Source organism: Bidens hawaiensis, unplaced genomic scaffold (genome assembly GCF_021521415.1).
Source record: "Bidens hawaiensis isolate Kalapana, Puna unplaced genomic scaffold, B.hawaiensis_p1.1 tig00005851_1, whole genome shotgun sequence".
NCBI classification, from domain to species: domain Eukaryota; kingdom Viridiplantae; phylum Streptophyta; class Magnoliopsida; order Asterales; family Asteraceae; genus Bidens; species Bidens hawaiensis.
Genome location: NW_027491385.1, coordinates 311,180 through 437,078, shown reverse-complemented (window position 1 = coordinate 437,078; position 125,899 = coordinate 311,180). Strand labels below are relative to the sequence as shown.

Here is a 125,899-nt window from a genome sequence, read left to right as displayed (position 1 = left end):
CAACTCTTTTTTTTTGTTAGAAATTGCGACGCTATTCCAACACATGTGCTTCTTGTCGCTATCTTGTTTGATTATATTACAAACGGTGGGTTTCTCTTTTTCATAAGAATGTTGTTGAAAAGGTGTAGGAAATAACGTTCGTTGAAAACACGTAGGAATAACGAACACGTAGGAATTTTTCGTACGATAAGTGCCCCTTATCTAGTAGTGCAACCTGTGAAAACTGAAAACACACAATTAAAATAGAGTATAATCATTTAACTTATATTAAGTGTATAACTTATATCATTCAACACTAATTATACCCAAAAGACCCTATTAATATGAACAAAGTCTTTGCCATCGCAGATTCATCTGGATAATCAGGGGGCTTTGCTTCTATTATTATGAACAAAGTCTTTCCTCTAGGGGCCAGATTTGAATCCAACTAGTGTATGCCATTAAAAAAAGGAGAACACACTCTTCTAGGATCAAACTTGGGTAAGAAAAGGCTAGTAAGTATTATAACCCTTTTGAGAGAAATATTGCTACCACTTAAGCTAATACCGCTCAAAAACAAATGTGAACAAAGTTACACTAGTATCTTGACTTTTAACACACACAAGATCCTTATCATGTCATCTAACTTCAAGACTCACACAATGAATGCTGAAACACACCGAAAATACTTTAGACGACTTATAGATTTTTCACCACTTTTGTGGTCACCTTCAGCAACTAAACAAACTCTAAAGTGTGAAAATATTGCTTGTCGTCGCGCTATTATATAAAATCTAATGGATTTCTAGTGGTAGCAGAGTTACTTTGCATATTATCTACAAAATCAATTAAATTTATCAAATTTGTTCAGTTTTGGTTAGTTTTAAAAATAAAATGCAGCACAACTTAATTCATTTGATTGATCCCTACAATAAAAGGTCATGGACTTTTATATATGCCACTAATAAATAATAGTGTTGAAAAGAATATATTCCTAAATCATATTTCATCTCATCTCATCATCATCATCATCATCATCATCATCATCATCATCGTACTCAGTATATCCCACCAATAGCAATGCTATGGTAGGGTCTGAGGAGGGTAAGATGTAGACAGCCTTATCTCTATCCCATAGGGATAGAGAGGCTGCTTCCGGTGAGACCCCCGGCTCGATAGTAGTTTTGAATCAAGCCTTGGACATAAGACACATAACACTCAATCATCGGGACACCGGCTGATTGGTGCATGTGCCCTTGTCTTTCGGCTATCAACGCCACCACATGATGCCTGATTAACCTTCCGTCACTTTTAACGTTATTTTCACGTGATTAGTAAAATAACGTCAAAATTAGTGCAATTTTACTTTTGCCCACCCAAGGGTTCACACATATATACATTATATGTGCGCACCGCAAGCAGGGCGTTTCATCTTCCCATTTAGTTTACTATATATATGTAGCAAGACTCTAGGTTAACTTCACACAAATACATTAGCAACATATAAGGAGTTATGGAAGAATGTAGATCATGGAGGAGAGTTCAACTGAGCCAAGGATGAATTGCCGGCAGCGATCGAGCTAGTAATGGCGTGCATGCATGAATAGCATTGTCGGCAATCTTTTCTTGGCTATGCTGAAGTCTCTTCTATTCAGACAATGCCTTGTTGTTCAAGCTACTTGCATTATTTCTTGTTTTAACTCTTAACATATACTCCCTCTGTCCCATAAAAATGTTCATATTTCTATTTTATTTGTTTTATTACAAATGCTTACTTTCAAAATTTATTAGTCAATATCCAAGTTACCCTTAAACACACACAACTAGCATTAATAAACAATATTGATGGACCCAATTTACAAGGGTATTATCGTTATTTGGCAAGCAAAAAAAGTAATCATTCAATCTACCTTGAATTTTGTGTTTTTCAAATCATGACACTTAAAGAGGGACGGAGGAAGTATTATACAGGGTCTTTCCACAATTCCACTATTGACCAGTATTATTCTTATTCTTAGTGTACTTCAGGTTCTCTTTCTCTTAGTCGTAAATTAGGCACTATATGTTTTGTGACCGATTGCGACCTGTTTTCCTTCACAAATTTTTTTGGTCGAAAATTTGTTGAGCAACCATGTTTTCAAACTGAAATCATTTTGCGACGGAAACACCCGTTTCTATATATCCATTTTGAGTTTTGACTAATTTGCAATAGTTCTTACATGTCACGTTTTTTTTTCTTACGAACTGTAGAGGTTACACCATAAATGGGTGGACCAAGAGTCATGTCACGAACACGATGAACCTACAAACAAGTAACCCACAAGTATAACTACAACAATAGTACACAATTGTTGGCTCGGATCAAGTGTTATGTGCAAGGTGTAATGTCCGGGACACCAATATAAGTCACCATTTGTTCAAATACGATGACAGGATCCATCACTCTTGGACGGGCTCACAACATAACGAACTTAGATAGTGACTGGTCCGTAAGGGGACTACAAGGTACCAAACTCAATCTAATAGGTATAAATACCCGATGCATGTCAACCATTATGAGGCGATCGTTGACATCATCTTCACCACTCTCATTCGCAAAAAGCCTCTTGTGAACCCTACTAATTGTCATGCGAAAAGGTAGTCTGAGAAGAAACTCACTCTCACTCTCTTTGGCGAGCCCAGTCGGTGTTTTCTTTTGCAAGAATTAGACCGATCGATGTTAGCAGTCTTCTCCATATAAGCCAATTTGATTCAGCATCAAGACCGGTGCTAATCCTCGAAGCTTCACGAATATTCTATCATTTGTGAATGAATGTAGAAAAATTGCACTAATTAAATGTTTTTGAAAAATATGAAAATTGGGATAAATTTGTAAATTCTGGGTTTCGGTGTCAAATATTCACATTAGTAACACTTGAGGGACTTAAGTTGCAACTTTAACAAACATAGTTTCTTAAGGCTTAAAATATTTTTTTTCACTACAAAAAACGTATTTCACCAACAATAGATCACTCATAAACCATGGAAAACAAATCGTGGTAATACCTTTATTGACGTATACCGATGGAATTTACCTAAGCACATCAACGGCGATTCAAAGGTTGTTAACATGACGGTATCACTGACTATATTCTCTCACTATTCACCAATAGATTACCGAAAAAATTACTTCTTATGTAGTTAAATTATTTTTTTAAATACGAGCATTGCTGTCTTTCTATAAATGTAAATAACACGCACTTGTAATAGTGTTATTCGACGCGGGTATGACATGATAAGTATTACAAACGTTTAAAGAGAGACCTAAATATTATAAAAGATTGAAACGTAATTTGTAGCCTTAAATCAATGGCAAACAAACAAGTTTGGATGGATAAGTCGATCATGAAAGACAGCCAATATTGATTTTTTTCTTCTATACATCATCAATACAACTTTTCACAACAAATAACAACAGCCTTTTTGCACTACTCGTGGCCTAATTTTAATAATTATTTTTTTAGAAGAAATGAAATCTATGCTCATTGATTCAGCTCTACAGGCTTCATCTTTTACAAAATCTCCATTGGTGACAACTGCAGTTTCTTGTGGTAATTAAGGGCTCTTCAATATAATTTTAAAATATAGCTTCATACGTGATACATAACCATGCTATATTCATTTCTCGCTTTAAATGCATTTGGTTTCATCTGTGTCGAGTCTAACGGATCATGAATAGTAACATTATGACCTGCAATTATTTAACGGCTTAGTTTTTGCTATTCAAGAATTGAAGGGCTAGCGATACAACTAACTTTTTTCCCGTCAGCCATCTATTTCGATGTAAACACTATTCTCATTTAAGAAATTTTGGATAATTGGATATCAATCATACCCAGTGGATCCCGCCAATAACAAGCTATAAGTAGGGTCTGGAGAGGGTGGGATGTAGGCACACCGTACCTCTATCCAATAAAATAGAGAGGTGACTTCCAGAGAGGTAGAAGTTACAAGGGTTGATGTGTCGAAAACCATAAACTCGAAATTGAATATTCTGCAAGTTCTTAATTACTGAACCGTTACAGCAAACATGTTACAAAAATTCAACATAATTGTAACAATTTTCGTCATCTGTTTTAATCTATTGTGTTTTAGATTTGGAATAGAGTCCATTATCTATTTGGTGATATGAATAATCATGACAATCTTTGTGTTGTCTACTAATTTTACTTTTTATAAAACAATCTTGAAATGAAAAGCAAACTTTTTAGTTAAGAAAATATGATATATCCATGTGGGCTAATCTTTGTTTTGTTATTGTTGCAGATAATCTAGACCTGTGACTTCTAAACCATTGTGACCCATGTTACGTGATCGACCGTTAAAAGATGATATACCTTAATGCAGTTCATGTGGCAGTAATCGCTTTATTGGGCTTTTGAAATTCAAGTATTGTAGTTGATTTTCTTTTCTTCATGGTTATTTGTGGTGTGGAAATTTTGACCCATCTTGTAATTTTGGCTGTGCAATTAGCTGAAAGGTGAGCGAGTTGAAAATCATCCCAAAGTAGATTTTCAATGCATACAATCTCTACTAGAAATGTTATCAGTTTCTATTGGTGTTTGACAATTTTGTTGACAAATTTAAGTTTTTTGTTTGAAATCTTTTATGTAAAATTATGCAGGCATGTAATGATCTTCTGCTACTTTTTTAGATTTGGGAACAGGAACCCATTTGTGTTATCGAAATTGTTTTACAGCAACCCATTTGTGTTCTAAAAAGAGGAGTTGAATTCTAGCTTATTGTGTGACATTTTTTTTTTGTTAATATGAGAATTAAATGACATACATTAACTTTATTTTTGGTTTAAGAAAACACCTAAACAAATTTCAATTGATGCTTGATTCATGAAATCATTTGATCACCTTTAAAGTCCAGTATGTCTTTTACCAACTTCCCAACATTATTATTTAAAAGTAACTTGAACCATAAACAGCAATTACATAGCCTATTAACCTTAGTTATTTGATGAAGCACTCTTTAACATATTTTGTTTGTTTTTAAACTGGTTTAAAACTATGATCAAGTTTTTATTTATTTTTTTTTAAACTATTCTAGATATTTTAATATTATCATGTATTTACACATTCTGGCTCTTTTTAAACAAATAATAATGCTCTCTGTAGAATACAAAGAAAAAAAATATTATGTTATTATGACATTAAAATGCCCATCCACCGGACGGGTATAAAACTAGTTTGTTTTTGTTTCCAAGCATATAATTAATCTTTTTCGTTGGAAAGTAATAGATAGAATATATTAGTTAGAGTTAATTACAATTAGATGGAATATATTAATGTTGTTCACTTACAATTATTAATTTATTATATTAACTTGTCAATTTGTCATATGAATAAATTAAAGTTTGAATTTGCGTCATTCGGATGAAACCAAAAAAACCCTGTAAAATCAACAAGTTTACTCATTTTTAACCTCACTTGCTTCATCTCATTTTTAATATGTGAGCGTTAAAGCTTTTAACATTTTAACCCATCTTGTCTTTAACGCTCTTAACCCATGAAGGGAGTGTGTAACATTTGTCAAACTTTAAAGGCCTGGACGTTAAGGTATACCCCAAAGCCTTATAATTTATCAACACCTTACATGCCTTTTTTAAACCTAGGAGCGAAAGTGGGTCAGTATTTTGTCGATCCAGTCGTGAAGTATCCTTGCGTGAAAATATTCTTTGGTGTTTGTCGGTACAGATTACGTCGGTCTATGGTGATGCATTAGTAGTAGCGGCTGTTCATTCGTCAGTGAAGTCTTTACCCACATCCTATCTCTCACAAACCTTCACCAACGACGCCTATCTTCACCTACGGATAAAATTCGTGCCATCCGAAGTGAAAATTCACCCTATTTTGTATGGTATGTACGCAAAGTCATGTGATTGTGTTTGAAAACTAGATTAAAAATATATAATAGTAACGTACGTATGCAGTATGTATGCTTGTGTCGACTTACTTGCAGCAGAAAAGATCAAACCTACAGTTGTCATGAAGAATTTTCTTTTAAACAAAAAGGTAAAACGATAAATTGTGCGGAAATCAAGCTGACAAAGTAATAAGTGATTATTAAAGAATACGTATATAATCAAATGATGATCTACGAAACTTCATTTACGTACATTCATGTATATATACATATATATCATATGTGGACTGAGTTTTCAACTTAGTAATTATAAATACATAGTTATATTAATATTAATATTAATTAATAATATTTATTGCATAGCTTGTTCCAAGGAAGCAGGAACGTACATGAACCAAATCTAAAATACACGTGAAGATGATCAAGTTTGGGATGATAATAATAAACAAAATTATCAAGTTTGGGATGATAATAATAAACAAAATACACGTGGTCGTGGGTTGAAGAGGTAGGTCCCAGCAGAGCCCAGTTGGACCCGCAAGACTCACCTTGAAGAGGAACGTCTGCGCAGAAACCAACTGGATCCGCAGGACCAACCATGCTCAGAGACGTGACGTCCTTACGCAAGCTAGTCCCGCAGTACCAGCAGGAAATGCCTCCCAATGGTGAAGGACTCCGCCTGTCCCCGCAGCCTCGGATACAAGCCATCAGGGAAGGCCACCCGCGCAGCAAGGCTACACGCACAAGGCACTTAGCTCTCAATCACTCAGTGTCACCTGAAGGAATGAGCGAAGCCGGGAACAATCCCGCACAAGGGCGGGAGGGGGAATACTCCCGCCAAAATAAGCCAGTCCGTACGATACGGGAAGATCTTCTGTACTGTACCTGACGAGGTATGGGAAAAAGATCTGACTAAAGATACGACAGCTTATTGACAACAGTATGGCGAGCAGCATGCTCCTGTACTGTATGTCACTATTAGCCGCTGCCTACTCACCAACTACTGCCATACCACGTGCGTAGCCGGCAGTTGGTGGAAAGGGAATAGTACACAGCAGGCCTGGTCACTATCAGCCGCTGCCTACCCACCAACTACCAGCACGGCACGTGCGTAGGCCACTGTTGGTGGAACAGGAACACTGTTGCAGCCGGCCACACCTCCTTGAAAACCTACCTTCGGCTATAAATACCACAAATGGTATGACCATCTGATATCATCATATTATACCTGATATCTGCTCTAGCAATCTCTTAATATACTTTTATATTTAAAGAGCAATCTAGTCTGATTCTCACGCCGGAGGGTGGTCACAAGGAGGAACCCCCCCACCCTTCTCAGTGACAAGCTCACTGTGTCTGTTTTGCAGGTTATCAGAAGAACCATCTTCTCAGGGTCTAACCCCTCGTGGGAAACATCTATCTAACCCCCAGGTTACCAGTAATCTGCCCGGGGTCCGGTTAGTGTTTCTTCATTGGCGCCATCCGTGCATAAAGCTAGAACTTTATTTTTCTCCAGTTTTTTCAAACTTCAAAGATGGTTAAAGAAATTCCGGTAACCACAACCCCAGCTACTGGGGGGAATACCGGCAACACAGTATTTACAAACACTACCCCGGTTACCCAAGCCGGGGCAAGTGAAGTAAATTTTACGAACACTACCCCAGTTACCCAAGCTGGGGCAAGTGCAGTAAATAATCGCTCACTGGGATTCACCGATACCCAGTTTGAGAAACGAAGACTCCCCTGCCAAACTCTCGATGAAGTTAAGGCATGGGCGGAGGCACGACAAAAGGAATTCCAGGCTGAGTTGGACGAACGCTTGCGTTCCGTACAACAGGCCGACGAATTCGAATACTTGGAGGATGACTCGGAGGAATCCGACTCCGACGCGAACCCTCGCCACAGGGCAAAAGGGAAGCGTAAGGAAACGGACTCCCAACCGAGAAGGCATTTAGGACAAGCCTTCGAACCAAAAAGCACAGGAGGAAGTCCACGTGACTTCTCCAAAGCATTCAGACCAAACGTTGCAAATGCGGGAACGTCAAAATTTGCAAGGGACATTGCGGAAGCAATCGCCCCAAAAAGTGCCAAACAAATGTCAAGCATAGGCACATATGATGGTATCTCTGACCCCGATGATCATTTGAACAGATTCATAGCGGGGGCAACCGTCAGTAGTTGGACGGAACCTACGTGGTGTTACATGTTCCAAATGACGCTTGTGGGGGCTGCGAGAGCATGGTTCGATCGTCTACCGATCAACCACATTTACGACTGGGCTGACTTCCAACAGAAGTTTAGCCAACACTTCAGCCAGCAAAGAAAGTATACCGAGGAGCAATGGACAATCCTCAAGTGCATTCGAGAAAAAGATGAATCTTTGCTGGACTTCATCACTCGCTTCAACTCGAAGAAGCTAAGTCTGGGTAATATCAGCGAAGATCTTGTTCGCGCTGCCTTTATCCAGGGCGCGAACGACCCAGAGCTCATCCGCACCTTAACGGGTAAAGATGGCATGCCATCCACATGGGATGCCATCATGACAGCAGCTAAACGCTTTGCGGAAACGGAAAAGCAACTGGGTAGAGATCTCCCACAGAGCACAAACCTCTACACCCAGAAAACAAGAGAAGACAACGTCCTTACCGCCCGATTAAACAAAAAGCGAAAGCTAGGCATCTGGCAGTCGAGGGTAAACTTTGACACCTCATCCGGCTTGCAACATCGGTTGGGCGGAAGGGATAATGTACATACAAACAAGAACTCCAGATGGACGCCGCTCACCAAAAGCGTCACCGAGATATTCGCCACCGAGGAGCTCCCATGGCCAAAGCCTCAAATAATCCGGCATCGCCACAATGCTGATCGGAGCAAATACTGTGACTTTCACAGGACAAAAGGCCACAACACCGAAGAATGCATAGACGTAAAGGACATGGTCGAAGCATTCGTCAGAGATGGGACGCTCGCGCACCTCGTGGTGCAACGAACGCTAAGCAGGCTGATGCGTGTAGAACCCCAGCTGGGGAAAACACGAATAAAAGTCCAGCTTCAATATGGAGACTACATGCTGCGTAAAGAACGAGATCCCGAACCAGGTGCGTATCGGCTCGATGGCACTCCCATCCCAACAACATGGAAGGGAGCTCATTTACACAGTTTGCATGTAAATCAATTCCAAATTTGTAAAGAAAAGGCCAAGAGCCACTTCTAATGGAAACGATTCTCCTTAAAACATTGACGCTGATGATTTTACATTTTTATGAACTATCAACACGGATATGCCGGTTTTCACCGCATAAATACGTGGAAAGTCGTTGCGTGGGGAAGCCGGCAAAACCCGCATAAACCCAAAAAACGACAAACCTTCACGCAGGTCAGTCGAAGGGGAAAAGTTCAGTCCTCCCATTAAATGAAAGTGCCGGTCTATCCGCATGAATCATGAAAAAGGGAACTGAACACTAACCTATTGACAACCGCGCGTCGAACGGTTAATTTATTCAACACGGATATGTCGGTTTTCACCGCATAAATACGTGGAAAGTCGTTGCGTGGGGAAGGTGGCAAAACCCGCATAAACCCAAAAAACGACAAACCTTCACGCAGGCCAGTCAAAGGGGAAAAGTTCAGTCCCATTAAATGAAAGTGCCGGTCTATCCGCATGAATCATGAAAAAGGGAACTGAACACTAACCTATTGACAAACGCGCGTCGAACGTTTCAAAACAAAATTCCTAAAAAAGGATGAGGAAAACCTACACGCAGGTCAGATATGGGTAAAGTTTACCTATCCTACTACGTGCAAGTGACGGTCCTACCCGCACAATCACGGAAGAGGAAGCAAAACTTCACACCTATCAACCACGTTCAAAGGTTAACTTATCCTCAAAAGATAAGGAAAACCTACACGCAGGTCAGATGGTAAAGTTTAGCCATCCTACTACGTGCAAGTGACGGTCCTACCCGCACAATCACGGAAGAGGAAGCAAAACTTCACACCTATCTACCACGTTCAAAGGTTAACTTATCCTCAAAAGATAAGGAAAACCTACACGCAGGTCAGATGGTAAAGTTTAGCCATCCTACTACGTGCAAGTGACGGTCCTACCCGCACAATCACGGAAGAGGAAGCAAAACTTCACACCTATCTACCACGTTCAAAGGTTAACTTATTCTAAAACACTTGGAAAATTGCTAATTTAAACTAAAGTATGCAAGTCATACAACGTTTACAAAGCAAGGAACCCAACGAAAGTAGCGGTCTTACCCGCAAAAAGATTTATATTTCACAATGGTTGATTACAAGAATGGCCGGGTAACTACCCGCCTACAAGAAAATAAATCTATACAACCTAAATCTATCCTAGCAGCGGGAAGGGATCTTCAGGATCAGGCTTCAGGGCCACTTCCACTTGGACCAGCCCCATCAGTAGAGCGTGGCAGTTCAAGGAAAGCTTTGAGGATAGCTAGCCCATCATCAGCAGCAGCAACTTCGTTTACCTTCTCCACCACCGGATGCGGGAAGGCGGCGTATTGATTTACTGCTTGGTCATATATAGCTTCAGTATCCACATTGTACAAAGGGAAGTTGGAAGGTGGGACGCCTTTCTCAACGAACCCTAGACCAAGCAGGAAGCCGGCCCGTTCCCCATCCTCGTGAGAAGCGTTGAGGGCTGCGCTCATAGCATCGTCGTAAGATGTCTCTGAGAAGACCCGATGCACAACCTACAAAGAAAAATACAAGTGTCAAAACCTTTTCTATTTGCAAAGAAAAGCGTAAAGACATGAAAACATACCTGAGACAACGCTTCTCGAAGAAGCCATTCCTTGGCAACCAGAGCTTCTTGGAGGGCAGCTTGAGCTTCGTTACGGGCGCGTTCGGCTTCATTCTTGTTGAGGTTGGCAAGCAACACTTCTTTAGCCGCAGCCTCTTCGACGCCCTTTAGCTTCCGCTCAGTATGGTCAAGCACCCCCTTCTGGTCCAAGATCTCCTGGAGCTTCTTGGCGTCTTCCATCGCCAAGGCATCATGAGCCTGCTGGAGAGCCTCTAATTTGGCTTTAAGCTCTTCATTCTCCACGCATAGAGGCTCAGCAACAGCTTCAGCCTTGGTGGCCCTCTCGGTTGCGTTCCTCGCAGTCTCCTTAGCCAGCCGAAGCTGTTCATTAACAGCTTGGGCAGCCTTGGAACGGGCCTCGAGTCGAGCCTGAACTTCAACCTCGAGGGCCTTGAAGGCCTTCTCCTTCTCCGCAGCCACTGCGGTAAGTTTTTGGTTCTCCTCCCGGAAAGCCCGCGCCTGAGCTTGTTCTTTAGCGCGAGCTGCTTTTAACTTGTCGTTTTCACGACAAAGCAGCTCGACTCGCGGCTGCATCCGAGCCAGGAGAACCCGAAGCTCATTGCTAAGCCTACCCTCTTGGTAGCTAGCCATGGCTTCCCCCAACGCACCACTGGGAGCAGCTTGACGAGCCCATTCCACGCACTCCACAGGGGTGCGAAGGGTTGTTCCTCGGCGAATGTTCCATCGTGGAACATACACTTCATTGGAATCCGACACTGCAAAAAAAAAAAAAAAAAAAAACAACACAAAGCAGTTAGGAAAAGATGATAAAATATAGAAAAAAGGGCCAAAAGAACCCTACGCACCTGTAGGGTCAATAACAGGCCGATAGCCGCCGAACGCATCACCTGAACCCAAAGGAAATCCATCCAAGAGGTCAGGCAGATGGGAAGGTGGTAAAGATTGGCGGGAAGCCCCACGCGTACCTGATGGACCGGCCGTCGTTGCCGATGGCGGGGGCATGGTAGCAGCTGCCGTGGTCGCCGCCGCGGTCGCTGCCGCAGAATCCGCAGCAATAGTAACCGCCGGCTCGGTGAATGATGCTGTAAAAATCGCACTCACAGCCGGCGGTGACGTCATCTCGGCTGGAACAGTCGGCTCAAAGGAGTGAGCAACTGATCCAGCGGAAGCAGGCGCAGGCGCCTGGGTCGACGCCTCAGGTAGGCTGACCAAGCCTACCGTCATTGGCGGAGAGGTACTACTCGGCCCTTCACCCTGGAATGCGCCAACATCCACGCCTGCGTAAAGAAGAAAAGTGTTAAAAGACTAAGGATTAAGCTATGAAGATAAAAGCTAAAGGAAATTTGTACTTACGGGTTTTCTTGAGCCTGAAAGTACGGACGGGCGGGGATGAACCCGATGGAGCCGGCCTCTTCACGCCGGTCACCGTTGTCATCCTGGGCTCTTCGGTGACAGTTGTCACAGCCTCCGGAATGGTGATCTTGTCACCACCAGGATTCCCCGCCACCTCTTCGCTCTCGGTCTCCGAATCAGACCGAGGCGCTGGATCGGCAGTGGAGGCCTTCTCCTTCCCCTTCCCGCCGGCAGCCTTCTTCTTCCGCACCAACGGAGGACCATCTGCGGATTCCTCATCAGAACATACGATTAGAGGAATTCCAGCAGAGGTTTCAACATTGAGGGGTCGAGGGTCGAAGAGCGCCTTACCTGGCCGACGGGCGCTGAGGATCTCATGGCCTAGCGGATAGACCTCTACGAACCGATCCGCCGTTTGTTCTAGGATGGGCAACTCGTTCTCATCGAGAACGCGAGTACCCATCCGTGCGGGACCGTCAGCCTCCCGCGGGTTTAGGAGCGACTGCAAGTCGTTCCCCTCTGAAAGAAACAAGAAACAAGTTAGAAGAAATTCAAAATCAACAAAAAGGAAAAGGCATACCGTAAGGAACAGAGTTCGAACCGTATTCGAGGACGATCGGAATCTTGCGCGCATCAGCCTCCTTCCACACCCGGCTCATCCCCAGCATCACCATCCCGTACTCCGCAAACCGGTAAACTGGAGATTGGACCCGAGATATCTTCGCAAACCATTCCGCCTCCTGGTAGCTGGAGGCGTGAAGGGTGGGAAGTGCCTGCCCGTTCTTGAATTTCATGGCAATGGGGATGGCGCGGGCGGATATGAAGAAGAACTCCCTCTTCCACGCGCGAAGACTGCGCTCGGTCGCGCAGATCTTTAAACCCTTGATTCGGGTTGTCAGGGTATACCACCCCTGGATGCACTTCCAAGTGTAGAAGGTCATCAGGCGGTCAACATAGGGCTCAACGCCCAAAATCCGGCACACCCACTCGAAATGGCGAATCTTGGCGATCGCCATGGGGTGCAACTCGGTCAAATGAACACCGTGCCTCTCAAGGACACGGTAAACAAACTTTGTCAATGGGGACCTAAGATTCCCATAAACAAAGAATGCTGCATAAACCCCGATCTTGCCTCTGGGGGCATCGTACACGGTCTGATGGGGTTCAGGAAACTCAGGCTCGAGAGACTCGAGCATGAACTTCCTGACAACATACCGGTACAGATCGCCGGGCAGAGCACACTGGCACTCGCCAGCAGTACTCTTGTCATCAGCTGTAGACTCGTGATCACGTGAAGACATCTTGCAGAAAGAAGAAAACGATTTCGGGAAAATGCTGGCCTGAAAAGGTGAGTATTTGCCGGAAATCGCTAAGAAGATGAAGAGAAGAGTGAAAGTGTGGATTACAAAGAACCCTCTCCCCCTTTATATACTAATCGCAATTAATGCGATGAATTTAATGCGGAGGAGAGAGAAATCGAAGGTGCAATGAAACTATGACACGTGGCAAAAAGAAAGCTGGCAACAGCTGTTGACAGGACGCGTACCATTAATTTCGCGGCCACGCGCCCGAAAAATCGCGCCCACGCGCCTGAAAAAGCGTTTGGAATGACCATGTACTGTCACGTCACCATAACTTCCTGCACGTCCTGACACAGTCAGAAGAAACCGTCGCACGACGTTTCAGAGTTTTGGACTGTTCTTATCTTTTCACCAACTCTTCGAATTTCAAAATTCAAAATTCAAAAATATTAAAAAGTAAGCGGGAAAATACCCCTTACCTTGGCGAACAAGTAACCGTAAGACGGATGCGGGTACAGTGTTAAGGCAAAACCCTTCACATACCTAGCACCCGCAGGGAATTGAAGCCAAGTAAACCTTGGCGAACAAGTAACCGTAAGACGGATGCGGGTACAGTGTTAAGGCAAAACCCTTCACATACCTAGCACCCGCAGGGAATTGAAGCCAAGTAAACCTTGGCGAACAAGTAACCGTAAGACGGATGCGGGTACAGTGTTAAGGCAAAACCCTTCACATACCTAGCACCCGCAGGGAATTGAAGCCAAGTAAACCTTGGCAAACAAGTAACCGTAAGACGGATGCGGGTACAGTGTAAAGGCAAAACCCTTCACATACCGAGCACCCGCAGGGAATTGACGCCAGGAATACCTTGGAAGTAAAGTAACTGTAAGACGAGCGCAGGTACAGTGTTAAGGCAAAACCCTTCACATACCTAGCGCTCCGCTGGGAATTGAAACCAAGAAGGATCTTCTGGGCGATGCTTGCGGAAACGGAAATAACATCCCCGCATAGCGGGAACGTCGAGAACTACGTTGTTTGAAGCTCCAGGATGGAATTGGTGGTTTTAACATAATTGATCACTATGTTCAAAACTACCAAAACCTCACGGAGAATCCACACAAGTGGGACTCAACGCTCCTGACTTGCGAGGAGGTTACAGCCTACCCGCATCATACCCAAAGACCAAGCAGGAAACTCGGGCATTTCTGCAAGTGACAAGGACTTCCGCGGCAGGAATCCCCATGGAAAACCTTAAAAAACTCCTTTTCAAAAAACCCTTTGCTTAAGTCCAAAAGTTCACCTCACTTTATTAAACACTCATGAGAAGAACATTGGACTGGGGGGACTTGAAGAGGTAGGTCCCAGCAGAGCCCAGTTGGACACGCAAGACTCACCTTGAAGAGGAACGTCTGCGCAGAAACCAACTGGATCCGCAGGACCAACCATGCTCAGAGACGTGACGTCCTTACGCGCAGTACGCAAGCTGGTCCCGCAGGAAATGCCTCCCAATGGTGAAGGACTCCGCCTGTCCCCGCAGCCTCGGATACAAGCCATCAGGGAAGGCCACCCGCACAGCAAGGCTACACGCACAAGGCACTTAGCTCTCAATCACTCAGTGTCACCTGAAGGAATGAGCGAAGCCGGGAACAATCCCGCACAAGGGCGGGAGGGGGAATACTTCCGCCCAAATAAGCCAGTCCGTACGATACGGGAAGATCTTCTGTACTGTACCTGACGAGGTATGGGAAAAAGATCTGACTAAAGATACGACAGCTTATGGACAACAGTATGGCGAGCAGCATGCTCCTACACTGTATGTCACTATTAGCCGCTGCCTACTCACCAACTACTGCCAGACCACGTGCGTAGCCGGCAGTTGGTGGAAAAGGAATAGTATACAGCAGGCCTGGTCACTATCAGCCGCTGCCTACCCACCAACTACCAGCAGGGCATGTGCGTAGGCTACTGTTGGTTGAACAGGAACACTGTTGCAGCCGGCCACACCTCCTTGGAAACCTACCTTCGGCTATAAATACCACAAATGGTATGACCATCTCATCTTATCTGATATCATCATATTATACCTGATATCTGCTCTAGCAATCTCTTAATATACTTTTATATTTAAAGAGCAATCTAGTCTGATTCTCACGCCGGAGGGTGGTCACAAGGAGGAACCCCCCCTTCTCAGTGACAAGCTCACGGTGTCTGTTTTGCAGGTTATCAGAAGAACCATCTTCTCAGGGTCTAACCCCTCGTGGAAAACATCTATCTAACCCCCAGGTTACCAGTAATCTGCCCGGGGTCCGGTTAGTGTTTCTTCAGTCTTTCTGCAATATATATATATATATACTTTCAAATGTAAAGAACATAAACAACAGAAAATATTTCTATATGTTTAATAATTAATAAACAATTTAAATGTTAAAAGGTCAAAACAAGCCTACGTTTTCTTTTCTCAATAACAATTGTATGGGAACTTTAATTATCATATCAATATTTTATTTTAACTTTGTGTTACTAAGTATTATATGAGTTTAATAGTATACTTACATTTCAAGTATATTTTTTAAACTGCATACTCAATTGAATATCATAATATAGGTGAGTCAAATCAATGACACGTACATTTCAATATTAGAGTTTTAAGTTTTTCTTTTTCTTCTATGGTTTGATCATTTTAATCATTTAAGCTCAATCCTCAAACTTTTAATCAATTGGGTCACTAAGGAATTAGGTTTCGCTCCGGCTACAACGCTGCCTTCCTTTTGTAAACTTCTGCCGAAGATAATCAAATGGGACGCAAACCAATGAAATTTCATTGAGTTGAGTTTATCAAACTTTTGAAGAGCTAGTGTAACAATCAATTATTTATTTATTTATTTTTAACATAATGTAATATATGTTATGATCATCATATAAAAAAAATTTAATTTATCTATGAGTTATATTACGTGTAACATTTTGATTGCTACAAATGTAACATGCGAAACAACGTTTTACACATAGTACACTCGTAGGTAAATTAATTTTTTTATTGTTTAGCTTACATGTGTTGATAATAATGTATATATATTACATTGTGTTAAAATATTAAAATAAAAAAAAGGAAGTAAATAACTAAATCAAATCCTTCTAGCTTTTCTTGCATAGACATAACTACTCTTTGGCATTTACATTTTTGATGAGTCATTTTTAAGAAAATAAAAACCAATATTGCTTATTTTAAGAAAAGAAGACCAATACCATAAAAATAACATTAATTTTGTTACTTATTTTATAAGAAAAGAAGTGTTAGATGGTAACCCAAGCAACCTAGAAGCACAAAACAATGATAAAAGGCCGTCTCGATCGCTGTACGGTAACACCCATCTAAAGCATTTATTCAAGCAAAAACACTTATGGCAACTCAAGCCATTAAATCTCTTGCGACGACCAGTTTGAATTCGTCGCGTAAACTCCTGATAGCTTCAGGTAATCTTCTAGCTTGAAATTAGCCCCCTTTAATTTTCTTTATTCGCAATGAATTGTTTGCAAATAATTAATTAAAAGACTAGCAGCGCAGCTTATTTCCGTATGTTTATTTTCACTAGGAACAAGATATTCCTTTGCAACATGTAACGAGAAGAAAAGTTACACCACTGTGAAATTTGAAGGAAAGCGCCACAACTGTCTAATGCAAAATGTTAACCGACACGTTGTGCTTTGTCGATCACATAGTGTGAAGAACATGGTGACTGCGGCATGTGTATCGAATAAGTATCCTATTGATAGGACTAGAGAATCAGTTACTAATTTGGTAGAAAATGCACTCAATGCAATGGATGTTTTGTTCAGGTTTTCAAGGCCTTACGCAGCAATAGCAACGGTTAGATTATAATTTATAAATTCTTAGTTACATTATAATGAAATAAAAATGGTTCACTTACGATCGAGTACCTAAACTGATTCTTATATTAAGTTGATGTCGTAGGTTCTTAGTGTGATTTCGACATCTCTTCTGGCTGTCGAAAGGCTGTCGGATCTCTCTCCGTTGTTCTACATCAAAGTATTTCAGGTAATTATATGGTGATCAATCAACTTCCACTACAAGACTAATATCCGTCTGTGAAGGTGGTTACCGACAGAAATCGTCGGTAGTCTGTCGAATTAGGACATGGTAACGGATTTCCGACAGACTAATTACCAAAAGTCAATAATTAGCGACGAAGTACCGGCAACTTTAATACTATCATGATTTCGTAGACAAACGGTTTTTCCAACGGGTCATCTATACACACACCGTAATATTTACATTGTTTCAAAAGGTCGTCTGTATAGAGGTCGGACGACCGTTACATTGAAAAAATATTTCACAGTCTGAACGTCTATGGTCAGAACGGCTGTAGTCCGAATATATTAGCCAGACGACCATTTGAGCAGCAATCTTTAAAGTTGGTCAACCCCCCCCCCCCCCACCAAGAAAAAAAAATCTAAAATATGGTCCAAACGGTCGTACAAATATTGTTCAAATGATCGTTCTCACCCAAAAATTCAAAACTTAACTTTTTTTTTTCTGTCTAAACTACCCTCTAAGTGTTTTGGGAAGCGAAATCAAATGAGGTGGTGTAGCTATAACATAACCATCTTCCAACAAACTAGTGACGCAATAATGACTAGTATTATGAAATACTGTTTTCCAGGCTATAGTTGGAGGCGTTTTTATGCAGATATATGTTTGTGGTTTCAATCAGATATGCGACATAGAAATCGACAAGGTATACACATACGTCGTAATTATAATTGTGCATATGCTCTTCGTCGCACATCAGCACATGTTATGATAATATTGTGATATTGTTCGATCAGATTAACAAGCCTTATCTTCCATTGGCTTCCGGAGAGTTAGCTATGAAAACCGCCATCATTGTGACTGCATTATCAGCCATCATGGTAACCAACTAAACTTAGCTTTTGATATACAAAATCTCATCACAAAATGAAATACCGTCACAAATGTCACGCTTCCGCCACTAATGTATCTTCTTATGTATGTAGAGTCTGTCGATCGTGTTGATATCCGGTTCCAGACCGCTATTTTGTGGTCTCTTTGCGTGGTTTTTGGTTGGAACAGCGTACTCCGCAAATGTGGTAATTCATAGTTATTATTATTTGATTTATCATTTATTTTAAGTTTATTTGTTGGTGTCCTTTTTTATCTCTTGTTTAAATGTTAAGATAGTTACTGACGTTTTATTATTCTTTTATCAATTTTTCAGTTACCACTTTTACGATGGAAGAGGTTTCCTTACACCGCGGTTTTGTACATGATAAACTCGCGGGCACTAGCCATACCATTTGGATATTACGTACATGCAAAGGTACATACATTAGGCCACAATTTAAGGTCATAAATTATATAATTAAACACTACTTAATTGTATTTTAATATGCATGTATAGAACGCTATTCGTGGAGGAGTTGTTCTATCAAGGCGTCACTTTTTTTCAATTGCCATGCTTATGGTATTCTCAGTTGTTCTGATATTGTTTAAGGTGAGTGATTAAACACCCAAAGGTCATGTGTTCCAAGTCCTCGAAAGTAAAAGAATTTTATCTTTTAAAAAAATGTATTTCGAAGGAGTAAGATTTTTTTTGCTTGGATTCGATAGGACATTCCTGACATAAAAGGAGATGAGATGCATGGAATAAAATCACTTGCTTCTCAAATCGGTCCAGAACGAGTACGTTGTAAACTATATCTTTTATCTGACCTTAAACTCTAAACCTTAAACCCTAAATCAAATTAGTTGAATCGAGTGATCGTTTGTAGATGTTTTGGAGTTGCATTTGGCTTCTTGGAATGGCTTATGGTGTCTCTATTCTCGTTGGCGCAACCTCATCCTCAACATTGAGTAAATACATGACGGTAATAATTTCAAAAATAGTGTTGCTAAATAGATCTCATAGTTTCACTAGAGGTCAATCGATTGAATTAGTGCGAGAACAAAGTAATATTGATTGTATACTGCCAGAAAAATAGTTGGTATTTGCAATAGCTCGATCGCAAATAGGCTTTATTCGTAACTAAATATATAGTGGGAGGAAGCTGTGGCTGAATCTTCTTTTGCGACATATTTACGACAGTTTTGTGACTGGATAGCAACGCTTTTTTGTGGTTGGTGACGGATTTACTATGCTATTTAGAAATATAAATTTTTGAAATTTTGTGATCGAATTTAAAAGATTGAAATTTGTGACTGTTTTACGACTGAATCTGTTGTGGTCACTACGTTGCGACCGTTTAAACTAAGTTGTTACTTTATTTCCAAGACAAAATTAGCGACAGAAATTGACTAAAACAAGTTACTGATCTATGTATTTAACCCTTGGATTAACAATAGGTATTAGGACATTTTGCGACTGTTTCGACACTTTGGGTACGAGCGAAATCAGTGGATTTGAAGAACATGACGTCCGTATCATCAATGTACTTATTTCTTTGGAAGGTAAATGAGGTCATTGTGGTTACTATTGTTTTAGTTATAACTTTCTGGTTGAAATGGCCAAATGCTAATAAAAACCCTAAATTTTTCTTTAACCTTTTGTTTTGCAGCTCTTTTATGTTGAATACTTGCTTCTTCCGCTCGTTAGATGAACCACAAGAGCGAAAGCTTAACTGTCGTGTGAAGAATCTTCGTTGTAACTCAGTTAGCATTTTGTATAATCTAGCAACAAATTGTTTGATAGAAGTGATTGATGTCATCACTCTATTTGATTAAAAATTGTGATAACCTAGGTTTTTGACACCGCAGTTTCGGTTAAAAAATGGGATTATCGCCCGTCACCTTGAATGAAATGGGCATGTTATAACCGTTGGAAATCAGGCCCAGAAACATGAACATATTTAATCTAAACCAAGATTGACTCTTTATTTTTTAATTATTGGGACGATTTACATAGTCCTAACCATCTATTTATATTAAATCACTCATACTAATTCTACTCAAACTCATACAAATAAACTAAAGAGATCATTTTAAGAAACATTCAAAACTAAAACACGTTCACTTAAATCTTTCAACTTTCTCTTTCAAATCGTTTCAAGATTAAATTTCGACAATAACAATATCATTTGGTAACCGGTGTGGCGGTGTGAATAAGACGAGCCACTAAATTTGAAAGTTATTGTTTCAAATTTTTGAGACAGAATTAAGTTTTAATTAAAGTAATTGTTGAGGTTTGATTGCCACCATTAATAAGAGAAATATATAAGCAAGCCAAAGTCAATGACATAGGAAATTTGCCCAAGATTTTAATGGAAAGATATGGTTGCATCCTTAAAATCAGCAAGTCAGATTGTCAATCAGGTAAAATGCATGTGCATGGTATAAATGATAATGGTTATAATATAAAAGTGATCATGTATAGTTTATATTAATTCAAATAACAAAATAGAAGTAAAATGAAAATATGTATCAAAGATGAAATCTGGATGACAAATTTCCAATGTCCCAAAGGCAATGGCAACCAAACATGAATACATAATAATAAAAAACAATATGTTCTTTCATTCATGGCATCTTGCATTGATACATTACCTTACCGTTTCATTCATATGTCACGTCAAGTTTCATTCATTTAACTACAAATGAAAGAATGCTCAGTACATAAGTATCTGTTGGTGGTTTCTCGGTGAAGGTAGAACACGTCAATAATCCCTCGCTAAAGGTTTGTGGGTTTAGGGACGTGACGTGATTGATGTCACCAAGTGAAATGATGGATCCTCAACGAAACTCACTCACATTTTCTATGAAACTCGAAGGTTCTTTTTTTCTTTTTCAATTAATTGTTCAGTGGTATAATCGTGATAGGAGGCGGTAGGCGGTGGGGTTCGGGCCAAAACACTTTATCTTAATCCGTTGCTATAAAATAACTAAACCGTCGGACCCACATCGCTAATTCGTCGGGGCGATGGGTTAAGAGTTTTGTCAGATATGTCAGGTTTATGTTTTAGTTTCATCGGATTGTACCATGTTTCGTTGGATCCACATCTCTTCCATCAGAGCCGACAAAACATTCTGACACGTGGCGTGCTTGAACAGGTTATCGCGTTTCGTCGGAGGCTGGTGTGCTTCAGTCAGATCCGACGCAACCTGATGGCTATTTTGGGTATTGCCGTTTAGTTCAAAAGCATGGCTTAAGTTGGAAAGGATTCGTCGAATTGATTATTTTTAGGATATTCCATTTAAATTATTATATTGGCTCAAAGTTATGAATGTAAATGGGGCGGGTACTCCGATGGCTAATGTGATTCCGTCCGACCCGACGCAACCTGATGGCTATTTTGGGTATTAGTTCAAAAGCATAACCAAAGCTGGAAAGGGGTTGGTCAAATTGGTTATTTTGGGATTTTCCCTTAAAATTATTGTATGGGCTCAAAGTTACGAATGTAAATGGGACCGACACTCGTAATCTCAGTTTCAAACCCGGTTGTAAAATTATGTCTCATACCTGACCTATATCCGCAGGTATTTGTCGGGTGACTACTCGTCAGGCATCAGGCGTACCCGCTCAAAGTACTCGTGCACGTAAGCAATTCAGTCTTACTTGATTAAAGCGGATGTTAGATTTGCATATCATGTATAAGTTATCAAACTCATAATAATAACGATTGCTGGTTGGTGATGTTAAATTTCTTTTTCTTCGAGTTTTTGGGTTAAAGTCATCGATGCCTATTTTAACCATTTCAATTTCATATTGTTTACAAAAGAAATGACGTCCTCTAAAGTGAATAATAACCAAACCAATTGCATTTAATATATTTCTCAATGTGTCCCTGATTATGTATCCACAAATCAACAGTTCCAGAAATCTCTCCTTCAAACATGTGGTTGTTGTCGTTTTTTTTGCTCATCCAGCGTGTTTGTCCTCCAATCAAATAACATCAACTAGCCCAGATAGGTCATAGACGAGCTTAACAAGTAGATCACCCAAATGAGTCTATTGAACAAAAACAAGTCATCAAGACAAGTTTGTAAACAAATCGTCCCAAATATTATATTTTTTCATGTTTCTTAAGGGTTAAAAATGGTAAATAGGGTACCCATGTGTCCAATAGATGTGTATAAAAAAACCAGTTTGGGGCCGGTTCATGGTAAACCGACCCGTACCGGTTTGATAAGGAAATCGGTTTAACCCAAACCGGTTCATGAACCGACCTAAACTGCCGGTTTTGATACCATACTACCGGTTCCCCCTATGAATAACCAAACTAGTTTTAAAACCTAACCGGTTTGGCGAAAACCGGTTCTAAACCGGGCCGAACCGACCTAGACAGGTCGGCCTCTCTTGCAATAAACCGGTTTATAAATCGAATCGGTTCGAGTCAAACCGGTTTTATACACCTCTAATGTCCAAGATGCTACATGTGGTTGGTAGTGGGTTTGATCATCATCACCTTTGAAACACAAATGGGTGACAACCAATGACTTACTTATAAACATGATGTCAGAAGTATGAACAATGAAGTAATAAACCCAAAATGAGACCAAATCAAGTGGAAGTGGTTTGGTTTGGTTCTTAGGCTGAGGGGTGTGGAGCGCTAGAAAGGGCGTGTGAGCCCATCCGCTCGCGCCCCGGGGCGCGAGCACCACACCACCGAGGCGCGAGAGGGGCGCGAGCGCGGAAATCCAGGCAGGCGCGGATGGGCTAGCGGCTGGGATAACGCGTAAATGGCCTGGGAATGCGTAAATAGAGCCGTTGGGCTCGTTTTTTATAAATTTTTTTTTTTTTTTCTCTATATAACCTATATCAAACACAAACCAACAACAATATAACATACAATTTTTTCTCTCTATAATACCTATATCAAACCCAAACCAACACCAATATCACATACCAATATCACATACCACACCCAAAACCCAAAATCACCCCATCTTCCAAACCTTTTTTTAAAAACATGGCTGGAAATTGGTACCCAAACCTAGATTCAGATTACAGTTACGACGATTTATGGTCGGCACCGGACCAAGCGATGTTTTATTCGGGGTCGCAACAATCATCCGGCTTTCAACCATCCAACATACAACCGTCTCCTAACTTTGAGAAGGTGTTCTAAGTGGGTTGAGCTGGTGGCGCCGGACCTTGATGCGGAAGTAGGGCCGAAACGGACTAAAACTAGTTCGTCTGGAGCGTATAGCACTTCCGCCGGGTCGGATTGCCGGGTTGGATTCGACCTAAACGTTGCGGGGGAGGAAACGTCTTCACCGCCGAGGAGGCGGCCATTGGGAAGGGACGCCAGGGGCAAAAAACCGGCTGAGGGGGAAGCCGTAAACATCAACGATCTTGTTGAATCCCTCAATAAATTCAACAAAACCATGGAGGTGGTCTCTAATGACAAAAAGGAAAAAAAAAAGAATGAGAGATTTGGACTTCCTTACAAGAGACTTCAGTAACCTAAATCCGGTCGACCAAATGCTGATGGAAAAACAAAAGGAACGTATCCGGAAGAGGTTGATCGAAGAAGACCAAGCCGAAGAATAAGAATAATGTTTTTTTTTAGTACTTTAATTTTTTTTTAGATATTAATGTGTTTTTTTAATTAATGTGTGTTTTTTTAAATAATTTATGAGTTTTTTTAATAATACGTTTTTTTAATACATTTATAAAAAAATTAAAAAAAAACCGCTCGCGCCCCCTCTCGCGCCCCTCCACACCATGTCCCGGGGCGCGAGCACCACAACCAACACCCATCTTATCAAGTTTCTCTCTCTGCCACACGTCACAATATTATTGGCTGGCGCCCCCACTCGCGCCCCCTCTCGCGCCCCCCACACCCCTCAGCCTAAGGCTGTGGAATGTTATGAATCTGATACATATCTATTAGAATTTACAAATTTGGTCCAAAGTTGTGCATGAAATCTAAGACGTTAATTTATTACTAAAAATTAAAAGAAAACAATTAACTGACAAAAAAAAACCCCCCCTAAATGATTTACCTTTAACTAATTAACTAGTACCAAACCTGCTCACTGTGGCGGTGGCAACAGTTTGCAACATGATACTTATTTATGATAGTTTATCAACCATCTCGTGATATAATGTATATTATCTATGTTAATTTTCTTATTTGTGTAATATTTTACAAAAATTTATTATGTTAAATGCTTAATTTTTATTAAAGATTTCGAATCAAAGGATTAATTACACATGTCAAATAAGTGATAATTTAACATTAAAATTAAAACTTACTTTCGAAAATCTTGTTTTAGTGCATTAAACTTAAACATAAATAAATATCAATCACAAACATAATAATTAAAAATTAAAAATCTAGGTGCTAACCTAATACCAACTGAATTTGTGTATGCTTGTCACCACGAGTCCACGACACAAGGTATTTTCTTATTTTTTAATATTTTTTATTTGATTGTTGACTCTTTTTTACTGACTATACAATCAACCCGGTACAATGCGCTGATGTGTTACCTATTTCTTTTTAAATTGTAGCTTATACATGTAACTAATATTGACTTTTACTTTTATAGATTTTTTAAATAGTTTGCCATCATTAAATTTTATATATTACATGAGTTGAAAAAAAAAACTTTCAAAAAAAGTTAAAATAAAATTTTCAACTTATACACTTTTAATGACTTGTACATTGATGCAATAAGGACTTGTACATCACAATCCACACATCGATATTCAACAAACTTTATATCGAAACGTCGGCAAAAATAAGCACGTCGCAATGATATGTTTGTTTTTTTAATACATAATATAATAAAAGATATATAAGGAAAAGAAAAAAATAATTAAATTTGTCAAATACACGGGTAAACTTAACAGGGTATAAGGATAAAAATTATTTAAATTTATATGAGTTTACTATAGTTGAGGAGTTGAGGGGTGAAATATATAGTTATAATTTAATGAATCAAATAAGTAGTGAAGCAAAGTATGAATGAAAGGCTTTAATACCCTTTAAAACATATAACATGAATAGTAAAATAAGCAATAGTATAATATTTTTTGTACCTCTTAAATTATAAGAAATTGTAAAATAAGCAATATTTTTTTTGTACCTTTTAAAATAAGAATAGTAAAATAAGCAATATTTTTTACCTCAATATATAATATAGATATAGATATTCATATTTTCTCTCCCTAAACATTCTTGTAACATTTTTTTACACGTGTAGATCCGAGAAATGTAGTGAACCAATCCATTAATCCGTATGCTAATGTTTATTTATTCACATATTATAAACATTTGCACACATGCAGATTCACTATAACTCTCTCATATACACCTTTAAATAAAGATGTACAAAACTTGTTACGAGCAAAAGAAAAGGTTGAAGGTTTAATCATTTAGAAAGAAAAAATTAATATTGATTAGTTTTCGCAACACTCAACATTATCTGAAGTACTACAATAAATAACCTTATATATATGTATAATATTATATTGCAATGTCCCGTTGAAAATCATAAAGAATATTTTGATTATAATGGATCGAGAGCATGATCGAGACATTTGAAATCAGCCAAATTGTGGTGTGGATTAATGTGAGAGACCATATTCTTTTGCTTTCTAGCACTAATTAATCTGTGGAACAATGAAGTGCATAGACCATATTTTGTAGCTTTCTACCACCACTCCCACTTCTTATTGGATGCTACGACCCGTAACACATCATTAATAATTAAGCTAACCCTACTTCAGACAATGAGATATATGCATATATACCAACAGGATATATACATTGCTTTATCTTACCATCAATCAAATCAATTTTTTATATATATGTTTTTTCAAACGATTAATCATCATGATAAGCACGTAATCGTGATTAGAAGTTATACTATTTGTCATGTTCTATATAGTGTTGGGGTCAAATATATTTAATATATATAGCATGTTAAATATATAAATAGCTACAACAATTTTGTTTGCATAGAGTAATTATTATTACTTAATTTTTTATAACGTACCCTCCCTAGACTCTACTTATAGCTTTGTTATTTGTGAGATTCACTGGGTATGATTGATTGATTGATTGACTTTTTTATAATGTAAATGCGTAATTACCAGCTACAGAGTATATTTCGTACATGACTATCAATTAAATTTTATTGGTCTTTTTTCAAAACAAGTGATTATCGTTGTCATCATCATCATAACAACGTTTAAATTATCGAAAATGGTTGGATTGATGTTACAAATATGTAACAGAAAGTAGCAAACATGAATAGATGAATCACAGTCCACTAAATCTGATTCTTATCAAGAAACACATGCTCTTAATGATACTTTAATAGAGATTTAATATTTGTAATTAAGAAGAATCTATTCTGTCTAACTAATTAATTAATCCACAGAATACATAAATATAAAATGTAAACCACTGTTGACTTCATAGCCTGAGTGCAAATGTGAGGAGACTAAGTTTGGCACCTAGTGTGTGTGTGCTTTTTTAATATAACATAATAGCATTATTGGATGTTAACTTGTTATTTACATGTGCGCTGCACGGTAAAATCAGTTGGTTGGTGTATGGGTCAACATAACCCGAGGAAATTCAGGCATTGATAAAACCTACTCGTTGGTAAAGCCAAAACCGTTCGACGGTGAGTCGACGTAATTTGTTTGGTATCAGTTACCTTTGTTATGGTATATACAATGTTGGTTAAACACGAGCATTGAAACCCACAAAATAAACTCGTCAAATCAACTTATAAAAAATTAAAAATTTTAAAACGACGTTTACTCAGTCTGTAAAACTCGGGCGTAGGTAAAACCCAAACGCCGAGATGGTGAATTGAAGCGGATTTTGTTGGTTTTGGTCATGTTCATTACGGTTCTGAAACTAAAACAAATTAGAACAAAAAAATACATATAAAAATTGAGGTGGACCAATGGGGTAGCCTTAGTTGGTGAAACTCAGACGTTGGTAAACCCGAGCTTTGTCGGTCCCGGGCATCGAGGTGCGATTTCGGTTGGTTTTCGTTACGAAAAAAATATGAAAATTGAGGTGGTCAAATGGGGTGGCCTCGGTGGGTGAAACTCAGACGTTGGTAAAGCTTGAGCGTTCTCTGTCCCAAGCGACAAAGAGGTGAGTCTACGCCAATTCGATCGGTCTCCGTTACATTGGTGATAGTACCATAACGGAAGAAAAAAAAAACAAGTTAGTGTTGCCCAATAATGGGCTGCCACTGGGCCGTAACATAACTAAGGAGAAAAAATTAGTGTTGTCCAATAATGGGCTACCACTTGACCCAATTGAAGGCTTGCGACGCCACTTTTACCATATATAGATAATCTTCTTTCTACAAATTTCATTATTTTAGCTAAACTTTATAACCTTAATTTTTTGTAAAAAATGTACTGATGACATAAACTAGCTTGCTGTTTATTATATGTGTGTACTAAGGAAAATTACTTGGATAGCCATGCTAAGAGTTAACTAAATATATTGTTAAGAAAATCTAATAATCAACACTAGACACGTGAGCCTTTTTTGCATATAACTTACCAGTTACCACCTTTGTGCCAAATTGACATTAGCTCAAAAGTTTAACACTACTGTGTCATTTAGAGCCCGTTTGGGATTGAGTTTGAAAAATACTTATTAACTTATTAGCTTGTTCAAAAAGCTATTTTGAAAAGTCAGAATTTGTAGTTTTTGGAAAACTGCTTTTTAACCTTTTCAAAAAGCTAAAATAAGAAAGGTTTTTGTGATTGCCAAACATATTTTAATTTATTGGCTTTTTGAAAACACTAATAAGCCAATAAACATTTTTCAAACTCAATCCCAACATGCTCTTAGACTGACAAAACCATTAACATGTTGAGTGTTGACACATGTCATAATTGGCGTAAAACTTAGTTGCGATTGGACCGATTAGACATTGATGCATAAGTGAGAAGTTTACTTTTTACGACAACCAATAATACATTAACACATGCCATTACAGAAAGAAAATTTTTTTGAACGGTAGCTAACACACTTTATGCATTGTACTTTGTAATAGCTCAGCTACCGTCGCACTATAATATTATCTGCTTTGGCTGGGACGTACCACCAAAATCTCACGGATTTGCTTTTGGTTGCCAATGTGAAAACTTCCCAGAAGGTCATCCATCCTGGTACTACTTTCACATGAGTACGCTTAACTATGGAGTTCTTCTCTAATTCACCTCCTAATTTTCCTTACGGTCCACCCGATATTCAAATGTCCCATTTTCCGTTTTCTTGATGCTCGCGATCCGTTCCAATCCCATGGTTGCTTCCCTTCATCTATAACTTGATTATTCACAATCTTGAATGCTCGGAATGAGCTAGTTTAAGTTCCAAACACCTACATACATAAAACCAATCAAAGTAATCATGTTCAATATAAACTAGCAACTAAAATACACGGTATTAAACACTAAAAACCAATATTTTACCCTCTCATCAATGGTACAATCAATGGTACAATCTTGCTTTTACTGAAAGCCATGTAATCATAGAATGAGTATTCCTTACCCCCCAACACACCCACCAGCCCCCCACCATGTGTAAGAAACAACACCAAGATCATTTTGTATTTTAAATATAATACAATGCTGACCAGTTACCCTTTTTGTACATGTTTGTCTCCACAAACTACAAAGACTATAGCAAGTCAAGTACAAACATCATATGTGAAGCACACCTTGTACAATTTTTGCATATTCTTATAACAAAATTTGAATAGTTCATTCCTTGATGAAGTTAAAGCACAAATAAGGATTGGGAAAATTCCCAAAATAAGTATTTATGAAAACAAATTTCTAGTCTTGGTTATCATTTGTAAAAAATTCCAGAAATATGTATTATAAACTAGTCGTGACAAGTAGTTTCTAGAAACCAATTAGAACTTGCCACGTGTCCTTAAACCGTAACGAGCACGTTCACTAATCATTTACTCGTCACGACTAAATAGGTTTCATGCCTCGTAATCAATGCCCACGAGTAATTCATAAGTCATTTAGTCGCGATGAGTAGATTATAAGGTTAAACTAGTCGCGACGTGTCACACCCGGCCCTGAGCGGCGGAAACAGCCGGGCGCGCGCGAGTGGGGATTGATAATTAAGCACGGGCCATTGCAAATATTCAAAGATTTTCATTGCGCATGAAAAGTTTAATACAAATACATTACATTGTTTAAAAATTACATAAAAACATCCAAGTATAAAAACTGTTGAAGATTTCCACGCCATATCCCCTTGCGCGGCGGGAACAACCACGCGCATCGAAGGGATAGAACTAAAATCTTCCAAAAAGCTAGTTTTTGATGTTCAGCGTGAGGTGCTCTAAGTGTGACTCCATGCGCTACCTAGTTATCTCCTGAAAGACACGCAAAAACATTTGAATCAGTATAAACTGAGTGAGTTCACAAGTTTTAGTAACTTGATAAATCGCATTGCATCATAGTCTTGATAAAATCATATTGAAACACATTTATGATTTCATGTCTAAACATATACTTGATAATCCGTATGAAAACATAGATCTGACACATATTTCTGATAAAAGTCGTTCCGCGGGCTACGCGCGATTATTACTGGAAGTGTGCTCGTCCATGCAAAGTGGCGCTGCCACTACGAGCTAAATAATATAATGCCGTCCCGCGGTTTACGCGTGGACATTTCTGAAAAACCGTGCTCGTCTATGCAAAGAGGCGCTGCCCCTACGAGCTAATCAATAATTCCGTCCCGCGGGTTACGCGCGGACGTTGTGCCGGAAAACAAGGCGCTCGTCCATGCAAAGAGGCGCGACCCCTACGAGCGGGCTCAAACCCATAGTACTGCCCCATGACCATACTAGGCACTCGTCTATGCAAAGAGGTGCGACCCCTACGAGTGGGTGGATCAAACCAGCAGTCCCTACCCTTAGAGTTCCAAAGGTAAAGTGATCACTTACTCGAATCTGGTGCACTAACATCGAAAAACCATAGATAACCGTTCGCATTACTCATCATGAAACATAAACACATAATCGCTTGCATAGCTTGTAAGTATACCATGATAAAACATTATTTAAGTACGTGTCCCTCGCCCCGAAAGCAGTTTAAAAATAGTGAAAACAGTGAAAATAGGGGCTGTGAGACTCACCTGTGGTTCTTGTTAAGGGATTAAATCGAGATTCGGGTTTTCTTGGTGTTGGCCTCGGAATTGAAGGTCTAGAATACGATTAAATAACAAGTATATATATTAAGATCAAGAAATAGGAGAATATAAGGGTTGGAAAGTAGATCTCAAGGTTATATTCTCGGCTTACCTAGTAACAGGATCGGAAATGAAAACAACGGATGCTTGGGAGAGGATTAGTGCAAGTTTGCAGTTCTTTGAAGTGTGTTTTGGGTGATAATTTAGGTTACATATTTATAGGCAAACTCAAGGGAACACAATCCCTTGCTTTAGGGGATTGTAATCTTTTCATATCTAGGGGTAATGATGATAAAGTATGGAAATTATTATTATTTATTTAAAAGTGGAGTAGTGGATAAAAGATTTTGATTTGATTTGGTCAGGACATGCAGGTCTGGGGTTGGTGAGAATAGGGTGGCTGACAGTTGACTTTTCGTGTTACAGTGTGCTTTTTCAGGTACTTTTGTTAGTGTACAGTAAAAAGTGGAAAATCTCTGAAACACGCTATTGTTTCCTTTTGGGCGGGAGTAATTTCCTTACGTCTGGAGAATAGACTAAGTGTTCTGTGCGTATTACTTTGTGCGTATAGCTTTCTGCGTGAAGGACATTTCTTTGCTGCGGGTAGGTGCGTAACCTTCTCGCAGTTAGGGACATTGAGTTTCATTTGTAGATTCTCCAGGTGGTCTTGGTATTTCAACATAGTGATCAGTTATGTTGAAGTCAATTCCATCTTGGAGCTTCAGACAAACTAGCTCTCAATGTTCCCGCCGTGCGGGGAGGTTAGTTCCCTTCCGCACGCGCATAAACGATTTAGGATGCACCCGCCTTAGCATCATGCGGGATGGTCAGCCCATTAGACAACATAACGTTAAGGTACATAAAACCAATACACTCGCGCATGGCGCATATAACATATGCCCACGCAGGTTCTTAACATGGCGCGCTCGCGCAGGGCGCACATAATATGCCCGCGCTGACTAACATGGCGCGCTCGCGCAGGGCGCACATAACAAATGCACGCGCTGACTAACATGGCGCGCTCGTGCAGGGCGCACATAACAAATGCACGCGCTGACTAACATGGCGCGCTCGCGCAAGGCGCATATAACATAATTACCTAATATTTAGGTTGATTACTTGGTTTAAGGGATTGGGAATTTACCGGGTGTCACATTCTCCCCCTGTTAAGCGAATTTCGTCCCGAAATTTAGGAGACGTTGCTGGCAGAAGCCATGTTCTGAAAGAGGTGTGGGTATTTCTGGCGCATCTGGTCTTCTCTTTCCCAAGTGAATTCAGGCCCGCGCCTCGAGTTCCATTGAACCTTTACTAACTTGATTCTGCTTCTGCGTAACTTTTGTTCTTTCCAATCGGTTACTGCTATCGGTTCTTCTACGAAGTGCAGCTGTTTGTCGATGTGAATCTCTTCCAACGGCAAAATCAACGTTTCGTCAGATAAACACTTTTTGAGGTTGGACACATGAAACGTATCATGAACTCCACTGAGTTCGGCGGGTAAACGTAATTTATAAGCAACCGGACCGATCCTTTCCAGGATCTCAAATGGTCCAATGTAGCGCGGATTCAACTTTCCTCGCTTGCCGAAACGGGGGACTCCTTTCCATGGAGAGACTTTCAAAAGTACTCTATCCCCTACCTGAAACTCCAATGGTTTCCTTCGCACATCTGCGTAGCTCTTCTGTCTATCGCGCGCTGTCTTAAGGCGATCCCTTATCTGAAAAATCTTGTCTGTTGTTTCTTGGATCAATTCTGGACCAGTCATTTGCTTGTCACCCACTTCAGCCCAGCACAGTGGGGATCTACACTTGCGCCCATACAAGGCTTCGAACGGCGCAGCCTTGATGCTTGTGTGATAACTGTTGTTGTAAGAAAATTCAACCAATGGGAGATGAGTATCCCAGCTACCTCCGAAATCGATTGCGCACGCGCGCAGCATGTCTTCCAATGTCTGGATTGTTCGCTCGCTTTGCCCATCCGTTTGGGGATGATATGCCGTACTCATGTCAAGACGAGTACCTAAAGCCCCTTGTAACGATCTCCAAAACCTTGATGTGAACCGACTATCTCTATCAGAAATGATGGACACTGGGACTCCATGTTTTGAAACTACTTCTCGAATATACAATCGGGCTAACTTTTCCATCTTATCGGTTTCCTTGATCGGCAGGAAGTGTGCTGACTTAGTTAGCCGATCCACAATAACCCAGATCGTGTCGTAACCCCCAGGTGTCCTTGGCAGTTTGGTGATGAAGTCCATAGAGATTTGTTCCCACTTCCACATGGGAATTTCTGGCTGTTGAAGCAACCCTGATGGTTTCTGGTATTCAGCCTTTACCTTCGAACACGTCAGGCATTTACTGACATACGTCGCGATGGCGCCTTTAAGATTGGGCCACCAATACAGCGTTTTAACATCTTGGTACATCTTGTCTGCGCCAGGATGTACGGAGTACCTTGTCTTGTGAGCTTCGTTTAATACTTGCTCGCGCAATCCTCCCTTGAGAGGGACCCATATGCGGTTAGCGAAATATAGATTGCCGTTCTCTTTAAGTTCCAAACTCTTAACCATACCCCCAAGGCATTCGTTTTTAACAAACTCTGGTTTCAAGGCTTCTTGCTGAGCGTCTCGGATGCGGGTAGAGAGATCTGCGTGAATGGTCAACCTTAGAGCCTTGACTCGTAGCGTTTTTATTCGCTCCTTCCTACTTAGCGCGTCTGCTACCACATTCGCCTTTCCAGGGTGGTACTTAATTTCACAATCATAATCATTCAACAACTCCACCCATCTTCGTTGCCTCATGTTTAAATCTTTCTGATCAAATATATGTTGAAGGCTCTTGTGATCCGTAAAGATTATACACTTTGTACCATAGAGGTAATGGCGCCAAATCTTTAGCGCGAAGACAACCGCTCCAAGTTCCAGATCATGCGTTGTGTAGTTCTTTTCATTGGTCTTGAGTTGGCGCGAGGCATATGCTATGACTTTGTCTCGCTGCATAAGGACACATCCGAGTCCTTGATGTGAAGCGTCGCAGTAAACGACGATGTCGTCCGTCCCTTCGGGCAGAGACAAAATTGGCGCACTACATAATTTTTGTTTCAACATTTGAAACGCTGCTTCCTGACTTTCGCCCCAAACAAACTTCTTGTCTTTCTGAGTTAGCGCGGTCAGAGGTAGAGCTATCTTGGAGAAATTCTCAATGAAGCGTCGATAGTAGCCAGCTAGTCCTAGGAATTGCCTCACCTCCGTTGGGGTTTTTGGCGCTTCCCAGTTTTCGATGGCCTTGACTTTGGAAGGATCAACGTGTATTCCTTTCTCGTTTACAACGTGACCGAGAAAGTGAACTTCTCTAAGCCAAAACTCGCACTTGGAAAACTTCGCATACAACTTTTCTTTCCTCAACAATTCCAAAATCAATCTCAGGTGTTGCTCATGCTCGGCCTTGGTCCGAGAGTAAATCAGAATATCATCTATAAACACAATCACAAACTTGTCCAAGTATGGTTTGCACACGCGGTTCATCAGATCCATGAACACAGCCGGCGCATTAGTTAGCCCGAAAGGCATCACTAAGAACTCATAATGGCCGTATCTAGTTCGGAAGGCTGTTTTCGGCACATCTTCCTCATGGACCCTAAGTTGGTGGTATCCTGACCGTAGATCTATCTTCGAATAATAACTGGATCCCTGCAACTGGTCAAATAAGTCGTCAATCCTCGGTAAGGGGTACCGATTTTTGACTGTCAGCTTATTCAGCTCTCTGTAGTCAATACACATTCTGAACGAACCATCCTTCTTCTTAACAAACAGTACTAGAGCTCCCCAAGGTGAAAAGCTTGGGCGTATGAAACCCTTATCCAATAGTTCCTGTAACTGATTGGATAGCTCTTGCATCTCAGATGGAGCTAATCGATAAGGCGCTCGAGCTACTGGCGCAGCTCCTGGGACCAAATCAATACGAAACTCGACTTGTCGCGGCGGCGGTAATCCGGGCAAATCTTCAGGAAAAACTTCTGGAAATTCGCGCACTACTGGTAAGTCTTCAATTCTTCGCTCATCTCCTTTCTTCTCTACTACATGCGCCAGGAAGGCGTAGCACCCTTTCCTTAGGCACTTACGCGCCTTTAGGCACGAAATCAGTTTTGTCGCAACTCCCCTTCTTTCCCCTTGAATTACCAAGGTTTCTCCGTTCAATAGTGGGATCCGAACCTGCTTTTCATGGCAAATAACTTCCGCGTGGTTCTCGACTAACCAATCCATACCTACCACAATGTCAAAACTTCCCAAGTCTATTGGCAACAAATTAATATTGAACCCGTGACCTCCCATGACTATTATACATTGTTCAGTTCTTTCATTCGCGCATAACTGCCTACCATTGGCTAGTTCTATAGTATAAGGCGTGTCTAGCCTACTGCTTGCTAGGCCTAGGGAGTTTTTAAACTCAGCGGATATAAAACTTAGGTCAGCGCCAGTATCAAATAAGACAGATGCAAAATGTCCGTTAAGCAAAAACGTACCGGTTACCACATTCGGCTCTTCTTTAGCTTCGCCTGCGCCGATCACAAAAGCTCTCCCGCGAGCTTGGTTCCCCTTTTGCGGGCAATCCCGACTAAAATGCCCTGGCTTCCCGCATGCGTAGCAGTTGTCGCTTGCTCCAGCTTCTCTGACACGGCAATTCATCGTCTTGTGCCCTGGTCTGCCACATTTGGCACAATCGATTCTTGCGCATTCACCCTCGTGGTGATACTTGCATTTGTTGCACCATGGGCGAGGCCCGCTGTATCCTTTTCGTGGTGGCTCCACGGCCTGAATCGCGTAAGTCCTTGCGCTCTCCTGCTTCTTGAACGGTGGCTGCTTGGAGTCGGACCCTCGGTGGTGAGAGTTCCATTTCCTCTTGGGATCAGAGGTTCGCTGCTCGATTCCGCGCGTAGTTAACATACCCGCACGGACCGTATCCCTTGTAAGAGTGATGGCCCGCGCTACCGCCTCATCAAAGGTTGGAGGCGCTGCGGCGTTGAGCGGAACCCTAACAACAGGAGGTAACCCAAAAATATACCTCTCGATCTTCTTTTCCTCCGTGTTTGCCATGTCTGGCACCAACTGGCAAAGCTCGTTGAACCGGTTGTTGTAGGCGTCGATATCCGTTCCTACCATGGTGTGGTTCCAGAATTCCTGCTGCAGACTCTGGATTTCTGCGCGAGAGCAGAACTTTCTCATCATCATTTCCTTCAGTTCCTCCCAGGTCTTGTGGAGAGCAACTTCTCGCCCCAATGTTTTCGTTTGAAGCTTCCACCAAGACGAAGCTGCTTCTTGGAACATGCAGGTCGCGTAAAGGACCTTCTGGTTCTCACTACATCCGCTAATGGAGAGAACTGTCTCCATCTTGTCAATCCAGTTGTAGAGCCCAATGGCCCCTTCGGTACCCTTGAATGGCCAAGGCTTACAGGCCATGAATGTCTTGTAGGAGCATCCTTTGTCCAAGGCTCCTGATTCGGGTTCTGGGGTCTCATTCTGACGACCCTGACTTGATTCGGCCTTGCTGGCCTCATGTGTTGCGATTGCTTGCGCGATTATTTCCGCGAGTTCCTCGGGTGTCATGGTAATTCCTTTGGCTTTCGTTGGAGGCATTCTCGCTTTAAAAGAGTGAAAATATATCAAACTTAGCGCATGTACTCTGAGCACATAATGTTATCATTATTTACTAGACACTGTGTGACCCGTGTTCCTAAGTGTGTGTATAGTTTCTTTTGAAAATATTTTCTTTGAAAAATATTTCATGCGATTTCCCCCAACGGTTATAGTCTAGGTTAAAACTTCTTTTCCTAGTTCGCTATAACCAGTGCTCTGATACCAATCTGTCACACCCGGCCCTGAGCGGCGGAAACAGCCGGGCGCGCGCGAGTGGGGATTGATAATTAAGCACGGGCCATTGCAAATATTCAAAGATTTTCATTGCGCATGAAAAGTTTAATACAAATACATTACATTGTTTAAAAATTACATAAAAACATCCAAGTATAAAAACTGTTGAAGATTTCCACGCCATATCCCCTTGCGCGGCGGGAACAACCACGCGCATCGAAGGGATAGAACTAAAATCTTCCAAAAAGCTAGTTTTTGATGTTCAGCGTGAGGTGCTCTAAGTGTGACTCCATGCGCTACCTAGTTATCTCCTGAAAGACACGCAAAAACATTTGAATCAGTATAAACTGAGTGAGTTCACAAGTTTTAGTAACTTGATAAATCGCATTGCATCATAGTCTTGATAAAATCATATTGAAACACATTTATGATTTCATGTCTAAACATATACTTGATAATCCGTATGAAAACATAGATCTGACACATATTTCTGATAAAAGTCGTTCCGCGGGCTACGCGCGATTATTACTGGAAGTGTGCTCGTCCATGCAAAGTGGCGCTGCCACTACGAGCTAAATAATATAATGCCGTCCCGCGGTTTACGCGTGGACATTTCTGAAAAACCGTGCTCGTCTATGCAAAGAGGCGCTGCCCCTACGAGCTAATCAATAATTCCGTCCCGCGGGTTACGCGCGGACGTTGTGCCGGAAAACAAGGCGCTCGTCCATGCAAAGAGGCGCGACCCCTACGAGCGGGCTCAAACCCATAGTACTGCCCCATGACCATACTAGGCACTCGTCTATGCAAAGAGGTGCGACCCCTACGAGTGGGTGGATCAAACCAGCAGTCCCTACCCTTAGAGTTCCAAAGGTAAAGTGATCACTTACTCGAATCTGGTGCACTAACATCGAAAAACCATAGATAACCGTTCGCATTACTCATCATGAAACATAAACACATAATCGCTTGCATAGCTTGTAAGTATACCATGATAAAACATTATTTAAGTACGTGTCCCTCGCCCCGAAAGCAGTTTAAAAATAGTGAAAACAGTGAAAATAGGGGCTGTGAGACTCACCTGTGGTTCTTGTTAAGGGATTAAATCGAGATTCGGGTTTTCTTGGTGTTGGCCTCGGAATTGAAGGTCTAGAATACGATTAAATAACAAGTATATATATTAAGATCAAGAAATAGGAGAATATAAGGGTTGGAAAGTAGATCTCAAGGTTATATTCTCGGCTTACCTAGTAACAGGATCGGAAATGAAAACAACGGATGCTTGGGAGAGGATTAGTGCAAGTTTGCAGTTCTTTGAAGTGTGTTTTGGGTGATAATTTAGGTTACATATTTATAGGCAAACTCAAGGGAACACAATCCCTTGCTTTAGGGGATTGTAATCTTTTCATATCTAGGGGTAATGATGATAAAGTATGGAAATTATTATTATTTATTTAAAAGTGGAGTAGTGGATAAAAGATTTTGATTTGATTTGGTCAGGACATGCAGGTCTGGGGTTGGTGAGAATAGGGTGGCTGACAGTTGACTTTTCGTGTTACAGTGTGCTTTTTCAGGTACTTTTGTTAGTGTACAGTAAAAAGTGGAAAATCTCTGAAACACGCTATTGTTTCCTTTTGGGCGGGAGTAATTTCCTTACGTCTGGAGAATAGACTAAGTGTTCTGTGCGTATTACTTTGTGCGCATAGCTTTCTGCGTGAAGGACATTTCTTTGCTGCGGGTAGGTGCGTAACCTTCTCGCAGTTAGGGACATTGAGTTTCATTTGTAGATTCTCCAGGTGGTCTTGGTATTTCAACATAGTGATCAGTTATGTTGAAGTCAATTCCATCTTGGAGCTTCAGACAAACTAGCTCTCAATGTTCCCGCCGTGCGGGGAGGTTAGTTCCCTTCCGCACGCGCATAAACGATTTAGGATGCACCCGCCTTAGCATCATGCGGGATGGTCAGCCCATTAGACAACATAACGTTAAGGTACATAAAACCAATACACTCGCGCATGGCGCATATAACATATGCCCACGCAGGTTCTTAACATGGCGCGCTCGCGCAGGGCGCACATAATATGCCCGCGCTGACTAACATGGCGCGCTCGCGCAGGGCGCACATAACAAATGCACGCGCTGACTAACATGGCGCGCTCGCGCAGGGCGCACATAACAAATGCACGCGCTGACTAACATGGCGCGCTCGCGCAAGGCGCATATAACATAATTACCTAATATTTAGGTTGATTACTTGGTTTAAGGGATTGGGAATTTACCGGGTGTCACACGACGAGTTAACTACTAATAAACTACTTGTGTAGGGAATGCAAATCGGGTAAACTAGTCGTCGCGACTAAAGGACTTACGAATTACTCGTGGGGTTGATTACGAGGCATAAAACTTATTTAGTCGTGACGAGTAAATGATTGGTGAACGTGCTCGTTACGGTTAGTTTAAGGACACGCGGCAAGTATTAATTGGTTCTGCAAATTACTCGTCACGACTAGTTTATAATACCTATTTCTAGAATTTTTTGCAAATAATACCTAAAACTAGAAATTTGTTTTCATAAATACTTATTTTCGGAATTTTCCCATAAGGATTTCATATTAATCTACGACTTTATTGTTAAGCGCGGTTTAATGCGTGAAGTTTGATATTGAATTATTGATACCAAGGAGTTAGTCCATTGGTTTTAGACCGGACAAATTTTATAAAGAAAAAGATATGTAAAGGTTAGCATGTTCATTTATTTTATATGTATCGGTAAATTTTATGGACTAGTATAGGAATATTCGATATGTATTGGTAAACATAATTCCCTTTGTTTTATGTTTTCCCATCTGGAAAGTGCAGTATAATTGACCAGACAAGAAACACTTGTTTTGAAAATATGATGGACACAAAAGCTAAATTACTTTTCAGTAATGGTTGAAACTTTAGGGTCAGAATCCATTTTCCTCAAGCAGAGAGTTGTATGCTTGTTCGTCTAGCATATAACTAGTAGTTACGTTTAATAATACAATCTCCACTAAGAAGAAACGCTTCAGACGCAAACAAAGTTGCACATTTGCATGGCTACCTTAGAGGCTTTGCCCAAAAATTGTCAAGAAATTCGGATGACAACAACGAGTGAAGTGGCGGCCCCTCTCTTCCAGTTTTAGCACTTCTTCTTAGCTTGCTAAACTTTTGACCAAAGGATTTTTATCTACCCGTGTTGACACTTTTAGGTCTAAGGTTTACGTTGTACGCCTGTTTCGGTAGACGGGCGATGTTAGATAGTTTAATGTGTGATAGTGTGTGCAGTTTCTTTTTAGTAATTTTATTTATTTATTAATATTATTATTGTTATTATTATTATTTTAGTTTGTTAGAGGTTGTTTATTGGTCCCTAGCGTGACAAATATTATATCTATTCGTGTCTATAGTTTCTCTTTTCATGACCCCTATTATAAAGGAGGTAATTGCCTTGTTTCCTCCACATAATTATAATGAAATAGATACTTTTTAAAGGTTTTTGGTAATCTTCAAAAGCATACGTTTTATGAAAATAACAAACACTAAAGTTGAAAACTAAAATAACCTTTTGATTAATATACTTTATGCGTATAATGTATCTATCTATCTATCTATAATATATATAAACGAAAACCCAAAAGTCCTATGTGTCGCGATGTGGTCGCTCCCCCCTTTTATGGAAGCCACCAGATTTCTTAATTTTTAAATGGATACCTCTCATTGATTTAACCCAAATTCATAGGTATGGGTCTTACCAAAACCAGATAGCTCTTAAACGGGTTATAACATCTCATTAAATTAAAAATTAATCTTACCAATTATTTGATATGAAAATCCTACTAAATAGGGATATACTAAAATTTAATATCCAATTTAAAAGCATATGCTCCTATATACAATCTTGTATCGATATTAACTCATTCAAAACCATTTATATAGACAAAACTTATTAGAAATAATTCGGTTTCTTAAAAAAATCCTTAATATATTCCTTTAGTTAATATCAGAATCATTAAGTGGATCATGGGTCACCAAATTCAGATAGCTTTTAAACGGGTTATAACATATCATTTATTTATGAAACCCTTTCATCATCAAACCCTAAGTATATTATTAACTTTCTTACAACAAAGAAAATTAAAATCCAAAAAATAAATATTAAAAAACGAAAAATGTAAAACAACCATTCTCTCAAGCCATCAGATTACTTTATTTGTAAATGAAGGCTTCTCACGCATTTGACCCGAATTCACGGGTAAAGGTCTCACCAAACCCAGATAGCTCTTAAACGGGTTATAACGTCTCATTATATTAAAAAATAATCCCATCAAATATTTGATATGAAAATCCTATAAAATAGGAATATACTAAAAATTAATATCCTATTTTATTTTAAAAAAAGATATTATTTATAATTAAGAAACAATTTTATAATAAAGAAAATAAACGAGTAATGGGTATCACCAACCTAGATAGCTTTTAAACTGGATTATAACATATCATTTATTTGTGAAACCATTTCATTATCAAACCTCAAGTATATTAATTATTAACTTTTTTACAATAAATAAAATTAAAATCCAAATATACATATATAAATATTAAAAACGAATAATGTAAAACAACCCCTGTAATACGGGGGATAAAATCTAGTTACACATGTAGCAAACAAAGATTAAAAATAAAGATAAGCAAATATTAATTTTATACTTTATTCTTAGTTTTTATTCACTTGTACAACCAATAAATATTTATTTTTATATGATTTATTTTAAGACCGATTTTGGCTGTCGCAATTTTTTCGTTACCATATCTCTTTCTGTAATATTGATATATAATCATTATCTATTTGTCAGTCTTTATACTTTTATATTCAAAACCTCGTGAAAGGGAAAAAAATGTGTTCTGTGCTTTTATACATCACAAAATACAATTTTTTTAACTGCCAACGTAGAAAGCCCGATTATCCAGAGTAACTTAATAACGAAAGATGACCCCATACGTCCGCATAGTAAACAGTGCTGGAAAGTCCAAGCCCACCATCTCATTTTCATAAAAAACCCACTGGCCTTAGGCATGCATTAAAACCCGGTTAGAATTAGATTCGAACTTGAGACCTAAGGCTTGCATCTCAATCTCCACTTACACAGTTTCACTCCAATGCCAGTTTAGCAAAAACTATGGGCACATCATAAGATACACATTATAAAACCACTAAAAGTATAGGATTACATTAGTTTATATATGGGGTAATCATTAATTGTTCTTTTCTTATTTCTTTTTTAATATTTATAAACTCGCTGGCCTTAGGCATTCATTAAAACTCGATTGAAATCAGATTCGAACTTGAGACCTGAGACTTGTATCTTAATCTCCACTTTCACAGTTTCACTCCAATGCCAGTTTAGCTAAAACTATGGGCAAATCATAAGATACACATGATAAAACCGCTAAAAGTATAGGATCACAAATACTTTATATATAGGGTAATCATTAATTCTTCCTTTTTTTGTTTTTTTTTTAATTTTTATAAACATTTTCACGAGTAATATATAACAAATCATGAATATATCACTTCTCCAAAGGAACCTAGAGACAAAACAGTATGTTTGGAAATCTTTTCTAACATATTTTTATCATAAAAGATTCGACCCAACACATGGAAAATGGGTTGACGTGGATTTCATGAAAATTATTTTGTGATAATTAACATCACTTTTCTCCCTCTACAAATATTCAATCACCAATATTATATATATATATATTCTCTATACACATTAAGCTATCTTGCAATATAGAGTTATAAAGATGAAGGACAATTCATCAAAGAAGCTAGAGAAAAGCTACTTTGATGTTTTGGGATTGTGTTGTTCGTCAGAGGTGTCGTTGATTGAGAAGATCTTACGACCAATTGAAGGTGTTCATGATGTTTCTGTCATTGTTCCGTCTAGAACGGTCATTGTCGTTCATGATCCTGTCTTTGTTTCGCCTCTTCAAATTGGTAAAGTAACTTTGTTATCTATCTTTTTCAAATTTCTAGTGTTACGTTACTTGTCCACATTAGTATACCTTTGAGTTATCATTTTATGTTGTTTTTTAATAATAAAGGGTGTCTAAATCTAGGGTTGTAAAATGATTATTGTGATTTTCATGTTTGAATGACTTGCTTTATGATGCAATGATTATATGGAGTAATTAAATATTTATGTTTAAATAAATAGTTTTACATTAACAAAAAACTAAAAAAAATAAAAATAATTTTTTTAAAAAAAAGTTCATATCAGTTTTATTTTTATACCTTTATTTTACTCATATTTAATAGTTCATTTACACCAACTAAACATTATATTATACTCTTCATGCTTATAAATTTTGTAGAATAATTTTGTGATGATTAATTAGTCATGCTCTAAGTTTCTTATAATTAATCATATAAATTACGCTATTTCTTTTGGTTAGAAGAAACTTTGAAAGTATGGTCATCAACTAACTTATGATTTGATTATTTAAAATATATTGTTCTTGCAAGAATATACCTTTTGAGGTATGTATGTGTTTCACAGCAATATTAAAATTGTTCATCACACCTTTTAATAGCACAACTCATATTGTTATATTTTATATTTTTCTGTTTAAAACTAATATACTCAGGATGAATGTCGTTCCAGAAAAAAAGTACTTTTACCCGGTAACGTGTAATATACCGTATAATGTGTAGTGTTATATATGCTTATGCAACATATAAAAGTAGAATGATATATTTTAATGTTCACCCGAATATTTTGAATTTGAGACTCAGAGACAACAAAGAAATACCATTAAAGGTTACACAATTGACGTGCAAACAATGCATTGGTAGTTGGCACAAGAAATAGGCACGTCATTTTTTAACACAAGTTAAAACATTTATTTCTTGTGATATTTGTGTATAAGAATTTTCTTTTACTTTTGATCTTTTTTTTTAAGGACAAAAGAGATATCATACCAACAAGCCCAAAATTGTCTCCAGCAAGGAGTTGTATATTATTTAAATAATATCTGGATATAACATAATTAGCATAATTAACTTCATACCTATTATTTCCAATTAGATTTTAGTTATATATGTATTCCATATTTGGTAACGACATAGCTTTTAAAAAAAAATATATATTTTTACAGGTTATATTATATGGCCTGATAATTATCCATTTCTTGAAAGTAACTGCGATTTTTTATTTTTAACTTTTTAAATTTTTTCAGTTAAGGCGTTAAACCAAGCTCGATTAGAAGCGAATGTGCGAGTGAAAGGAGATACAAACTACAGAAACAAATGGCCAAGCCCATTTGCATTGGCTTGTGGTGCATTGCTTTTGTTATCGTTTTTGAGTTATGTTTTTTCACCCTTCAAATGGCTGGCACTCGGAGCTGTTGTTGTTGGCATTTATCCAATCTTTTTGAAATCTTATGCCTCGTTGTGCAATTTTAGGCTCGATGTAAACACCCTAATGCTTATTGCAGGTAAACTTTAGATTTTGAACTATTATTGTTATTAATCGTTTCAGATTGACAGATTAAACTAATAAGTCTAAACAAGGCCTGCATATTTATTCGTGTATAAAACATAAGCTCTAACCCTTGTACGCTTAAAGTCTCCTAGATGGAAATTTAACCTCTTAACATTATTAGGTGAGACGACATAAGTCGACATTAAACTTGAATAAATAGTTTCTTTAATTTCCCTAAAGAAAACAAATAAACGATTTACGTACGATATTTTCTAACATTAATAAATAAGTTTTTTAATCATTTAGAATGTTACAACAAAAGATTAAAACAAGAGGCAGAAGGTAAAGAACAAAATAAGGTTCTTCAAGTCACAATAAGTCCAGATTACCATTGCATTCTCGGGTTTAAAATATAAGGAAAAGAAATAATTAGATTGAATAAGGGAAGAAAGGAAAATAAATTATATATTTGAAAGACATTCTAGAGTTAAAATAAAATAAAAAATAAAGTGTTAACTACATTCTTGAGTTCAATAGGAAAGAAAAAATAGGAAAAAATTATAACTTTACAATTATGCTCTCATTCTTGAGTTAGATAGGAAGAAAAAGATGGTAAATTAGTAATATATAAACTTTTCCTTTACAATCAGGCCATATTTGACTGGAAAGTTTTGAAGGAAAAAAAACCTAACTTTTCTTTTCATTCTCTTTCTTTTTTCTTAAAAAAAAAAAAAAAAAAACACACACACACACTCAAGAATGAAACAAGAAAAATTTTCTTATCTTTTCTTTTTCAAACCCTTAAATAAAAAACTCAAAATGCAATGTACAAGTCAGAAGGGTGTTGTGGTCCAGTTTAATAGGTTTTTCTAAAACACTTTTAGACTCACATACTAACTATGATTTTGGAAAAGCATAAAACAAACCGGCCTGGTTAAGTTGGTCGATTTTTACCAGTGAGACAGTTTTACAGTTCGATGTTATCTGTTTGAACCGATTCTTTTATTTTTATAATTTCATTGTTTTGTATTATAAAGCCATATGCAATCATGCATGCATTACTTTTAACATTGCTTGTTAGCCATACCAACCTTTTATTTCCTCTTTTGAAGGCCTTCTCACTATAAAGAAAAAGGAAATGTTTATGGCTTAAAAGGGTTATCCTAAATAATCTCTTTTACTTTTACAAAAAGTGCAAAAAAGTTATCCTAATTTTTTTTAAATAAAATAACTCTTGCTACTTTTATAAAAATACGTTTCAAGTCTCTTATAACTTGTTTTGTTTTTTTGAACAGTGAACTTATTTTAATCCTTATAACTTGTTTTTATAGTTCGTTTTTGAAGTCAGACACATACATTTTAAAATCTAAAGGACTTCGGTTTTTTCATCCAAGTACATAGGATTATTTTTAATTTTTAATTTTTTAATAATAACACTTAGAAAAATATTATTATTATTATGGGAAAAGATAAAAGATGAAAGATAAGGAAAAATGAAAAGGAAATTAAAGGTGGAAAGACTAGTGGTGTCCACTCTTAATATTAAAACATGATGTGATGCTATTTTTATTTTAGTTTGACAAATTATTTGTTGTACCATCTTTATTATCTTTACTGTCACGTGAAGATGAAGGATATAAAATCATGTCTCACACAATATCATCATGAACTCATTATGATTAAAATTAATTGTTAAGATGTCTACTACCCAAAATGGCAAAATTTAATCTTAATCTCACTTAAAAACCGACTTGAAATATAAAATATTCAGTTTACTAAATACTAACGATTATAACAACGTATATTAATTTCGATACCAGTAATTGAGCAGGCATCACCAAATACCATAACGCACAATTTTTATTAATAGTCTTACCCGATGTTTGCAAACCATATTTGCAGTTGCCGGATCGATTTTTCTAAAAGATTACCGAGAAGCAGGAACAATAGTGTTCTTATTCACCACAGCAGAATGGCTTGAATCGCGAGCATCACACAAGGTTCACTAGTTTTTAAAAAAATGTTTTTGAATATACAAACCACTTCAAGAGTACTAATCTTATATTAACTTATAGGCCACTGCTGTAATGTCATCATTGATGAATATGGCCCCTCAGAAAGCAATATTGGCTAGCAATGGCGAAGAAGTCAACGCTAGTGAAGTCATGGTCAACACAAAGCTTGCGGTCAAGGCAGGCGATGTTATCCCGATTGATGGAATCGTTGTGCAAGGGACGTGTGAAGTTGACGAGAAAGCGCTAACCGGAGAGTCATTTCCGGTATCGAAACAAGTAGACTCTATTGTTTGGGCTGGCACAATAAACTTAAATGGTATGCGTTGACTTTTGTGGCCAAACATTCAAACATTCAACTTTTCAAGATAAAAAATGGTATCCCATTTTACTAATTTTCAAAAAATGATTGATGCCCACATCAAAGTTTGGAACATAAATCATATTTCTGAATTCTTTTTTAATTATTTTATAAGACAGTTGTTGTGGTTATTGATTTAAAAATGGTTGTTTTGACTTTAAAAAGTCAAAGTTTGCTAACCCTTGATTTGATCTTGTTATATTTATTCAGGTTATATTAGCATTAATACTACTGTTGTAGCTGAAGATTGTGTAGTGGGAAGAATGGCAAAGCTTGTTGAACAAGCTCAAAATAATAAATGTAAAACTCAAAGATATATAGATGAATGTGCCAAATATTATACCCCAGGTAAAACCTTCTAATCCATGGCTAATACCTATTAAAAGAGGTCTTTGGATACATCTTTATAAGTCTGGCGTGGGCCGGTTTGCGTGTCCGGAACAACACGTTTTGAAAAAATAAATACTTTAATAATGCACATCCAATTCATAATTCTTCTACCCCAATATATAAATCAGTCATTCTTGCTAGGAGTGTGCATGGAATACCGAAACCAAAATAACCGACCCCTGACTGAAATAACCAAACCCAACCCAACCCAAAACGACGGTTTGGTTTTATGTGCTTTTTTAAAACCAAACTTCTGGTTCGATTATGGATTTGCATATAACTTAAACCGAACCCAACCCAAAACAACAGTTTAGCTTTATGTTTTTTTTTTCTAAACCAAAATTTTTGGTTCGGTTTTGGCTTTGCATGTACCGAAAACCCAACCCAACCCAACCCAAAAAGACGGTTTAGTTTTATGCTTTTTTAAAAACAAAATTTTCAGTTCGTGTTAGACTTTGCATGCAAAAACTGAATGTTATACATTACAAATATTATTGAATGTTAAGGTAAATTTAGCGAAATTAACAAATGGTGCGAAAAAAATTTATGCTGAAATGTGTAATAATCAACTAACCATTAATTAAAAAAAGAAATTTTGGGCCCAAAGTTTCATGCCCAAAATTCATTATTTTGCGCCAATTTTGTTCGACCTAAAAGGTTACAAGTCCAAATGGCAAAATCGAAAGCAAACAAATTCCATTGTGAACTGAAAAAACCGAAACCGAATAGTTCTCAAAAAACCGACCCAACAAAAGTTTTGTTTATGTGAATTTGCAGCTGTAGTTGTGGTAGCAGCCTGTTTGGCTATAATACCGGCTGCTATGAAGCTTCACAATTTAGACAAATGGTATCACCTAGCTTTGGTAGTTTTAGTAAGTTCATGCCCATGCGCACTCATTCTGTCAACACCGGTTGCTACATTTTGTGCATTATCAAAAGCAGCAACTACCGGGCTTCTGATCAAAGGCGCAGAGTATCTAGAAACGCTTTCAAACGTTAAAATATTCGCTTTTGATAAAACCGGGACCATCACTAGAGGAGAGTTTTCAGTCTCAAACTTCCGTTCACTCAGAGACGATATCAGTCAAGAAAAATTGCTATACTGGTATTTTTGTTCATATGCTTAACCTTTTGGTTATTTTAATGTTTTCTTATAAGTTTTTTGTTGGGAATATGAAGGGTGTCAAGTGTAGAGAGTATGTCTGGTCATCCTATGGCTGCAGCACTTATAGAATATGCACAGTCTATGTCTGTTGAAGCGCAATCACAATATGTTGAAGGGTTTGAAAACTTTCCTGGTGAAGGAATTTGCGGTAAAATTGAAGGGAAAAAAATTTATGTTGGCAACCAAAAGATTGCTGTTAGAGCAGGCTGTATTTCAACAGGTAAAGACTCAAGACTGTCATTTGTGTTTTTTAGTGTGGTTTTATGTAGGATTAATTGCATTAAGCCTTCACAAAGTTTGTCAACTTTCTGTTTTAGATAACCATTTATAAAAAGCTTTCAACTTTCATAAATTTCAGCAAAAGCCCATTTTCATGTGTTTCAACTATCCATTTTATTTGCATACATTTGTAAGTTATTAACCTGTATTTGTTTTGTAGATGTAGTTTTGCATAATGCAAGTGAACACATTGAAGGAAAGTCAACCGGATACATATTTTTAGATTCTTCACTAGTTGGAATCTTTAACCTCTCGGATGCATGTCGAACGGGTGCAAAAGAAGCGGTCAAAGGGCTCAAATCCATGGGCATTAAAACAGCTATGCTTACAGGAGACTGTCAAGCTGCAGCCAGTCATGCCCAAAAAGAGGTCAAACTCAAAAGTCAACCATAAATCTTCAAGCCATTTTTTTTTGCTTATTTTAAGTTTTTATCATTTTTATTTATAATTTTGCAGTTAGAGGGTGCATTAGACATGATGCATGCAGAACTTTTACCCGAAGATAAAGCCCGAATCATTAAAGATTTTCAAAAACTATCTCCAACCGCAATGGTTGGAGACGGAATCAATGACGCACCCGCTTTAGCCACTGCAGATATTGGGATCTCAATGGGGGTATCGGGATCTGCACTCGCAACTGAAACCGGGCACGTGATTTTAATGTCGAATGATATACGAAAAATACCAATTGCAGTGAGACTCGCTAGGAAAACACGAAGAAAAATATTTGAAAATATTTTTCTGGCTATTATCACCAAGGCTGCTATTATTGCATTGGCAATTGCGGGTCATCCGTTAGTTTGGGCTGCGGTTTTAGCAGACGTTGGGACGTGTTTGGTGGTGATTCTTAACAGCATGTTGTTGTTAAGAACTACAACCGTCACGAAAACCAAACGTTTGGGCTCTTCACATGGTCATAAACATCGCCATTCGTCTCATAAGCATGGAAAATGTTCGTCTAAGCACGAGGATACGAGTTGTGAAAAGAAGAAAGGGTGTTGTGGGCATACTGATAAGGTACATGAGGTTAAGCATATACTACAAGAAACCGAACATAAACACTGTTGTTGCGAGCATGATGCTAAGGCACATGAGGTTAAACACAGAGAACAAGAAACCGAACATAAACATGGTTGTTGTGGTCATGATGATCATGATCATGAACATGAACATGAACATGAACATGAACATGAACATGAACATGAACATGAAGTGAAGCATTGTGGACATGATGATGAACATGTGCATGTGGTAAATGTCAAGCATGAGATACAAGGATATGAAAACCATGGCTGCTGTGGTCATGCTAGTGATGAACTAGACCAAGATTTAGATATTGAATCGCAGACTAGACGCACTCGTAGTTGTGAGAATGTAGTTAAGAAAACCGACTGCTGTCATGATGAAACGTCGGTCCACAAGAAAAGCCACTCGAGTCACGAAACACACATTGATTTAAATCATAATCATGATCATCATGTAAAAGAGGTCATAACTGGAGGAACTCGGGGAAATGGTAAGGCACTGTTGCGAGAATCATGGGTTGGAGAGCCGGCATGTAGGCGCGTGTTGCAAAAGCTACCGAAGGGAATGTTGTCGACACAAACAATTTGGAGTTGGGTTCAATGGTGAGGGAGGGTTATCAGAGATAGTGATTGAATAAATGTGTATATCTTCTTATATAAAATGCCATATTAATTGGCTTTAAGAACATTAATCAAGTCCAAGAAAGGATATAAGTAATTAATCTTTTTTGCTAGAGGCAGAGTTGTGTACCATGTTAGTTGTGTCTCTTACATTTGTGTATTTGGCTATTAAAGTTATTAGATTTCAAATCAATTAGCAATATGATTATATGAACTTGTATCTTAATTACAACATTAGCAAGCACCTAATGTGCATCTTTTAATCCTTAATTATCATGTATGGATATCCTTAACCCTAGAAAGTAACTAATTCATAATTTTTTGTCAAATAGAACTTCTAAAACTTGACTAAAGTCTATTAAAATTTAAATAAACAAACCCTAGGAGTTAAGAATTGTGTATTTATTGTCAAACGTGTCCAACACCAAATCATATTGAAGGCTCCTAGTATGTTGGAGAATTTTAATATAATAATTAGTTTATTATTATAAGATAAGTTTATCTTATTTTATTTAATCCTATTTGTTTTGAATTCAAATTCTATATTTGAGTTAGTATAGGATTGGAACCGTGAGGTTATATATACCCTAGGTTCAATGTATCGTTATTATTAAGTTTTTCTCGTTAGTCATTTTCTTAATAAAATTTTGTATTCTTGATTCAATTGCTCAAAGTTTAACCTTTATACCTTAGTACCTATGACTTGTTTCCTAGTGCATATGTGGAGTGAAGGAGTGGGCCGTTGGCTTTGCTTTTCTGGTGGGCCTTATTGGGCTAAAGAAAAAACCATTTTCTTAAAACGGAATGGAAACCGAACTGGTCATAAACCAAAACCGAACCGTTTCAAAATCTGGGTTGAAACTGAATCTAACTATAGGTTTGACATCCATATCAGATCCTCTATTGAAATCAGTTTGGAATCGTTTTATAGCCGAATTGATCTAGAGATGGAAGTGAAACCGATTGTCATCCCTAAATTAATCATTTTCCGCTTCAAAACTAGTTTCAAACTCATTGCGGTTTTGACTTTGTTGATCGGGACCGAAATTAGGTCCAACTTTAGATGATTAATGTAACTTTTAAATCTTTAATTCTCAATTCCAAACCCAAGCAATAATTAAACACACGTGAATTTGGATGACGCTCACATGTATTAAGAAAATGCAACTCAAAAACTTTAATACAATCTCTTTTATAAAACCGTAAGTTGGTAACATCTATTTATAATGCTAACATGATTTGACTAACAAGATATCAACCATAAAATATACTAGTTTAGGGCCTCCCAACACCCCGTAGCTCACATGTTACGCTGCTTGTTCGGGTAAGACAACAAGTGAGCCAACACATTCCATAGTTCACGGTTGGTTCTTAAATGTAATTAATTTGTTTCTTAAAAAAAGCATTCACTTAAAACTCCATATATAAAAGATAGCAACTAATAAATTAAAGGGACCGAAAATAAAGGGTTGTTCTAGGGGCAACCCACACCCCCTATACATTCCGTATAAAGCTTATACGGGGGGTTATATGGGGGCCTATACGCCCCGTATAGCCCTACACAGGGCATACAGGGAGCGTCCCTAGTAGGACCTAAAGTAAATAGCATAAGAATAAAGTAGGTAACTACACCCATTAAAAAAGAAAATGAATTATCGACCATATGACCTTTCAAAGCCACAAGAGTCTTCCAAAACCTTCGAGCTTTCTTTTCATGACAAATCTTAGTATCGTATGTGGTTGTAATGAGTTGAAGGGGATGCAAAGATCTTAACAGGTTATTTTTCATTAGATATTAATAAGAGTAATATGTGGTTTTCGTCCTTCTGGTTTGTCCAAATCTGCGGTTTTAGTCAAGTAGTTTCAAATCTGCGGTTTTCGTCCATACGGTTTCATTTCACTTGTAATTACCCTGCTAACCCTGTTAAGTCTGGTTGTTAAACATGTCAGCATGCCCCTCACGTGTGGGGCAGTTTTGTCATTTTTCTCCTCAAATAAACCCCAACCCTAATTCGCAAGCCCCTTCACGTGAGGGGCAGAGATGTATTTGGGAACGAAAAAGGACAAAATTGCCCCTCACGCGAGAGACATGCTGAAACGATCAGACTTAACGAAGTTAGCACGGTCGGGTTTAATTGCAAGTGAAATGAAACCATATGGACGAAAATCGTTGATTTGAAACTATGGACTAAACCACAGATATGGACAAACCACAAGGACAAAAAACCACATTTCACTCTATTAATAATTATAGATTTATAGGTGCAACTATTGAAAGAACAAATAATGCACGCATTGGTTCAAAAATCGTTGATATTTGGTTCAAACCGTTTCAAAATTCGCAGCGAGACAGTTTTTTGTATCGCGCGCTGTGATTTATGATAACATATTTTCTTATCAAAACATTCACAACGGAGGGTCTCAAATGGTCCTTTCTCTTGTGCTGTGGATCATTTTTATCTGTTGTATATATAGTGTGATTTGTGATTCCATTTTACATTATAATACTTGTTATCTTAATAAAAAATAATAATTGAAGGTAGCTAGTCTATCTTGCAAATGTAGATTAATATCGTGTTCAAATAATCTACTAAGTTAGATATTCCAGTTTTGCTTGACTTTCTCTATGTTAATAGTATATATTCGTTTTTTTTATTATCTAAGGGCTTGTAGCCTAGCTAGCAGTATTAAGGTATGTGAAAAATATGTTATTCTTCAAGTGATCGGGGTTCTAGTCCTACGATGGGTAAAGATCTAGATTTAAAAATAGGTTATAGGGTTTGTGAGTTAACCGATCTAGAAAAAATCAGTCCTATGAGTTTCTTTCACATATAATCCTTATAAACCTTATGTTACCATTATCGAGAAACTCTTAACTAAATCAATTAAAGTTGACATCCTTAGACATATGTGTAGTAGAGGATGGTGGGGGCGCCACACCATGCCAAATTAGCGAGTAACGACGCCAACACCATTGCACAGGCGCCAAATAGGAGCGCCAATCACTAGGGGTGAGCAAGATAAGGGTCAGACCCTTGAAACCCTTTTATCCGACTCGTAAAACCCTTAATTAGACCCGAATATATAATATGGGTCGGGTAAATGGTATTTAAATTTCACCTTAAAGGGTAAAAGGGTTTCAAGGGTCCGACCCTTTCTCAAACCCTTGACCCGTTTTAGTAGTTTCTAAATAGATATACATCAGATTCGCGATTAATCTGAAATGTAGGAGAGGATTGTATTTTATATATATGATTCATCATAAATTTCTTAACTACTAAAAAAAATAAAAATAAATTGCCATAGTACTGATTGGAAACATATATATATATAAATTACTAAATTGTTCTCTATATATAATTTGTGAATGTGACAATTATTATAACACGTTAAAACTATTATACATGGTCTTAGTATTTAATTCATAACTGAGTCATTAAAGCAGATTGAGTGATAGACTGATAGGCTATCAATGTATTATCTTTATAAGAACCATTTAAGATATATATTCTTTCTTTCTTTATTTTGTTGCTTCAACGATATGATGCTCACAGCTGTTAGATAATAGATAACAAGTCAGAAAAATGTCAACCATTCCACATGCCCAAATGGCCACCTTCTTCCTGTTGACCAAACAATATTCAATGATTTTGCATCTTTATAAGCATATTTTTATAATAGTCAAAACTATATATATGCGTTCTCTTGCCCTTTAGAACTTGAGATTTGGACATTCATGCATGGGCTAGCTTCTAACTGTTGGGATATATATGAAGATTTGGAGGCATCAAGTAGATTCGTTTGGTCACACGTAGGAATATTAATATTATCTTTTGAAGATATAACACGACCATTGGTGCACATCAGGCCTAACACATGCTAAATGTTGGATGGTTTTTCTCTGTAACCTTCATGTTTATCCAAATATTCATGACTGTCACACCAACTCGAACCGGATAAACTCTTAAACTAGTGTAAGAGTTCAAACAATAGTGGTACTATCGAAGATGAAAGCACGAGAGTTCGAGATAGAACTGATGTTTTGGTGCTTAAAATAACGATGTTTGTTTGTTTATTTATTTCTATAGTGGGATTTGTCGCTCATCCATCATTGTTACTCAGTAAATAGTCGTCGGTGATACTCGTTTTGCTAAGAAACGGATATAAATCATATAATCAATTGATTTATTTTTTTATTTTCATTTTCCTATGTATTTCTTACGCATCTGCTAAATTAAAGTTTGCAACTCTTTTTTTTTGTTAGAAATTGCGACGCTATTCCAACACATGTGCTTCTTGTCGCTATCTTGTTTGATTATATTACAAACGGTGGGTTTCTCTTTTTCATAAGAATGTTGTTGAAAAGGTGTAGGAAATAACGTTCGTTGAAAACACGTAGGAATAACGAACACGTAGGAATTTTTCGTACGATAAGTGCCCCTTATCTAGTAGTGCAACCTGTGAAAACTGAAAACACACAATTAAAATAGAGTATAATCATTTAACTTATATTAAGTGTATAACTTATATCATTCAACACTAATTATACCCAAAAGACCCTATTAATATGAACAAAGTCTTTGCCATCGCAGATTCATCTGGATAATCAGGGGGCTTTGCTTCTATTATTATGAACAAAGTCTTTCCTCTAGGGGCCAGATTTGAATCCAACTAGTGTATGCCATTAAAAAAAGGAGAACACACTCTTCTAGGATCAAACTTGGGTAAGAAAAGGCTAGTAAGTATTATAACCCTTTTGAGAGAAATATTGCTACCACTTAAGCTAATACCGCTCAAAAACAAATGTGAACAAAGTTACACTAGTATCTTGACTTTTAACACACACAAGATCCTTATCATGTCATCTAACTTCAAGACTCACACAATGAATGCTGAAACACACCGAAAATACTTTAGACGACTTATAGATTTTTCACCACTTTTGTGGTCACCTTCAGCAACTAAACAAACTCTAAAGTGTGAAAATATTGCTTGTCGTCGCGCTATTATATAAAATCTAATGGATTTCTAGTGGTAGCAGAGTTACTTTGCATATTATCTACAAAATCAATTAAATTTATCAAATTTGTTCAGTTTTGGTTAGTTTTAAAAATAAAATGCAGCACAACTTAATTCATTTGATTGATCCCTACAATAAAAGGTCATGGACTTTTATATATGCCACTAATAAATAATAGTGTTGAAAAGAATATATTCCTAAATCATATTTCATCTCATCTCATCATCATCATCATCATCATCATCATCATCATCGTACTCAGTATATCCCACCAATAGCAATGCTATGGTAGGGTCTGAGGAGGGTAAGATGTAGACAGCCTTATCTCTATCCCATAGGGATAGAGAGGCTGCTTCCGGTGAGACCCCCGGCTCGATAGTAGTTTTGAATCAAGCCTTGGACATAAGACACATAACACTCAATCATCGGGACACCGGCTGATTGGTGCATGTGCCCTTGTCTTTCGGCTATCAACGCCACCACATGATGCCTGATTAACCTTCCGTCACTTTTAACGTTATTTTCACGTGATTAGTAAAATAACGTCAAAATTAGTGCAATTTTACTTTTGCCCACCCAAGGGTTCACACATATATACATTATATGTGCGCACCGCAAGCAGGGCGTTTCATCTTCCCATTTAGTTTACTATATATATGTAGCAAGACTCTAGGTTAACTTCACACAAATACATTAGCAACATATAAGGAGTTATGGAAGAATGTAGATCATGGAGGAGAGTTCAACTGAGCCAAGGATGAATTGCCGGCAGCGATCGAGCTAGTAATGGCGTGCATGCATGAATAGCATTGTCGGCAATCTTTTCTTGGCTATGCTGAAGTCTCTTCTATTCAGACAATGCCTTGTTGTTCAAGCTACTTGCATTATTTCTTGTTTTAACTCTAAACATATACTCCCTCTGTCCCATAAAAATGTTCATATTTCTATTTTATTTGTTTTATTACAAATGCTTACTTTCAAAATTTATTAGTCAATATCCAAGTTACCCTTAAACACACACAACTAGTATTAATAAACAGTATTGATGGACCCAATTTACAAGGGTATTATCGTTATTTGGCAAGCAAAAAAAGTAATCATTCAATCTACCTTGAATTTTGTGTTTTTCAAATCATGACACTTAAAGAGGGACGGAGGAAGTATTATACAGGGTCTTTCCACAATTCCACTATTGACCATTATTATTCTTATTCTTTGTGTACTTCAGGTTCTCTTTCTCTTAGTCGTAAATTAGGCACTATATGTTTTGTGACCGATTGCGACCTGTTTTCCTTCACAAATTTTTTTGGTCGAAAATTTGTTGAGCAACCATGTTTTCAAACTGAAATCATTTTGCGACGGAAACACCCGTTTCTATATATCCATTTTGAGTTTTGACTAATTTGCAATAGTTCTTACATGTCACGTTTTTTTTTCTTACGAACTGTAGAGGTTACACCATAAATGGGTGGACCAAGAGTCATGTCACGAACACGATGAACCTACAAACAAGTAACCCACAAGTATAACTACAACAATAGTACACAATTGTTGGCTCGGATCAAGTGTTATGTGCAAGGTGTAATGTCCGGGACACCAATATAAGTCACCATTTGTTCAAATACGATGACAGGATCCATCACTCTTGGACGGGCTCACAACATAACGAACTTAGATAGTGACTGGTCCGTAAGGGGACTACAAGGTACCAAACTCAATCTAATAGGTATAAATACCCGATGCATGTCAACCATTATGAGGCGATCGTTGACATCATCTTCACCACTCTCATTCGCAAAAAGCCTCTTGTGAACCCTACTAATTGTCATGCGAAAAGGTAGTCTGAGAAGAAACTCACTCTCACTCTCTTTGGCGAGCCCAGTCGGTGTTTTCTTTTGCAAGAATTAGACCGATCGATGTTAGCAGTCTTCTCCATATAAGCCAATTTGATTCAGCATCAAGACCGGTGCTAATCCTCGAAGCTTCACGAATATTCTATCATTTGTGAATGAATGTAGAAAAATTGCACTAATTAAATGTTTTTGAAAAATATGAAAATTGGGATAAATTTGTAAATTCTGGGTTTCGGTGTCAAATATTCACATTAGTAACACTTGAGGGACTTAAGTTGCAACTTTAACAAACATAGTTTCTTAAGGCTTAAAATATTTTTTTTCACTACAAAAAACGTATTTCACCAACAATAGATCACTCATAAACCATGGAAAACAAATCGTGGTAATACCTTTATTGACGTATACCGATGGAATTTACCTAAGCACATCAACGGCGATTCAAAGGTTGTTAACATGACGGTATCACTGACTATATTCTCTCACTATTCACCAATAGATTACCGAAAAATTACTTCTTATGTAGTTAAATTATTTTTTTAAATACGAGCATTGCTGTCTTTCTATAAATGTAAATAACACGCACTTGTAATAGTGTTATTCGACGCGGGTATGACATGATAAGTATTACAAACGTTTAAAGAGAGACCTAAATATTATAAAAGATTGAAACGTAATTTGTAGCCTTAAATCAATGGCAAACAAACAAGTTTGGATGGATAAGTCGATCATGAAAGACAGCCAATATTGATTTTTTTCTTCTATACATCATCAATACAACTTTTCACAACAAATAACAACAGCCTTTTTGCACTACTCGTGGCCTAATTTTAATAATTATTTTTTTAGAAGAAATGAAATCTATGCTCATTGATTCAGCTCTACAGGCTTCATCTTTTACAAAATCTCCATTGGTGACAACTGCAGTTTCTTGTGGTAATTAAGGGCTCTTCAATATAATTTTAAAATATAGCTTCATACGTGATACATAACCATGCTATATTCATTTCTCGCTTTAAATGCATTTGGTTTCATCTGTGTCGAGTCTAACGGATCATGAATAGTAACATTATGACCTGCAATTATTTAACGGCTTAGTTTTTGCTATTCAAGAATTGAAGGGCTAGCGATACAACTAACTTTTTTCCCGTCAGCCATCTATTTCGATGTAAACACTATTCTCATTTAAGAAATTTTGGATAATTGGATATCAATCATACCCAGTGGATCCCGCCAATAACAAGCTATAAGTAGGGTCTGGAGAGGGTGGGATGTAGGCACACCGTACCTCTATCCAATAAAATAGAGAGGTGACTTCCAGAGAGGTAGAAGTTACAAGGGTTGATGTGTCGAAAACCATAAACTCGAAATTGAATATTCTGCAAGTTCTTAATTACTGAACCGTTACAGCAAACATGTTACAAAAATTCAACATAATTGTAACAATTTTCGTCATCTGTTTTAATCTATTGTGTTTTAGATTTGGAATAGAGTCCATTATCTATTTGGTGATATGAATAATCATGACAATCTTTGTGTTGTCTACTAATTTTACTTTTTATAAAACAATCTTGAAATGAAAAGCAAACTTTTTAGTTAAGAAAATATGATATATCCATGTGGGCTAATCTTTGTTTTGTTATTGTTGCAGATAATCTAGACCTGTGACTTCTAAACCATTGTGACCCATGTTACGTGATCGACCGTTAAAAGATGATATACCTTAATGCAGTTCATGTGGCAGTAATCGCTTTATTGGGCTTTTGAAATTCAAGTATTGTAGTTGATTTTCTTTTCTTCATGGTTATTTGTGGTGTGGAAATTTTGACCCATCTTGTAATTTTGGCTGTGCAATTAGCTGAAAGGTGAGCGAGTTGAAAATCATCCCAAAGTAGATTTTCAATGCATACAATCTCTACTAGAAATGTTATCAGTTTCTATTGGTGTTTGACAATTTTGTTGAGAAATTTAAGTTTTTTGTTTGAAATCTTTTATGTAAAATTATGCAGGCACGTAATGATCTTCTGCTACTTTTTTAGATTTGGGAACAGGAACCCATTTGTGTTATCGAAATTGTTTTACAGCAACCCATTTGTGTTCTAAAAAGAGGAGTTGAATTCTAGCTTATTGTGTGACATTTTTTTTTTGTTAATATGAGAATTAAATGACATACATTAACTTTATTTTTGGTTTAAGAAAACACCTAAACAAATTTCAATTGATGCTTGATTCATGAAATCATTTGATCACCTTTAAAGTCCAGTATGTCTTTTACCAACTTCCCAACATTATTATTTAAAAGTAACTTGAACCATAAACAGCAATTACATAGCCTATTAACCTTAGTTATTTGATGAAGCACTCTTTAACATATTTTGTTTGTTTTTAAACTGGTTTAAAACTATGATCAAGTTTTTATTTATTTTTTTTTAAACTATTCTAGATATTTTAATATTATCATGTATTTACACATTCTGGCTCTTTTTAAACAAATAATAATGCTCTCTGTAGAATACAAAGAAAAAAAATATTATGTTATTATGACATTAAAATGCCCATCCACCGGACGGGTATAAACTAGTTTGTTTTTGTTTCCAAGCATATAATTAATCTTTTTCGTTGGAAAGTAATAGATAGAATATATTAGTTAGAGTTAATTACAATTAGATGGAATATATTAATGTTGTTCACTTACAATTATTAATTTATTATATTAACTTGTCAATTTGTCATATGAATAAATTAAAGTTTGAATTTGCGTCATTCGGATGAAACCAAAAAAACCCTGTAAAATCAACAAGTTTACTCATTTTTAACCTCACTTGCTTCATCTCATTTTTAATATGTGAGCGTTAAAGCTTTTAACATTTTAACCCATCTTGTCTTTAACGCTCTTAACCCATGAAGGGAGTGTGTAACATTTGTCAAACTTTAAAGGCCTGGACGTTAAGGTATACCCCAAAGCCTTATAATTTATTAACACCTTACATGCCTTTTTTAAACCTAGGAGCGAAAGTGGGTCAGTATTTTGTCGATCCAGTCGTGAAGTATCCTTGCGTGAAAATATTCTTTGGTGTTTGTCGGTACAGATTACGTCGGTCTATGGTGATGCATTAGTAGTAGCGGCTGTTCATTCGTCAGTGAAGTCTTTACCCACATCCTATCTCTCACAAACCTTCACCAACGACGCCTATCTTCACCTACGGATAAAATTCGTGCCATCCGAAGTGAAAATTCACCCTATTTTGTATGGTATGTACGCAAAGTCATGTGATTGTGTTTGAAAACTAGATTAAAAATATATAATAGTAACGTACGTATGCAGTATGTATGCTTGTGTCGACTTACTTGCAGCAGAAAAGATCAAACCTACAGTTGTCATGAAGAATTTTCTTTTAAACAAAAAGGTAAAACGATAAATTGTGCAGAAATCAAGCTGACAAAGTAATAAGTGATTATTAAAGAATACGTATATAATCAAATGATGATCTACGAAACTTCATTTACGTACATTCATGTATATATACATATATATCATATGTGGACTGAGTTTTCAACTTAGTAATTATAAATACATAGTTATATTAATATTAATATTAATTAATAATATTTATTGCATAGCTTGTTCCAAGGAAGCAGGAACGTACATGAACCAAATCTAAAATACACGTGAAGATGATCAAGTTTGGGATGATAATAATAAACAAAATTATCAGTATAGGTATCTTCCTAGGTCTTTCTGCAATATATATATATATATATATATATACTTTCAAATGTAAAGAACATAAACAACAGAAAATATTTCTCTATGTTTAATAATTAATAAACAATTTAAATGTTAAAAGGTCAAAACAAGCCTACGTTTTCTTTTCTCAATAACAATTGTATGGGAACTTTAATTATCATATCAATATTTTATTTTAACTTTGTGTTACTAAGTATTATATGAGTTTAATAGTATACTTACATTTCAAGTATATTTTTTAAACTGCATACTCAATTGAATATCATAATATAGGTGAGTCAAATCAATGACACGTACATTTCAATATTAGAGTTTTAAGTTTTTCTTTTTCTTCTATGGTTTGATCATTTTAATCATTTAAGCTCAATCCTCAAACTTTTAATCAATTGGGTCACTAAGGAATTAGGTTTCGCTCCGGCTACAACGCTGCCTTCCTTTTGTAAACTTCTGCCGAAGATAATCAAATGGGACGCAAACCAATGAAATTTCATTGAGTTGAGTTTATCAAACTTTTGAAGAGCTAGTGTAACAATCAATTATTTATTTATTTATTTTTAACATAATGTAATATATGTTATGATCATCATATAAAAAAAATTTAATTTATCTATGAGTTATATTACGTGTAACATTTTGATTGCTACAAATGTAACATGCGAAACAACGTTTTACACATAGTACACTCGTAGGTAAATTAATTTTTTTATTGTTTAGCTTACATGTGTTGATAATAATGTATATATATTACATTGTGTTAAAATATTAAAATAAAAAAAAGGAAGTAAATAACTAAATCAAATCCTTCTAGCTTTTCTTGCATAGACATAACTACTCTTTGGCATTTACATTTTTGATGAGTCATTTTTAAGAAAATAAAAACCAATATTGCTTATTTTAAGAAAAGAAGACCAATACCATAAAAATAACATTAATTTTGTTACTTATTTTATAAGAAAAGAAGTGTTAGATGGTAACCCAAGCAACCTAGAAGCACAAAACAATGATAAAAGGCCGTCTCGATCGCTGTACGGTAACACCCATCTAAAGCATTTATTCAAGCAAAAACACTTATGGCAACTCAAGCCATTAAATCTCTTGCGACGACCAGTTTGAATTCGTCGCGTAAACTCCTGATAGCTTCAGGTAATCTTCTAGCTTGAAATTAGCCCCCTTTAATTTTCTTTATTCGCAATGAATTGTTTGCAAATAATTAATTAAAAGACTAGCAGCGCAGCTTATTTCCGTATGTTTATTTTCACTAGGAACAAGATATTCCTTTGCAACATGTAACGAGAAGAAAAGTTACACCACTGTGAAATTTGAAGGAAAGCGCCACAACTGTCTAATGCAAAATGTTAACCGACACGTTGTGCTTTGTCGATCACATAGTGTGAAGAACATGGTGACTGCGGCATGTGTATCGAATAAGTATCCTATTGATAGGACTAGAGAATCAGTTACTAATTTGGTAGAAAATGCACTCAATGCAATGGATGTTTTGTTCAGGTTTTCAAGGCCTTACGCAGCAATAGCAACGGTTAGATTATAATTTATAAATTCTTAGTTACATTATAATGAAATAAAAATGGTTCACTTACGATCGAGTACCTAAACTGATTCTTATATTAAGTTGATGTCGTAGGTTCTTAGTGTGATTTCGACATCTCTTCTGGCTGTCGAAAGGCTGTCGGATCTCTCTCCGTTGTTCTACATCAAAGTATTTCAGGTAATTATATGGTGATCAATCAACTTCCACTACAAGACTAATATCCGTCTGTGAAGGTGGTTACCGACAGAAATCGTCGGTAGTCTGTCGAATTAGGACATGGTAACGGATTTCCGACAGACTAATTACCAAAAGTCAATAATTAGCGACGAAGTACCGGCAACTTTAATACTATCATGATTTCGTAGACAAACGGTTTTTCCAACGGGTCATCTATACACACACCGTAATATTTACATTGTTTCAAAAGGTCGTCTGTATAGAGGTCGGACGACCGTTACATTGAAAAAATATTTCACAGTCTGAACATCTATGGTCAGAACGGCTGTAGTCCGAATATATTAGCCAGACGACCGTTTGAGCAGCAATCTTTAAAGTTGGTCAACCCCCCCCCACCCCCACCAAGAAAAAAAAATCTAAAATATGGTCCAAACGGTCGTACAAATATTGTTCAAATGATCGTTCTCACCCAAAAATTCAAAACTTAACTTTTTTTTTTCTGTCTAAACTACCCTCTAAGTGTTTTGGGAAGCGAAATCAAATGAGGTGGTGTAGCTATAACATAACCATCTTCCAACAAACTAGTGACGCAATAATGACTAGTATTATGAAATACTGTTTTCCAGGCTATAGTTGGAGGCGTTTTTATGCAGATATATGTTTGTGGTTTCAATCAGATATGCGACATAGAAATCGACAAGGTATACACATACGTCGTAATTATAATTGTGCATATGCTCTTCGTCGCACATCAGCACATGTTATGATAATATTGTGATATTGTTCGATCAGATTAACAAGCCTTATCTTCCATTGGCTTCCGGAGAGTTAGCTATGAAAACCGCCATCATTGTGACTGCATTATCAGCCATCATGGTAACCAACTAAACTTAGCTTTTGATATACAAAATCTCATCACAAAATGAAATACCGTCACAAATGTCACGCTTCCGCCACTAATGTATCTTCTTATGTATGTAGAGTTTGTCGATCGTGTTGATATCCGGTTCCAGACCGCTATTTTGTGGTCTCTTTGATTGGTTTTTGGTTGGAACAGCGTACTCCGCAAATGTGGTAATTCATAGTTATTATTATTTGATTTATCATTTATTTTAAGTTTATTTGTTGGTGTCCTTTTTTATCTCTTGTTTAAATGTTAAGATAGTTATTGACGTTTTATTATTCTTTTATCAATTTTTCAGTTACCACTTTTACGATGGAAGAGGTTTCCTTACACCGCGGTTTTGTACATGATAAACTCGCGGGCACTAGCCATACCATTTGGATATTACGTACATGCAAAGGTACATACATTAGGCCACAATTTAAGGTCATAAATTATATAATTAAACACTACTTAATTGTATTTTAATATGCATGTATAGAACGCTATTCGTGGAGGAGTTGTTCTATCAAGGCGTCACTTTTTTTCAATTGCCATGCTTATGGTATTCTCAGTTGTTCTGATATTGTTTAAGGTGAGTGATTAAACACCCAAAGGTCATGTGTTCCAAGTCCTCGAAAGTAAAAGAATTTTATCTTTTAAAAAAATGTATTTCGAAGGAGTAAGATTTTTTTTGCTTGGATTCGATAGGACATTCCTGACATAAAAGGAGATGAGATGCATGGAATAAAATCACTTGCTTCTCAAATCGGTCCAGAACGAGTACGTTGTAAACTATATCTTTTATCTGACCTTAAACTCTAAACCTTAAACCCTAAATCAAATTAGTTGAATCGAGTGATCGTTTGTAGATGTTTTGGAGTTGCATTTGGCTTCTTGGAATGGCTTATGGTGTCTCTATTCTCGTTGGCGCAACCTCATCCTCAACACTGAGTAAATACATGACGGTAATAATTTCAAAAATAGTGTTGCTAAATAGATCTCATAGTTTCACTAGAGGTCAATCGATTGAATTAGTGCGAGAACAAAGTAATATTGATTGTATACTGCCAGAAAAATAGTTGGTATTTGCAATAGCTCGATCGCAAATAGGCTTTATTCGTAACTAAATATATAGTGGGAGGAAGCTGTGGCTGAATCTTCTTTTGCGACAGATTTACGACAGTTTTGTGACTGGATAGCAACGCTTTTTTGTGGTTGGTGACGGATTTACTATGCTATTTAGAAATATAAATTTTTGAAATTTTGTGATCGAATTTAAAAGATTGAAATTTGTGACTGTTTTACGACTGAATCTGTTGTGGTCACTACGTTGCGACCGTTTAAACTAAGTTGTTACTTTATTTCCAAGACAAAATTAGCGACAGAAATTGACTAAAACAAGTTACTGATCTATGTATTTAACCCTTGGATTAACAATAGGTATTAGGACATTTTGCGACTGTTTCGACACTTTGGGTACGAGCGAAATCAGTGGATTTGAAGAACATGACGTCCGTATCATCAATGTACTTATTTCTTTGGAAGGTAAATGAGGTCATTGTGGTTACTATTGTTTTAGTTATAACTTTCTGGTTGAAATGGCCAAATGCTAATAAAAACCCTAAATTTTTCTTTAACCTTTTGTTTTGCAGCTCTTTTATGTTGAATACTTGCTTCTTCCGCTCGTTAGATGAACCACAAGAGCGAAAGCTTAACTGTCGTGTGAAGAATCTTCGTTGTAACTCAGTTAGCATTTTGTATAATCTAGCAACAAATTGTTTGATAGAAGTGATTGATGTCATCACTCTATTTGATTAAAAATTGTGATAACCTAGGTTTTTGACACCGCAGTTTCGGTTAAAAAATGGGATTATCGCCCGTCACCTTGAATGAAATGGGCATGTTATAACCGTTGGAAATCAGGCCCAGAAACATGAACATATTTAATCTAAACCAAGATTGACTCTTTATTTTTTAATTATTGGGACGATTTACATAGTCCTAACCATCTATTTATATTAAATCACTCATACTAATTCTACTCAAACTCATACAAATAAACTAAAGAGATCATTTTAAGAAACATTCAAAACTAAAACACGTTCACTTAACTCTTTCAACTTTCTCTTTCAAATCGTTTCAAGATTAAATTTCGACAATAACAATATCATTTGGTAACCGGTGTGGCGGTGTGAATAAGACGAGCCACTAAATTTGAAAGTTATTGTTTCAAATTTTTGAGACAGAATTAAGTTTTAATTAAAGTAATTGTTGAGGTTTGATTGCCACCATTAATAAGAGAAATATATAAGCAAGCCAAAGTCAATGACATAGGAAATTTGCCCAAGATTTTAATGGAAAGATATGGTTGCATCCTTAAAATCAGCAAGTCAGATTGTCAATCAGGTAAAATGCATGTGCATGGTATAAATGATAATGGTTATAATATAAAAGTGATCATGTATAGTTTATATTAATTCAAATAACAAAATAGAAGTAAAATGAAAATATGTATCAAAGATGAAATCTGGATGACAAATTTCCAATGTCCCAAAGGCAATGGCAACCAAACATGAATACATAATAATAAAAAACAATATGTTCTTTCATTCATGGCATCTTGCATTGATACATTACCTTACCGTTTCATTCATATGTCACGTCAAGTTTCATTCATTTAACTACAAATGAAAGAATGCTCAGTACATAAGTATCTGTTGGTGGTTTCTCGGTGAAGGTAGAACACGTCAATAATCCCTCGCTAAAGGTTTGTGGGTTTAGGGACGTGACGTGATTGATGTCACCAAGTGAAATGATGGATCCTCAACGAAACTCACTCACATTTTCTATGAAACTCGAAGGTTCTTTTTTTCTTTTTCAATTAATTGTTCAGTGGTATAATCGTGATAGGAGGCGGTAGGCGGTGGGGTTCGGGCCAAAACACTTTATCTTAATCCGTTGCTATAAAATAACTAAACCGTCGGACCCACATCGCTAATTCGTCGGGGCGATGGGTTAAGAGTTTTGTCAGATATGTCAGGTTTATGTTTTAGTTTCATCGGATTGTACCATGTTTCGTTGGATCCACATCTCTTCCATCAGAGCCGACAAAACATTCTGACACGTGGCGTGCTTGAACAGGTTATCGCGTTTCGTCGGAGGCTGGTGTGCTTCAGTCAGATCCGACGCAACCTGATGGCTATTTTGGGTATTGCCGTTTAGTTCAAAAGCATGGCTTAAGTTGGAAAGGATTCGTCGAATTGATTATTTTTAGGATATTCCATTTAAATTATTATATTGGCTCAAAGTTATGAATGTAAATGGGGCGGGTACTCCGATGGCTAATGTGATTCCGTCCGACCCGACGCAACCTGATGGCTATTTTGGGTATTAGTTCAAAAGCATAACCAAAGCTGGAAAGGGGTTGGTCAAATTGGTTATTTTGGGATTTTCCCTTAAAATTATTGTATGGGCTCAAAGTTACGAATGTAAATGGGACCGACACTCGTAATCTCAGTTTCAAACCCGGTTGTAAAATTATGTCTCATACCTGACCTATATCCGCAGGTATTTGTCGGGTGACTACTCGTCAGGCATCAGGCGTACCCGCTCAAAGTACTCGTGCACGTAAGCAATTCAGTCTTACTTGATTAAAGCGGATGTTAGATTTGCATATCATGTATAAGTTATCAAACTCATAATAATAACGATTGCTGGTTGGTGATGTTAAATTTCTTTTTCTTCGAGTTTTTGGGTTAAAGTCATCGATGCCTATTTTAACCATTTCAATTTCATATTGTTTACAAAAGAAATGACGTCCTCTAAAGTGAATAATAACCAAACCAATTGCATTTAATATATTTCTCAATGTGTCTCCGATTATGTATCCACAAATCAACAGTTCCAGAAATCTCTCCTTCAAACATGTGGTTGTTGTCGTTTTTTTTGCTCATCCAGCGTGTTTGTCCTCCAATCAAATAACATCAACTAGCCCAGATAGGTCATAGACGAGCTTAACAAGTAGATCACCCAAATGAGTCTATTGAACAAAAACAAGTCATCAAGACAAGTTTGTAAACAAATCGTCCCAAATATTATATTTTTTCATGTTTCTTAAGGGTTAAAAATGGTAAATAGGGTACCCATGTGTCCAATAGATGTGTATAAAAAAACCAGTTTGGGGCCGGTTCATGGTAAACCGACCCGTACCGGTTTGATAAGGAAATCGGTTTCACCCAAACCGGTTCATGAACCGACCTAAACTGCCGGTTTTGATACCATACTACCGGTTCCCCCTATGAATAACCAAACTAGTTTTAAAACCTAACCGGTTTGGCGAAAACCGGTTCTAAACCGGGCCGAACCGACCTAGACAGGTCGGCCTCTCTTGCAATAAACCGGTTTATAAATCGAATCGGTTCGAGTCAAACCGGTTTTATACACCTCTAATGTCCAAGATGCTACATGTGGTTGGTAGTGGGTTTGATCATCATCACCTTTGAAACACAAATGGGTGACAACCAATGACTTACTTATAAACATGATGTCAGAAGTATGAACAATGAAGTAATAAACCCAAAATGAGACCAAATCAAGTGGAAGTGGTTTGGTTTGGTTCTTATAGACAGTGGTCCATTACTATTTAATCTTAACTATCACTACAATATAATATAATATGACCCACATTTAGCCGGCAGAATTGTTCTTGTGCTTTGGGCTCTGTAAACTCACTAATCCAAAACCACCAATCATATTATTAATCTTTCATTCATCACCCAGACCCAGATCTTAACGCCCATTTTAAAGATCTTGTTTTCTTCAAGAAAACATCTATTTTTTAATTAATTAGGGTTTCAACAGCTCAATTAGGTATGAATCAGATTCAATTCTTATAAAGATTTGATTTTTTTCATCTGGGCTTTGCTCAATTCCTATAAAGATTCAACTGGGTTTTGCTCAATTTGTAAAAAAGATTCACCATTGTTAAACTGGTTTGTGTTCTTGATTAATATAAAGATTTGATTTTTTTCATCTGGGTGTTGCTCAATTCTTATAAAGATTTGATTTTTTCATCTGGGTTTTGCTCAATTTGTAAAAAAGATTAGCCATTGTTAAACTGGTTTGTGTTCTTGATTAATATAAAGATTTGATTTTTTCATCTGGGTTTTGCTCAATTCCTATAAAGATTCAATTTTTTCATCTGGGTCTTGCTCAATTTGTAAAAAAGATTGACCATTGTTAAACTGGTTAATGTTCTTGATTAATATAATTATAAAGATTTGATTTTTTTTTCATCTGGGTTTTGCTCAACTTTTAAAGAGAAGGTTAATTTGATTATATATAAATTATATATGCAATGTCTGAATTAGGAACTGGATTTGGTTGTTAAAGTGTTTTTAAGTTTTATGTTATTTCTTTATATTCTATTGCTGACCTGAATGGCTGAATCTAACTGTCTGTTATATAACTGTTTGGATCTTGAGTTTTAATAATATAGCTGTCACACTTAATAAATTTAGTAAGATATTTGATATTTCTTGTCTGCAGGTGGTTGGACATTATTCAATTATTCAATACTATTATAAAGTTTGATATTTCATTGATGTAAACGCGCGATGAGTGGTCTTAACATTTAGGCGAGCACATGAAAGACATGCCTTCTCCGCCTCGTCATCGAGCTCGATTAAAGAAGCCAACTTGGATTATCATATTCTTATCATTTGTTTGTGTTTTCTTTATTTTTGCCTATGTTTATCCACTTCAAAACTCAGGTGCGTGCTATATTATTTTGTCTTCGAGTTGTAACACGTTGTATAGCTGGCTTCCGCCCCCCTGCAAGAGAATTAAGTGATGCTGAGACTGCTTCGCGTGTTATTATTAAAAATGTTTTGGATATACCATCGATTGAATCGAGTAATCCCAAGATTGCGTTTATGTTTATGAGCCCGGGATCGTTACCGTTCGAGTTGTTGTGGGAAAAATTCTTTGAGGTATCTTGTGGTTTATAATCGAATAAGAATGTGAGTATTAGCATAACCTGTAACAACTAGCGGTGTTGATTTCTGACACGAGACTTGCGTGTTTGGGTCAGTTTCTGGTAGAACCTGTGAACTTGTTTAGCTAAACAGGCCTAGTTGAGGTCAACTTGGTGGGTTCACGGGTTGACCCGTTTAATACGTTTGGGCTAGTTTTTGGTTAAACCCTTGAAAACGTTTAGCTAAAAAGATTGTGTTCGGGTTAACTTGGCGGTTGCGTGGGTTGACCTGTTTAACACGCTTATTTGAATAAATTTAAAAGGATATATGTTTATGTTATAACTTAAGCTTATTGGGTTTTACTTGCCAAAGTTTAAAAGATAGAAGACAAATTAACATCATGTTTTTGAGTTAAAAAAAATTATTTATATATTTTTGAACATTTGTTTATAAAGTTATTGTATTAATATGCAAAAAATAAATAAAATTTTCTTGTTAAATGGATCGTGTTCGGGTTCGTGTGTCTAACACGATTTTCAGGTTCGTGTCGGGTTCAGCCCGCCAACCCATGAGCACAACCTATTTAACACCCATAGTACTTTATTATTGGCCCTTAAACTGAAATATGTCATTTAGAATCATTTACTTAATTTGAACAGTTATTTTTTTGTGTGATTTTAGGGGCATGAAGGTAGATTTTCGGTTCATATTCATGCATCTAGAGAAAAACCCGTACATACTAGTCGATATTTCGTTAATCGTGAAATTCGCAGTGGCAAGGTTTGTTATGCTTTTGGTTGTTAACTACATGAACTTAATTTCTCCAATTTCTAACTAAACTATTTTGCAGGTAGATTGGGGGAAAATTTCCATGGTTGACGCAGAAAAACGACTTCTTGCAAATGCAGTTAAAGATCCAGACAATCGTCATTTTGTATTACTTTCCGATAGGTAATAAGTCAAAAGTAGTAATTTTTCAATGCACATTGAAACGCGTCGGGCTGGTTTGGGCCAACCCGCGAGCACTTTTTGATTTGTGTTTAATTTCATTTTGAGAAACTTTCAGCCCGTTTCCATTAGAGACCCGTTTGACCCGCTTTTATTTTAGCTAAAAAAATTAGTTTTGACCGTTTGACCGTGAATTATAATATTCTTGTTCTTTTACGTTTCAGCTGTGTGCCATTGCGTGATTTTGATTATGTGTACAATTATCTTATGTACACAAACGTCAGCTTTATCGACAGGTATGAACACTTTGACTTTGGAAGTCAAACACCTTTCCTCTTAACTTCTTAGTTCTTAATCACATACATTTTTATTGTTTTTTTAGCTTTGATGATCCGGGTCCACATGGAAGTAGTCGATACTCAGACCATATGTTACCTGAAGTGGAGAAGAAATTCTTTAGGAAGGGTGCACAGGTATTTGTTTTTAGGATTTCAAGCTCTAAACTTTATCATATTTTGCATATTTTAAACATTGGTTATTTTTCAAAAAGTTTAATGATTTTAGACACCATCTGTAATTTGTTTGAAGTTTTTATTTTAAATTTGTGCAGTGGTTCACGATGAAACGTCAACACGCAATCATAGTTATGGCTGATAATCTCTACTACAGCAAATTCAGAGATTATTGCAGAGTAAGTATGATTTCTTTTCTTGTGATCTTTGTGAATTTTTATGCAAAAATGGCGTTTTTTCGTACCCTTTTTCGCACATCGAGAGTTTTTTGTTAATGTTGTAAAAGTTGGGTCTTCACTGTCTTAAATAACAATTTCAAATGGCTGAAATTGAAAAAAAAAAGTTGAATTGATTTTGAGACAGTAAATTCAATATAATTTTGTTGATCTAATATTTAATATTTGAAAGAAAATCTAACTACACAGATTTGTTTAACTTGTTCATATACCAATATAAGTTCCATTAAAGATGATTTAGTTTAATTTGATTTGATTTTGATTTTGCAGCCAGGTATGGACGGGCGCAATTGCTATGCGGATGAACATTATTTGCCAACTTTTTTCCATGTGTGTAAGCTTATTTAACTTCAACAAGTTTGGTAGAAAATATTTGAACTTTTATCAAGTTTTTTTTTTTTTTTTAATTTCGATATTCAGATGCTTGATCCAAACGGGATAGCAAACTGGTCAGTAACACACGTCGATTGGTCTGAAGGAAAATGGCATCCGAAATCTTACAACAAGCACGACATCTCATACCAGCTAATCAAAAATATATCGGTATGATTATGTTAAACAAAGATGAAAACAACTCATAACACCATAATGTTTTGATTTTATCATGTTTTGGTTGTTTTATTCTTGCAGTCGATTACCCAGAGTGTTCATGTTACAAGTGACGCAAAGTTATGTCTTTTTGTTCTTGATCTCTGTTGTGTTTACTAATTATGGATTATTGTTAAAAGATATTTAAACTCTGCAGAAGAAAACTATGGTCATGCCTTGTATGTGGAACGGGATCAACCGACCATGTTACTTGTTTGCAAGAAAATTTTACCCGAGACCCAAGACCGCATGATCGATCTTTTCACGAATCTAACGTTGTTTTGAGTACGAAAACATATGGTGGTGATTTTTATTATGATTTTTGGGTCAAATCAAACCCGTTAGATTTTGGTTCGGTTTGACACATTTTCACATTGTTGTGAAGTTCTTAAAACAGTCGAAGCTCATATGAGTCGGCATTGTGAATAGACGTTCGGAAACCGCTGTTTATCAAGTGATTTTGTTTGGCCAAGTATTTAAGGCCGCACGTGTACTTTATCTATTTTGAGAGTTCAATGTTAAAGCCATTGCAAAGGCTCAGCTTTTGTAACCATCTAATTTCATGGTTATTAGTTATAACTTATTTTTTTACCATATGAACAAAAACTTACAGACCCCACCAATGCCTTGCTAACCAACATTATTTTGTTTACAAACGAATACCAATTATATAATTAAAAAATGAGTTAGAAAGGAACAATGATTGGAGCGGGAGGTAGTTTTAAATTTCTCGGTTTAACCTCCCAATCCGAGTCACCGTTTTCCTTAGAACCGGATAATACAAAATGTTTTGGAACCCAATTTTCACCTTTTAACTTCCTTTGTCTTGCCATTTGTCTCTCATTTTCTTCAATGGCTATCTTTGCATCATTTGCTTTATCCCACTTCTTGTTCAATATTCCTTCATTAACTTTTCCCCATACGACAGCCGATTCACTCACGCACAATCCCTGTTCCACGCACACATTCGTTTAATTGTAACAAAAAAATAATTATATTTTCTTTTCAAATGTAGAAGTTTAAGTTTATACCTCCGAATCCTTGACAACAGGTGTTTTCAGTGATGTAATCAAGTCATTCGCCTTATAAATCAATGTCGTTTTTCCATCTCTAACATCCTTAATCGCCACAGTCCTGTGTAAAGAACAAAATTGTCACACATGTAAACATAATTCATTCAAAACTTATTTAATATGTTATCATCTTATAATCATTCAAGCTTATACCTATCCCAATGACCATTGATCTCATAAACGGTCTTCATATTCGGTAAAGATACAATCTTTCCTCTAACCGACCTGTAATTTCCTTTTCTTCCAAGAAAAGAATTGCCCTTATAACACAAATGCGCTTCAAGCCCGGTTTCTTGACACTTAATCGTGACATTTCCCAACCACTCAACATCAGGCACAGGAAGAAACTTTATAACAAGATTTGGTGAATTCATAACATAAGTTTCAGCCTTGTTCACTAGCTTTAACTCTCGTTTACCAAGAACCCGAGTTTCAATGCAGGTACCTTGAAATTTAGGGATTGCATATTGACACATTGTGATTTCAATGTTGTCTTTCTCATTTGTAGCATAAAGAGCACTCACAGGTGGATGATGTGCAAGAAACAGCAGGAAGAATAAAACATTAAAACACATGACAAAGTCAAACAACAGTCAACGGATCAACCATCTGTTACCTGTTCGAGTAGCACGTTTAGGTTGCCTCGTGAGACATGGTGAGTTTCGCCAAGAACGGGATTATAAGGAGCTACACCGAACATTAGTGGTCTAACGGTGGATATGCTCCAAGCAACAACTGATGTGAATCTTTCGAGTGGTGTCTCACCATTTGTACATTTGCTAAGTATTTCATTGTTGACACAATATATTGATTCTCCATAACATTGAAGCTGTGATTTGGGGATGTTGAAGATGGCTGGTAACTGAAATGGACCATAATATTATTGAACATTTATTCATTAGGAAAATATATAAATAAATAAATAAATGGACATGTTCAAGAAAATGACACTTGTGTTTTGAGATAAAGCATGAGTCGGTTATTATCTTATAAGGAGCTCGTTCAATACATAACCAATTTTAAGCACAGAGTTGCAAGATTCGAAAAATTGGCATAACTCAATGAATTTGAAAGAACAAGGCCAAAATTTATAATAAATTCTGGTGTTCAGATCATTAGACCTGGAGTTGCAAACGAGCCGAGCCCGAGCTTGACTCTTTTTAATTTACGAGCGCTCAAGATCGGCTCGTGAGTCGTTTTTTCAAGCTCATGCTCGGCTCGTTTATTATTAAATTAATTAAATATATAAATTTTATATTACCTTTTATATATTTTTTGAGAAAAACCTTACGAGCCTAACATAAATGAAGTGGACGTCTTCAAGAAATAGACACATGTGTTTCGAGATAATGCACAAAATTGATCAAAAACACCAAATTTTCACTCAAATAATTGACATAATTAGACTGCATTTGATACCTTACGAAACGATACCTTACGAACCGAACCACACAAGACCTTGTTCATGTTTGTCCATTACACCTTTATTGGACAAGCGAACGGTTCACAAAATTCTTAAATTTCTTGTTCGTGTTCATTCATTAAGAAAACGAACTTGTTCATGAGCAGTTCAAGAACACACAAAAGAAATGTATTATTGGCTAACCGAAAATGGTCAATGTCAACAGTTCAGTCACACTAACAACTACCAAGTTTGTGTTGATGTTTTTTCTTAACATTCAAATTCAATTATTCATATGTTAATTTTACATATAACTTAATAACACGATAATCATACATATATTTGTTTTATAGTTAACAATTTAGCTTAAATTTATATGAAAATATTAGAAAAGTCATAAAAAGAATTAAAAACGTTTAACAAACATAAACAAGCATAAATGATCGCAATTGAACGATCATCGCCTCGTGTCCGCTCATTTAGTTGACCAAACAAACATAAACAGGCCTCCAGCCAAGCAGTTTGTCGAACGTTCGGTTCAATGACTATAAAGCATCAACTACTTCTAGGTCAAAAGTCAACAAAACTTTAAATAGCAGTTTGTTGCCCGTTTGCCGGTCACTTTATTGTAATTGTTTTGATTTTAATGTGAAATAGCAGTTCATTTAATAGGAGTGAAACCTAACAATAGATATACAGTAAATAACTAAACTAAACATAAATAGATATAAAAACAAATTCAACAATTCAATTACAAATAAATAAACATACCGAGAAGCGAGTAAGATCAGATCCAGGCCATACATTCTTCAAGAGACTAAACACGCGCTGCAGCAAATTCGGTGCTCTGTAATCGTTACCGGCGTCAGAGTCTAACGATAACGGCGACGTTAACACGGCGGTGAAGTCTTCTTCTTCTTCGTCTTGGTTTTGATTCACCTGACTGACTTCCATTGTTGCAGGATTATAATAAATTGAAGACCGAATTAGAGTAAATGAATTAAATCGTATGGTTTTAGTTATAAAATGAAAACGTGATGATCGAATAAGAAGTTAAGCTGAGGCTTTAAGGATGTGAAAGATGACGATGGCGGAGAATATTTGACAATGGCACGCAAACGAAGCATTTAATTTAATTTCAAAAAAGAAAATTGCACAAATGGTTCCTATGGTTTGACCATTTTGCAAGTTTGGTGCTTATATTTGTAAAGTAGCAAACTTAGTTTAAGGTGCTGTTTGTTTTTGCAGACATAAACTGTCTGCAAGCTGATTTCATCTGTTTTCATGTCTGCAACTGAAGATGTGGTCTGAAGATCTGCAAGCTGAAAATATAAGACTGTTTGTTTTTATAAGCTGATACTGTCTGCATAACTGTCAAACTTATCTCACAAGATAGAAGTCATTTATTCAAGTTACATCTAGTTTTTAGTCTTTGCTTGCCATGCCGATTTGGTTTTGGTGGGTGGTGGAAGGTGGTGGTGGTGGATGGTGGTAGTGGCGGCGGACGGTGGGTAGTGGCGGTGGATGGTGGTGGTGGACAATGGGTGGTGGTGATGGATGGTTTTGGTTGGTGGTGGACGGTGGTGGTGATGGATGGTGGTGGTGGTGGGTGATGGATGGTGGTGGTGGCGGTGATGGATGGTGGTGGTGGTGATGGATGGTGGTGGTGATGGATGGTGGGTGGTGGACGGTGGTGGTGATGGATGGTGGTGGTGGTGGCGGACGGTGGTGGTGATGGATGGTGGTGGTGGTGGCGGACGGTGGTGGTGATGGATGGTGGGTGGTGGACGGTGGTGGTGATGGATGGTGGTGGTGGTGGCGGACGGTGGTGGTGATGGATGGTGGTGGTGGTGGCGGACGGTGGTGGTGATGGATGGTGGGTGGTGGACGGTGGTGGTGATGGATGGTGGGTGGTGGACGGTGGTGGTGGCGGTGATGGATGGTGGTGGTGGTGGCGGTGATGGATGGTGGTGGTGGTGGGTGATGGATGGTGGTGGTGGCGGTGATGGATGGTGGTGGTGGTGGCGGACGGTGGTGGTGATGGATGGTGGGTGGTGGACGGTGGTGGTGATGGATGGTGGGTGGTGGACGGTGGTGGTGGCGGTGGATGGTGGTGGACGGTGGCGGCGGGGTACGGGGGTGGTGGTGGCGGCGTACGGTGGGTGGTGGTGTTGGCGGACGGTGGTAGGAGCAGTGGATGAGAGGGTGGCTGCAAAGGGAGAAGAGTAGGGTTTTTTTGTGAAGATGTTTTAAGCAAGATTTCCTTGCTTTTCTTTTAAGATGAAAGAAGATAACTTCAGATCTGTTTTAAGAAAAAAAACAAACAGTCTTCAAGGGTAATGTCTGCGCGCCTGCAGACATTAGCTCCCTTGAAGATGTTTGAAGAAAAAACAAACACCCCCTAAATTCTTGTGAACCATTCCCGATAGATTCTCTATCCCTATGTCATCACCGTACTTAATAAATCATACTAATAGCAAAGTTATTGTAGGGTCTGAGGAGGGTAAGATGCAGATATCCTTACCTCTACCTCGTAGGAATAGAGAGATACTACTTTCAATGAGACATCAGGCTCGATAGTACATGGCACTCAACCATAGGGGCATCGCCGATTGGTGTGCGTACCTTGTCTTGCAGCTATCAACGCCATCACATGATGCATGATTAACCTTCTGTCACTTTTAACGTTATTTTCACGAAAATAGTAAAATAACGTCACAATTAGTGCAATTCACTTTTGCCACTGAGGGTTCACACATATATACAATATATGCGCACACCGCAAGCAGGGTTTTCTATCTCTACCTTTATAATTACGCTAAAAATCACTACATTTTCTCTCTCATTTTCAATTAAATAATACTTTTTTTCATATACTTTTATCATTACATTTTCGTGTTCCTCAACTCACAACCACTTTCAATGATCATTAAAAAGTTATAGAGGATGAACATTGTTTTTTAAAATATACGCATGAACAGTAATGTTTTATCTCTTCTTTGCTCACAATCACTTACAACTACTCTATACAATATAAATAACCCACTCATATAGATATAGACGATGTGTTATGAATGCTCTGAGATGGTTGCATGTTTAGTCCATGCTGTTAATCCTAGTTATTTTTTTTTCTTTTTATTGAAGATATAAACGATGTGTTATGAATGCTCGTAGATGGTTGCATGTTTAGTCTACGCTGTTAATTCTAGTTACTTTTTTTTTTTATTAAAAATGATGTGTGACATTCATCTGATGGTAAATGTGCTTTTTCAAATTTTGAAACTTTAATAAATTAGTCTTTCAAACTCTATATTTCCCAATGTTGACTTTATCAGCCTTGGTTTTTAGAACCGAACCTTTAATTTTATTAGGGTGATAATATAGGATCAAACTCGAGCATATTGTAGAAGTCGTTAGATAGACGACTGAAGAGTTGCAAGTACTCGCATGAAAGACTATTCTTTTGGGGCTTCAAATTTGAGTTGAGACAATTACCTTCACATGAATGAAACATGAGATAGATTTTCTGTCCCCGTCGTGTAGCTCAGTTGGTTAAGGGGGCGTAAGACTTGGAATAATAACCTAGAGGTCGTGGGTTCGAAACCAATCCAAAGCGCCAATCACCTTGCCGCTGAGTGGGGCTAATTTACCTGTCACGTGATGGGCCTGAGACTGTCTGGCGTGGGCCGGCTTGCTTGTCCGGAACAACACGTTTTGGAACAATGAGATAGATTTTCCATTAACAACTAACTTGGATCAACGATGGGGACTATACATGCAATATTCTCACAAATATTTGTCCTAAGATTTTCAAATGAGAGGAGAAAACTTGTGTGTGAAACTATGAAAGCAATAGGAAAACGACGAAACCGTGTGGCTTTCCGGCATTCGTTCAATGCTTTGTGAAATTCGTTACTTTTGGGCTTACATTTGTGATACGGAGATATTCCAAAATAAAATAATAATTATTTTAATTAAAAAAATATATGTTTAGAAAACATGAATCTTAAAAACAAATTGTGGTTCGTGCATTTATTTCTAGCATGTTTTTCTAAAGTAATAGACTAAGTTTGATACACAATCAAAAGATGCGAATTATTTCATGGCTATAGATCGTTCGTACATGAATCTAAAGACATAATACATCTAGAAAATTGGGGAGAAAGCATCTTTAATTTTATTTTATTTTATGTAAATTCAAGTTCTAGAGGATCGCCAACTTTTTGGACGTAATTTTCAAGTTATGGAATTGAGTTAATTAATTAAATCAATTATGGGTAAATTATTGAGTTAGTATTTAATTTGTGGTAGCTGATTAGATTTGTAGTCGGTATTAGAGTTACATTTTTCTGGTTATAAGATTGAGAGTTAATAAATTCAAATTCATCGTTTACGTTTTGGTGAGTTATTTCAATTCGTTCTTGATTTATTTCATTTTCTAGATTGAATCTAGTTTGTGTTTAACTAGGCTAGAAACTCGTGTATTTACACATGATAAATAAAGAAAATATTCAATAAACTCTTTTTTTTTGTAATAAATGGTTAGTAATAAAAAAATTAGAAACTAAAAAAGAATAGGAGAAAACACACATATTTAGGTTTTAAAAAAAAAGGAAAATGGGAAACAAATTTATTTAATAAGTGAAAAAAGAAAATAAGAACTCACAAAATTAAGACATGTGAGGCTCTCATTTAATTATTTATTCTCTCATTTAACTATTTATTATATATAGATTGTTTATATAATTAATCACCACATTAGTTGTAAATAAAGTGTTGGGAGTACTTAGAGCATCATTGTGGGCTCTTTGGCACTCATCCTTGTGTCAATAGTTTATAGTTAACAGTTAACACACATGATGGATTTTTATTATTCTATAAGTCATCTATGCTTATGTTTTTTTTAATGTGGATTGGCATGATAAGAATGGTACAAGGATGAATGTGTCATTGTGTGCCTATCTTTAACTTTAAAAAAATAATAATAAATAAAAAGGCAAATTGGATTTTAATCCCAACTTAATGCAGTTGGCCGATAATAATCTCAACTTAAAAAATAGCTGTCATCGGTCCCAACTTTCAAACAATTTGTTTTCATTGGACCACTGCTAAAAAAAACTTAACGACATTAAGTTTTTTTCGAATTTAAAACTGATGTTTTAGTGCCTTCGATCGAAATGATAATACGAATCGATTGATGTAAAACTTACCTCGAAACGGTGCTCCAAACAACTTAATTTTTGTTAATTAAAAGTTTACACACCGGAATTGAAGCATCCTTTAGTCGTTTGGACCACCATTTTGAGATAACTTTTACATAAATGGACTCGTATCCTCATTCCGAACGTAAGCCCGAAAACATCAATTTGAAATTTGGAAAAAAACTTAACGCCGTTAAGTTTTTTTGAACATAATCCAATGAAAACAAACAGTGTGAAAGTTGGAACCGGTGACAACTATTTTTTAAGTTGGGATTATTATCGGCCAACTGCATTAAGTTGAGATTATTAAAATCCAATTTGCCTTTATTTATTAAACCATAGTTTGTTAGGTTTGGTTATGAAAGCTATGGTTAGGTTAATGTCATTTGAACTTTTGCCGTGTCTAGAATTACCCCTAATACCTCCATACCTAAGTGAGTTTTTCTAAAAATGAATGTAAACCGTTTATATTGACTTTGACACTTCAGCCTGACTCACACAGGAATAGTAAACCACCAAAACTTGATAGTAACATTCACCTTATACAACTCTCTCTACAAATTCTAACACATAAATACACCTAACATTATCTATAATATTATTTCAATATTTTCCAACTGTTTAACAAAAGAATAACATTACAGTTTACACCATAACAAACCCGAGCTAACCCGAGTTAACCCAAGCTACCGCTTATAGCCCATGGCTACAACCGGAATCCGAACCTTATGCCCCCGGTTTCCCTTCAACAAAACCTCACCAAAACTGTAACTGTTAGTCACTGACCGCACGGTCAGAGTCACGGTCAACTTTCGTGACGCGCCTGCTTTTATAGTCATTTTGGAAGGGTTTGCTTCAATGGCTATAGCTGGTGCCATTTTTGCAGTGATTTTATACGTCTCGGTTTCATCGACATTTGTGACGGTTCGGGTTACGGTTTGACTTCTGACTAAATGGGAGACTGTGATTGAGGGGGTATTTAGGTTGTACGGGTGACCGAGGGTGTAATTACACGGATGGTGAATGTAGTTTATTAGCTCGTGGTAATCGATTCCGGGTGTTGTGCATAAGAATCCTAGGTAGTCTTGATAACCTGAGATTTTGACCAGCATAAGTCAAACCTGTTACTTTTAAAAGCCAAATATATTACAAATAATGACACTGTATGCAAAACTATAATATGTTTCCATTTCAGAATTTATAAACGGAAATCAGGTTAGTCATGATTTTCATGAAAGTTGTACTATGATGATGTAAGATTAAAGTCAAATCTCATATGGTTGACCTTAAAGTCAAAATGTACCTGCATCAAAGATAAGACCAGGGTCCAGAGCAGCTCGGGGATTAACATGGCCACTTCCATAATCAAAAGGCGTAGCTGAAACAAATGTCATTGTTTCCGACTCAGAATATCGTTCAGCAAGAATGGGCTTTTTGGCCCGGTCCAGTGTGTTTGATGTTGTCATCAAAGCCGACTTAATAGCTGCCGGGCTCCAACGTGGATGCTTCTGCTTTATAAGGGCTGCAATTCCTGATATATGTGGTGCAGCCATGCTTGTTCCCGACATCATAGCAAAGTTTTCTCCTGTTCGCAAAAACCGTCACTATTTCATTTTATGTTTTTGGTTAACGAGTCCAAATTTAAGTTAGAGGGTGTTTGAATGTGCATTTTGGAACTGGAACTGTAAACGAGCCGAGCTGGGTTGCGCTCCGGCTTGGCTCGTTTATCTTCACAAGCTGAAATGTTGAGCTCGAGTAGGCTTGTGGCTCGACTGTCAAGCCAGCTCGTTTATTATTATTATTTTTTTAATAGTTTTATATTTTTACACATAAAGAGGTATATAAAAAGAAAAAAATTAATAATTTTGGAATACACGCAACATAGCACATAACACATAATTTATAAACTACAAAGTTTATGATTTATATACAAAAAATTAGGTTATAATTTATATATATTAAACTTGGGCTTTAATTTAAATGAGTCGACAAACGAGCCAACATGGCAGTTGAACGGATCGTTTATGTTAACGAGCTGAAATGTTTTGCTTGAGCTCGGCTCGTATAAAGCTCGAGTCGACTCGTAGTTCATCGAGCCAACTCAATAAAAGAATATAGGTAATGCTTTTGGGTTATAATGTATATATATTAAAATTCGGGCTTTACTTTAAACGAGCCAATAGGCCAGCTAAGCAAGTGTAATGCATATATATAAAAATTTGGCTTTACTTTAAACGAGCCAATGGGCCAGCTAAACAAGTGTATGTGTGTGTGTGTATATATATATTAAAATGTGGCTTTACTTTAAACGAGACAGCGGGCCAGCTAAACAAGCGTAACGAGCGAGCCAAGGAGCCGAGGTTTCGTTGGTTCAGGTTTGGCTCTGCCTGGCCCGTTTACCTAAGCAAGTGACCAAATCAAGCTCATACCTATGTAATTCGCCTCATCAGTGCCATTTGGAGACCAAGAAGCCCAAATTAACGCACCGGGTGCTAAAATATCGGGTTTCAAAAGATCCGCATCACGAAAGCTGTAATCTTTAATATTGGGCCCACGCGCAGAAAACCACGCAACAACCGGCGCTGATTTATGAAGTATCGGCTCCAACCCGTTCCCAATACTTCCTGTAGCTTTAAAACTTTTCACTCTCCCTGTCCAATCCCGTAAAGTACCCGCTTTATAATAATCTATAAGCTCCTACAAAATGATAACCAATTAAAAGTTTAAAACTTTAATAAAAATAAAAAAAGTTGTAAATTAAATATTGAAAAATACCATTGACTTGTTAACATCAGTTATGAGAATCCCGGGTATGCTCACTGGTACCGGGTCAAATTTGGTACCCGGTGAAACACTTTCAACCGCAAGAACAAACCCGGCTGCACCAAGACTCTTCGCGGTTTCAGCCACTTTTTTAACCGACGCAGTCCCGATAACGAAATTGAACGAATACCCGCATAAAAGAATATTCCCTTTAATCAAATTTTTGTTCAAAACCTCGGGCCTTTGACAGTCAGTTGGACTAAACTTCATAACCGAAGAATCCAACACAACATCATTAGCTGCAACAAGCGTGTACTTCTGGTTTAAACGTGTCGAAGCTGCAACACATCACAGATTAATAGTTTTTAGATGAAAAAAAAATCATTTCTTTATTTTACAGTTACTAGCTTATTATAGATAATGAATCACTTACGTGACAAACCGATGCCAGCTAGGATTTTCCCGTTACTGAGCGTTAAATGGTTTTTATATCTTCGGTCATCAACTGCAGCAGCAACGGTTACAATCCACGGGCTGTAAGATAGTAAAGATTTTGCAAACGGGCCTCCGTTTCCGGCTGCTTGTGCAACAAAAACGCCAGCTTTAACAGCAGAAAGAAGGGTGGCATCAAACGGATTTAAAAAGGTGGCTCTCGTGGTGGGCGGACTGTTGGGCCCCACTGACAGGTTTAAGATGTCAACGCCATCATGAAAAGCCTGCTCAATTGCAGCAACCACATCAGCAACAAATCCTCCAAACAGCCTGTAGATCGCCTTGTACACAGCAATCCTGTTTAGACATGTTTCTTTTCACATATTAGAATGTGTATACGGATTGGGTAATGGGTCGGGTCAAGTAACTTTTTGCCCCAAATGTGTTTTCTTTATAGTTAACTAAGTGTCAAATATGACACATTTAAAACACACTTTGGGAGAATTTTGACCTGTTAGAGATAGAAAAAAACAGGAATTGGCCCGTTTATGACTAAACGGGTCAAACTTGACGCCTACCTGGCACGAGGAGCCATTCCGCTTGCTTTTCCAAATTCGTATCCATGCATACGCACTGGAATCCCGTTATTTCCAGCTGCAATTGCTGCAGTGTGGCTGTCAAATCAAACAATATCAGGGTCAAACATTTGTTTTGACTTTTGACCATGAATTCAAATAATGCATCTTTGGAACATTTTGACTTTTAGGGTCAAACATATTCATTTCAAGTTCAAAATAACCATGAATTCCATAAAAACTCAAAAGGTGTGTCCGACGCTGTGTGTTTGGGAACACAAACTTACAAGGTTTGGCATCAAAAAGTCAAACCGTAACTCTTTTTAAACACTTTGACTTTTGAAGTCAACGGGTTCACTTCCAACTATACCTTTTACACAAATTCAACATCTAGTTCTATAATGAGCATTGCATATACAAAGAATTCATACAAGTGATGTATTTGTTATTAAAGATTAATAGGTTTGACTTCCAAAAACTCAAACCACAGAGGTAGCACTGTTTCTATAATTGTATTAAATAAATAACTAACCTTCCATGACCATCACCATCCATAGGTGAAGCATAATCAACCAAAGGATTAAACGCACCGGCTGCAATTGCAGCTTTTGCAAAATGTTGTGCTCCAACAATCTTCCCGTTACAAAAACTCTTTTTTGTATCAGAATGAACTTCACATTTTCCTATAAATTTTGGAATAGGCCCGTATGGCTCGGTATCATAATTCCCAAAACTTGGGTGATGTGGAAAAATACCTGAGTCAATAAATCCAATCACAATATCTTCCCCAGCCCGGTCAAACCCGCCACCCGTGGGCCACACTCCAGTCGGAAGCCCGAGAAATTGCGGTGTGTGTGTCGTAAGTTTCTTCACTTTCCAATCTTTATCCACTGATTTCACACCATTGGCCCGTCTAAGCGTTTTTGCCTACAAATAATATGTTTCGTTTAAGAAAACGGGATTTCAAGAATCTTGTTTATAGATGGATACATAGTACATATAAGAAAGGTTGACTTTTCGAACCTTCATATTTGACTTTTCATTGCAAAGATAACATCTTTCTTGTGTAAAATTAAAAAAAAAAGTTGTAAAAATGGTGATTAATTTGTGACAGAAAAACCAATATTTTGCATTTTCATAAAAATGGTGATTAATATGATAATTCAAAAGGTTAATATGTTGAAGAAAAACATAAAAAGAGTCAACTAGTCAAAGGTTTGACCTGCTCAGTAGAAATGTCAACAGCAAAACCATTAATAAGATGCTGGTAACTGTAGAGTTTCGTATAAGTTCCTTCATCGAACAACGTTTCGAGAAGCGTATCGTGTTTAAGTTCGAGGTGTTGCGAATATGACGAAACCGAGTCACTGAGTCAATACCAAAAGTTAAAACACATCTTCAAGTAATCATAACTTTAACATTATATGAATTAATCAACTAAAAACGGTTTCAAGAACACGAACCTCGTAACATCAAGCTTTTCACCGGATTCAACAGCAGTGGCATCAAAACCACTAACACCGCCTCTATAACTTGTTACCGGTTCACCTTCGATTGTCACGATATAAATCTCCGATTTCCCGATAATAAAAAACCCGAAAATAATTAAATTTGTAAACATTATCTCCATCATCTTCATCTTCATCTTCATCAATCCTCTTACTATAAACAGCATACATATAATTCAAGAAAATGAAGCAATCACTAAAAGACTAATCTTTTATTCACAAAATCAAGAAACAAAAACACAATAAATTCACAGAAAATAAAAACAGAGAGATAAAACATAAAAGATAAAGAGATATGGAGTGTGTACCAGTTTGATTCAATCTGAAACAGTCACTTTCATCTGCATCTGATAACCCATGTGATTAACCTGCATATAATATTCAAAAATTATATCATACACACACACATGTACTTATTTATAATATATACAAACAGATTGATGACCAAGACAAGAATCAAATAAAGATTGTTGTAAACTTCACTTTTTCACCTAATAATCAAAGCCCATTAAACATTAACTAATCCCAAATTAAAAAGCTTCAAACTTTACTCACATTGATCCAAGAAAAGAATCAAATCAAACTAAAACCCTAAAATTAATTTTAAAAAATAAAAAAAAAAAACAATCTTTACTAAATTCTAACCCACCTTACAAAAACAGTAAATTATATAGCTACATTACTGAATAATAATAATAATAATAATCTTGAATGTTGAAATTAAAGTAAAGATTTTTATTTTATTTTTTTTCAAGAAAGTGCCTAATTTGGTAAGTAGGTGTGTATTTAAAGGGTGGGAGTTAATAAGGACATGAGAAAGCTAGAGAGGTAGTTAGGGTTCTTCACTTTTTGGGATTTAATTGATTTAACAGATAAATCTGATATATTAAAATGAACCATATTTGGATATTATATGGAAATAAAACCTTGGATGCTATGTTATGATTAATAAATGGTTGTGTAATGTTAGTGTGGTGTAATAATAAATTATGCATGAAAGTGATTTGTTTTCTTTTTAAGGTGATTTTGGTAGTGATGATGGGGTAAAGAAAAAGAAAAAAGAATAGTGAATAAGATGAAATGGTTAAACATTTGAGTTTGTGATTTAGGATTCCAATTTCTTGGTAATTGGATGTTCTTGTTTTGGTATGTTTTTCTTGGATTTTGTTTTGAATTGACACATTTTTTATGGGATGTATATTTAAAAAAAATAATAATTTTTTATTTAGAAAAACTAATTCTAAATAAAAATTTAGAAGAATCGTATAAACATTTATACACGTTTTGGATGATTGTAATTGACAGAAAAGAGCCAGCCTAGTAAAGATTTATACATATTTCTTTTAAGTGTTATCTTTAGTTAAAAAAAACAGAGAGAGAGAAGTTAGGAAAAAAGAGGATTATACGCGTTTTTTTCATAAATGGCTTAAAATTGATTTTGTTTATGAATATATATGATAGAATAAAATAATTACACTTCACCTTTTTTATATATGTTGTTCTTATTGTTATAATGTCTTTCAAAGATTTATACAAGCTTATTCTTAGTTGTGAACATGTTTAAAAAGCTTTATTTTTATGTTTATCTTTTAGAGAAGAGAAAATATATCTTTTTAAAATGAGCTTTAAATATCTTTGATGGCGTTATATGAGTGAGATTTGAAATATCAAAATCAGTATGGACATTTAACTCTATCTCAAATAAAACTTATTTGGATATTGAAAACAACATTAAAAAAATGATGGCTCTAATTTAAGGTTAGCAGGTGAGACCGTTATAAGTGATTCTTAAAATGAAACTTATTTGGATATTGAAAACAACATTAAAAAAATGATGGCTCTAATTTAAGGTTAGCAGGTGAGACCGTTATAAGTGATTCTTAAAATGAATCTTAATTCTTATTCTTGAATCTACGAGCTTATATGTATTTAACATTTATACAGTGTCAAGTAAAAAAATATATATATGTGTGTGTCTTTGTTAACTAGGCTCCTGCAAACAAAAGCTACAAAAATGTTCATGCTTTTTATTATAAATCATTTGAGACATCAATACATGTTTTTTTATACCCATGTCTTTTTTATTCCTGTGTCTTGCTTCTTAATATCACATCAAGCTGATGTTAGACGTAAGATCTTTCACTTTTTACTAATAAACCTCTTGAAGATTTGTATTTCTTTTAAAAGTAACATGCATGCTTGTTTATATTGATGTCGGTAAATTATGTATATTCTAAACGGTCAAAACGTTTTCCAATTAACGTATAACTCACTTTCAGATTAAAGTATTTTTTTAATTACAAAATCAGTGACCAAATGATGCTTAAAGTATGACAAAAATGAGAATTTGTTTTCTAGTGAAAAATATATGAAAGTGTGTGTAAAACTAGTCCGAAGATGTACTTCATTTTCAACTTAAAGTATTTCGGGTACATAATCATTTTACAAAATAACAAAGCTCTCATCTCTTACCTCTACATCACCCCCTCCTTCCTTCACCTTACCCTCTATATCCTCTCTAAAAACATCAAAACGTCCTATTGTGAATGCTCTAGATCATATAGTAATTTTGTTTTGTTTATTATTATAACATTATCATCATACTCATGTTTTTGTTTGTTTATATAAGTCACATAGAGCATCTGAAATCTCATGAACGACCATGCCCCTTGAAACCCGGGTTCGTTGATGTCTAAGATTACACTAGTCCCAAATAAGTGCCTACCTCGGATCTTCTAATATGTATCACGTACTATAATTTCATTTTGATTTAACTAAATTCAAATTTACTAAAGTGATATCAACAACACTAAATTCCCCAACAATATTGGTAGAACACTTTAATCACCAAAAATATACAAATGCAAACAAACTTCTACTTTTAATAAAGGGGCATAAAACCTTTAACTCAAATAAACATAAACACGCTACCATAGTCTCATTTATAACTCAAGAAGGGGTGGGGCTTGAGTGTTTTAACACTTTAGAAATGAAGCACACTTATGCCTTTGGGACATACTTATATTTCAATGCCCGGGCATAAAGCTGTTACACGTTTTAATAGACGAGTTTTTGGTTTTGATAAAAGTTATGAACCACATTGTGTTAGGTAAATTTGATTTTGGTTTAGGTTCTTAATTTCAAAATATTACATCTACAATCCTCACTTTCCCATTATAACACGTCTGATCCTTTGTGCGATCACCTAATTTTTTACATTAAATCTCTAAACAAATATTTTTAACAAAATTAAACCTAGCCCTACCCCGCTTTCTTCTTCATCTTCTTTGGTGGCGACCACTTCAAACAGTACAAGAGAAGGGACTAGGTCATGACTGCAATTAAATCATGGCATCGACGATTCATGATGAAAATTTTTGAGTGAGCGAGACGATAGGGAGAGATAGCTACGACTATAAATTGGGTGAGATACAATAAGCAAGAGAGGTCGTGAACATCATTTCGGTTATAATCGACACATGGAACTTCGTCGTATAATGTACAATTGAAGGAGGGGTCATGTAAATATAGAATCACTCAATAACACACGTTAAAAGAAGCAAAACAAGTGAATTCATATATCTAGAAATATATTACAAGTAGATACAATAAGAGAAATATAATAGTCACTTCATGCAAACTTAATATAAGTATTAACTTAATTAGTAAAAAGTACCAAACACGTTACAGATGACTGAGCACTAAAAAAGATGGACGTAAATATTGAAATGTAAGCGTCAAAACCGCAAGCATGCCTTACCACAATAACCATCGTTACGTTTCACTTTCTTCATATTTAAAATACTTCAAATGAAATAAAAGCATTCATACTTTTCGATTTTATTAGTTATAAACTAATACCAAATATCTTTACGATCTTATTTAAAGAACTGAAAACGTAATACCATATTAGGTTTGCATAAATTTATTAAACAAGGTATTAGACAAATTTATTATATGGTATGACGGCATGGTATAGACGTATAGTATACATGTTTTCAAGTAAGTTAACACTTAAGGGGTGACGCAATGATATCTAAGGTTTAAATTTTGTTTTTACTAGTTTTCTATTATAATCTTTTGAAAGTCACATGCCTAGCAGATACAACAACAAATACCTGATTTTTTTGATTAACAGAATGCTGGCGGGCCCCGTAAGTTTCAGTGGTACTAACGTGTTTAACCGTAAAACAGTTAAATCATCGATAAAAGAGACCGGTTTTGGTTGTTATTTTCTTAAAAGCACACATGTGAGGGGTACCCACAAGCATTGTCGTTAGCTCAAAACAACACCATGTGGTGTGGGCATGATTATACTGCATTCCCGTGATGTTAACTCTAAATTATTTTTCATACCATTTTAGTGTGTTTATATTTGTATAGTTCGAAATTGCCAAAAATATCGGAATATAATCAAACCAATGTCCCAGCCAATCTGAGTGAGTATAAATGCTAAAATTTAACCTTTTGAGTTAATTTTCATTTTATCAAATAGATTATTTGGTAATATATTTTGTATATTAGCCGATAATAATCTCACATTTAATAATCACTATCAACGGTCCAACCTTTCAACTATTTTAGTCTCAATGGTCCTCCGTTAAAAAAACACTTAACGTCGTTTAGTTTTTCCGAGTTTCAAATCGATGTTTTAGGACTTTTGATCGGAAGAAGAATACGAGTCGGCTGATGTAAAGCTTATCTCGAAACCGTGATCCAAGTGACGAAGCAGTGTTTCAATTCAGGTGTTTGAGTTTCTAATTAACAAAAATCGAGCCATTTGAACCATTGTTTCGAGATAAGCTTTACATCAGTTGACTCGTATCCTTCTTCCGATCAAAAGCCCTAAAACATAAGTTTAAAACTCGTAAAAAAACTTAACGACGTCAAGTGTTTTTTTAACGGGGACATTAAAACAAAAATAGTTGAACTGTTGATAGTGATTTTTAAATGTAGGATTATTATCGACCAATACATAAAAGATGTGATATTTCTTTTCAATTTGCCTTATTTTTATATGTGGTTTGTATGTTTGGACTTTTGGATTGGTTGAAATAAAAATAATGAATATTGTTTTGAATTTCATATTATTTATATGTTTACATTAAACTTTTCAAAAATATGGATTGCCGCAATGTTTGTGAATTGTGATCAATAGTGAACAAGAAAAGTTAAAAACGTCACTTGTAAAATAATATAGCAAAAATAAATTCATAATATATATTGAAAGTTGACATATTCTAGATTTTAGGGCATGGCTTAGAAAAATAACAAATATATAAAAGATGTTTGGGATTAGAACAATGAGACTAAATCGGGCGAGTGTTCACGACGTTGGTCTTACATGAGGGATGTTCTCAGATCCGAAGGCAAGTGTATTCCGATGTGGTTAATTTAGCCAATAGTTTATTTGGAAGATTCGTTGGCCGTTAAAAGATGTTTTAACTTAAAAGCATAAAAACATTTATATTTATAGTTTTCTATTATAGTTTTGCCATTAAAAATTAGAGAAAAGTTAAAATACAAAAAGAGAAAAAAACTGAGAAGTGCCAGTAGGATTTTTGTGACAAAAAGAAAAATACAATTAGAGAAAGGATTTTTTTTTAATTATTTTTTAAAGGGTTTTTTTTACAACAAAATTTTCTCATTTTTTCATTTTTATTCCTCTTTATATAAATATAAAACTGACCCTAAAAAATAGATGCATGAATCTAAGTTTTCTGCTCACTAGGTCCTGTTGCCTAGAAATAAAGATATAGAATACTGACAAATGTTGGTTAAGTAGTTCTATTTATAAAAGGGAATTTAAGATCCCGAGAGCTTAACAACAATATTGTCAAATAGTTACTTTATGTTCTTTTTTCTCTTTTTTCTTTTAGTTTATTAATTGGCATCAAGTCCAAATCATTTTAGTACGACTCTCTAGTTACAGGCTCATAGAGTTATAGCATTACTACACGGGATAGCTAATACTAAAACACCCATAAGCAAATAATGCATCCATAAGTTTTATATGAATGATTGGTTCAATAATTTCAGTTATAAATGAAATCCACTGCTCGTGCTTCACCTCATCCAAACGGCGAAATCATGATGTTACAGCTAAACCTTCATACGCAAATCAATCAAAAAGAATAAATACCTTTCACGACGAAATGACAGTAGCAAATGCAAGGTAATGCTCTCAACAAGTGTGAACAAAGCGCGGCATTATATATATATATATATATATATATATATATACCACATTATATGTAATTAAGTGAAAGGTGTATGTCTGATAGCATTATAATTTTAAATAAATCCACAAACCAATTTCTCAATCCGGTATGAAAAGAAAGCGTCAATTTAAACAAGTGAAAAAAACTGTTTGTGAAACGAAAGTAATACTCGTCTCAAACAATTTCACCAACCAAAACCACGCCATAAACACCTAAATGATTAAAAGAATCAATATGTGGATATGGCCTTGTAATTCAAGCTACAAGGGGACCAAAAACTTATTGTATATGTAGTTAAATGAATCATTATTAAGTCTAATCATTAGTACATAAGAATATAAGGATTGGATCACATCACATGATCATCTATAAACTAGATTCATGGGTTTCTATATATTATTAACAACTAATACATATTTGGGCCACCCCATCTTTATTTTTGATGGGAGCCAAACTTTTTATTAATGGATGAAAATGACAAAAAGTTTATCTTGGGAGTGGAGCGGAAGCAATGGTCTGGTTGTTGAATGGGGCATACCTTTAGCTTTTGGAATATGTTTTTTAAATCTGATTTGCTCTAAACTATGTATATCAATACATGTATGTGTGTACGTATATGAAGATATTGTTAATATAAAACTCATTCTTTATAAGTTATATACTTATATATATTTGAATGTTTGTTATTAACGTTTTAAAGCATTATAAAGTCATCATATTTTTCATTTCTTTTTCTTTTTTCTTTTTGTTTTGTTTTACAGCATCTTAATGCAACGCTATTTACTGGATATATTACGTCATGTTGATATTACTTTGTCTTTTTCTTTATTAAATCGTGGTGCCTTATAGCATTTGTTCTTGATTCGTCCTAAGATAGAATATGTGGTTAAAAAGATGCCCCGGTTGCAGACATCTATAAATCACCACAAGATCGCTGCCAAACGTATTTACAATACCTCAAGGTGGGTACCAGTGTACCACCTCTCATGGGTTGCCAATCAGACGCTCTGACAGTTTTCCTATACATGCTTATGCAGATGCGGTTTGGGTTGGTTGTCATGATAATTGTTGATCCATTGCCGGTCTATAGTGTTTTTCTTGGCCCCGACCTTATTAGGGATGACAAAAATACTCAAGTCCAATAGGAATCCCGCCAAAACATCTGAGATGCTATTTAGGTATGAGATCATTTATAGCCGACCCGATTATCTGAAATTGTATACCCTATCTTAGTATTTACTTTGATTGTCTTCCCTAGCATATAAAGAGGAGTTCATTAGTTTATATTTACTTAATGGATTTTGGTCAGAAAAGACTTACATACCTCTCACAAATATGTATATACTATCATAACCTTTTTTTTATCACGGGGTTTCTAACACAACAATAAATCTGTATTTTTTATTTTATTTTTTATTAATATACACATACACTGTATAAAACGTCAAAGACGAATTATTCCTTTAGTTGTGTAAATTATGAAAAAAATATTGTTTAGGAAGGGCTTTGTTTTAACTATAGAAAACAATACTTTTCAAAACCAGAATATGTTTTGCGCCATGGAATTGAGCTAAACGGCCAAGCCTTAACTGTTTAATATGAAGTGTTGGTTTGACCATTTCGATTATTTTGACCTTGACTTTGACTTGAAACCATGAATAAACTTAGAATATAATTATTAACAATAATTAAAGAACAAACTTTAAAAAAAAAAATGTGTAGATATGATTTGGTTTTGGAGAACTTTATTTTTCAAATAATTTCACTTCGCTTTCATCATGAAGACATATTCTGCTTTAGAAATAATAATGAAAAGTTCAACTTTTAAACTTTCTTTAACCATCGAATATCATATTTAGTCAAGAAGCAGATTAATAAACTTATTTACGTAAACATGACAAGTAAGACGGTTATATAACCATCTAATTGGTCCTTTCATTGTTTCACTACATCTAATTAGCACACTATATGAGTACTTATTGACAAACATGTCAAAAAATTTTAGCAAATGCATCTTAACTTTTTTATATTATTATTTGTTGTTTACACTTTTATAGCTACTTAAATTTTATGTTTGATTTAAACAAAGTTTGTTATTAAACCACTAATAGTTGTTACTTGTAAGCTATATGAATATATAAGGACTAGAGATGAGTTTCTATTGAAAACTGTAAGAACCGTGTAAACATTTTTACCTAGTACACTGATAATCTAATGGGAGAGTGGATAAACGGCTATCAAACTTACTTCTACACATTACAATTAAAATAAAGAGTGAAACTCCATTGTACATTTCTCTCAATTCTCGATAATATTCTTTTGGTTCTGATTTAATAATAAGAATTGTAAGCAGATGGATTTGATTAATATACCAACATTTGATTGGTTTACCAAAAAACGTGGGCTGACATATCTTGTATACCCGTACACGATAAGACACAAACACGAAATGTGTATACATGTACACGACACGAAAACTTATCGTGTACCTGCATCCCAAACATGAACACGAACATGTTACTACCTGGTATACACGATAATACACAATAAACTATAAAGTTCTAAAAACCAGATGAATAATAGGTTGGTAGTAAATTGGATTCTAAGTAGAGAGATTAATAACTTACTAAGTAGGGTTAACGACGAGGCAACAAGTTGTGGCAACTGGAGGAAGCATCGGCGGCTGAGGGGCTGGAGGAAGAACCGGCGGCGGCGCTGATAGCCAGAGAGGGAATGACGTGAGTTGTGGCGACTAGGAAACAGAGAGTGAGAATGTTTTAGGAATTTAGGGTTTAGGATAATTTATAATTATATATATAATTATAAAAATCTAACCAGGTACTTGGCATGTACTTAGCAGGTAAACAGATAAAAGTTAAGAAGCAAATTCATGTCTTTACATGCTTAGTACACGAAACCTGTTAAGGCCTTACCTGTTACCTGTTAAAGTCGTGTAGGTACGTATCGTGTATTCGTGTCTCGTGTATAAATTGCCTAGGGGTGTTCACGGTCTGGTTCGAACGGTTTTTGAGTTAAACCGTGACCAAACCGTTAGCACCGGTTTTTGATAATTGAAAACCGAAATCGAACCGTCAACAATCAAAACCGAACCATTTACTAACGGTTTGGTCCGGTTCGGTTTCACGGTTTAATGTTTTAAACTTGTTAAGTCTTTATAATAAAAACCCACAAAAGATAAAATAAAGTATTATTCAAAATGCATAGAACAATCTTGTTATAAGAGCATACTACATGTTTATAATTATATGAATCTAATGATTCAAATAAAAGAAATAAAGTATAAAAACAATTGTATCATGAAATAAATTAAAAACACAAGTCTTAAGTTATTGTGGTATGCTACTACACTTCAAAGCTAAAAATAGATTTAGCCTATGTTAATGTTAATTAATCGAATCATATATTAAATATAGATAGCTAAATATATGTATTATAAAATATATAACAAAAACTAAAATATATTATCCAATCTTACGGTCCGGTCCGGTTTTATTCGAACGGTTTTTTGTATAAACCGTAAACCAAACCGTTCACTGCGGTTTGAAAATTTTCAAATCGACCGACCAAAAGTTAAAAACAAAAACCAACCGCGAAACCAAACCGACGACCGGTTTGGACGGTTTCACGGTTTAAAACCGAACCGTGAACACCCCTAAAATTGCCAATCCTTACAAAAACCCAAAATATTTTTATTTATTTTATAGTACGATTAAAAAATTGCTACATCTACCTATGCTGAAAATTAAGTTAACTTTTTAAATGTATCCGTATGTGACTGACAAACATAAACCAATGAGATTGGGCTTTAAGTAACATGATCGGGCTGAAATGCTGGGCTTTGGGCAAGTCCAAACTAAAATATTAATGCAGCAATTCTGATCATAAAACAAACTGTATTTGATTGTTATGGGCTGAAATATTGGGTTTATGAGTCATTGATAAAATGTTAGATTGTATGTAATTCCCGTGTTTTATTTATTTATTTATTTTAATTTTAAATAAAATGTTTACATCAAGAGAGTAAGAAAGGTTTGTCAGGTTCACCTCTTCATCGATCTTCATATTCTTCATCGATCATGTTCGTCACAATGACGGAAGGGCACGGGATTTTACTCGTCTTTAAACTTCTTAAAGTGTTTAGAATTCATTTGTGAACGAAAGTTGAAATCCCATAGACCATCCCTAGTAAAATATCTATCATCAAAATTTAGAGAATTCTTGTATTTTGTATTTTCAAAAGAATCTTCATCTCTAAATTAATTTAGAATTTCCAATATCAGCAAATATAGTTTTTAAAAGATTGGGTTTTGCGATTCAAAAAGGGGTAGCGGCGCAGCTTGTTGCCCGCTTGCCTTCTGTTTCGATGTAATCTAAACTTATCTTATTTTATAATTTTTAAGAAAAAAAAATTAGAATTTTGTAAATAATGATTCTTCAAATATAGAGATCAACTATTCATCATCTCTCTATAAAAATGCTTGTCAGTATCTTGTAAAGTGAAAGAAAATATGTTTGTGAAGGAGACTTAGTATTTTAAACATAAAGAAAAAATGATTTTAGTTAAATTATAATGATGTAGATTAAGATTCTATTGGTCGTAAGACAAGTGGAACGAGTCGAAGATATTTGGAGAAAAAACAGGTAAAAAACAAAAAAAACATGAAAAAAAAAACTTATTTGAAATGCAGAAAAAAAAAATTAAGAAGATGGAAAAAATGGAAGGAAACTCATTTAATTGGGTAATACTTTCTCTCTATTATGGGTATGTTTGGCAAAACTAGCTGGTAGCTATAACTAGAATCTAGTGGCTTGAAGCTGGTAGCTGTTAGCTATAGTTTTTTAGATATATTTAGATGTTTGACAGAGTAACTGGAGTTTTTAATAAAATGTATAAAATGACCAAAATGGACATAACTAAAAAAATACTATTAAATGTACTTATTTTGGAAGGCTATTTAATTAATTAAAGTACTAAAAGCTTGTAGCTTTTTCTAAACGCTTCTAGTAGAAGCTTTAAGCCTTTTCTCATGACCTAAAAGTTTCAAACTCCTTCAACCAAACAATACTTTTAATTGAGTACGAGTTTTTCTTAAAAGCTTGAAGCCTCTAAAAGCTTCTTGCCAAACATACCCTATATCCATATAATTACATTAAAAATCCATTTATTCTCTCTTTTTTAGTTAACATTTTTTATACCTTTATCATTACCATTTCTTTCTTCAAATCTCATCATCACTTTCAGAAAATTTTAAAAACGTTATACGATGTAAACAATAGGATTTAACTTTCCCATATAACATTTTCTTTATTCTCTATTTACAACTACTTATAACTATGCTATATAATTAACAAAATCAACTCATATAAAAAAAGAGACCAAGCTTAGACCATGTATAGTGGGAAAGTTATGGTGTGGCCTAAAACTCTCCCCTATATTAGAGGTGCACAAACCGGTTTAAAACTCAGAACCGGTTCGATTTGGTCAATAAAAGTCAAAACCGGTTTATAATCAATTTCGGTTCGGGTCGAAACCAGTTTCTTACGATGTTACGATCGGTTTCGGTTCAGGTTTTGACCGGTGTTTGCCCGGTTTTTGTGGAGAATATTACAAACTGGTTCCGAACCTACTGTTTTAATCGGTTTCAAACCGATTTCTACATAATCGGTTTCAAACCAGTTTGGTTTTGGTTCGATTAACCGGTTTATTTGCCCATCTCTACCCTATATCGCCCCCCTCAAAATTATAGGTTTCAAAGTTCTGTACGTAACTTTGGAAGAGATGACGTTTTTGATTGTTTATGAGAGAGAAAAAGAGAGAGATGAATAATAACCGCAGAAGAGTTAGTGAAGTTTTTACCACCATGTCACTTTTAACCACTTTTTCCAAATCAAACCCATTTAATGGGGCATGTATAAAGTATAAAATAGCAAGGAGCGCAAACGTGAGAAGTAAAATAATAACAATAAAAGAATATCCAAATAATCACCCACTTCTTCTTCTTCTTCTTCTTCTTCTTCTTCTTCTTCTCGCGTGTTCTTACATTACACTCCAACTAACAAAACCATTTTATTTTTAATAAGTTCACCTTCAACTATAACTGGTAACGTCTACGTAACTCTTTATCTCTAAGCCAATCCAATGATTACTTGATCTTACTGTAACTGTATCTATCATCCACCATTGCAATACAGTTATGTCGCATGATAATAATAATAATACATTACCGAATTCATCATTATCACCAGACACAGACAGAGCTGATCGCCAGTTCGCCGATCTGAGAGGTGTTCAATGGCGCATACATTTGGGGATTTTGCCGCCTTCTTCTTCTCCTGTTGACATATAACTGAAATTTACATATAAAAATGTGTGTGTAAAGATATATAACTGAAATTTACATATAAATGTTCCTCCAATCTAAGTAATCCCGTTTAATCGCTAGCAGCACCCCACCGCTTGACTAGTGCCTTGTGAGTTCTACAACATTGTCAAGAATACATATATGGAGTTGGTTGAACTTGATATTTGATTGTTGCCTTAGTTATCCATCATCTTTATCTGGTCTCAAGGTTAATATTTGTTCCAGCTTCACATCTTACATGAAATAAAATCTTGTATTTCCAGTTATGCTGCGTTAAGGAGGAGACTGTTAATCAATCCTCACATATCCAAAGATGAAAATAATTTTCGTGATCTTGTTATGGACAATCCGCTCTCACAAAACCCGGGTATATTTTTACCTAATATCTGTATCATTGACATTTGATTTGCATCACTTGAAAGAAAATGTGAAATATCATGTAATAATAACAATGCAGATAGCTTGTGGGGCCGGTTTTTTCACAAACTGAGTTACAGAGAATGGTTGACCAAGATTTATCGCGTTTATATCCCGAACACGGAAATTATTTTCAAAGAACTGGATGTCAAGGCGTGTTGAGACGAATTTTGTTACTTTGGTGTATCAGATATCCAAATTACGGTTATAGACAAGGTAATGTTTCTTTTATAGGAATTTATAGCATATTCTAGTCAAATAAAGTCAATATTTTGCATACTTTCTAGGCATGCATGAACTTCTGGCTCCACTTCTATACGTTCTCAAGGCTGATTTAGAGCGTCTTTCTGACATGCGAAGACAGTACCAAGATTACTTCACTGACAATTTTGACGGGCTATCATTTAACGATTTTGAAAAAGGTGAAGATGATATAGGGATTGAAAAGGACGAGATAAACGCTGATTACCTTAATGCCCTTGATCCCAAGATACAAACAATTATCTCGTTTAGTGATGTGTATGGGGCCGAGGGCGAACTGGGAATTGTGTTATCCGAAAAGTTTATCGAACATGACGCATATTGTATGTTTGATGCTTTAATGAACGGAGACGGAGGTGTGGTTGCAATGGCTAACTTTTTCTCACATTCGCCTTCAGCACAAACTGGGCTGCCACCTGTCATAGAAGCATCATCTGCGTTATATCGTTTATTAAACATTGACTTTTCTTTATACACTCATCTTGTTGAGTTAGGAGTTGAACCGCAGTACTTTGCTCTTCGTTGGTTGCACGTGCTTTTCGGGCGTGAGTTTGCTCTCGAGGGCCTTTTGGTAATTTGGGATGAAATATTTGCACTTGACAATAAGTTAAGGGTCGATCTTGAAAACGAATCTGAAGTAACATTTTGGGTGCTAAATTCATCAAGGGGTGCGTTTATTGCCGCTCTTGCGGTTTCAATGATACTTTATTTGAGATCCTCACTTCTTGCAACTGAAAATGCAACTTCTTGCCTTCAAAGATTGTTGAACTTTCCAGTAGATGTAAATCTTGAAAATTTAATAAAGAAATCTAAATCCTTGATGAATCTTGCATATGATGCTATTAATTCAGTCCCAGAGCCGGTTCATGGTGGTGGGCCCTACGAGCCAGGAAAAACGAGAGGTCACAATCGCAGTGTTTCAGCTGACGCGACGGCAGCCGTGAATTCTCGCGGTTTGGTTCCCGAGAGTTACTGGGAAGAGAGATGGCGGGTTTTGAACAAAGAAGACCGAAAACAAGTCGGTTTAAGTAAACAAGTTCAAAACCGGTTCAAAGGTTGGTCAGAGAAAGTCAAAGTTCGTTTACCGAAGGTAACAAGATCACCCATTAGGAGAAATTTGGTTGACGATCTAGCCCGTTTAGAGGAAAACAAGAAATTAGCTAATAGTAGTAGTAGTAGTGATAATAATAATAATAATAATAATAATAACAATGACCATGAAAACGAGACTGATAGAAGCAGCGTAGCATCCAACTCTTCGGTTAACGAAAACAATCCCGACCTGGACCTGGGCTCGAGCTCGAGCATAGCATCAGGGCCATATGCTTCTACCGAAGACGTGGGGTCACCTTTACCGGTCTCAGATACCCCTGAAGACAATCCGATTTTCAAGGAGGTAACGAATGAAGATATTATTAGAAAGCCCGTGTCAAATTCGAGAGATAAAAGACCTTTAACGGGAAAGTTTCCGTGGTTATGGACGTTTTCAAAACCAGGGCCCGAGGATTCATTGGACAAATCTGCGCCTACAACATCTTATGCTACTGAAGTAGATGAGTCCAGCAAACCAGAAGCTGTTGATCATAACAATTTGAAGAATCTTGCTCAATCCATGCTTGAAAACATTGAGGTATTACTTTATTTATTTTAGCATTAAACAAGTCAGTATTTTCTTATACATATATGTTTGCTTTTGTTTTGAAAATCATGTTATATATAATATAGGTGATTGAATCTGTAGAGAATTTGTCAAGAAACACCATGGAAGCTCTAAAAGAGCTTCAAAAGATTAGTAACTATTTATCAGAGATGTGAGATGATTTTCTCGTTATCATATATAGATTATAATTACGATTTCTGAGTGGATGGCATTGTTGTAGGATAGATTGTTAATCTGCCAAAGGTTGGCTGTAAATATACATGCATCATATTATTTGAGTGACAAACTGATTGTTCAGAGCTATATAACCTCATGTACTTGTAAACTGAGTTATAAAGCTTTTGATAATGAAACTAAATATAGTTTATATCATGACTATTATACCCTCAAATGTTATTAATAGACTTCATAATATAAATGTATATTGAGAATATATTGTGTTATCATTATTTGAGTAATAGTATAAGAGATATGTATCTTCACCCTATATAAGGGGATATTGTTAATGAGAGGGACGAGGGATGATATTCTAAAATCCTTCATGGTATCATTGAGCCAACCCTAACCCTACCACCCTTCTCAGCCGTCATCTTCCTCCCTCCCTTCTCTACTGCTATATTTTTTTCTTCTCTCCCTCATTCTTCCAGTCCCTTACCAGCTTATACCTTAAACTGCTACATACATCCAATGGATGCTAAACTTCACCCTGTAGTTGCTATCTCCAATATCAAGAATTTTATCCCTGTTGTTCTTGACAATGAAACTGCTCGATATGTTACTTGGTCCGAATTATTTCGGGTCCACTGCATTGCTTTTCAAGTACAAGAGCACCTGGAACCCAACAAATCTCCGCTTGATGTTTCTGGTGATAAGGCAAAAGTCGAGGAAGTTACTCTGTGGAACCGACTCGATGCCATAGTATTACAGTGGATATATGGGACAATATCTACTGATCTCCTTCAAACAATCATTAAACCAAAAGCCACTGCCTATAATGCTTGGCTTGCCCTTGAAACTCTATTCCAAGATAACAAGCCTTCCCGAGCCCTTCATCTACAACACAAAATCACCAACACTCGATTAGAGAATTTTCCTGACATGGAATCTTATTGCAGAGAAGTTAAGGTATTGGTTGATCAACTAACCAATGTTGATGCTCCACTCTCGAATCAACAATTGGTGCTTCAACTCTTCATGGGATTAACCGAACAATATGAAACAACTGCTGCCATACTTCAGAACAAGAAACCATTCCCAGACTTCAACGAGGCCCGCTCAAGTTTATGTGCAGCTGAATCACAGAAGGCACACCAAACTTTACATGCATCTAAGGCGGCTGCCACACCCCTACAAGCCTCTTCTACAAAATCTATTCCTCAAACTCCGACCACAACTTTGGTCGTGGTCGGGATTACTCTCGGCAGGAGGTTCTCACTTCGAAACAGGGTCATGGCAGGGGACGTGGTCGCCAATCTTATGGCCGTGGTTGGGGATCCTTCTACCTGACTCAACAAATTGGATTTTCTCCCTGGCAACCGATGATGGCAACCAGCCCTTGGTACCAGTGGTCCACCCCACCATTTCCTTACCCAACAGCCGCTAGACCTCTTGCTCCTACCCACGCCACTCACGGTATTCTGGGCCCACGCCCTACTCAAGCATACACAGCTGGCTATGCTCCAACTGACATCGAGCAAGCTCTTCACACAATGTCTCTGTATCCACCGGAGCAACCTTGGTTCATGGACACGGGGGCAACAAACCATATGACCAACAACCCAGGTAACATCTCGGCTTTTTTTAGTACGGGCATTTCTCGTAACATTATTGTTGGTGATGGTAATACCATTCCTGTTAGTGGATACGACAATCAAACCTTAAAACCACCGTACCCACCTTTTAAACTAAATAATGTCCTTTTACTCCCTAATATCATTAAAAACCTTTTATCTGTTCGCCGTCTCACAACGGACAATCAGGTGTTTATTAAATTTGATCCGTTTGGCTTTCTTGTGAAGGACCTCAAGACCAAAGCTCGTATCCTACGCAGCAATAGCTCTGGGGATCTCTATCCTCTCACACCTCAACATTTATCCAAGATTCGCTCTTCATCAACGTTTGCTGCCATATCTCAAGACGTCTGGCATCAACGATTAGGCCACCCTGGGCCAAAACTATTGAATTCTCTTAAAAAGTCTAGTTTTATTAATTTTGGTCGATTAAACAATAAACTATGTCAATCTTGTGTGTTTGGGAAATTTACTAGACTTCCATTTGTTGCCTCTTATACACCTTCTTGTATGCCTTTTGACATAATCCATAGTGATCTATGGACGTCACTCGTTATTAGCATTGCTGGACACCGATATTATATTTTGTTCATTGATGATTTTACTAATTTTTTATGGACATACCCGCTTAGCTATAAATCTGATGTTTACTCCACATTCACTCATTTCTCAAACCTTATACAAACACAATTTAACTGGAAAATTAAACAATTTCAATGTGACAACGGAAAAGAATATGCAAATTCATCGTTTAAAAAATTTTGTCAACATAACGGCACGATTTTCCGGTTTTCTTGCCCACACACCTCCTCCCAAAATGGAAAAGCTGAACGCACCATTCGCTCCATCAATAATATAATCCGAACCCTTTTAGCCCAAGCACACCTACCAAATAATTTATGGCACCACGCCTTGGATATAGCCACCTATCTTCTAAACATCTTACCTAATACAAATAAATAACTCAAAACTCCAACCCAATTACTATACCACCGCTTGCCCACCTACGAGTGTTCGGATGTCTATGTTACCCCCTTCTTCCTCATACAACTATTCACAAGTTACAACCTCGATCCACTCCTTGTGTCTTTCTTGGATATCCAACCGAGCATCGGGGATACAAATGCCTCGACCTAACGAATCACAAAATCATCATTTGTCGTCATGTTCAATTTGACGAAACAGTATTTCCTTTTGCAACTATTTTCCCAACCTAAATTACAAAACTATGAATTTCTGACTTCTTCTCTGAATCCCCTCTTATGGTCTCACACTCAACCTATTAGCCCAACCCACCAGTCCTCATTGCTCAGTTCACAACAGCCTGCAATATCGCCCTCCACCTCGGCCAAACAGAACAATTCCCATCCCACCATTCCACTCCAAACATATTCACGCAGTTCAACAAACACCGGCAACCACATCCACCTCCTTTCCCAACCCTCCTAACCCAACTCCACCAGATACAATAAATGCCCCCATTCAGTCGCCTGCCACCTCCACCGATCGAACCATTCGCACTCGCTCCATGGACGGAATCGTTAAACCTAAACAATTTTTCAACCTTCACACCTGAGTCATTGAACCAATTCCCAAAAACCCAAAGATTGCCTTATCCACTCCGGAATGGCATAACGCCATGACGGTCGAGTTTAATGCCCTTATTAAAAATAAGACGTGGGAGTTAGTTCCACGCCAACCCGAAATGAATGTCATTCGTAGCATGTGGCTCTTTCGTCATAAGTTCAAGTCCGATGGGACCCTTGAACGCTACAAAGCCCGGTTAGTTTGTGATGGGCGTAACCAAGAAATTGGCGTGGACTGTGGTGAAACTTTTAGCCCGGTTGTAAAACCGGCTACCATACGAGCGGTCGTAACCTTTGCTTTAGCTCAATCCTGGTCTATTCACCAACTTGATGTCACTAATGCATTTCTTCACGGCACCCTCACCGAAACAGTTTACATGCATCAACCAATGGGGTTTCGACATCGGGATTACCCAGAACATGTTTGTCGTCTCAAGAAGTCACTTTATGGCCTCAAACAGGCACCTAGGGCGTGGTACCAACGGTTTACAGATTTTGTATCTACTATTGGATTCGTACAAAGTCGTCGTGATAATTCATTGTTTATTTACAATCATGGTTCGGAAACTGCATACCTTCTCATTTACGTGGACGACATAATTCTCACCACGTCCACAAATAACCTTCGTCTTCAACTAATGGCTCGTCTGGCCGGGGAATTTGACATGAAAGATTTGGGCCCCTTAAGCTATTTTTTGGGCATTACGGTGTCCCGGACAGGTAACCACTTGTTCGTCTCACAACAGAGCTACACATATGACATTCTTCAACGTGCTGGCATGGCACAATGTAAATCAGTTCCCACACCTGTCGAGACTAAACCGAAACTCAGTAATTCTGATAGCCCTAATTTTGAGGACCCAACGCTTTATCGAAGTCTTGCAGGAGCATTACAGTACCTGACATTTACACGTCCGGATATTTCATATGCGGTACAACAAATTTGCATTCATATGCATTCACCAAAACAGTCGCACTGGGATGCACTTCAAAGAATTTTAAGGTATCTTAAAGGTACAACCTCTTATGGTTTAACTCTTGGTCTGTCGAAGAATGTATCTTTACGTGCCTACATTGATGCCGACTGGGCTAGCTGCCCTGATACACGTCGATCTACGTCCGGATATTGCGTCTATCCTGGGGACAATCTTGTTTCTTGGTCGTCTAAAAGGCAAGCTACTATCTCTCGCTCAAGTGCGGAAGCCGAATACAGAGCTGTGGCTAACGTGGTAGCTGAAATCTGCTGGATACGAAATCTCCTGTTAGAACTTCACAAACCGTTAACTATTGCTACTTTGGTATATTGCGACAATGTTAGTGCCATCTACCTTTCCGGCAATACAGTTCAACATCAACGCACTAAACATATCGAACTGGACATACATTTTGTTCGCGAGCAGGTTCAACGAGGCACCGTACGGATATTACATGTACCGACCAGATTTCAGATAGCTGATATCTTCACCAAAGGTCTTCCCAAGCTGCTGTTTGATGATTTTCGCTCCAGTCTAAGCATTCGGCCGCTTCTTAATCAGCAACGTCACGCTTCGACTGCCAGGGAGTAATAGACTTCATAATATAAATGTATATTGAGAATATATTGTGTTATCATTATTTGAGTATAATTGTAATAGTATAGGAGATATGTATCTTCACCCTATATAAGAGGATATTGTTAATGAGAAGGGACGAGGGATGATATTCTAAAATCCTTCAGTTATCTATATTCTAACTTTAGAGGTCATAAATAACTTGGCTTGAGTTGACTAGTAAACATTTTTTGTACATTCAAAAATCTTTGCATTTTATTACATTTGAAGAGCAAACATTTAGGATTGATGGAAATTGCCGAATACAGTTCATCGTCATCGTTAACTTGCACCGTCGCTAAATGTTAATTCGAATTTCATCAAAGGCATGCCTTCCTGTCTTTATAAGTTTGACCTGGCACTCCAGGTATTCGCTATATTTCATAGGACGATAACGAGGGAGATGGTTTTCGCCATCCACAAGCCTTGAAGACGGGCCTACAATGGTGTCGAGTGATGGCCCGTTCGGGTTTACAAGTGTGATCCGTTTATGTTCGTCCTTCACCATTGTTCTATGGAGCTTACTCTTGTACTTTCCATTGCTAAAAATCTATTAAAATTTTCAAACCATAATCTTTAAGTCTCAAATGGGTTATTTTATTTTAAACGGGCCAAATGGGTTGAACGGGCTTCGACTAACCTCAAGATGGTGGGAATTGAGTATGGCGAAGGCGTTTGGAACACCATTTTCATAAAGGAGAGTCAAAAGACCATGATCCGTATGTGGCATCAATCCGAGACGGATAGTAGTTGATTGCAAATAACTGAAAACCCTCGTCTAGAGTTAGTTCGCGGTTCATATACATACGATGCTTCAAATCCTAAGCTTTCGGATACCCCCTTCAACAACTCCATTGCAACCGCTCTGGTGCTTTTGACATAGTCGGATGCAAGCTCACTGTGTCACCCAAAAATCAGTCAGAAAAACAAACTAACGTACCTAGTAAAATCTCACTAGCTACTGGTAGACTCTGGAACGAGGACGAACCAAACAAGTTGTCTAAGCATATGCCATACATGACAAAACATATTGTCTGTGAGGTTGTGCAAAGGTTCAGGGTTTGGGAGTTTCATATTATAATGTGTACTTTTTTTCAATATATATATATATATATAATAAAATTCTCAAAGGAGAGAGAAACCTCATTTGATCCTTATTTTTTTAATTTCCAAAAAGTTCATGTAAAAATCGTCGGCGGAGACACATTGGTTATCCAACCGACAAGTTTCAACAACCAATAGAAAACAGACACATGTTTCAAGTTCGTGAGTTTTTGAACAAAATTTGTCATTCCCGACAGTTTTGACCCTAAGTTCTCGGCTGATGGCAATTTATTTTGAAGTTTTGATTTGAATTTTATATTATTATAATTAATTTAACTTATATTTTATTTTTCTTTTATAACTTTAAAGATATAACTTTTATAAAATTTAGAATACATCGTGAAGACGTGCTTAATTTTATCTACGTGTTGACATCAATTTTACTCAAAACCGAGTCAGGCCAAATTTTATTGAGCGTTTCGATATAATTTTAACCGGACTCGGCTTTGAACAAAATTTATGTCGGCAGTTGGCACGTAGATAAAAATATCGACATCTCAACGATATATTCTAAATTTTATAAAAAAATTTATATCTCAACGACATATTCCAAATTTATAAAATTTAGAATATATCTCAACGATATATTCTAAATTTTATAAAAAAAATTACGTTAAAAGTTATAAAAGAAAAACAAATTAGGAATAAAAATAATCATAATAATATAATATTCATATTTCAAAATTTTGGAAAAAGAATCGGAGGTGACATTTTTTACTTTTAAATGCATCGGATTCGACGAGTTTGGTTCAAAATTTGTTGGGTATGATGGATTTCGAACAAAAGTTGCCGGCGACAGATTTTGTTCAAAATCTGTCTCCGCCAACGATTTTTAAATGATCATTTATGGAATCTTCAAATAAAAATAAAAATGATTAAATTAAGTTCCTCTCCTACAAAAAAACTATATTGAGAATTTCTCTCTCTCTCTCTCTGTTTTTTTTTTTCAAAACACGAGTTTTCAAATTCCAACACACACGAACTTTCAAACCTATTAGAACATTTTAGAATTTAGTTTATACGCCAAACGCCAAACATGATTCATAAAACATATCTCGTAAGTAAATGAGTCAAGATTGACACTTATTGACGCACATACCAAAAGCCCGGAGGTTTATGAGGACAACTAAAATGTGGATGGACAATGAGTCGAAGATACTCCCTCCACAATACGCCTTTATTATTTTTGGCTATATTGCGATCACTACTACATCTAATGGGATCCAAAACACCATGAGCTTCAAATTCAAGTTTTTCTTCGTTCGTCATATTGAAAAACTTATCCGAAACGTCCATCATCTCTTGGATCAAAGTCTCGGGCACGCCATGATTCACCAGCTTACAAAACCCGAAACATAGATCAATGGTTAACATTAAACCTTAAAAAGATCAAACACGAATTATTTTACAACGTACCATGAAACAACCCCAATCTTCACATGCCTTCCCAATATCTTGGACGGCTTTTGAATGGTCGGTAGCAGAACCCGAGGTGAGTAAGGAGTAGTCGATGATGGGTATCGAGTCTTGCACGTTGAAAGGAGTCGGTTCACCGTTAGAAGACATGGGTTTGAGTCTTTGAGATGAAGTGATCAGTTTGATGTGTTACATGTTGTGTATAGTAGTGGTTTATTATATGGTTATGAGTTTATTGGTGTGTTTGAATAGAACATATAATTGTACGGTTGATAATGATATGATCAAGACATGTAACACTTGTCCATGTAGTTGTTTACTTGGTTTCGTAAGATGGTGGTTATTTAAATGGGGTACGTTAATTCGTTTAAAATATTTATTTTGTTATTTTGTTTATGAAGGTGGAATGAAATAACGAATTACATGAAAAATCTCATTATCTCTAAACGCAACAAAATCATTCTTGCACCTCGCCACCCATTTTTCTCATTCCCATTTTCTCGTCACCGCCACCACCACTGTCTCCACCTCCACCACCATCGCTGCCGCCATTACTAGTTTATATTTTGTAAATTTTCTTTATTTTGAGGCAGAAGTGTTTTTGTCATTTGTATTTCATTCTTGCGTCTTTTCATGTCTACCGAACATGATAAAGTAATTATTCATTCATTTCACATAGGTCAACCAAACAGAACAACAGGATGATAGTGATACACTTCATTCTTTTGTCCATTTCATTTAATGTTAATCGTCCATCCAGTTACACCATACCAAACAAACCCTTGACTACCATATCTTTATTTTCTCCATTGGGGAGTCTTGAAACATAATCATGTCACACCTGCTTGATGTTTATCTCATGAACAAACTCGAACGCCTCCATCTTTATCTCCATCACGCCTTGCTCCTCCACTTTGGTGTCATGTTGTTCACAGACAACAAGAAACGTCTCACTGTAGAAGTGCAGATGTTCTAAGAATGCGTTGTAGACATGCTAATATCTTAGGTTTGCGGAGGTTTATTGTTGTGGGAGAAAATAATGGTTTTTGCCAAAAAAATTGTAATTTAATATGGCGGTCTATGAAAATTTGTTGTTGTGGATGCTCTACTTTCTCTGTTCTCACAACTGCTAATACCACATCACATTCACTTTGACACTCCCATTTTAGACATCGAAGGTAATTATTATTTTACCTGATTTCTTTTCATAATGATTATTATACCTGATTTCTTTTCATGATTGTAATTTTTAATGAACAGTTGAGATTGACAAACATTGTAACGGTTGCACTACAACCACTAGCTTGGTCTAGTGACAAAGATGCATGCCTTCAACCGAATTGTGAATTGTTGTAGATTCTAGTCTCACTTGAGACATGACATAAAATAGGTAAAAATTAGCTGTAAAAATAAATCCTTATTCTTTTAGTTCACAACTTGGTATACTATCATATTCAATTATTCATCATGCTAAACATATCAAGGCATTACTTTATTATGTTGACTAGCAAACATTTTTCATTACATTCAAAGAACAAGTAGTAACCATTGAAATTGCATAACAGAAATCATCTTCATTGATGCTAATTGTGAATTTGAATTTCTTGAATGGCAAGCTTTCCTACTCTCATATTTTTGACCTGGAACTCGAGGTACTCGCTATATTTCATAGGAAGATAACGAGGCAGATGGTCTTCGCCAGCCACAAGCCTCAAAGACGGGCCTACAACGGTGTCTAGTGATGAACCGCTGGTGATTACAAGTGTGATCCTTGTGCGTTCATCCTTCACCGCTGCTCTATGGACTTTGCTCGTGTACTTTCCGTTGCTAAAAATCTATCATATTCATCAAAAATATCATACTTATTATTGGAAGAATATGATTAGGCCATCTATACACACAACATCTGACATTTAATTCAACTGTTTCAGACAAACATCAAAATAAAGGCCAGGCAACTGTTTTGACCAACAATTTTCAAAGTTTGACCACCTATGGTCAGAATAGTCGCCCAGATATTGGCCAGACGGCCGTTTTGACCAATTATTTTCAAAGTTTGATCAATATTTGTTCAAATGGCCGTTTTAACCAATAATTGTCAGAATTTGACTTTTTTTTGTCAAAAGGGCCATATGAGTGTTTTGTGGACGGTTTTTGATTGCGTGAAATCAGATATTGTGGTGTGTCTTTTGACACGTTAAAGCTTTTTGTCGAAAAGTGTTTCAAATCAATTCAACCCATTTTGCTACCTCAAGTTGGTCTGAAACGATTATAAAGAAAGCGTTTGGAACACCGCCCACAACAACCCATTTTCCATTATGGAGAACTTCAAGACCCGGAACACCATTATCATAAAGTAGAGTTATAAGGCCATGATCCGTATGCGGCATAACCCCTGGTGAAATATCAATATCTAACCCCAAGTGAGGTGGATAGTTGTTGATTGCTAACAACTGAAAACCCGCATCAAGATTTAGCTCATCATTCATATACGACGCTTCAAACCCTAGGCTTTCCGACACACCTTTCACCAACTCCATTGCAACCACTCTCGCCCTTTTGACATAATCGGATGCAGCCTCACTGCATGCGTTGTGTTATCCATAAATGAAGACTCAAATGCTAGATCCGACAAAGATATGTCAGTAGGGTTTAGAGTTTAGGGTTTACGTACCTGAGACCTTGTGGTTTGCCTGGACAATTAAAATTTGGATGAACAATGAGTCGGAGAAACTCCCTCCACAACCTGTCTTTATATTGCGCGACTGCATTGCAGCCGCTACCACATCTAATGGGATCCAACACACCATGAGTGTCAAACTGAAGCTTTTCTTCGTTCGTCATATTGAAAAACTTATTCGAGATGTCCATCACCTCTTGGATCAAAGTCTCCGGCACACCATGATTCACCAGCTTACCAAAAAAAAAAAGATCATCGGCTAACTTTTATAAACCTTAAAAACATCCAAGAGAATTGTTTTACACGTACGTATCATGAAACAGCCCCAATCTTCACACGCATTGCCAATATCTTGGACGGCCTTTGAGTGGTCAGCAGCGGAACCCGAGGTGAGTAAAGAGTAGTCGATGATGGGTATCGAGTCTTGCACTTCAAAAGGGGTCGGTTCACGTTTGGAAGACATGGGCTTGAGATGAAGTGATTGGTTTGATGCGTTTCATGTCGAGGATAGCAGAGGTCTTAAATAGGCCCGAGTTTAGACCCCTGCGTGCTTGAACAAGTCATACGACAGTATGGCTGATAATGATATGATCAAGACATTTAACACTTCTTTTTGTTGTTGGTTTCTAGGCTGCGGTGGTTACTTAAACGGGAATCGCTCAATCATACTTATTTTATTGAAAATGTTACACCTAACGGATTTATTTTTATGAAGTTCACTTAAGAAAAATATAAGTGTTAGGAAACACTGACCATAAAAATATTTATCATTATCATCTCATAGCTTGGTTGCATCAACCTACAAGGCAACAACACTATCCAAATGATGTACAAAAAGGGGGGCTTGAAATGTTAATAGCAAAAAAACCAGAATCTAAGACAGTGTAAAGTAAACTGTAACTAGTTGCTCATGTCTCCTCACAAGTTGGAGAATTTGGACTCCTAACATATCTCCCCTGCAAATACAACCAACAAACTGTCACAAATTCATATCTTGTAACTTAACTACGTTATAGAGACATGCCAAACTTATAAGACCATGCATAGTCAAAACTCTCGCGTTGTGCGACACCTGGCGTCCCCGTTAGCAATGGAGAGTTTTGCAAAAAGCGTAGTGGTAAAACCGTAAAAAGGTCACAACTCTCCCGCAATCATCATTACCCCCCCCCCTTCTCTCGCGAACACACACAAACAACCGAAAACGCCACCCTCCTCCAACGTTGTATACACAAAAAAAAATTTTGGGGGGGGGGGGTTTGGCTAAAACGCCACCCACAACTCTCCCATTGCGAATGGCCTTAATGACTTTGCATATATTTGTTTAAAATGATTATTAAATCATACATTTAACCCGATAAATCAAACAAAATTCAGAAATTATACCTTGGATCTAGGTCTTCGATCAACATGAAGTTTTCTAGCCTCTCCATTCTTCGAGAATAAGTCTATTATAGCCGAACCTGCCTGCCCAACATGAAACATCACGATAATTTATTTCATCTTTTTTACTATAAACATATAGAATGTTACACATAACATAATCATATGGCAATTATACAACGTTGTAAACACAGAAACTGCCAATTATGTTCTTGTTCTTATAATATTATTTTGTGAATAAGAGAAAAACTTACATGAAAATCACTTCCCGGAGATTCCAACCGCGACCCTTTATCCCAAGCTTCCAAAACTTTCTCATAATTCAGTTTCAATAACAATCTCGGCCCAGTTTCAATTGGATTCATCGATTCCGGTTCCAAATTCATCATATTAATCACACTCCCTGCTTCCAGTCCATTCCTCAACCCAAACCCGAAATTGAATCCCAAATTTCCACCATATCTTAATCCAATGGGATACCCATAACAAGTGTTGTAATCGGTATCAAAATTCAAATTTCCCATGATGCTATCAATCCCCTCTTCAGTCTCCTCATCAAGCATCGACTCCGCATCAAAATCATCTTCATATCCTTCACTCGATCCCAATAAACTCGAATCGGGCCTATAATTCCAACTCCCATTATACTCAACTTCCCTCGGTTTCACCTTACCGGGCCTTTCAGTTACAGGAAACGGTAACAACAATTCGGGCGGTTCATTCAAGAAACACGTATTCTGATTGTGTAATTTGGACTGCTTATTGTTTTTCTTTGTGATTGAGAAAATCGCGGGAAAAGCCATCGAAAGAAGAGCAGCTGCTTCATTGTATGCTTGGTTCGGTCTTTTTCGAGGGGTTCGGGTCTTTCTAGATGATGATTCTTTAACAATGTTTTCAAGATCAATTCCATAAACTCCACCACTTAAACAAGATGCCATTTTTACTATTTCAAGAAACTTAATTCTACCCAAGATTCACTGTATGCAGCCTCAAATTTCAAACCATTACAATAAGAACCCTAAATGTGAGAAATTTAACAAAACCCAACTGACATTAAGTGGGAAATTTGAAAGATCTTTAGAGTCTACATAAAGAACAATTAAAAAAAGTTAAAATAAGTAAATACTAGAAACCCTAAAAAGTTATCATTTTTATAATACAAGAAAACCTCAAAAAAGCCAAAGAATAACTTAAAATAAGTAAATACTAGAAACCCACATTCTAAACCCACAAAACGTGATGAATAATAGACATATTATTCTCAGACGCATTTAAACAAACATTTGGTGTGCAGTTACAATACACCTCAAACCCTTTATTCTAACCCCCAAAAAACGTGAGAATCAGCAAAAGTTTCGTCGATACTGAGTGCAATAACATGATTAAATCAAGAATCTTGGTACTACCAAATCGGGAAAGTTAGAATTAAAGAAACACTCTCAGACGCATTTAAACAGACAGTTGGTGTGCAGTTCGAAAATTGAATAAAAATAACCAAATTAAGATCAAGATTCAAGGGCATCCGAGATGAAAATGGAGGGAATTTGTTGGTAATCTTGATGCATATGGCAGAAAGTGATTGAGTTTGATGTTTGATTGATTTCTTAAGACTGCATGAATTAATATGGGTGGCTGATAGATGTCGTACGGTACCGTCGTTAGTCGTTAAGTCATTAGTTCGATACTAATATACTTTTCCATAGTTTAATGTCTTCTAGTTTCGATTGGACCGAGTCGATTGGGTTTGTTTGGCGACTAGTCAATTGCTAGTTTACGTTGTGAATACAATACCGTCTTTAAAACTAACTAGTTTCTGTTTGACAACTAGTCAATTGCTGGTTTTTGTTGTGAATATAATACCGTCTTTAAAACTAACAATCAAACGGAGTGGTCTTGGGTGTTGCATCCAGTTCTGCAAAAATCCCGACTAAGCGTCGATTAATCCTCGATTAATCCCTATTTGTCAAAAATCAGTCAGAATTGAAAATTTTATATATAAAATTTGGAATATATAAGTATATTTGAAAATTTAAATATAAATTCCAATCCAATTAATCTAGATTAACCGCCAGTCTCTACTCCACCACCCGACTAGCGCCTAACGATTTTACAGTGCTGTTTGTATCCCAAAGTCCAAATCGGTTAAACTGCATAAAATGGTTGTTGAATTTTAAACTGTCAATTGAATCTTTTTTTTAAATTGATAGTAACCCTGATATAAAAAATTAAACATCATATTTTTCACTTTATCGTTTACTGGTTTTCGAATTTTAACCTTAAACACTATATAGAATGTCTTCATCATTATCTAGTTTAGAGGTTGTGTATGACAGTGACATTTCAACGTTTGCTGTTTATGATTTTGGCGAGATCTATGCTCGAAGTGGTAGCCTTGCAAAACTTATGGTTTTGACTTGCATTATTTGGTGTTGTTGGTTGCAACAATGACATGGACGCACCCAATCAATTGCCATTATTCAACGAGGTTGCAAATGGATTTACACCCAAATGTTTATTTGTGGTAAACATAGCACAATACAATCATAAGCAATGCATTTTACCATAGTCAGAAATATGGCGTATGCTTGGGTTATATCACACGATATGATTTTAAAGATAAAGGCGCAACGATAGCATTGTTCACAAAGTCGATCTTTCAAGTTCCAACTGATAAAAAACTAAATGAAGACACTCTTCTGGAATTTTGTTCCACAACAACCTTTCGTGCAATATATTTGTGAGCACCTACATACCTATCTTAAGTGACCGGTTATATTTTTTTCAATTGAGTTGTAATGAATCAATAAGGTAAAAAAAATGATATATATAATGGTGATGTGGAAGAGAGCGCGCAATTAGAGACGAGATAAATTACTATAACACTTTAATTAACGCAACTCATAAAACCAGGGTAATCCCATTTGACGAAAAACTAAATCCTTGAACCTCAAACTTCCGTTTATGTCATTCCAACACAAATACACAATCAACAATAATTAAGTCAACTATTAATTATTTTTTAAATGACCAACAAAGCCCGACCACACGCATCCCCAGTTCGCAAAAGGCCACCCTCGCTAGTGACCTAACCCGCCGTCAAGTACAACGGAAACCCATTGCCCAAATATAAATAATATTCTATCTTGATGTTTAACCTAAGAATTTAGGGGGTGTTTGGTAGAGGGAATTGAGGGGTGAGAAATGGAATTAGAAAGAATTCTCTTGTTTGTTTATGAAAGAAAGAGGTGAGAAATGGAAATAAACCATTTCCATTTCTCTGATTTTGTTTCTCTAAAAAAAGCGGAGAATTGGATTTCTAGGGTTTCATTTCTCAGCCTCACTCTCTCACGCCTCTCCCTGCTGTTCGATCTACAGCAGCAAACTCACGCCTCTCCCTGCTGTTCGATCGACTTGCAGCCTCTAATCACCCACAAATCATCTCCAATCCAAGAACCGAGTTCGTATTCGCGATCCTTGCTTCGATTCCAACGATCGTAGGTATGAAACTTTCATTTTTTCGACTTTCTTATGCTCGAGCAGACCTAAACCTCGATCCAAACTCAGCTGCTGATGTCGATTGTTATCGTGGGATGTTTGTATGTTGTTGGTAATCGATTTATATATGTTAGATTTCAATGGTTTATGTTTAATTCGACTCTTGATGAAATCTTTGATGTCTAGGTTGGGAATTGAACATTATATGGTACGAAATTGATGAGTTTGAATCATGAATTTTATGTTAGAATGATATTTAGATGCTAGGTTGAATGTTGGAACCGATAAGTTGAATGTTTACATGAGTTGCTTGAATACTGTTGCTGATGAAATCTGTAATGCTGTTTTGTTCAAACAATATTTTGATCATAACAGATGCAAATTGATCGTTTCTTGAGTCTAACATTAAGTTCAAAGAGTCTAGTTTCAAACCCCACTGGTTTCGTAATTTTTAGAGAAGTTTTGATTACCCAAACGTGAAAAATAAACCGAAGGTCAAATATGTTTTTGACTGACAGATTTTAGGTCCACTTCTAAAGAGCATAACTCTCTTGTTTTTGAAGTTTTAGACTTCATTCCTCTTTCTAATGAACATTTTAAGTGTCTAGAATATTTCCCAATTGGCCTTGTATGCAAATCCTGAGTAGTCAATTTTTGAGAAATTTTGACATTTACAAACTCTGAACAGTAAGTTTTAGATACCTTTGATAATTAGCATTTTAGTTGAAAACCTTATGCATACTTTAAAAATTTGAGAAAAATATATAAACACCTAGAGATGTTGAAGTTTCTGTGAAAATATTTTCATAATTTATTTCAATTGTTTTGTTGATAAATAAATCTATATTTACAAACTCAAATCTGACCAAAAAACTCAAATTTCTACATATCAAAAAATCATCACTTTTTACACCATTTTTATCTAGAAATTGACTTGTAACTCACATGGAAACCTTAGGGATCTTGTATAACATTGACTTGCAACTCACATGGAAACTTGGATGTTCAATTTCATCCAAAATAACATATATATTGATGTAAACATTGGCAATTAAACAACATTCAGCAAGTCAGTGAATAAAGTAGCCTGTAATCATTTTTCTTGCTTTCATGATCACTTTGTTGCTAATATTTGGATTATATTTTGGAGTTATTTGCTTTTCTTGAATTTTCTTATATTTTTATGTGTAGATGGCAAGATCACCTTCCAGACAAAGAATAGTTGCCATAGGTGCATTTTATGTCATTTATGTTACGATTCGTTGGTGGATGTTGTGTACTTATCATTTGCGTTGGTCGATTAAGTCAATGACTTTACGTACAAAATATTTAATGAGTTACCATAATAGGCGTGAAAACATGGTGAGGATGGTTTATGAAAGTGATGTTACGAGTGTTGTTAACATAAGAATGAATATGCATGCATTTACAACACTTTGTGATATGCTAGAAACTAGAGGGGGACAAAAGAATAGTTTTGTATGTGAATTGGTTTAACTATGGTTGATGTTTTTTGCTTAAAAACTATGTTTTGTATGTGAATTGGTTTGATCAATGCATATTTTGGTTGGAATTTATGCATCTTTTTATATGTTTTTTTATTTTTTAATAAATATTTGTTATGAAAAAAATACTTGTGCTAATGATAAAGTTGATATAATTCTCTGTTTATTTCCTATGTACCAAACAAGAGAAATGATTCTCAGCTATATTTCTCTACTGAAATCCCTGTACTACCAAACAGAACAGATAATTCTCATTCTCCAGACCAATAAAATTCCATTTTTCTATTCCATTTATTTACCCATTTATGCTAACACTTGCTTTCTACTTCTAAAATACCCACAAATATTCTCATAAAAAAATAATTGGAAAATAAAGATGCCAACATTGAATCTGTACACCAACATCCCAGTAGACCCAGTAATTGCTTCCGACATTCTCAAAGATGCCACCAAGGCTGTTGCCAAGATCATCGGAAAGCCCGAATCCGTTAAGTTTCTCTATCAATTTTGCACCTTTTATTGCTTTTAGTATAGTGCACACCAAGTGTTTGATGAATTGCTTATGTTGAACTTGAACTTGGTGTATGTTGCTGTCACCTATAAAAATATTATCTTTTTTGTATGAATACAACTAAAAGTTTATAGTTTGTACGATTGGTGATAAAATTGTGGTAGTTTAAATGAATAATATCTTTAATTTGACCCTTTAGTGTAATGCAAGCCAACTGTTTGATGAAATGCTTATGTAAATAACCTTCGGTTTTTATGGCTGTTAATTATGCCCTGCTTGCGGTGTATGGGCCCGCCGGGGGGGGGGGGGGTTGAAATTCCACTAATTTTGGCGTTATTTTACTAATTTCTTGAAAATAACGTTAAAAAGTGGCGGAAGGTTAATTATGCACCATGTGGTGGCATTGATAGCTGAAAGACAAAGGTAAATGCACCGATTAGTCGGTGTCCCGATGGTTGAGTGCCTTATGTCCAAGGCTTGATGCAAAACTACTATCGAGCCGGGGGTCTCACCAAAAGCAGCCTCTTTATTCCTACGGGGTAGAGGTAAGGCTATCTACATTTTACCCTCCTCAGACCCGCCTTAGCTTTGCTATTGGTAGGATTTAATGATTACAACATGATGATGATGCTAATTGTTCGATACATGGGTAGTTTTACTAGGTGCATTTGTTGTTTATAATTGTTTGATAATGGGTCAAAATCATTAAAACATTAGTATTTGTAGGTGTTGTCATATTTTGGAAATCTTAATGAATTAAATGTATATATATATATAGGGGAAGGTTATCATACAAAGTGAAAAATCGTACTAAACGTGAGAACTGAACCAAAATTGAATTTTGTGCGATGGCATAATCGTGAATAACAAGAAATTGATTCTTCACCGTTCATAAATACAATCGCTCGGCATCTTCATCAATTTTAATCACTTCCATCAAATTGTTTCTCAAATTTCATCAAAATCGCCCCGCATCGTCATCAAATTAGTTTGGTTTTAGAACCAACAGATAATTTGATTTTAGAACCAAAATCATGAGTCGCACACTTCAATTTAAGTTCTGCGATCGTTCAATTGAACCCACGTAATGCACTAACCAGACAGTTATAGATTCAGAAGTATTAGGGTTTTTAAAGGATGTTCATGTGGAGAAGAAGATAGGATAATTACTCTACTAGAGTAATTTTTTATATAACTAGAGTCATAATGAAATCAAACAAATTCCCACAAACTAATCTAGAATTGACGAACGAACCACCAAGGCACCAATCCCCCCTGTTTCACAAATTACTTTACTTTTTTATATAACTAGAGTCATAATGAAATCAAACAAATTACCACAAACTAATCTAGAATTGACGAACGAACCACCAAGGCACCAATCCCCCCTGTTTCACAAATTACTTTACTTATAAATGCTTATTACTCTAGTTGCAATATAAAATTACACTACTTGAAATTAAAAATTACTCTACTTATAATATAAAATTACATTACTTGAAATTGAAAATTACTCTATTTGTAATAAAATTACACTACTTGAAATTGAAAACTAATATACTTATATAAAATTACGCTACTTAAAATTGAAAATTACTCTAGTTTATGTTTACTCACAACACCAGTAACGTAATTACTCTACTTATGACAAAAATTACTCTAGTTATATGTTTAGGTCATAATATTCAAATATATAATTACTCTACTTAAGAAAATAATTACTCTAAGTATCATTTGAAAATCTTTTGAAGCGTAATAACCAGCAACTATTATACTCTGTTTTTTGAACCTTTTGTTATTTTAAAAAATCTCTGTTGCAAGTTTCAAATCATCAATCAATTTCATTTGCAAAAAAAAAAGTAGCTGCAATTAGTTCAATTCACAAGTTTCAATTGATGGATTAGTACAATTTGTAAGCATCAATTTGCCTCTGTAGTGAACTTTTATTCATGAAATTGATTTCTTTAATTGGTCGATTGATTATGTGTTTACAGAATGATTGATATGGTATCTACAACTGGTCGATTAGGTAATTTATATCTGATCTATTCCTTTGGAAGCTTTAATTGATCGATATGTTTGAACCAGGAAGATGAAAAAGAGGAAACCTTTTAATTACAAAAATGCCACCGTGAAAAATTTGTAAATCCTTCGGTTCGCACGTTTTGTACAATATTTTTATTTGTAGTTGATCCAACCTCTCTCTCTCTCTATATATATATATATATTTGCAGTATGTTATGATCTTGGTGAATGGAGGTGTGCCCATATCGTTTGCGGGTACAGAAGAGCCGGCTGCATATGGAGAAGTGATTTCAATTGGTGGCCTTAATCCGAGCGTCAATGGGAAGTTGAGTTCAACCATTGCAGATATTCTTCAAACGAAACTATCTATTGATAGCTCACGCTTTTATATCAAGTTCTACGACGTTGAGGTGCATTTATTTGTTTTTTCTGTTATTCGTTTTATGATGGATCTATAACTTATTTTCCTTTTTTGCAGCGCTCGTTTTTTGGTTTTAACGGGTCGACATTTTGAGGGATAACATCAACTTAAGTTGATAGCTCAAGAATCATCCTATCTCGTCTCGTGTATGACTGCGTATCAGTTAAAAGTGCGCAAATTTCAATTCGCATCAGTAAAATGCATGATTAAACACATGTAATTGACATTTTTACACATGTGGCTAGATGAACTCTTTGTTTACTCTTTTTAAAACTTTTTTAATTTATTTTTATTATAACAATGTATTAATATTAAAACTAGGACAGATGAATGCCATATGCTCTTTGAAGTCATCTTATTCAACAACTGAAAACAATCACTATTATCATTTTGGCTAATAAATTTCTAACTTTGTGTGTTAAATTTCCATGATCAACAAAAGAGAGGATCGCCAGATATATATCCGAGATACGCGATTTGTTTATAATTTTATAGATACAATATTGTATGTAGGTTAATTTGTTATAATTTTTTGAATATTGCGGATTAGTTGCTCCTTATTATTCTATATAAATTCAAATAATTGCAAATATTTAATCTAGCCCAAGATAAAATTGACTATATTAAGTTAATTTAGCTTGAATTCACCCATGCCCAAGTCCTGTGGTTAACCGAATTAAGCAAACCATCTCTTTCACTAACCAAATAAACCGAACTGTTTATAGCCAAAAATGATTAATTAAGAAAGTCAAACAAAAATTGGTTATTCATTCGGTTTTAATCCATAACTGAAACATATCCGAACAATGCTCTCCCCACCCTTATAAAACACCGCACACATTGGCCTGTTAGTCATCTCTTATTCGCCGCAAACACATCGGTCGAGCTCTCAATAAGTTATGTCCAAAACTATTTATTTCTTATGGGCCTCATATGAACCAGATTAGTTTAAGTGCGTAGTTTAATTATGTTTTCTAAAATCCTAGTAGTAATATGGATGGGATGGACAAAAACCAAATTGTTATAACCGAGTGGGCTACTTGGAAAATAATTGTGGTAAAATGGGCTCTAAATTGGGCTTGTCTTCATAACTCGGTTTACCAATTAAATTTGTGGGCTAGGCTCGAGTCTCAAAAAAAAAAAAAAAAGTTTTCTTTTACTGGTGGGCTTCTTTGTGGCTTGACACTTGACAGACTTAATGGGTTGCAAATTTGCAATAGTGAAATACTGAAAACTATTCACGTTCATAAACGTTATAACACATACGACGATCAGCTTGGTGAACGTGAAAACATGTGGGTTAGACTGTGTTAAAGTTGCTTCATGCAAAATGACCGAACACGAGAAAGTGTGTCTTGCCAATCAACATGTGTTTATACATTTTGATTTGATACTTTTTGTTTCCTTACACCAGAATTAATGAAGCTGCTTAGTTACATTCAACGGGCCATTAATTAGAGTTTTATCAACTAGTTATTTTGGATAAGTAAACAGTTTAACCATTTTCATGATCTTGACTACGTAATCATACTTTTTAGGAGTTTTCAACATGCACAAGTTTCATTAGCTAGGTTATTTTCTTAAATATATTTGCAATATAACCTTTGATTTGTTTGTTCGGAACAGCGGTTATGAAACCCAATTGTTTGATTTTGTCTAATCGGCCTTTAATTAACGTTTTAAACAAGTTATATACATTAAACCAAATGTGACAATGACATGTTATTCGTAAGGATCAGAAAAGCGTTAAATCTATTAGACACGCATAGTCTCGATCAGCACGAGTTGCTTTAGTTCTCTTTTAACATAACTGATCAATGTAATTGAATCTTTGAAGTCTATTGATGAGAGTCTTACTTTTAGCAAGATGTGCTTTATTTATTTATTTATTTATTTATTTATTAATTATCATTACCTTTTAAGAACAGCTATATTTGTTTTTTTCGATGGTGGTATTCATCATCAGATTTACAAGGTCTAAATAATCATTTTAACCGAGCAAAGTTTTCTAGTGAAAGGTTGATATAACTTTTCTAAGATTGCCATATATTATAATATTAATGATAATTAGTAAGTAGTAACATCCATTAGTTAAAAAAGGGGGAAAATTCCAAAAATAGTCTATTTTAGAGAGAGAAGTCTCAAAATAGCAATTTTTTCCTCAAAATCTTTTATAATTTGGACTGTCAAGACGCATTGGGAATAGATAAAAATAAAGACGAGATTTTGAAAGAACATTAGGTAAAAGACGAGATTTGGGGAAATAATGCCGTGCAAGTCCAAATTATTTGTAATCTTAGAGCAAAAGTTCAAATTTTTCAAAAACTTTTTTACTCAAAAAAACCGTCTTGAGAGACTGTATTTTTATGTTTCCTACGTTTCCCGTCTATATTTTCAAATTCTTAGAAAAATATATTTTTTACAATTATACCCCTTAACCACCACCACCACCTTGAACCACCACCATCACGTCGGCCCCACCCCATCACCACCACCGAACCACCAGCCGAAAAGGAACCCTCTTGCTTTAGCTTGAGAATCCCTAACTTCACGTAAATAAAGCCTAACAGCTCGAGCTCCAAATGGGTTAGTCTCCGGCTGCCCTCCGTTTTCCTCATAAGCTGCCCGGAGACGGTCGATGAGGGCATCAAGGCTGCCCCACGCTTGCCGGAGCTGGCAGGGGCAAAGTGCTGGAGGGTTCGGGTGACCGAAGAATGGACAAATTTGTGTGTGGACTTTTGTCTTGCCAAACTGGTCAAGGTACCTCAGGAACTCAAGAACATGTGCACCGCTGCACCGGGAAAGGTTTAACGGTGGCCGGTGGTTACGGAGGTACTGCCCGAAGGTGTTCCACTCACGGCGTTTCTGGTTCTCGTAGCGGCTGAGAGTGGTGGCGGTTGGTGAGTTGGTGGAAGAAGATGAAGAGGATGTGGTGATGATGGTGGTGGTTCAAGGTGGTGGTGGTGGTTAAGTGGTATAATTGTAAAAAATATATTTTTCTAAGAATTTGAAAATATGGATGGGAAAGGTAGGAAACATAAAAATACAGTCTCTGAAGACGGTTTTTTTGAGTAAAAAAGTTTTTGAAAAATTTAAACTTTTGCTCCAAGATTACAAATAATTTGGACTTGCATGACATTATTTTCCCAAATCTCGTCTTTTACCTGACTTTCTTTCAAAATCTCGTCTTTATTTTTATCTATTCCCAATGCGTCTTGACAGTCCAAATTATAAAAAATTTTGAGGAAAAAAGGGCTATTTTGGGATTTCTCTCTCTAAAATTGGCTATTTTGGGAAATTTCCCTAAAAAAGGTGATTGTGAAAGGAGTTAGTTTAATGATAACATTAAGGAATTTGACAAGACTTAACTAAAAATTAAAATACTTAATACCACTCAACTTCACTTAGTTTGCATGATCATCATATATCATGTGGTTAACGCTTGGAAAATCATAATTATCCATTCATAATAATGTATCAGAACTCATCGATCTCTTTCCTGTATATAACATCCATCCCAACATGGAGCGTCAATCGTGTTAGATTGATAGGTTAACAATTTGATGAGTTTTAGGTTATTATACGTGTTGTGTTGAGATTCTTTAACCCTGAATAAATTCATATATCATTAATTTGTTTGAAAAGGAAAAATTACATAAGGTCTAATTAGTTGGTCTTCTTTTCACACAGAACTCCTTTTCCCAAGTGCGAGTCATCATTTCAAATTTACCAAAAATATGATATGATAAAAGTTGATGGAATTAAAAAGGCATGTATTTAGCCCACAAAGCCAAACTTCAGTTTGAATGTTCCACCAATCCCAACTCCCAATGCAAGAATATTGGCATAAATAAAAGTGCCCATCCTAACTGCTACATCAACATTCACTTTTTGAAAGTTTTTTTTAACATAATTTCTTGTCCTTTACCTTTAGGCTGAGGGGTGTGGGGGCGCGAGTGGGGGCTCCAGCCAATAATATTATGATGTATGGCAGAGAGAGAAACTGGATAAGGGGGGTGGTGGAGCCCCCGTTGGAGCCCCTGGCCCTGGTGTGGAGGGGCTCCAGCAGGGGCTCCAGCGGATTTTTTTTTTATTTTTTTATAAATATATTCAAAAAACGTATTATTAAAAAAACTCATAAATTATTAAAAAAAACACACATTAATGAAAAAACATCGGAACAACAAAGTTAGGAGACGGTTGTATGTTGGATGGTTGAAAGCCGGATGATTGTTGCGGCTCCGAATAAAACATCGGTTGGTGCGGTGACGACCATAAATCGTCGTCAATATAATCTGAATCTAGGTTTGGGTACCAATTTCCAGCCATGTTTTTAAAAAAAAGTTTGGAAGATGGGTTGATTTTGGGTTTTTTTTTGAAGTTGTGGTAATTGTTTTATGTGAAATGGGTTATATATAGGAAGAAAAAACTTTTTTTTTTATTAAATAAGAGCCCAACGGCTCATTTTAAATGTCCAACGGCTAGATCACACATTCCCATGCATCTTTACGCCCATCCTCAGCCGCTAAGGGGCTTGCGCCTGCTTTGTTTTTCGTGCTCGCGCCCCTCTCGCGCCCCGGGGGTGTGGTGCTAGCGCCTGGGGGCGCGAGCGGAGGGGCTCTAGCGCCCCCGTTAAAGCCCCACACCCCTCAGCCTTATCTATTATTGAAAGACTCTTATATATATAGTTAAATACTTAAATTACATATCAGAAAACAAATTACTAGAAATATGTATGAATTAGGGTTTATTATTCAAATACCATGCACGTTTTGTATCTTTTTTTTATGACCTATATATATAAAACGACTTAGCGCTTCCACAACAGGCACCAAAACCCAACGCCCAGATCTATGTGGCATCGGCGGACTTAAGGGAAACTGACTCTTCCTGTTGTTGGCTAGAATTGTTCGGTTGGGAAGTTTGGGACTGCAAACGGGAAGCAAACGAGTGTGATGGGGCCATTCTCTCTCTCTCTCTCTTATACAGATATACTATATATACAATTTTAATTTATTTTAATGAGGTTTATGTATGTTTGTTACTCTGGAAAAAAATTAGGATTTTTGAGAAAAGTGTAAAATCTAAAATAAAACTGATGTGGCGATTTGTAAAAGTTTCTTGTTGTGAGTGCACTTAACAATGACTCAGTGACAAATCTAACTAGCTAATGCATGTTAAAAATAACAAAAGAGAAAGAAAGTAAAAAACTAAGTATGAGGTGAAGCAAAGAGACATTCCTTCAACCCTACCAAAAGAGAAGGATAAACAAAAGTTGAAAAAAGCAAAGTTTGATTGCCCCATGCCACCTCAGCTGCAATGATGGCTGTTTAAAGTGTACATGTAAGAGGAATGTGGGGTATCAAACTTCATAAAAGTGAACCTCTGATGATCAACAACATCATTCACTCTCCAGTTTTGTTTGATTCTCATGCAAATATAAAGCACCAAGGGTTTAATACTATATTTGTCTAGACACTCTCTCTCACTCCCTCCTCTCTCTCTCTCTCTCTTCTTTTCATGTCTCTACTGTGAAATAACATGGTGCTATATTAGTGAAAGGGGTATTTTCTAGAACTCTTAAAAACATATTGAATGAAAGAAAAGTAAGCAGTATAGAATCTTGTACTATCTCTTGAGAAATGTGTTAGTGTTGGTGTTGGTGTTAGTGTGCACTAGCTCTCTCTCTCAAGGACCTAAGAGAATCCTTGTTAAGAACTTCAAAAGACGAGCCCTCACCCCACCCGACCTCATAAACATACATACACAAATATATGTATACATGTACCAATGTAGGTTCTTAACTTGCTACTCATGAAATCCTAATTGCTAGTCAAGAAACTTAGATGAAGTCCATTTCGCATGAATAACCAAAGGGTAGTGCTTTCCCCACACAAAGGATTCTGATCTCACACCGTTTCAAAAGTCAGAATAGCCATCTCCGTTACTCTGGATGGCCATCTGATAACGGCACGAGATTAGATGTCACACGGTATAAGGATATGTGACCCCAAAACTAAAATGTGTTAAACTCTTTAAGAAGTTAAACCACACACACACATACAAAGTGACGAAGCTTGAGCAAAATTATCAGGAGGGAGGGAGGGGGGGAAGTTATTGATCCAAAAATTTTTGGATCAGCAGTTCGGTTTGAGTCGGTCAAAGTTAAACAATATACAAATTTTCGAGTCAGCGGTTCAGGTCGGGTCAAGTCAAACAATATAAAATCTAAATAACTAAATTTTCTTCATTCATTCAAAAGACCGCTCTTACAAAAAAACGAATACATACTTTTTCAACAACGAAAGATATAAAATATTTAAGACGATCTGAGAATGAGCACCTGATTGAAGAATTACAAAGCAGCTCGACGACCTTTAAGATCTTTGAATTCATTGATTATAGACTCTGAATGAGTACCTGAGTTCATATAAGCAGGCTCTGAGTTCATACAAATCGAGTTCTAAGTTCATAAAAAAGTAACAGTACTATTCGAACCTAATTTAGTAATTTTAACCCAATTCGACTCTTAGTTCATACAAAAATGACCCTATTTTAACCCAATTCGACTCTAATTTCAACCTAAATTAAGTATTACCGGTTACGAATCACGAATGTCGGGCTCTGTATTCCAGTCGACTGGGGCCGCTGGGCGCTGGCGAAGACGCGGAGTGGCGCAGCGGTCACCAAAGACGCGGAGTGGCTGTGGTCTGTGGACCGTGGACGATCGCTGCTGCAGGCTGCAGCAGTGCAGCTGTTGTTGCTGTTTGGATTCTCGCTGAAGTCTGGAGTCGCGCGAAGGCAGTAACCTAATTCAAACCAACCGTCACTTGTTATTTGTTATATTTTATTAATTTAACAACTTTAGCATATTAACAATACAAGCCCTTAAAGTTTGAGATTTCTTTAAAAAAAGCAAATTATAATAAGTAGACTTTATATAAAATAAAACCAAATGTTGGGTTTTTATAAAATAAAATCAGTGGGAACCAGTATTATTCTATGGAGAAAATATTTTTGGGGGGCCGGGCTCAATACGTATAAAAACAATCCCGGGGGGACGAGCTATGTACCTATAAAAATTTTCGGCCGAATATCAGAAAATATACACTACTGACCGGAAAAAGGGGGGGGGGGGGGTGGGGGACCTGGCCCCAACAAAGTTGCGCCACTACACATACATATATATAGTAAATGGCACAAGATGCACACATACATACATACAAATGTCATGTATATGAATATAGAGAGAGACAAAGG

General features: G+C 36.5%; 8 protein-coding genes and 4 pseudogenes across 12 annotated transcripts; 7 read left to right on the top strand and 5 right to left on the bottom strand.

Moving 5' to 3' along the window:
* The first annotated feature begins 17,071 nt into the window (after positions 1–17,071).
* On the top strand, positions 17,072–19,977 carry LOC143630900 (homogentisate phytyltransferase 1, chloroplastic-like). The gene is made up of 11 exons (XM_077099790.1): positions 17,072–17,209; positions 17,315–17,398; positions 18,024–18,098; positions 18,190–18,273; positions 18,379–18,471; positions 18,600–18,701; positions 18,783–18,875; positions 18,992–19,063; positions 19,153–19,248; positions 19,724–19,828; positions 19,936–19,977. The coding sequence occupies exons 1-11, from the start codon at positions 17,072–17,074 to the stop codon at positions 19,975–19,977; spliced, it is 984 nt and encodes a 327-aa protein (XP_076955905.1).
* Positions 19,978–42,197: 22,220 nt separating this feature from the next.
* LOC143630943 (putative inactive cadmium/zinc-transporting ATPase HMA3) lies at positions 42,198–49,936 on the top strand (annotated as a pseudogene). The gene is made up of 9 exons (XR_013153264.1): positions 42,198–42,410; positions 43,652–43,909; positions 45,799–45,896; positions 45,972–46,227; positions 46,480–46,617; positions 47,437–47,764; positions 47,839–48,044; positions 48,264–48,472; positions 48,560–49,936. The product of XR_013153264.1 is annotated as a putative inactive cadmium/zinc-transporting ATPase HMA3 (transcript).
* Positions 49,937–61,769: 11,833 nt separating this feature from the next.
* Positions 61,770–64,676, top strand: LOC143630898 (homogentisate phytyltransferase 1, chloroplastic-like). Its single transcript, XM_077099789.1, has 11 exons — positions 61,770–61,907; positions 62,013–62,096; positions 62,723–62,797; positions 62,889–62,972; positions 63,078–63,170; positions 63,299–63,400; positions 63,482–63,574; positions 63,691–63,762; positions 63,852–63,947; positions 64,423–64,527; positions 64,635–64,676. Exons 1-11 carry the CDS (start codon positions 61,770–61,772, stop codon positions 64,674–64,676), a joined length of 984 nt encoding a protein of 327 aa, XP_076955904.1.
* A 3,907-nt stretch (positions 64,677–68,583) lies between these two features.
* On the top strand, positions 68,584–71,361 carry LOC143630897 (glycosyltransferase BC10-like; annotated as a pseudogene). The gene is made up of 9 exons (XR_013153257.1): positions 68,584–68,972; positions 69,639–69,737; positions 69,808–69,908; positions 70,130–70,201; positions 70,288–70,378; positions 70,516–70,596; positions 70,924–70,983; positions 71,074–71,196; positions 71,284–71,361. The product of XR_013153257.1 is annotated as a glycosyltransferase BC10-like (transcript).
* A 518-nt stretch (positions 71,362–71,879) lies between these two features.
* Positions 71,880–74,670, bottom strand: LOC143630896 (oxysterol-binding protein-related protein 4C-like). Its single transcript, XM_077099788.1, has 5 exons — positions 74,488–74,670; positions 72,930–73,176; positions 72,468–72,855; positions 72,273–72,375; positions 71,880–72,191 (listed from the first exon to the last, which is right to left on the bottom strand). The coding sequence occupies exons 1-5, from the start codon at positions 74,668–74,670 to the stop codon at positions 71,928–71,930; spliced, it is 1,185 nt and encodes a 394-aa protein (XP_076955903.1). The 3' UTR covers positions 71,880–71,927.
* A 4,819-nt stretch (positions 74,671–79,489) lies between these two features.
* LOC143630942 (subtilisin-like protease SBT2.6) lies at positions 79,490–84,621 on the bottom strand. The gene is made up of 10 exons (XM_077099819.1): positions 84,504–84,621; positions 84,151–84,349; positions 83,910–84,054; positions 83,220–83,614; positions 82,691–82,786; positions 82,114–82,469; positions 81,693–82,018; positions 81,347–81,614; positions 80,221–80,502; positions 79,490–80,010 (listed from the first exon to the last, which is right to left on the bottom strand). The coding sequence occupies exons 2-10, from the start codon at positions 84,336–84,338 to the stop codon at positions 79,604–79,606; spliced, it is 2,463 nt and encodes an 820-aa protein (XP_076955934.1). The 5' UTR covers positions 84,339–84,349; positions 84,504–84,621; the 3' UTR covers positions 79,490–79,603.
* Positions 84,622–96,631: 12,010 nt separating this feature from the next.
* Positions 96,632–99,364, top strand: LOC143630895 (uncharacterized; annotated as a pseudogene). The gene is made up of 5 exons (XR_013153256.1): positions 96,632–96,772; positions 97,025–97,166; positions 97,257–97,432; positions 97,504–99,107; positions 99,203–99,364. The product of XR_013153256.1 is annotated as an uncharacterized LOC143630895 (transcript).
* Positions 99,365–99,824: 460 nt separating this feature from the next.
* On the top strand, positions 99,825–100,643 carry LOC143630894 (uncharacterized). The gene has a single exon (XM_077099787.1). The coding sequence runs from the start codon at positions 99,825–99,827 to the stop codon at positions 100,641–100,643; it is 819 nt and encodes a 272-aa protein (XP_076955902.1).
* A 3,757-nt stretch (positions 100,644–104,400) lies between these two features.
* LOC143630893 (2-oxoglutarate-dependent dioxygenase 19-like) lies at positions 104,401–106,825 on the bottom strand (annotated as a pseudogene). The gene is made up of 4 exons (XR_013153255.1): positions 106,623–106,825; positions 106,306–106,544; positions 104,743–105,000; positions 104,401–104,652 (listed from the first exon to the last, which is right to left on the bottom strand). The product of XR_013153255.1 is annotated as a 2-oxoglutarate-dependent dioxygenase 19-like (transcript).
* A 1,380-nt stretch (positions 106,826–108,205) lies between these two features.
* On the bottom strand, positions 108,206–109,777 carry LOC143630892 (2-oxoglutarate-dependent dioxygenase 19-like). The gene is made up of 4 exons (XM_077099785.1): positions 109,617–109,777; positions 109,297–109,536; positions 108,872–109,205; positions 108,206–108,457 (listed from the first exon to the last, which is right to left on the bottom strand). Exons 1-4 carry the CDS (start codon positions 109,763–109,765, stop codon positions 108,206–108,208), a joined length of 975 nt encoding a protein of 324 aa, XP_076955900.1. The 5' UTR covers positions 109,766–109,777.
* Positions 109,778–110,210: 433 nt separating this feature from the next.
* On the bottom strand, positions 110,211–111,637 carry LOC143630890 (protein CHLOROPLAST IMPORT APPARATUS 2-like). Its single transcript, XM_077099784.1, has 3 exons — positions 110,937–111,637; positions 110,686–110,766; positions 110,211–110,258 (listed from the first exon to the last, which is right to left on the bottom strand). Exons 1-3 carry the CDS (start codon positions 111,618–111,620, stop codon positions 110,211–110,213), a joined length of 813 nt encoding a protein of 270 aa, XP_076955899.1. The 5' UTR covers positions 111,621–111,637.
* Positions 111,638–116,011: 4,374 nt separating this feature from the next.
* LOC143630837 (uncharacterized) lies at positions 116,012–118,773 on the top strand. The gene is made up of 3 exons (XM_077099741.1): positions 116,012–116,169; positions 118,428–118,628; positions 118,697–118,773. The coding sequence occupies exons 1-3, from the start codon at positions 116,059–116,061 to the stop codon at positions 118,730–118,732; spliced, it is 348 nt and encodes a 115-aa protein (XP_076955856.1). The 5' UTR covers positions 116,012–116,058; the 3' UTR covers positions 118,733–118,773.
* Positions 118,774–125,899: the final 7,126 nt, after the last annotated feature.

Bases quoted from the DNA above. Each gene is read 5' to 3' on its own strand.
- LOC143630900 (XM_077099790.1), top strand. From the start codon at position 17,072: ATGGTGACTGCGGCATGTGTATCGAATAAGTATCCTATTGATAGGACT. The intron at 19,064-19,152 runs GTACGTTGTAAA...GATCGTTTGTAG, and splicing joins CTCAAATCGGTCCAGAACGA to ATGTTTTGGAGTTGCATTTG. The intron at 19,249-19,723 runs GTAATAATTTCA...GATTAACAATAG, and splicing joins CATTGAGTAAATACATGACG to GTATTAGGACATTTTGCGAC.
- LOC143630894 (XM_077099787.1), top strand. From the start codon at position 99,825: ATGGATGCTAAACTTCACCCTGTAGTTGCTATCTCCAATATCAAGAAT.
- LOC143630890 (XM_077099784.1), bottom strand. From the start codon at position 111,620: ATGGCATCTTGTTTAAGTGGTGGAGTTTATGGAATTGATCTTGAAAAC. The intron at 110,767-110,936 runs GTAAGTTTTTCT...CATGTTGGGCAG, and splicing joins CTCCGGGAAGTGATTTTCAT to GCAGGTTCGGCTATAATAGA. The intron at 110,259-110,685 runs GTATAATTTCTG...TTGTATTTGCAG, and splicing joins ATCGAAGACCTAGATCCAAG to GGGAGATATGTTAGGAGTCC.
- LOC143630892 (XM_077099785.1), bottom strand. From the start codon at position 109,765: ATGTCTTCCAAACGTGAACCGACCCCTTTTGAAGTGCAAGACTCGATA. The intron at 109,537-109,616 runs GATACGTACGTG...TTTTTTTGGTAA, and splicing joins GAAGATTGGGGCTGTTTCAT to GCTGGTGAATCATGGTGTGC. The intron at 109,206-109,296 runs GTACGTAAACCC...CAACGCATGCAG, and splicing joins GGCAAACCACAAGGTCTCAG to TGAGGCTGCATCCGATTATG.
- LOC143630896 (XM_077099788.1), bottom strand. From the start codon at position 74,670: ATGGAAGTCAGTCAGGTGAATCAAAACCAAGACGAAGAAGAAGAAGAC. The intron at 72,856-72,929 runs TAACAGATGGTT...TCCTGCTGTTTC, and splicing joins AAACGTGCTACTCGAACAGG to TTGCACATCATCCACCTGTG. The intron at 72,376-72,467 runs GTATAAGCTTGA...TTCTTTACACAG, and splicing joins ATCAATGGTCATTGGGATAG to GACTGTGGCGATTAAGGATG.
- LOC143630898 (XM_077099789.1), top strand. From the start codon at position 61,770: ATGGTGACTGCGGCATGTGTATCGAATAAGTATCCTATTGATAGGACT. The intron at 62,097-62,722 runs GTAATTATATGG...ACTGTTTTCCAG, and splicing joins TCTACATCAAAGTATTTCAG to GCTATAGTTGGAGGCGTTTT. The intron at 64,528-64,634 runs GTAAATGAGGTC...TTTGTTTTGCAG, and splicing joins TGTACTTATTTCTTTGGAAG to CTCTTTTATGTTGAATACTT.
- LOC143630942 (XM_077099819.1), bottom strand. From the start codon at position 84,338: ATGAAGATGAAGATGAAGATGATGGAGATAATGTTTACAAATTTAATT. The intron at 83,615-83,909 runs GTCAAACCTTTG...TATTATTTGTAG, and splicing joins TTGACATTTCTACTGAGCAG to GCAAAAACGCTTAGACGGGC. The intron at 82,019-82,113 runs GTAAGTGATTCA...GATGTGTTGCAG, and splicing joins AGCTGGCATCGGTTTGTCAC to CTTCGACACGTTTAAACCAG.
- LOC143630837 (XM_077099741.1), top strand. From the start codon at position 116,059: ATGCCAACATTGAATCTGTACACCAACATCCCAGTAGACCCAGTAATT. The intron at 116,170-118,427 runs GTTAAGTTTCTC...ATATATTTGCAG, and splicing joins TCATCGGAAAGCCCGAATCC to TATGTTATGATCTTGGTGAA. The intron at 118,629-118,696 runs GTGCATTTATTT...CCTTTTTTGCAG, and splicing joins TCAAGTTCTACGACGTTGAG to CGCTCGTTTTTTGGTTTTAA.